This window comes from Portunus trituberculatus, chromosome 28, assembly GCF_017591435.1.
Source record: "Portunus trituberculatus isolate SZX2019 chromosome 28, ASM1759143v1, whole genome shotgun sequence".
NCBI classification, from domain to species: domain Eukaryota; kingdom Metazoa; phylum Arthropoda; class Malacostraca; order Decapoda; family Portunidae; genus Portunus; species Portunus trituberculatus.
The window spans coordinates 12,273,556-12,376,055 of record NC_059282.1 but is presented as its reverse complement, the minus strand read 5'-3'; the positions used below and the strand labels follow the sequence as shown (position 1 = coordinate 12,376,055).

Here is a 102,500-nt window from a genome sequence, read left to right as displayed (position 1 = left end):
TTCCTCCTCCTCCTCCTCCTCCTCCTCCTCCTCCTCCTCCTCCTCCTCCTCTCCTTTCCCATTCCTCCTCCCCTCGAGTCTTTACCTTCCCTGTTCAAGAAAAAATTGGAACCTGATAAGATTTAAGGAAGGTTATCACGTTTAGTGCTACCGATCCCCTCTCCTCCCTCCTCCTCCTCCTCCTCCTCCTCCTCCTTTTTTCTTCCTTATTTTTCTCCCTTATCCCCCTTTCCCTCTCTCACTTCTTCTCACCTTCATTTCTTCCTCTCCCTCTCTCTCTCTCTCTCTCTCTCTCTCTCTCTCTCTCTCTCTCTCTCACCCGCCCATTCATTAGTGCAGGTACCTCTTCCACCTCACCTTCTTACGAGAGCTCAGAGGAGTAAGAGGGGAGAGAGGAAGGATAAAAATAACAAGAAGGATTAATTACATCCTTAAACACACAGTTACTAGGCTGTTCCTGTATCAAGTACTGGTAGAAGAGAGGCGAAAAGATAGAGAGGTGGAGAGGAGAACGGGAAGGGATAGTCATGAGTGGAGGAGGAAGAAGACGACGAGGAGGAGAGGAAATAAGGTGGTGGTAACAGTAGTGGGGAGTAAAAGAAGAGGAGGAGGAGGAGGAGGAAGAGGAGGAGGAAGAGGAAGAAGAGGAAATGGGTCGTGAGAGTGGAGGAGGAAGAGCACGACGAGGAGGAGAGGAAATGAAGAGGTAGTGAGACTAATGGAAGTGGAAGAAGAAGACGAGAGGAAGGAGAAGAAGTAGAAGGAAGAAAGGGAAGAGTAAGAGAGAGACGAAGAGGAAAAGGAAGAGATAGAGGAAGAGGAATAGGAGGAGGAGGAAGAGGATGAGGAGAAGGAGGAGGAGGAGGAGGAGAAACGCAATTCCAAGCCAAGACAAGATCCCATAACTGCGGAGTTCCAAAGTGAGCCATGAATCATATTTTTAGAACTTAGAGAGAGAGAGAGAGAGAGTAAACAAACTATACAAGGAAAGACAGATCAACTACTCTTACTTTCCCTCTTTACCTCTCTCTCTCTCTCTCTCTCTCTCTCTCTCTCTCTCTCTCTCTCTCTCTCTCTCTCTGTAGGCTGATGGAAACTGACCTAGCCACAGTTTGAACCCCGCTTTACCGAACTTGCAGTGTTTGTTTTAGTCTATCTGTGAGAACTTGTTTGTATAATTGTGATGTTTGCCTGGAGGTTGTCTGTTTGCTGTGTGTGTGTGTGTGTGTGTGTGTGTGTGTGTGTGTGTGTGTGTGTGTGTGTGTGTCTCTCTCTCTCTCTCTCTCTCTCTCTCTCTCTCTCTCTCTCTCTCTCTCTCTCTCTCTCTCTCTCTCTCTCTCTCTCTCTCTGTATTGTCTTTTAAATATTCTTTCTATATATTTTTTTTCCTTTTCTCTCTATTGTAGTTTTCCCTTTTCTATATTTTTTCTTCATTTATTCTCGTTGTTTATTTTTCTACACACGCGAAAACAAACAAAACGAATGAAGAAAAAAAAACCGTCAGAAATCCAACAGTTTCGAACCTAAGAACACAAGAAAAAATAAATAAATAAATAAACACAAAACAAAACAAAATAAAAAGAAATAAAAAAAAAGTTACAACAATCTCGAACGTACAAACACTGAGTCACCACCACCACCACCACCACCACCACCACCACCACATGAACACCAGAACACACCCCAATACACGAGGCAGAAAACACACATACACACAGAAACACACACACACACACACACACACACACACACACACACACACACACACTCTCTCTCTCTCTCTCTCTCTCTCTCTCTCTCTACATGTCCTGCTATCACTCCCACACAAGCAAAAGCACATCGGATAAAACAGCGCACGTTTCCCCATGACCTTTTTGCAGCATCTCCTTTCATGGCTCTGAGTCCGAACGGCTGAGGGGAGCGGGAGGGGACGGAGGGGGCAATAAAATAAAGGCAGCGGGAGGCGGAGAGCGGGTACGTGTGGATAAAAAAAAGAGACAGACAAAAGAGTAGCGGTTGTGTGGAAAAGGATGTAGTGTTTCAAGCTTGTGTTTTCTTCTCCTGTGTTCTTCTCTCGCATCAAGACTGTTTTGTGTGTTTTCTGAGGCCACGCACGTGTATTAGTGGATGTTAAGGTACTAGTGGGTGGTTTGCCTTTCTTTTCGGAATATTAGTCAAGCTTGTTTCTTCTCTGTTCTTCTCTCACATCAAGACTGGTTTGTGTGTTTTCTGAGACCACGCACGGAGTTAGACGGGTATTAGTGGATGTTAAGGTACTAGTGGGTGGTTTGCCTTTCTTTGCCTTTCTTTTCGGATTATTACTGAAACTTATAACTTCTACTGCAGGTGAACAAAAGGGTACTCATTCCTTTTTTTCGTCTTTTTATTGCTTTTCTTGTTGGATTATCATGAAAACTTAAGGTAACTTCCACTACAGGTGATCAAACTCTACGGGGACTGGCAACTAAGTGGACCTTTTTTTCTTTTCCTTGGCCATTTGTCCCCTCTTACATAAAAAAAAGCAGGTGCTATTTTTTTTATCTATTTTATCAGGAAAACTTACGGTAACTTCCACTACAGGTGATCAAATGAGTGTTCATGTTTTCTTTTCTTTTTATCGTTTTCCTATTTTTATCATGAAAACTTACGGTACAGTGGAGACGCCGCCGTGGTACAGTGGAAACATGCGTGCTTTGGGATCCGAGGGGTCTCCAAGCACACGGGTTCGAATCCTGTCCACGGTCCGAGTGTAGGTTGGGCTTCTCACTCGGGGCAACGGTTTCCTAGCGGGTGGGCTTTGAGATAGGAGGTACCACAAAAAGTATCCCTTTAGCCCAGAAATTCCCGTGAAAAAGCTCACATAGTATAAAAAAAGGTACTTATGTTACTTTTTTCTTTCGTCGTTTTTCTTTTGTCACGGAAACTTACGGTAACTTCCACTACGGGTGATCAAAACAAATACTCATGTACTTTTATTTTCATCTTTTTACCGTTTTCTGTGTTGGACTGTCATGAAAACTTACGCTGACTTCCACCTGAGATTATCAAAAGGGTACTCATGTTTTTAATCCCCTTTTATCATTTTTCTTGTTTTAACCTCCACTACAGATGATCAAACAGTATACTCATGTACTTTTCTTTTCTTTTATCCTTCCTTATTGGATTATCATAAAAAATTAAAATAACTTCCATTACGGGTGAACAAACAAATGCTAGTGTGTGTTTTATCGTATTTCGCTTGTTAGATCCACATGTAAACTCTTGAAAACCTACAGCAACTAACAGCATAAGCATTAAGTGGGTTTTCACTAATGATTTACTTATTTTCTTATTAAGATTGTAAATTCCTCGTCATATTGTAGTAACTTCCACTACAAGTAGCCAAATGAGTATATTATATTTATTCTATTTATTTCTCCATCATCAAATAAACCTTTTCCTTTCCTTATATCCTGAAAAACAGCATCCCTCCTTTATTTTTATTTTCATATATCAATTTTCTATCATCAAGTCATCAAGCGAACATTTTTCCTTATATGACAAAACATCCTTCTCTTAAATCATTCTGGGTTATGTACTTTCCTTTGCTTTTCATTGGCAAACACACATCTTGACAAAAAACATCCCTCCTTTATTTCATTCTATTTTATTTATTTTTCCATCATCAAGTAAACATTCTCCTTCTTCTCTATTGGCAAACTTATTCCTTGACAAAAATCATCCCATCTTTATTTCATCCTATTATATTCCATCACTGACTAAACATATTCCTTCTCATCCATAGCCAAATTTACATTCTGACCCCAAAAAACCCTTCTTAACAATCATACCTCTATATAACCAACACACATCCTTCTAACAGGCACATTCTTTCCTTAGATCAACTCCTCAGGACTTATGATGCTCTGAAGGGGACAAGAGCGCCAGTCAGTGATGCTCTAGCGGGGTTTTTGCTGCTCTTGACTCCAGGCACAGGAAGAGTGAGGGATAATTAGGCTCAGGTGTTCTTGCGTGAGAAGATGATAGTTTTGTCGGAAAGTGCCACGAGGGAAGAATATGAGCAGTATTTAGGAACGCGATACCCGGAGTTAATGGCTGCGAGAGAGAGAGAGAGAGAGAGAGAGAGAGAGAGAGAGAGAGAGAGAGAGAGAGAGAGAGAGAGAGAGAGAGAGAGAGAGAGAGAGAGAGAGAGAGAGAGAGAGAGAGAGAGAGAGAGAGAGAGAGAGAGAGAGAGAGAGAGGGAAACAAAAAACGGAAATTAGCAATCAAGCCACAAAGAACACTGACATCCCACAACTGTTTCCTATACCTGAGTGTTCATTAGCCGCAGGTGGACACGACTGGACGCACACGAGCACAAAGAAACACAAAGGAAACCACTACCAAACTGTGATAAGCTGTTAATTTTAAAAAGAATCTAGAAAAAGGAACACTACCAGATATCTTTAAAAAAAATAATAAATAATAAATAAATAAATAAATAAAAACCTGTGGAAAACGAACAGAATGCAAAAGTAAGAGAGAGGATAGTAAAGACACACAAAGGAACATGAAGGAAGAACAAACATCTCTTAACCATTTATAAATTCTGATAAGCTGAAAATCTGAAAAAAAAAAAAAAATCTGAAATAGGAAACACCTTTACCTTAAAAAAAAAAAAGACTGGTGAACTAACACGAGTACAAAAGTAAGAAACAGGATAGTAAAGATGAAGATTTCTCCCCATCACTAGGACTACCAAAACTGAATCTAGAGAAACAGACGTAAGACAGTAAAGACAAAGACCACTCACCACCTATTTATGAAGCTGTTTATCCTACTCTGACAGAATAACAACCTAAAATAAGGAAAATAGTATAGACGAAGGTTTATCCCCACCCACCACTCCCATCTCCCTTTAATCAACCCAACCCAAGTCCATAGGATCGTGACTCGTCTTGTTCTTATATTCCTTTCTTTCATTTTACGGAAACTTTTGACGCCCGGTGATGTAAAAGACAGGAAGTTTCTACGTAAGGCTTTCACTTCGATAAGGGAAAAAATATGAGATCCCTGTTGTCGATCTGTCTATGAGAGAGAGAGAGAGAGAGAGAGAGAGAGAGAGAGAGAGAGAGAGAGAGAGAGAGAGAGAGAGAGAGAGAATTCTGAGGTTAAAAAAACTTGTACGTATGGACCTTGAGAACTTTTGAATACCATAGCGACCCCAATAGCAGGGAGCCAATACAAGTTCTAATATACCACCATAAGACTTTCTCTCTCTCTCTCTCTCTCTCTCTCTCTCTCTCTCTCTCTCTCTCTCTCTCTCTCTCTCTCTCTCTCTCTCTCTCGCTATTTCTTTCTTCGTTCAAAATCATTATCGTTATTACTGTTATTACTTATGTTACTACTACTACTACTACTACTACTACTACTACTTCTACAGTCTACAAACTTACACACCACAGTCTACACACTCTTCTACACACTACAGTCTACAACTCTAGCCAACAAACTCTCTTATACACAACACTCTATGACTTGCAAAACACGAAAACACCCTAACTCCTCCATTTCCACCCAACAAACTCTTCACGCCGCCCTGAGTATTACCAAAAGGAGAAGTTAAGTAGTTAAATTCAGTTAAAACCAGCCAAAGTAACACGCAAAGGACGGAGACACTCAGCCAGGTTACCGCAGCTCACCTCCTTAACGCTTCCCTTGACACGCCTTCCTTCACACACGCCTGAACTCACCGAGGAACATGATACTAGGTCACTCGCACCGTTAGGCCTCGCGGGGTTTCGAATCTCACCTTATTACTTCGGAGCTCAGCGTGTTGACATGAAGGCCTCTATTCAGAAAGGCTTTGCTCCCTCACCGAGACTATTTTCAAAGGCCGCACGGATGATTAGACGGGTCCTGATGTGTTTTTCTTTTGTGTAGAAATTTTGTCGATCTTCCACTAGAACTATAAAAAATCATCCTTAAAACACCTTGTAGCTTCAACCAGAGCCACCCTAATGTACGTTCTCATGTGTTTCTCTTATTTGTAATGTAGAAAGTACTGATTCGTCACTGGAACTATAAAAAAATCATCCTTGAAAACCGTGTACGATTTTTCCTTTTCATAATATAGAAATCTTGTTGATCTGTCACTGGAACTGTAAAAAACAATAAGCTTAGAAAATAAGTAACCTCAACCAGTGACACTCGAATGTAGGACCAACATGAAGGACCAACATGAAAGGAGAGTCTCAAGATGCAGTGTTGTTCTAAATTGCAAGAGGATGTTTGTTCTCGCTAACTGCCCCTCTGATCTGGCTCACCGCTTGCTTCCCCGCCTCCTCCCACGTCTTCGCTGCACAAGACTTACTTTTTATTTTTTTTCTCTCTCCATTTTTTGTTGCTATCCTTAACATATAAAAGACACGTAAGGAAATAAAAAGAATGATGAGCAAATAGATAAATAGCCGGAAATTAGGGCCATCTTGTACAGTGGAGTGGAGGACATACGTACGTTTTGGAGAAATTATCTTTTTTTTTTATACCATGTGGGCTTTTCACGGGAATTTATGGGCTAAAGGGGATACTTTTTGTAGTACCTCCCATCTCAGAGACCACCCGCTAGGAAACCGTTGCCCCGAGTGAGAAAGCCCAACCTACACTCGGACCGTGGACAGGATTCGAACCCGTGCGCTTGGAGACCCCTCGGACCCCAAAGCACGCATGGTTCCACTGTACCACGGCGGCCCTAAGTCCTATAACGCCCCGCCTCGCTAATAAACATAAACTTGCTCGTAAAAACAGCTCAGGCGTGTTTTAATAAATGTATAGTCTTTTTTTCACGGTCATGTTTCCTACTCTCTCTCTCTCTCTCTCTCTCTCTCTCTCTCTCTCTCTCTCTCTCTCTCTCTCTCTCTCTCTCTTTCTTGCCTCTCTTTCCCCTTCAACTTCATTTATCGCCAGTCTCACCTCATTACTCTCTCTCTCTCTCTCTCTCTCTCTCTCTCTCTCTCTCTCTCTCTCTCTCTCTCTCTCTCTCTCTCTCTCTCCTTCTTGTCTACCATTGCTCATTCATTTCCTCGCCACTAAAGTAGTAATTCCCTGCCAAGAAAGTGCAGAGCTACTATTACTACTACTACTACTACTACTACTACTATTACTACTACTACTACTACTACTAGTGTTTTTCTTTTCTTTCACTTTTCTTTTTTCTTTTTTTTCTTTTGTTTTTTACCGATGGTTTTGAAAGCTGCAGTATTAATGGTTTCCGTGTGTGTGTGTGTGTGTGTGTGTGTGTGTGTGTGTGTGTGTGTGTGTGTGTGTGTGTGTGTGTGTTGGCGTAATCCCATCCACGGTCATGTCCTTTCTCCCATTAATGTTAAACGAACTCATCTTAAAGTTTTAATCGTCTTTCCCACTCTTGAGGCTCAGGACTCTCTGCCTCGATTGACTGTTTTGTCTTTGTCTCTCGGCGGCGGCCTCTCAAAGTTATTGGTGGTGGTGGTGGTGGTGGTGGTGGTGATGGTAGTAGTAGTAGTAGTAGTAGTAGTAGTAGTAGTAGTCTCATTATTATCATTATCACCATTATCAACACTCAATACCATACACAAACATTTCAACGTTTTCACTAACTACTTACTATTTTACTTACTTTATTGAAATTTTCCATAAATATTTTTTCATAATCCCTCGCATTCCACGAAATAGAAAAACACGCCAACATTTTTTTTACATGATTATTTTACCTTAAACTCTCAACTCTCCGCTGTTTCTTTCCTTCCTTCCTTCCTTCCTCCCCTAACACAACCACGCTCCGTCCATTGTACCACCAGGAGCCCCACAAAACCTTCACTTTCCCCTGCCTGTCACATCAAAAAGAGCAAACGACCGTCCCGTGCAAAATATCATCCAGAAGCAGCGACCCTCCCTCCCTAGAGATGCGGCATCTTTCTCCCTCACTCTTACTCGCAAACCATAACATCATCCCCTCAGATCCCTCGGCGCCCTGAACCTTTCCATGCCTCAGCTCAGAGCCTCGCCTCACTTCTCTCCGTCCTTCAATCTGCTTCTCTCCTCTCCCTGTCCCCGTCAAAGAGAGAGAGAGAGAGAGAGAGAGAGAGAGAGAGAGAGAGAGAGAGAGAGAGAGAGAGAGAGAGAGAGAGAGAGAGAGAGAGAGAGAGAGAGAGAGAGAGAGAGAGAGAGAGAGAGAGAGAGAGAGAGAGAGAGAGAGAGAGAGAGTGGAAAGGATATGTTTTTATGATTCGTGTATAGTAATCGTACGTCGCTCTTGAGTTAAATTTTTTTATGTAAGAGGGAAGCTGGCCAAGAACAACTACAGATAGGAAAAAAAGGCCCACTTATTTGTCAGTCCCCTTGCAGGTCAAAGAGCGGGTCGAAATAAAAGGACAAATGATCATCTACGTTTCTGTATTTAACATTTTTTTCTTTCAATAACACAATTTAAGTAACAGTTACTATTATTTTATACTGACCAGTCTAAGATAATCTACCGTATACTAACCAACTCTAATCTAACCTAAGCTAGCATAACCTTTCCTGCCCTAACCTAATCTAACTAAACCAAACCTAGCTCAACACAACCTATTTACCCAACGTTATCTAAATTAACCCCAAATAACTTTATATAATAGACAAGGCAACACACTATACTGACATCCTTGCCTAACCAAACCCAACCAAATTCAATCCAAACAAGCCAAACCAACCTATCATATTAACCTCAATTAATCCTAAACTCTTCACAACAAAAACAAGATAATTTTACTGACATCTCAACCCAACTCAATCAACCTAACCAAACCAAACTTAACCCCAAGCCAAGCCAAACCAAACTCACTCAAACAAACCAACCTATCATACTAAACTAACCCTAAACTTATAACAGAAAATAAGATAATACACTTTACTAACATCCCAACGTAACCTAACCTAACCTAACCTAACTCAACCCAACCCAAGTCAATCGAAACTCACTCAAATAAATACAAACCTATCATACTAACCTCAATTAACCCTAAACTCATAATAAAAACAAGATCCACGCTTTACTAACTTCCCCAACCTAACATAACTTAACCAAACAAACTCTTTACCAAACAAACTCTTTACCAACACCTTGACTATGAACAACGAGGAGATAATATGTCCAAGGCCAACAAAAACGAAAAAATAACGAAAAAGACCCAGTTACATCCCAGTCCCCGAGCTTGTACGAGAGAGCTAGCCAGAAGAATTGGGTATATGTCTACGCTTCTGAAAATCAAACTGTAACCTCCCAACGCATGCTAAACTAGAGAATCCTGAGCAATGAAAGGCCCTGCACGACTCCAACAGGTCACTGAGAGGAGGGCGAGGGTGGCTTGATTGACAAAGAGACACGAGACGAGACGAAGCCAACTCCGAAAAAAAATTTATTAGATACATTGATGCAAGAGAGAGAGAGAGAGAGAGAGAGAGAGAGAGAGAGAGAGAGAGAGAGAGAGAGAGAGAGAGCAATGGTCAAAAGGAGAGGCCAAATTGAAAGGATGTGAAATTTCGGCCGCCCTTTGTCTCCGTTTTCTTTATGTAATGAAATTGTAAGGCTATTTTTATGTAATTTTAACGTTATTTTGTTATTTTATGTAATTCGATCAGGGAATGTAATGCTTTAACGCGATTACATTTCTCGTTTACATATGACCGTAATTTACTCTCTCTCTCTCTCTCTCTCTCTCTCTCTCTCTCTCTCTCTCTCTCTGTGTGTGTGTGTGTGTGTGTGTGTGTGTGTGTGTGTGTGTGTGTGTGTCTCTCTCTCTCTCTCTCTCTCTCTCTCTCTCTCTCTCTCTCTCTCTCTCTCTCACGCACACACACAGACAATAAAAATAACAGATGATTCGTAAGCCTAAATAATAATAATAATAATAATAATAATAATAATAATAATAATAATAATAATAATAATAACAACAACAACAACAATATAGCAAAAACAGCAACAAAACACCAACATTTCTTTCACGCAGATTACTTTGATGACTCCTTTGAGAGAGAGAGAGAGAGAGAGAGAGAGAGAGAGAGAGAGAGAGAGAGAGATGCCTAATGACTCCCACCAAAGCTCCACAAATACTGACTGTCCCACTATGAGCCAATCACCAGCCGCCTCTGAGATGACGTCACACACACACACACACACACACACACACACACACACACACACACACACAGCCATGAATTAAACACGCGTCTCTGATTGGGCAGAAGATTACAGAGAGCGGCGCCTTGTAACACTTCCCCCCCCCTCTCCCTCATGTCACACACTAACGCCACACCATCCCTTACCACGCATCAGTCACGTCGCATCAGTCACGTCACATTATAAGAGTCGTTAGATCTTCGACTTCTTAAAATTTTTCGGCATATCTTTTTGCGGGGTTATTATAGATTTTTTTTCTTTTTTTTTGTGTCTTTATCGTGTTGAGATTTCTTTTACCTTGTTTTTTGTTTTGTTTTTTTCGTCTGTTGTGTTTGGAATTCAGATTTTTAACTATCTAACTTCAATTCCAGAAAATGATTAATATATATTTCTTTTCTATTCTCTTTTTTTTATCTTCTATATCAAGGCAAAGAATTTTTACTTTACATATATTATTTTTCCATAACTGAGGAAAAATCAAAGAAAGAATTTGCATTTTTCCATCCTCTTCATTAACTTCTACAATGTGAAACGACGAATCTTTACAATCTTTCTACTTTTCTAACTTTTCTTTGTATTTTCGGTGAAGTTCAAATGAGGAGTTGTGATTTTCTACTCGCTACTCAGGTCTTCTTATTTGAGAGGCAGTATTCATCCTATTGTTCTGGGTAGCTACTCTCTTTTTTGCTCTTTTTCAAGCAATATAGATGACTTGACAGGGTTTCAAGGATGTTTTTTCTCTTTTTCAAGCAATATAGATGACCTGACAGGGTTTCAAGGATGTTTTTCTCTTTTTATTTTGAAGGGCACTATTCTCTGTTTATTTATTCATTTATTTATCTATTTATTTTATTCTATTCTATTTATTCATTTTTTTATCTATTTATTTATTTATTTTTTCGTTAAGCCATGTAAATTAACTGACAGGGTTCCAATGGTGTTATTTTCAAGGATGTTTGTCATTTGAGGGACATTATTAGCTCTTTTCTTCTGAGTAGTGTTCTTTCTTCCATTTTAAACCATGTTGAAGTGGTGACAGGGTTTCAAAGGTGTTTTTTTTTCAAGTGTTTGTTCTTTGAGGGCCATTATTCCCTCTGTTTTTCTGGGTACTGTTTAATCATTTATCTTTTTCCTTTATTATCCTTCATTAAGCCATGTAGGTAAGCTGACATGGTTCCAAGGGTAATTTTTTCAAGGGTATTTGTTATTTGAGGGCTATTATTCGCTCTGTTCTTCAGGATACTGTCTTTTATTTCTTGATTTAAACCATGTACAAGAGCTGACAAGTTTTCAAGGGTGTTTTTTCTCCAATAGTGATGCAGGGTGCTCGCCAAACTATCGCTAGAATCATGCAAAACACCCCTGGATGTCCTCAATAACTTCCACTAGAACCTGCTGGAAGTAATCATGATAAAAGGCTCTCTCTCTCTCTCTCTCTCTCTCTCTCTCTCTCTCTCTCTGCTTCTTTCGATTCCTTTTTACCTATCAGTATTTATTTTTATATTAGTTTGTTCGCATAAAAAATAAAGGAGAAAATGAGTTTGTTTGATAGTGCGGGAACGTAACTCTAAAAAACTAATAAGACCAATAATTACTCACGTTCAGTTTGGTATTTTATGAGACGCCAAGAAAATAAAAGAAAAAGGTGTCCAGGAAATAGTCTTTTAACAGTGCATGACCATAAACTCTTCAACTAATCAATAAAAACAATAATTAATGGTCAATTTAGTATTCTATAAGATTCCGAGAGCAATTTGGGGATTTCAGGTCTTCAATTACTGCTTCAATTACAAGGGAAATAGCAAGAAAAACGTTTCCCCTCAAGAGATGAAGACGCCAGCGAGAGAAATCAGCCTCTTTCCAGTAAGATCCTTCGTTTTCGATAACTTTTGTGTACATCAAGACCGTTTTACGTGGAGTTGGATAAGGCAATTTCTCTCTCTCTCTCTCTCTCTCTCTCTCTCTCTCTCTCTCTCTCTCTCTCTCTCTCTCTCTCTCTCTCTCTGTTACATCCCTAACTAAACTATTTTCACCTTTTCATCTATTTCTCCTTCTTATCTCTTTCATTCCTCTCGTCTTTTTACCATTCTCGCGTCTCTTTAATGTACCTACCCTACCCTCTCCCTCTCCCTCTCCCTCTCCCTCTCTCTCTCTCTCTTCCTCTAGGACAACAACAGGTAAATGTTTTCATATGAAGGACAAGCAGATGTTTTAAAGCCACAAGGAGGTTTCATAAAGGCTCCAGAAGCTAAAAGGGAACGTAGTAGAAATCTTTTGATCTCTCTCTCTCTCTCTCTCTCTCTCTCTCAACGGGATTGGATTGAGTTAATAATGGAGAGCGACAAGGATGAGGATGAGGAGGAGGAGGAGGAGGAGGAGGAGGAGGAGGAGGAGGAGGAGGAGGAGGAAGAGGAGGAGGGATCAGTGGGTGGGAAGGAATACGAGCCAAAAGGAAGATAAGAATTGATGAAAGAGGAGTGTGAGAAGGAATGGAAGATGGAAGAGTACAGAAAAAAAAAAGAAATTAGAAAAGGAAAGAGATGAGAACAGAAATCAAAGAGAGGGATGAAAAAAAGCAGTTAAAGATGAGAGATAGAATGAAAAGGGAAGAAAGAGAGAAGGATATGAAAAAATTAAAATATGAGAGAAAGAAAGAAGAAAAAAGGGGAGAAAAAGAAATAAGAACATGTAGAAAAATAATAGACAAGAGATGAGAATAAGACCATAAGGAGAGAAGAGACGGAACAAAAGGAGACCAAGGAAGATAATGCAAGAAAAGAATGGAAGAGCAAAAAGAATGAAGAAAAATAAATAACGAAGGGAGAAATAAGGCGAAAAAAACTAACTAATATTAGAAGCAAACGAAAGATCTGAGAACAAAGAAAATTGTAGAAACTAAAAATTGAGACTACAAAAGAAACTGAGAAAGGATGGGACAAAAATGGGAGAAGGAAAAAAAAAAAGACAAGGTAGTTTTAAAAATGGAAAGTGAGAAATGAAACAGACGAGAAGATAAAAGAGAACGAACACGAGTGGAGAGGAGGAAATAAAGAAAAAAAAAGAAAAGAAAAGGAGAAGAGGAATATTGACAAAAACTAAAGAGACAGGACAAGATGAAAGGCTGAAAGGCAAGAGAAAGCTGAAGCAAAAACAGAAATGAATAAAAAGACCAAAGGAAAAATGCAAAAGAAAAAAATGAAACAATAAGAAAAAAAAACATAAGATAAAAGAAAAAAAGAAAAAAACAGACACACCCACCCACACAACCCCACACACACACACACACACACACACACACACACACACACACACACACATCCGTTGTTATTAATGTCAAAAGCAATGTTTACTTCAGAAATTAAAGAAGATTACTTAGAAAAGAATAAAAAGCAATGTCTGTAAAACGCTTCTGGCTGTCCGTATGTGTGTGTGTGTGTGTGTGTGTGTGTGTGTGTGTGTGTGTGTGTGTGTGTGTGTGTGTGTGTGTTTTCATCATTGCAGACACAAGGACTGTTGAGAATAGTTTTGTTTGTTCCCTGCACAGGTCGTGATGAAGTGTGTGTGTGTGTGTGTGTGTGTGTGTGTGTGTGTGTGTGTGTGTGTGTGTGCAAACACACACACACACACACACACACACACACACACACACACACACCAAATAATGACAGTTAAAAAGTCACATAAAAAAAAAAAAAAATAAAAAAGGACATTTCACACAGAGATAGAATTTCTGTCGTGTTCCCTATAATTGGTCATTAGTCCTGTAATGTCACCCCTCCCCGCCCTGCCCCTCCACCAACTACCCTGGCTTACATCCCCCTACCACCAACCAACCACCACCACCACCACCACGACGCACGCCACACTGCCCTCACTATCAATATAATGACGAGGCGTAAAACAGACATTGATTACTTTCTGCATCTCTTGTTCTTTGTGCTGAGGGGAAAAAAAGCTGAAAAAAAGACCGTTTAATTAAATGTGCGCTAATTATTTTACGTACAAGCAGCCACGTGATGATTAACTCTTTCAATACGAGACAATTTTACTTATGTTTTAATGGTTTGTAGATTGATTGATGCACCGCAGTCTCCTACATTGTTCAGGTGTGGATCAGTGTATACAACAACAATAAAAACAACAACGAAAACGATAATAACAACATCAGTAACATTAACATCAACAACACCACCACCACCACCAACAATAATAACAATAACAACATTAACTTGAAAAACAACAACTACAACAACAATAACATCAATACCAACAACAACAACAACAACAACAACAACAAAAACATTAACAATACTAACAACAACAACATTAACAATACTAACAACAACAACAACAACAACACCACCTACAACAACAACAACAACAACAACAATAACAACAACAACAACAACAACATCAACAACAACATTAACATCAACAACCTGGTGATTAATAATGGCAGTCATGTCTTGTTTCGTAGTTCAAAAGGGTTTGTTCTTGTTCATTTTCGTTTTATTTATTTTTTTTTTATCTATCGTACATTTGCTACTGCTATTTGGTACTGTAGGTTTAGATCAGCGTATATAAGGAATCAGACGCTTTGTTTTATTGTTACTTTTTTTTTCTTTCGTTCTTCTGGTTCTTCTTTATTTCATTGTTCTTATTGCAATACCATTGTTCCTCTTTTTCATCATCATCATCATCATCACTACCATCATTATCTTCTTCCTCACAGTCTTCCTTCTCTTTGTTTTCTTTTTATTATTATTATTCACCAAAAGTACACAACTAACGTCTGCTCTCTCTCTCTCTCTCTCTCTCTCTCTCTCTCTCTCTCTCTCTCTCTCTCTCTCTCTCTCTCCAGGTAAAGGCAGCAAAACTTTCAATATAAGGAAGAGGTCCACTGAGATGTCAGTCTTGTGTGAATGATACATATTATAATTTTTTCTGTACTTCCTTCTTTCCTCACGTGCAGCATGGGGAGCCAGGCTGAGGTCGGTCTGGTTTCCCTATGAATTACCATCTCTTTTTTACTCCTCCCATAGCTGTGTGTCCGTGAGGGCCAAGTTGAGTTCGGCATCGTTCTCACGGTTCAGTGCGGGAAACTTACTGTTGTCATAAACAAATGTATATCACTTTAGTTATCATAAGTTAAAGTGACACCTGTATATGAATATTATTTCTGTATATGAATATTTATTCTTTGTCGTGTATTATGTAATTTCCTGATATATGTAGCAACTGTGTTAGCAAGAATTCTTGTACTATCTAGCTGGTCACCATGTTAGGCAAGCACAGGCTACGGACGGAGTGCCAGCGGGGCAGACGTGGAGAGAGGGGCTAGCTAGTATACCGAGTTAGGTCAGGCGTGGCATCCCTGCGGCTGCAGAAAGGGCTCCCGGAGTTCTGAGCTCAAGTCTCCGAGTTCCGTATTTGTACATACTTGTATCTAGTAAACCAATAGAGTGTAAAAGCCACAACCTCCTTGTTATAACACCCTGGCAGGAGCTCCTGACACACCACAGACACAGAGACAGTAAATGTGAGACAGACCGGAGCGAGTCACACGTATAGATGAGTAACATTACATCTCTCTCTCTCTCTCTCTCTCTCTCTCTCTCTCTCTCTCTCTCTCTCTCACTGCCCCTCCCCCAAACCCTCGCGGAGAACAGAAAACGAGAAAACAAAAACATGGATTCCCATTTTCTTCAGCCCCGAGGCGTCCACTTCGAAGGGTCACTGATATTGGTGTGTTGTTTGTTGACTTTGGAGAGATATTACAATGTCCCTCCCCCCACACTTTATGGGGCAATGGGATGGGGGGAGCAAAGGAGATAGCAAGAAGGAAGAGGGATGGAGAGAATAGAATAAAAAAAAAAGAAGGGGGGAAGGGGGGAGGACTAAGAGAAAGAGTGGCACACAGGACGGGAGGGAGATGGAGAGTATGGAAATTGGCTGTGTGGAGGATACGAAGGCATAGAGGAGAAGAAAGGAGCATGGAAATTGGTGGGAGGAGGAGGAGGAGGAGGAGGAGGAGGAGGAAGAGGAGGAGTATTGGCATTGTAAAAAGGAAGGCGACGGAGTAAAAGGAAGGAGGAATGTAGGAAAAACTTTAAAGAGAGAGAGAGAGAGAGAGAGAGAGAGAGAGAGAGAGAGAGAGAGAGAGAGAGAGAGAGAGAGAGAGAGAGAGAGAGAGAGAGATTAAACAAGCTGCGGACCCAAGAGTAAAGACCGTTAACAAAAAGATAGACGAAAATAGAGGATAAACAGACAATGAAAGAAGAAAGAGAGATAACAAAAGAAAAGGAGGAGGAGGAAGAAGAGGGGAAGAAGAAGAAGAAGAAGAAGAAGAAGAAGAGAGGAGGAGGAGGAGGAGGAGGAGGAGGAGGAGGAGGAGGAGGAGGAGGAGGGATAACTTTTCAAGAGGGAAGTTTAGTCATAAAGGGCTGGTGAGAATGAAAGAAATTGAACTAAGAAAGAATACAAGGAAAGAATCTCGGCTTGAATGAAAACTAGAAACTACGATGATAAAAAAAAAATAAATAAAATAAATAAGAGTGTAAATAAATATGAAATACAAAGAAAATAATAAATCCAACAAACTGAAAAAGTAAAAGAAATGAAAAAAATGTCAAAATAAATTAAGCAAAACTAACAAGAAAACTGATACACTAAAATGGCATTACAATTACCAGCTGTTCACATAACCTTGGCGGAGAAGACACGCCCAATGTACACCTCACACCACGTGATTGGCTGACTAGATGGTTAAGCCCCGCCCCTTTCTTCTGATTGGCTGCATGCACGAGTTTAGCCACGCCCTCTCCGCTCTTTGCTTCAAGTTGTTCATAACATAAAACTTTATTTTGCTCTCATAATATTCCCGTTTTAATAATGTTGAGTCGTGTATATACTCTCTCTCTCTCTCTCTCTCTCTCTCTCATTTTCACTTGCGTACCCTATTTTTTTCTTTTTTAGCTTTCCTTTCCTATTTTTATTTGGTATATTGAATATGTATTACTCTCTCTCTCTCTCTCTCTCTCTCTCTCTCTCTCTCTCTCTCTCTCTCTCTCTCAAAGTCCACTCACACAAGTCATTAAATTGTACGGTTTTCGATTACAAACACCAATTGATCGTTAAGGAGGTGGAGAGCATCACGACCACCCTGGTTTATGACGCAATATTCCGTGACACAGCTTGCTTCGGGCGAATCTCACTCCAATACTGGGACACATTTTTACCTTACGATTTGTGTACTATTAGATGATTTCATTGATATTACGAAGGGTCTATGGAGGTCAGAAGATTAATGGCTACAGTCTTCATTATCTTAACCCCCTACATAAGTTTCTGAAGCTGTGTAAAATCACCAATTAGTAAACAATATGAAAACACGTCTAAATTTCCCCCCTTACATAAAAAAGGATTAAGAGGCGGAGGCTTCGACAGTTAATTAGGAGATACTAAGCTTTTCTCTCGCTCCTATGAGATTTGGTGTGCAATTGTCTGCCTCGAGTAAAAAAAAAAAAAAACAATACAAATGGTATAGTTGTATTTTTTTCATTAGGTCACTGAAGTTTATTGTATGAATGTATAATGCTTGCAACTCTTATTCAAATATTCTAAACAAAACAGCTACATAGGTACTGTGTTTTCAATTTTTTTCTATTCCTTCTTTACATTTTTCCAATCCCTTTATTTATCCTTCTTCTTTTCTCGTTTCTTCATTTTCTTTAACGTCATCACATCACCACAAACAGGCATTAAAATAAAGAAACAAAACATATGAGGTAAAGAAGAGAATGTACGAGAAATGAGTCTCTTAAAGGGTGGAAATGAGGATAAGGAACACTGACTACCAATGCACAAGTTAATTCCAGGTTGCCTCACCGCCTGTCTGAAGGCATTGCTCCCCGCTCATCAATTGCTTCCCGCTCCTTAAGGGTTTTTTCCAGGGTGAGAATGAATGGGGCTTGTTTGCGAAGTTGTGTATTTTTATTTTGGGAGAGAGAGAGAGAGAGAGAGAGAGAGAGAGAGAGAGAGAGAGAGAGAGAATGGTGTGGGAGGGATCCTGATGACTTGCAAGAAGGGAAGGGAGGGTCATAAAGGAATCTCTCTCTCTCTCTCTCTCTCTCTCTCTCTCTCTCTCTCTCTTTCTCTCTTAAAGACGTATTTCTCTTTTTTTCATCTGCTGTCATCGTTATTTCTGTTTAGTTTTGCTGAATATAAATGTCTCCCACACACACACACACACACACACACACACACACACACACACACACACACACACACACACAACAGAATGTATATGAAAGTTTGTAAAGGAATGAAAAATTACCCCCCTTCCTCCTCCTCCTCCTCCTCCTCCTCCTCCTCCACATCTTCAAAACCGAGAAATGTAGAGAGAGGACGAAAAAGTTTGTAATGATGTGCCAAAGAATGAAAATAGATTCTCTCTCTCTCTCTCTCTCTCTCTCTCTCTCTCTCTCTCTCTCAATCAATCAATCAAAAAAACACGCTAGAGAAGTGTTTCGGAGTACGGGTGTGTTGAGTCACGCGTCCGTCCAGAGCACCACGCATCACGAGGAGCAATAAGGCTGACGATACTGCCGTGAATCATGCCTCCATTCTGCGCAGTCAGCGGTGAGGCCTCGGCGGGCTGAGCCATTCCCTTATTGACATCCTGGGATTGGCTATTTTCCTGCAGTGTGCCCCGCCATCCACCCCAGAAATGTGTGGATGGCTCGGGGAAACTTCGCGAAAACTCACTCACTAGGTTGTCCTCGCTTCCTGCCCCCGCCTCGTCTCGTCGCACCGTCCTGACGCAGCAACTAGAGAGCACAGTTGGTCAGCAGTGAGGATCGTGACGCTGCGTGCATGTTAAGAAGCGCTAAGTTTGATTCCGAGTCTCCCGATGTGCCGCCCCGGTCATCCCCTCATGGCTGGCCTGGTGGAATATTGAGGTTGTTTTCATTGGCAGCACGTGGCGGTGGAAATTTGACGGCGAGACGTGCGCGGTAAAGAAAATGGAGATAGGTAAACCAGTATATTTTTACCTTTAACTCCGTCTCTATCTTTCAAAAAGCATTATCAATTTTCTGTATGTTTTGAGTATCACACAAAACAACGATCAAAGCACTACACACGGCATGCACTGCGGCCCTGCTAGCTTATCAGTTCATCATGCGGAAGTACAACTAAAAGTGAACTCCTGGAGGAGAAAAGCCTTGCTATGCGGGGCGAGAGCAACCATCGGGAAGGAAAGAGGAACAGCGAGTATTGGGGATTTAAAAGGGAGCCCCCCCTCCAATGAAGAAATTTGTCCTGCTGCTAAGCAACAAAGGCCATATAGCTGCTAGATGTCATTAGTCGGGTTCGAATCGATGCCCCGCAATCTACCACCATCACGGCAGAATGCGGCGCCTTTATCCGCGTGACCACTAGGGGAGGAGAAAGGTGATAAAAATAATGAAAAAATATGAGGGGAAGAATGGGGAAAGTGAGAAGTAACGGCCGTGGCATCTAAACCAAGAAGAGCGGGCAGCGCCTTTCAAGCCTTACCAAAACCTCTCTTCGGTACAGACCCTTACCAAAGTTAAGAAGATACAGTTCGTTCTGTTATTCCTTCCATCCTCTCTCAGCCCAGGCTCAGATATGCCACGACAGTCCTACTTCTCTATAAAGTTTCTGGAGCTTAATTTTACCTTCCATCCCACAGAAAATAAGTTACGGAACAAATACTCACTTTTGTCCCCCTTGTCATCCCTTTCACCAGAGACTTACAGATGCACCGCGATCATTCCCACTCCACTACACAATTTCTAGAGGCTGAGTTACATCTGACAGCGTTCTCTTTGTCCTTTTCCACAGATTCTCAGCAAAAAGATACACACCGTTGATTCGCATTCCTCTCCCACCCTCTACCTTCCAGAATAATCACTGATGCGCCACAGTAATCTCTCTCTCTCTCTCTCTCTCCACACTTCCCAGGGCCTGAGTTGGAGGTCTGATTACTCTCCAAGTGGAAAATAACAATCACCTTCCTCCTATTCCTTCCATCCCTCCGCCAGCCTCTGATAGAAAGGCCACGTGCTCCATTTTCTTATTGGTCTCCCTAATTTATTCACACTCAGTTTCAGGATTTCATAGAGACAATTTATTAGGTTTTTTCGGTGTGTGTGTGTGTTTTTTTTTTTTCTCTGGTTTGTGGTGCGGCATCCTTGTTCTGCTATCACTACCACACCTGGACACTCTTGAAAGCTTTCTGTTAAATGTAGTTGGAATAAGAGAGAGAGAGAGAGAGAGAGAGAGAGAGAGAGAGAGAGAGAGAGAGAGAGAGAGAGACCTTCTACCTGCTCCACAACATGCCTGCCAGTTGACCGTGCACACACACACACACACACACACACACACACACACACACACACACACACGAGCACAAACAAACAACTGTGGGTATGCAAATTTCACGAATTCCATTTTGCCGTCTGGTCACCCCTCTTGCATAGTATGTTTCTCCGTTGACCCCTCGCCACTCCCTCTCATCATCATCATCTCCTCCTCCGTACACCTACATCACTCACAGTCTTGCCATTTGTGACTGTTAAAAATAGCTAAAAATTCATAAAGATCATAGTTCTATGCTTGTAACACACACACACACACACACACACACACACACACACACATGTTACAAGTTCGTTGTTTTCCTGATGTCGAAAAATAGACAAAAGAATATATATATATATATATATATATATATATATATATATATATATATATATATATATATATATATGAGAGAGAGAGAGAGAGAGAGAGAGAGAGAGCCTGCTCCCATGTTTCCTCCGGTTGGCTGGCGGGGACTCAATGGCATGGGAGAATATACGTGCCTATGTGGAGGAAATGTAGAGCCAGCAGCCATCACCGCGGCCAGAGCACGGCACATCCCACGCCCCCCCTGGCCCCACACTCCTGCCGTGGTGGGCGAGGGGGGGCGCAGCGTTTGCCACTGTTCTGGAGCCTCAAACAATTCCGTGTCACATCTTGACTTCCTTTAATCCTTTACAGCACGAGTATATTCCCAAGCCTTCTCAATTATCAATCAGAATAGTGAATATGTATATATATAGTAAATACACATAATCAACTTGGTCAAGCTGTGATGGAAATGTTCGAGGGTCCAAAACAGTAGCAAACGCTGCGCCCTGCCTCGCCCACCCCGGCAGGAGTTTGAGGCCAGGGAGGGGAGTGGGGTGTGCCGTGCTCTGGCCGCGGTGATGGGTGCTGGCTCACATTTCCTCCACATAGGCACGTATATTCTCCCATGCCATTGAGTCCCCAGCCAGCCAGCCGGAGGAAACATGGGAACCGACTCTCTCTCTCTCTCTCTCTACATTTATGTAAATTTGTTTGTTTTTTGTTCCTTTTATAATGTCAGGAAAACAACGATATTTGTAACGTGTGTGTGTGTGTGTGTGTGTGTGTGTGATTGTGGTGGATTGGGGGCCCTAGGCAATCGCCTTGTCCGCCTATAGCTAGAAACGGCCGTCTGTCTGTCCCCTATTTTGTTCCTTCTTCTTATGCCTCATGTTTTATCTATCATTTATTCTACGTTTTTCTATGCTGCATTAATCATCTATTTTTATTTATTTTATTTTATTCATTTTATCTTTCATTTCTTTTTTTTTTTCATTTTACCCATTTTCTATTTATCATTTTTCATTTTCTTATTTATTTGTTTTTCTGGGGTATGGGGAAGGGGAAGGGTGTCTAGTGAAGCCCTAAGACACTAAAAACCAGAGTTCATGTAAGCGAAATTTTGACCAAACGTGAAAAGGCCTGGAAATCCCTGGATGGCCCTTTAAGAAACTCCAAGTTTACAAGTCACTACTCTTGGTCAGAAAAGAATAAACAGAAGCAGCTGAGCAACAAGAGATTAATATCAATGCCTTCAACACCATAATAATCATTGTAATAGCATTTTTGAAGAAACAGTGATGGGGTACTGAATGACTTACCAAAAGATTGAGAGATTCAAATACAAATCGCACAGCATCGGATCATATTCTTTACACATCTAAGCATGAAGACAATAATCACACCAGCACATACCTGTACCTTCCACAGGTGACTATAAGCTAGGACACTTGCCAGCCACTCAGACCATTCAGCATTGTCACTCTTGTATCCCTGCAACTGGTCCACTGTCATCCTGCACCACCTGTCACCCTATCCTTGCACCAAAAGAGAAGACATGGTCAAAATGTGGTGCCTCAAGAGCATTTTCAGTATCTACTACAACTCAAACAAAAGACAATATAAATGGACTTGGCAGCTCATTACTTTGGTCTGAGGTCATTGTTTTCACATTATATCTATTGTCCCCCACTTTCTATCCCTCCAGACCAGCAGTCTCTCAGTTACAAGACTCATTGGTCAGTTTACTAAAGAGAACAAATAATTATTACCAATTTAATAGGAACCACTTGTTTGTAGTTTAACATATTTCTTTAGCAATTCTTACATCAGTTTTCTGTTTTGTTTTATCCACCACTGAAACAGACCAAGAACACCACATACTACTGACAGAGACAATACTCTTACCAACTACTGACCTCCACCACAAAGGGATAAATCAGATAGGAAGTCACTTGTATAATTCATCCAGAGCTGAGAAGACTACTAAGCTCCTTCCCTTGATTGCTTTTAATGAAATCTAGTAGAAAATACAAGGTTTTCAAAGTATTTTCATATTCTAGATATGTTTAAAAAAGGTTTCCACATCAACAATGAGATAAACAACTCAACTAATCACTGCTGTGGCTCTTAAAAACTGTTCTGATGAGAGAACAAAATACTTCCTTTCCTCTTTATCAAGCCAGAACATTTGCCTTCCTAATTCCTCCTTTACTCTCCTCCATGCTCTGAAAGATAAGAAAAATCCATACACCTTTGACATTTTTATTTCATTTTTTCTTTGTATTTTCACGTGAGCTTTCCTTTTTCAGTATGCCACTTGAATTTTTTTACATTGAGGTTCTAATCAATCCTAGTGAGATAGAAAACTTTGAAACACCAATTTACAAACTTTAAAAAAAGCCTTCATTGCATAATAATACAGCCAAGTCACACCTGGCCTTGCGAATTCTGGAAAATACAAAATTCGTCTCCAACACACAGACACGCACACGCACACACACACTCGGTTATCACAATGACCAGAGTGACATGATCAGGCATAGATGTGCATTAAGCCCTAACAAACTAATTCCTAGGTTTAACAATGTATCAATTAACACTTCTTAAGACCAACTCTGGGTTAACACCATCACCACCATCATCAGGCCGGCTGTTCACCACTTCTGTGCTCAACCAATGCAAGTCAAATGATGGCGACTGCTTTGCAAAGTTTCACAAAAGCATCCTTGTACACATTACATTTTTTTCCAGCTGATCCAGGACACACATACATGCACACATACACACAAACTCATGCACACTCTTCCCTGAATAGCTAAGATTTTTTTACTTTTTGGCACCAGCAAAAATTGTAAGTTCAAAGGTAATTTCAGCTTTTCCCAAAGGACAACCTGAGCCATTCCTGCCCAGCACTCAGGCCTCGCTGCACATATGAGAGACCAGCAGGTGACCCACCAATCTCCCAACACCTGCAGTCAATGCAGTCAATACTCCTATCAGGAATTATCAGCTTCAAGGTGTACAATGTCATGCCATGGTAACCTATTTAAGAAAGAGTAATAAAGCAGAGACCACAATACAAGGGCAGTGCAGGTGTGTCTGTCAGGCTCAGTGGACACTCTGAAACAAGTAAGTGAGGGAACAGACAGCCTTGTGCTGGACGCTGAGCAAAGACCAAGCATTGCAAGGTCAAGAATGAGTGTCGCCCTTCAGTACTGACCACTCCGCCACCAATACCTTCACCACCCCTAACAACAACAACCAAGGTGCCAGTCAAGCACTAGCAAGATCCGGCATTCAGGAGTTACAACTGAGCCACTGGGTTAAGTCGGCATGTTGCCTAAAGTAATCACTCGGAGGACAGGATCAATAATCGGCATGACCCCAGGCCACAGAGCCTCTCAGCGGCCAGGAGTGTTGAGCACCAAGACCTGATGATGAACGGTGGAACCAGGGACGAGGTGGAGCCTAGAGGTCCATCTCAAATTGGTTGTCCACGTCAGTTGCTTCTGCAAAAAACAATAACATTTTTCCCTCCTTCATTGATTATGATGTTAACAATAACTTTTCTAAAAAGGCAGCTTTCAAATGTAAATTAATTTGATTATTTTAGGAACTTAATCTATACAAGAAACAACACAAGTAGTGTAATAGTTGAATGATATTCAGGGAACAGCTGCCTTTATAGCCTTCAGCCAGGAGACTAATGTGGCCAGTGAGAGGAAGATGGTGGGGTGGGTAAACAAACTGAGTACAGTGAAGGAGAACAAGGTGAGTGGGCTGAAGCAGACATCAATAAGCATGAACAAATAAATGTGTGGGGACATCACAGAGGTGAACTGAGATCACAGATGGTGAATTGAATCACAAAACAGGATTTACACATGTTAATCTTATGAAGAAGGAAAAAGTCACCAAAGAAAGGCAGACAAACATCCCAAGGCAGGTAGCCAGGCAAGGCATACTCATCATTCATGTGCCCATTCACACACATTGCTTCTAATCAAACACCAGGCACAAACAAGCTGACACAATGACACACCATGCAGGGAACTTCCTCCTGCCTTTACCAGTCTAGTCCAGTTAAATCTCAGTTGCTCCTGGCACAAGCTTTCCCATCCCTCTCACTAACCACCATTAAAATTCTAATGGTGTTCAAGCATCTGTTAAATAAGCATGACTTGCTGGAATCATGGCATGAGAAATAAAAATCATCAGTAGTAGGCTTTTTTTGCAATTAGCCTCTGTACATTACACAGTATTACTGATTATCAATCCTCGGTTTATTTACATTTTAGAATGCCAAGACTGCACGATAATACAAATGAAAAACAATTAAATGACATGCTGGTTATGTTGCTCACCAGCAAGTCTGTGGGAGCAGGGACAGGTGTACCTTTAACACCCACACACATTCTGAACCACCTGTGCCACTCAAAGCATTCATGAATACATCAAGTAGTAGTTTTCCTTGACTGATGAACAATGGCTTTGAATCATTCCAACACCTCTGCACATCACATTTGTGAGACTGCTGAACCAGGTGCCTTACCACACTTACAGATTTAACAACTGAGAAACCTCCACAAAAGTTAACTATCAATTCACTTAGAGCCAATGGCAAAGTATCCTCCATACCTCCACTAACTTCATACACTGCAAATCTTCAATAATTTGTCAAAATTTCCCATTTACCAGTCTGAGGACAATCTAAACTGTACAGAATGTAAAAACTTGCATCTAGTAAGAAATTACTGCCCTACATTAGTTATTGACACATTGAGACAACAGTAAAATACGTTTTTCTTACAAAGTCTGCACACACAAACACAATACAAGTCATGCAAAATGAAGAGCAACAGACAAGAAATATACAGTGCTGAATTACAGCCCCAACACACCATATAGAGCAGTAAAGACAGTAAAACAGTTAGTGGCACTGCAAAGCATCTTGTTAAGGCATACTATTGTGGCTACTCTCTCCCTATATATCAATACCAAAGACCTATGAGACATACACAAACAAGACACACAATGAGGTGTTGTGTGTACATGCTGGATGTGAAATTCTCCCAATGGGTTTTACTGTGCACTTCAATCTAAGGGTATTTCGATTTAGTATGTGCATATGGTGGCTAAGCTTATGCTCACATTTTAACAAAGACCAATATTATAAAGTAAGCCAACCTATACTCTTAGAAAATGTATATACTTAAATAACAGAACATTTGTCATTCTTGACCTCAGTGTTTGAACATCTAAACTTTGCCCTCAGCTATCTACCCAGCGATACAAGCAATGATCTTACCTGGTTTCTCTGGTTCCTCCACAATTGTGCCATTCTCGCGGTGTACCACTTCCGTGTCCTTTGCAGTCACTCCAGGGATTACTGGTAGGTTCTTGGGTGGGGTCTTGGCCAGGGGGGAGTTTCGCATCTGCATCAGGAAGGTTCGTTCGTATATGATTCTCGTGCCTGTAATAAGGTTCCTTTGAGTATGGATGGAGAGAGAGAGAGAGAGAGAGAGAGAGAGAGAGAGAGAGAGAGAGAGAGAGAGAGAGAGAGAGAGAGAGAGAATTAAATCTTAATATAAAAAGTTTTAAATGGTTATCAACAAAATTAAACTTGGAAATAATTTGGTAACACTTTGCCTGTAAAGTCACAGATTATTGCTGTAATGAAGGGAATATTGAATACAATTTGCCTTAAAACCATATCAATCAATCACTTCCATACACCTGAACTACTACATAATTCATTTTCTGTAATGTGACTGCCTTTTCTACTTCCTTCAAATGGTAATACAGAGCATGCATGGAGAACATCATCTACCCACGCATCACTGACTCATTCTTTCCCTCATCCTAAAATGTTCCATCATTACCACTAAAAATCTACGTAAAACAACGATAATATGCATGAAAGTATGAAATTCAAACACCCCTTTTTTTCACCATAACGCTGGCTTAAGATAACACATCATTGAAGCCACAAGCCATGTGTTCCAATAAACCACACTGCTATAAGTGGAGCACACAATCTTAGCAGTAGTACGTGGATAAGAGCGGGACGGCGTGAGTCAGGTGTGGTGGGGAGGAGGCGGGGAGGCAGGCACCACACCGACAGGCTGTTGCTGGGCCATGCTGTCCTACATACAAACACTGCCTGCCAACCTGCACCGCTTACATTTCGCCAATCTTTCAGGCATGCAGTAGTAAAACCTCCATCACATTCCAACACCCAAGCATTCCGTATCCGTGTCAATGCATATTTCACCCTCATTACCGTCACCATGCTGTCCCTGGCTTGGTAAGTTGCCACGCCTCACTCCACGTACGAAATCGGTATACACGAACACCTGACATCAGCAATGACTCAAACACTGCGTACCAAAGCCTCAAGGACCCGTCGCAAGGCGGAATGTTACCTGTCACGCGTTACAAAACTGTCCCGGACTTATTACGACCTTGCCGCGCATTTTACCCTACGCCACATGGACACACATTTAACATTCAACTACAACCAGTCACTTCACGCTAACAAACCATAACAAACATTCCAGAGATTGTTACCATGCCGTCTCGTCCTACCTCATACCTGCCACGCCTCTTCAAATCTACGACTTAGACATACACAACACTATTTTACCCCCAGACCACTATTTCAGGACAAATCACGTAAATATGCAAGGACATAAAGAAACAGACCACGCCCCTCACCTCCTGGCGTAGTGGAGAAGAGTGTGCCTCCAGGGGTCGTGCTGTAGTCATTTGGAAGTTCAGCCGGGGAATTAATAGTAACCCTGCGAGGTATATTCTGCGGCACGGCCTGAGCCACCGCCTGACGAGCCACGGGGGAGGCAGACATCACAGCAAGACCCTTGGGGAATTGACAGAGCCAGTGAGAGCCTGGGCACGATGCGGAGTTAAGATTGTAAGGTCGGCGTGAAGAGTTCCGCTTAGTCCCTCCTCCCTCAGCCAGCCACAACACCACACACGAGGAGGTGGTGAGTGGTGGTGTGGTGGTGCGCGCGCAGACCAAGCACCACCTCCTCACTGCGCATCAGCCTGCAGTAGGGGTGAGAGTCCGCTTAGTCTTATAGGATTGTAGCCCTTATTGTCACACGCTCCGGACCTTTAAATGGAGTCCTGTGTGTGGGTTATTGTGTGTTCCACGGGGTGACAAAATGTGGTAATATCATACGCATTACTTTGTGAGCATTGTATAATTGGTGGAAACACGTGTTTTGTTTTGTGTTTATTTGTGTTGAAGTTTGGCAGTAAATAGCAACCTGTGTGTCTCCCATGTCATGTTAATAAGTTCTACGTATTATATTGTTATAAGTGTTTTACACGTGGCATGATCAATTGTTAATTTATTCATTTACCTGTTTTAGTTCTTCCGTTATGCCGGTCAAAATGCAACTGTTCCGTAATTGCATCTGTAACGACTGCAAAAAGCACTTCAAACTCTAGAATTCACACATAAAATCTATAAGCACATAATTGCAATAGTCACGAGGCTTATTATCATTTGCCCTCTCTAGTTCTACCGGTGAGGGTTAGATAGTGCTGCAGTTTCAAGCGTTACGTCTGGAGGCATTTAGAGCGTGGCCTTTTACTGTAGTCTGCATGCGCACCGCACGTCTCAAGGGCACGGCTACCCAGCGTTCTACAGAATGTGTGCCGCTGGCCGTGCTTTGTGGTCCTGACAGGTTACGAGATTCAGTATTTATCATGTGGCGTCTGAAATAAATATGTGAGGATTATGGAAAATTGACCTTGTCCCACTAATATCTATAGAAACCGAGTATTTATTCCTGAGCCAAAAATATAGTTTTTTTTTTTTCGAATCGTAATCATTAACGTTGATATTGATGAACTGAATGATTCTCAACCTAACCAACTTTAACATAAACTTTCCCTCAGAACATAATAATTACAGAATGTGTGTCGCTGGCCGTGTTTTGTGTTCAATAAGTTATAAAGTTATGGATTTGTCACGCGACACCTTAAATTATTTGTTTATAGGAAATCGTACCTGCTTTAAAAGAGATAGCGTAATAATCACACTATTTGCGTCACTGGCAGTAATGAATGCTCTTGACAGGTTGCAAGGTTAAGGATGTGTCACGTGACGCCTGAAATCAATTATCTACAGGAAAATGTAGTGGTATAAGAAACAATACACGTAACAGCAGGTAATTACAGTGTGTATCTCTGATCATGTGTCGTGCTCACCTACGTTTTAGGTTCGCGTGTTATCACGTGGCTCCGAAAACAAACTGTATAAAAATTGTACTGATATGAAAACGTGACTGAAATAATGAAAACATGTCTGGAAAATAATGTATATCTACTTATTTTTGATTACTGAAAAATACAAAATGTTAAGAGATAACAAATAAAGACTTGCTAATCTAGGTAAAGGATACATTATATCCAACGAATGTTCATCTAAGTATCCTCATATAAATTTAGTGTAGTAACTTTCACGTTGTATGGCGAACCACGAGGCTCTGAAGATACGTAAACACACACCCTAGTTGAAGTAGGCATCTGATTACTTATGCCAGAATCGGCTACCAGGTGATAACGACCCAGCCAGCAGCAAATAATCAGTTTGCCGCTGTTTTATCATGTCTCAGCTAGTCACACTAATACATAACAGATGACATTATTTACGGTATTGCCGTTCATGTTGAGTTTGTTGAATAACTAAATGTTCGCTCAATATTTTCCCTTAAACATTATTATATAAGTGTTGATTTATTAGCAAACTACTCCAGTTTATGTCAATTAAGAGGGGCAATGAAACACAGCGTGTCATGATTGTTTACCCCTACCGGTGAAATATATGAAATTATCGAGATATAACAGGTTAGTTTCAAGACAATTGACATATTTTGTGATTTTTTTTATTTGGAGTTTCCTTCACATTCAGTGAAAACACTCGTCTTTTGCGGGAAACCTAAAACACAGCAAACTAATAAAAGAGAAGTTATTTCTCACATAAACGGAGGTCTGTTCCAAGAACGAAATCACATAATTACCAGAAAAGAAGACCATAAACTTAAACATTTAGTAATTTCAAACTAATCGTTGGTGAATTTTTTTAAGATGCACATGGAAGACATAAAAGATAAACAGAGCAGAACCATTAACTTATGTACGTCATAAAATATCATTATACATACATGAATACTTTGAGCAAGTAATAACCTCAGCTTATATTCCATTTTAATAGCCTATACATGAATCACTGCTTTTGATGATATGTGTCCGTGTGGATCTATCGTATCCTGCTTCGTTCATCCCTTCCTGCCTTAAACCCTCCTTTATACATTCGTACTCCGAGCACATAATAGTCTCAGAGTGTGTTCCATTTCATCAGTTTCGAGTGAGGTTTCTCCATGTGGTTCTATCGTATATCCTGCTTTGTTCATCCCTCCCTACCTTAAATCCTCCTTTAGGAAGCCGATCCACCTCTTCCCCGCTCGTCTTCTCTTGAAGCACGTGATAAAATGACTGGTAAAAAAATAAAGTTTGACCTGTGCAGTGGTGGGAGGCAAAACAAACAAAACAATGGGATATGAAACCTTTCCTTCCTGCCTTGGGATCTTATCAGGGCCTCGCGGAAACAATGTGACACGCGTGACACCCGGAGGCTGTGTTGTGCGTCACGGCCTACTGGCTGATGCGTGGCAGGGTAACACCTGACGCAAAGCACGTACTCGCATGGCTCCAGTGTTTTCAAAAGAGATGAGAGAGTGTGATGGTTGCGTAAAGTTGTTTTGGGGGGTGACTAGAGTGATGTGTGTGTGTGTGTGTGTGTGTGTGTGTGTGTGTGTGAAGTAACGCACGTACAGTATACCTCCTGCTGCAGACTGGTTGGTTTGTTTGTTATTGTTTTAGTCGTTCATCGGTACATTTTTAAACTGTTGTTGTTGTTGTTTTTGTTGTAGTTGTCCTTCTACTCGTACTTCTCCTTCCTTTTCTTCTTCTTCTTCTTTTTCTTCTTCTTCTTCTGTGTGACTGTGTTATTATATTTGTGCGTGTCAAGCCACTAATTTCCTGTTTCGTCATATTTTTGGTTGTGATTATTACAGCTCTTATCACTATCACTGCACACTCGCACGTGCGCGCGCATGTGTGTGTGTGTGTGTGTGTGTGTGTGTGTGTGTGTGTAGAAAATTGTAAGTAAATGCGCAAATGATGAAATAATTTATAATGTCACACACACACACACACACACACACACACACACACACACACACACACACACACACACACACACACACACCAGAGGACCGGGGTTCGATTCCCCGGCCGGGTGGAGATATTTGGGTGTGTCTCCTTTCACGTGTAGCCCCTGTTCACCTAGCAGTGAGTAGGTACGGGATGTAAATCGAAGAGTTGTGACCTTGTTGTCCCGGTGTGTGGTGTGTGCCTGGTCTCAGGCCTATCCGAAGATCGGAAATAATGAGCTCTGAGCTCGTTCCGTAGGGTAACGTCTGGCTGTCTCGTCAGAGACTGCAGCAGATCAAAGAGTGAAACACACACACACACACACACACACACACACACACACACACACACACACACACACACTAGAAACTATAAATCAACCATGCCAAACGTCTTGGTTCATAGTAGTACCTTGTTATCGTATATTTTTAGTATTACGTGTTAACTCTCCGGACAATCTTGCGTGGTGTTTTCATGCTTTTTCATCCTGGTTTTAATTAATTACATCATGTTTCATTGTGGAGAAAGAAAATATATCAACAAATTTCTTTCTACCTTTCTCCATCAACCTATCTATTAATCTCTCTTCCTATCTGTCCGTGTCTGTCTGTCTGTCTTTCCGTCTGTGAGTTAGTTAAACAAATAGAAGTCGCAATATACACAGTGATGTATTTACGCTTCTTACCTCAAAACACTTGCACTGAATAAAATGAGAGTTATTAGTATGTGATTTCTTGTGGGGTGTGTTCGCAATCCTGAAGCGATATGTGCATCAATACACACACACACACACACTCACTCTCACTCTCACTCTCTCTCTCTCTCTCTCTCTCTCTCTCTCTCACCAGTTAATTGCCTCATGGACACGGGTATGACGGGAACACTAAGAAACACTCTCCTCAACACTGAAATACGAAATTTAAAAGAATAAATCGTTAAAAATATTACTCGTTATGGTTTGAGTCTTCGTGTACGATAATGTGAGCTGAGGTACGAAATTTATTGAGAAACGACCTTACTTTTTTAATCTCGTGCGTGTGTTAAAGGTACGAAGTTTTTGGGAGGCGACTATAACTTATTAACCTTGTGTGTGTGCGCATGTGTGTGTGTGAGGAGAGTATCGTTTTAATGGCCCTAAGCTGTATAAATACCACGTCATACTCTCCGGTGTCACATTCATAACGACCTACATAGCACCTCTAAGAATCTATGTCACGCTGCCTACTCCTCCTCCTCCTCCTCTTCCTCTTCTCACGGTTATCCTTGTCAATTTCGGCTCATCTGCGGGGCTCGTATTTTGAAATGTTTTGATCTCTAATTAGATTATTTTTAAGGACGCTGATATTAGTAAAGTTCTCGTTGTTCTTATTTCTTCGTGTAATTTATCCAATTTTAGCTTCTTCTTTCCTTTGGGTTAGGTTACGATAAAGCAAATAATGAAAAGAGAGCGAAAGAAGTGTGGGGATAGTCATGCTTTTCCTCTGGCTGAAGCTGAGAAAAAGAAAATATCCATCTATCAAGAATTATCATGTCCATACTTCTGTTACAATCCAAATACGTAACTCAACTAGAAAATAACAGTAATCTCGTGACTATTCATATAACCAATTCATACCAAAATAAATAGATAGATAAATAAAAAGATATCAGATAACCAATTCCACTTCTCACATCCTCAAACCTTCCTCTCCTTCACAGAACCTCAGCAGCTGTTCATTACTCCATACACGGAATTATCTATAGCTTTGAAATTCACTGGACTTGGTGACATCACAGTTTAGGGTTACTGCACTGTATAGATTCCGGATGAATGTCCTCTACCTTGCTGTACCAACACTACCACTTCCCTCCTTCCTGCTATCACGTGTACAGGTGTGGTGGTTGAGCACAGACGCACGTGTTGGCCTCAGCTATCATTCGCTTGAAAAAGATGTTCACACTCTCTCTCTCTCTCTCTCTCTCTCTCTCTCTCTCTCTCTCTCTCTCTCCATGAAACACATACACACACACACCACACACACACATGCACACACACACCACACACACACATGCACACACACACACAACACGTGATACTAAACACCGCAGAGAATTAGACATACAGATAACACGTGATCTTCAACACACACACACACACACACACACACACACACACACACACACACACACACACACACACACACACACAGTTCCTACTTTTATTCCTGTCTGTAGTTGGCCCTTTTATTGGTAGACACGACGTCACGTACAGATAAACAAAAACAATGGCATCTCTCTCTCTCTCTCTCTCTCTCTCTCTTACTGTTATGGTGGCGACTCAAACAATGCTCACCACGAACGACCCAGTGAAGTCTCGAACAGAACACTAACAACTACGTCATCATTCTCACTGACCCCTTAACTCTCCCTCCTAAACGATCATTCAGCTTAACCTAAACGACTCTTCTGACATAACAATCAGTCCATTCCTTTTGTATCCTTAAAATATTCCACGTCACTGTTTATGTGCCATACTAAAGAAGCACATTCAGAGCTTCATCTTATCTCGAGTGGTGTTAACATGATCTAGTGGATGCTGTTAGGGTTTTCAAGGATGTTTTGGTGATTCTGCAGACTCAGCTGCAGACTCAGCAACAGCAGTGGTAAAGGCAGCTATAGTAACATGACCAACCGTCTCTGTAGCCTTTGAAGACAGTATGATGAGGGAACAAGGAGTCTTAGGTTTTCAATTGTGTTTTCATGATTCCAGTAACAATTTAACACGGAGTCCTCATCATTAATAGTAAAGACAGCTATAGTAACACGATTAGCTATCCCCGTGGTCTTCGAAAATAGATTGGTGACAGAACAGTGTAGGATTTTCAATGGTGTTTTCGTGTTTTTAATGATTTTACAAGAACTTCGCGCTTCCAATATACTCTTCAAGTTACTTACAAGCGCTATAGGCCAGAACATAGAAAAAAAAATGATATTAGAAACTTAACTACCATGCATCCCTGTGGTCTTTGAAAACAGGCTGATGACAGAACGGTATTAAGTTTTTTTATGATGTTTTCGTGTTTTTAATAATGATTTTCCAAGAACTACGCCATGTTGATAGTAAAAACACGACTAGCTACCCCTGTGGTCTTTGAAAACAGGCTGATGGCATAACAGCATATAGTTTCGATAGTATTTTCGTGATTTTAATGATAATCTTACAAGAACTTCGCGATATTGATAATAAAGACAGCTGAGGAACACGACTAACTATCCCAATGGTCTTTGAAAAGTGTGTAAGGTTTTCAATTATGTTTCAGTGACATTAGTTGAAAATTTGCTAGAATCTTGCGATATTGATAGTAAAAACAGCCATTGGAACACGATTGACTATTCCTGTGGCCTTTGAAAACAGTACAGTCTGATGGGGGAACAAAGCATATTGTGTTTTGAATGGCGCTTTCATGATTGTAATGGGAATTTTACAAGATGATGATGTTAATAGTAAAGGCAGCCACTGGAAGACGGGTAAGTCTCCTTGTGGTCTTTGAAAACAGTACAATCTAATGAGAGAACAAAGTGTGTAAGTATCGCAACGGTGTTCTCGTGACTTTAATGATAACTTTACAAGAATTTCACGATGTTAATAGTAGACAACCATTAAATCAAGGCTAACTCTCCATGTGGCCTTCGAAAACAGCCTTGGTGGAAGAACAGAGCATTTAAAGACAAGCCCTTGACAGGAGGCATTCACCTCTTTAGCCATTCGACAGTTTCTCATACTGGTGCCAAAAGATTACTAAAGGCTACCTGCTCTACCCTAATGCCTTCCACGCGCACACCTGTTCCGTCAGTTCCAAACCTTCAGTCTTTTTAAACATTTCAGCCTTTTATCAACAATTTTCGAAGGTCATATAATAGTCAGGTTCTCATGTATCTTTTTATGAGTGATGATAAAGATTCTTGCTCAAATCCTTCAAAACCACGACGTGTTTTTTTATATTCATTCTGGTTAGTATTTGGTGATTTTTTACAGCTTCAGAAACTTATGTGAGGATTGATATAATGAAGACTGTGGGTATTAATCTTCTCACCTCCACAGACTCTCCTTAATGTAAATAAAATCGTCTAATCACACCCAAAACTCATGGCAAAAAAAGTCACCCAGTACTGAAGGAGTTAAACCATCACTAGAATCAAGAACAACCATAGAAAATCCCTATCATATCCATTAGTTCGTTGAAAATTGCTGCCAAGACGAAAGCTTTAATACAGTGTCTGAGTGTCTGCCCTCCTGGCCCGCTCCTTCCATGGTCTATAAGAGAGATTAGGGAGGGAGAAAGTGTCTCGTGCTCCTTGTCTTGCCTTCCTTTCACCTTTCAGCAAGACACCAAACTTTATCTTATTAATGTTATCGTGGTGCGTGTGTCTCTCTATCTATATATGTTTGTGTCTGTATTTTTTCTAGCTGAACCTGTCTCTGTCTGCGTCATCGTGCGCCCTTCCCCTCCCCCCTTTCTCTCTCTCTCTCTCTCTCTCTCTCTCTCTCTCTCTCTCTCTCTCTCTCTCTCTCTCTCTCTCTCTCCCATTCACTTTCTGACCTTGATCCCTGATTTGTATTCGCGTGGATTCACAATTCCACTTACCCTTTCATCCTCTTCATCCTCTTCCCCCTCCTCTCCCTCCCTCCTTCCTCCACATGCAGTAGCAAGAGGAGTAAGAATGGTACTACTACTACTACTGGTAGTAGTAGTAGTTAGAGCAGGAGGAAGAGGAGGAGGAGGAAGAGGAAGAAGAACAAGAACAAGAGGAGGAGGAGGAGAAAGAGCAGTAAGGAGGACGAGGAGGAAAAGGATTTTTTGTTTACTCTCTCTCTCTCTCTCTCTCTCTCTCTCTCTCTCTCTCTCTCTCTCTCTCTCTCTCTCTCATGTTTGTCTTGCCAGTCACTTTAAGCCATGACTTGCTGACACACACACACACACACACACACACACACACACACACACACACACACACACACACACACACACACACACATTTGCCCTTTACATCAATTGTTTCATTTGTAATCTGCTTGTGTGGTTGTTTGTCGGCGTGTGTGTGTGTGTGTGTGTGTGTGTGTGTGTGTGTGTGTGTGTGTGTGTGTGTAACCAGTCAGTCTTGCTTTCCGTCATCAGGCAGCCCACCGCCACGTGACCAGGTTGCTACGGCGCATTGAATTTATCAATCAGTCAGTCAGTCAGTCAGTCAGTTAACAGCCGCTCAATCAATCAGTCACTCAATCCGTCAGTCAGTCAGTCACATACGGTCAGTCGGTCGGTCAGTCAGTCAGTCAGTACTCAGTCGGCTACCCACCAAATTATCGCATGAAAATCAGCAACGCCAGGCAATGTCTAGGCTATTAACGTTGGGATACATTCGACAATTCACCAAAACCCAGCTAACTTCGCAGACAGGTAAGGCTAGGTTGGAATAAGCAAGGTTAGATAAGGCAATTAAACCTATTCTAACCAAATACTGGATTAGAGTAAGATTAGATAAGGTAACTACAGTGAACCCAACGAAGACTTCTCCCTCAGTAGCAAGAATGGCAACACGACTCATGGCTGCAGCTCCGTTACAAACACTCCTTTACTGTACACTACACATACCCCAGCCGCCGCTCCTGCCCCGCGCCGCACTACCACATGCCACACGCCGCCTGCCACCTGACCGAGGCCGCTGTGTAGGTCGCCGCCGCGGCCTTCACTGAGCCTACGTGCAGGAACTCACTCCATCAAGCCGCCATCACGTTTCGTCCCCCACCTGCGCATCCTGACAATTAGTGACTGGGATTATCCATGTTGGCGTCACAGGTCGTGGAGCTTCCTGTCTAGACGAGGCCGGGAGTGCTCAGCTTTCCTCTCCCGCCAAGACTGTTTTTAAAGGCCACAGGGATGATTTGCCAGATTCCCACAAGTATTTTTTCCCATTGATGAGGCGAAGTTCTTGTAAAACTATCAACAGAGGCATGAAAGCATCCTTGAAAACCAGAATACTTTCCACTGCACCCTTCTAACATTAAAACTACTCGAGATAACACGCTAATGATATGTTTGAAAGCACTACAGTTATGCACATACACGTACTGTACATTTCAAACAAACAAAAGACATCACATTATTAAACTATTCCTACACTCACTGCATATATGAGAGAGAGAGAGAGAGAGAGAGAGAGAGAGAGAGAGAGAGAGAGAGAGAGAGAGAGAGAGAGAGAGAACTAGCTTATGTAAATGAAGAGAAAGATAATCCGTTGCTATTATTGCTAGGTGAGTGGGTGGGTATCGGTGGCTGGCTGGCACTTGGGTGTGGTGTGTTGTGTAGGCGTATAGGTGAGGTGGCGAGGTTGCGTGCACAGCTAGTCAACACTTCCTGGACGCCCTTGTTACCTTGTAGTTAGTTAGACCTGTTTGTTGTATTGTTGTTGTTGTTATTGATGTTATTGTTGCTCCTAAACTGTCCTTGTTCTGTTTTCGTTGTTGTGTTCTTGTTTAATTGTTCTTCCTCTTTATTTCTTCCTCTTCGTCTCTTCTTTCTTGTTTCTTTCCTTTTTCGATTCTTTTCTCTTCTTTTCTTTTTTTTCTTCTATATTATTTTTTCCAGCTTGTGTGTGTGTGTGTGTGTGTGTGTGTGTGTGTGTGTGTGTGTGTGTGTGTGTGTGTGTGTGTGTGTGCGCGTGTGAGGCCAGCCTTGGGTGTGATGTGTTCGTTACACGTGCGCGCGAAGCAGACACACAGTTAACCTTTGGTATTTAATTTCCAGTCTGGTATTGAGTTCAGTGGCCAGAAGGGAATGGAGACAATGATGTCTGGTTTAACATAATGGCTCATAAACACTCTACTCTTATCAGGACTGCTTTTCAAAGGCTGCCGAGAAGATTAGCAGATGATTAGCAGTGTTTTCATGATGTTCCCCTAGATTCATTGTTAAATCGTCAATAGAAACATAAAAACACTCTTGAACACACTTGTAACTTAAATTACTTGATAAATCACCACTGTAAACACGTAAACAGTCTTTAGTACACTAGTTCCTTAGATTACTGTCGAATGATTACTAGAAAACACGAAAACACTCTGGTAATCACTAATGAACTTTATTTACTGTCTGACTATCACTAAAATCTCGAAAACACTTTTAAAATAGCTTCAGTTCCCCGTTGATTTATCTCTAAAAACACGGAAGCACTCTTGAGAACACCAGCAACTATCATTAGAAACACGTAAACACACGGAAAGACTCTTGAAAGCAGCGGTAACTTGTATGCAGTGTCAGATTATCGCCAGAAACACGAAAACACATTTGAAAACACCACGAACAAAGATATACCGTTAACTTGTTAGATACTCGAAAACACGCTTCACAACACCATTCCATTTGTATATCGAAGAAGTCGAGATAAGGAGCCGAGACGTTTCAGAATGCAGTCCAAAGAGAGATAAGAACAGTATCGGTTAAAATTGAGCCGAAGAGAGAGATAAAGAAAACGATATGAGAGGGGTAGGATATACTGATTGATGAATAGGTAAAAGATAAGTAGTAATTAAACATGTGCGGCTATCTCGACTCTAAACACACACACACACACACACACACACACACACACACACAGTCATAGGGAGAAAAGTAGGTCGCTTCATTGGGCACACAGGGTTCCTTGGGTATATATATACACACACACACACACACACACACTTAATTTTATTCCTGCCCAGGTCACTTTCCCATTTACTTATCCACTTTTCCCTTTACTTCTCCACTTACCCACTCATACCCTGGCAGTGAAGTGAACTTGGTGACAAGTACATTAAGAGATTTGCTGACTCACTAATACTTCTTCATACTGATACTATTTCTCTCTCTCTCTCTCTCTCTCTCTCTCTCTCTCTCTCTCTCTCTCTCTCTCTCTCTCTCTCTCTCTCAGCGAGTTCCTCTGCACTAGTTAATTATTCACCACCACCACCACCACCACCACCACCACGCTCAACTCAATCGGCAAAATGTATGAATTAAGATGCTCCAGTCTAAATGTTCTTCGTGTATGTATGTGTGTATTATGACTACCACCACCACCACCACCACCACCACCACCACCACTACCACCATCACTGCTCATCTCAGTTAACGAAAGGTATAAATCACCACCTCTGACATCATTGCTCATGTCACTTATCGAAAGACAAAATCTTTACCCATTCTTTGCTGTGACTCTATTATCTTCCTTATTGAATTCCTTAACAGGTATTGTCATGTGTGTCTCCCCGTGTTTGCTGGAGGGTGAGAGGTGACTCAAGGGTAAAATTTGGCGTTAGAAGATATACATTACGTGACTTAATCGTTGGTCTCAGTCCTAATAAATGGGAGTGAGGGTTAAGAAATGCACAATCTTGGGATAATTATTAGTTTCTTTCTTTGACGCAATGATGTGTATATTTATTCACCTTCCTTGCTTCCTGACTGGCATGGTAAGTGGATAATGATAAGACGATGAGGATGAAAAAAGAAAAGTTATCAGACCTAGAAGAAAAGAACAGAAAACAAGAAAGATTAAGAAGTAACACAATAATAAGGAAAATAATAACCCTAATAACGAAAACAGAAAAAAAAAATTTCATTGTAAGTGAATAATGATCAGAATAAGAAAAGAAGTAAACAATCATACCTAAAATTAAAAAAAAACAATAACAAGGAAGAAGGAGAATGAAAACAATATTAAAGTAAATAATAATTACAATGAAGATAAAAAAAAGAAAAAAAAAACTTATTTCATGGTAGGTGGATAATGATCAGAAGACGAAGAAGAAAACAAAAAATCAGACCTAAAAATAAAGAACGCAAACAAGAACAAGAAGGAAGAATGAGAAATAATAATCACAATAACGACAGCAGGAAAACAGTAAAGGAATTTGCTCCAGCGTTCTCTGCCTTGTGTTCCTGCAGTGAATCATCTTACAGTCTTATTTTTGGCCTTGCTGTAATCTTGTTGATGGCAAAACTTCGACACACATTCTCTCACATTTCACTGCATTATCTCCACAGGTTTCAACAGGTTGTAGTGAAAGTCTGTGCGATTTTCAGGCGAGTTTTCATGACTCTAACGGTTCAAGGATTCCGCATTATCAGTTTGAAAAGGCACCACATGAGAACCCGGAACTAAGCATGATATTTACTCATGTTTTCTTTTTTTTTATTTCCCATAACTCGTGATGATTCAAGGATTCTTTATCGATCGGAAGAAAAAAAAAAACACATGAGAAATAAGTTAGGTATTCGTGTGACCTGAGAATGTTCCTTGCTAGAGATAGAAGTGCTTTAACTGACACACCGCGCTCAAAACACTTCCTTCCTTGGCCACTCAACAGAAAACGATTGATAGTTAAGGACGGGAAGAATACCAATTGCTTAGTGAAAGGAACCCGCTGACTTAACTGACGCGAAGAAGAAAATAGAATAAGCGTTCATTTCGGCATAAGTGTTGCGTATCTACCGGAAAGGAGCGAGGGTCTAGATAAACAAAATGACGAAAGGTGTACCTGAGTTGCGTCATGCACATCAAGGTGAACTCTATCAAACACCGCAGCTTTGGGTTCAGGGACCCTTATGTAATACCAGCCGCGTCACTAATGTAATGCGCACACACACACACACACACACACACACACACACACACACACACACACACACACACACACAAGAGCAGGCAATATTTTACTGGCGATGGAGAAGTACTTAAAGGAAAACTTCTGTGACATTTCCTTTTCCATTCAACAAAAGCACTTTATTGATGCACACACACACACACACACACACACACACACACACACACACACACACACACACACGTTTGAGATAAACAAGACGTTATGACATGCGGTTGTTTATTGTTATTGTTGTTGTTTTGGTTATCTGATTCGTATCTCTCTCTCTCTCTCTCTCTCTCTCTCTCTCTCTCTCTCTCTCTCTCTCTCTCTCTCTCCTCGGCAGAGAGCTGATGGACTGACAGTCTATTAGTGTTCCTCTGATCAACCTTTAGACAATACTCTGAAACACTTCTGGTTGCATCTCGCCGTCTTTCTAAAGTCTCTACTTCAATTTACAAGAGTTCTTAAGTTGTTGTTTTTATGACAAGTGACAGATTAACAGAATTTCTACATTATTAACAAGAGAAACATTTCTGAAAAGCCAGCTAATCCTCCCTTTGGCCTTGGAAAATAGTCATGGTAAAAAAGAGCAGAGCGTTTCAGAATAAGGCTCTTTCCTGGGCTGTCTCCCGTGCGTCGGTACCTCTGCGTATGTACTGTTACGTTTTGCTGTATACTAATCAATATATCATGTGCTGTATATAAAAGGAAAACTCAGAAAACTGTTACTCCTGCTCATCAGCACAGCCCAAACTCTCATCTTACACGTAGGGGCGATGGGAGGCTGAGAGGAAGAGTGTGTGTTGCAGTTGGTAAGCAACAGCAGTACAAGGACGTGGCGGTAAACACTAGTCGAGTCCTCTTGGATATCAGATGAGACCCGTCACGTGGTGGTGTGAATACATAGGTGCGGTGGATGGTACGGTCTGACACACACACACACACACACACACACACACACACACACACACACACACACACCAGTGCACGAAATAGACATAAGGATATGTTTTGGGAGCTCTCGTCCTTGTTTGCCCGGTGTGTGGCGGTGAGACGTGCGTCACAGTCAGAAGCCAACCTTTGTTTCTTTGCCACGATGAAAGTTACTACAACAGACTGGAGATGGTGACTGGAGATGCTGCGCCAGAGAGGCACCTAACTCCGGGTCAGACTTCTGGATGAAAGCGGAGAATACAGATAAGATATGAGTATCACGATAAACAGGAAACCATATTATGAGGAAACATGCTTGAGAGAGAGAGAGAGAGAGAGAGAGAGAGAGAGAGAGAGAGAGAGAGAGAGAGAGAGAGAGAGAGAGAGAGAGAGAGAACACCAAGTTAGTAACCACTGTTCACCTGAAGGAAGAAGCAACACAGCACACTACCTCAAAAAGGCAGCAACACTCGTGACTGTCGAGGCTGTGGGGTGTGTGCAATCTCTGCCATTTTTCTCATCGTTCTTCTTGGGCGCCTCTGCAGCAGGAGTCGCTCAGGTTTGGTTAATTTCATCGTGTTAGTGAAACGTTCTTTTATACATACACTTAGAAAATCTTAAGCGTAGTGTGTTTAGTACTGGGAGTAGAGCAAATACTCTAGTAAAGAGAGCGGCAACACTTCCTTTTGGAGACAGCGGAGCGGAGGCCACAGGGCAAACAGCTTGGACGGTCATATTCGAATTGCAGTGAAATTTTGTCTCTCCTGGTTTGCAAAGTGAGAAAAGACGGCAAGGGTCGGGTGGCAAGGTGTTGATTGGCGACTGCACGGTGCTGCTGCTGCTGCTGCTTACTCCTGCCCTCTGAGAACAGACCAGGTGTTTGTATTTAGAACAGCTGTGCACGTGCTCGTATATGAAGCAAGCATCACACGTGGATACACTCTCTAATATGACACGACTCATTCACGTCCTTGTGACGGCGAATGCCGCCCTCTCCTCGGGGTCAGGTGAGTGGAGTGGCGTGAACAGAAAACAAAGGCGTGGTGCAGGCACAGGAGTTACCTGACCAACAGTTCGCTTCTTGCCCTCCTCCCCAAGCAGTCAGACCATATGTTGACTAAAGCCACGTGCACGCAGGCTGACTCGCTGGCCTGAACACTGGGGAATGGTCCTGCTACGTGCCGCTGGAGGGAAAGGCGCTGAAGGGCGCGAGGACGATTAGCAGAGATAAGAATATGATTGAGATAGGCCTCCCGAAAGGCAAATCATCATTATTATTATCATCATCCATCATCATTATCATTACTTCCGTCATCAGTGTTCCTATCTCTGCAGCGTGTAGGCCGCTCCTTCAGTCTGTGGGCATCGGATATTTCTACTTCAGTGAAGGGATCACCAAGGACGGTGAGGGGGTGAGGAGCGCGCCGCTACCCAGAGAGAGAGAGAGAGAGAGAGAGAGAGAGAGAGAGAGAGAGAGAGAGAGAGAGAGAGAGAGAGAGAGAGCACTTATAATACAAACTTCACGAATGATTCCTTTGAAGATAGAGTTGGTGCGCCGGTCACCGAGGAACACAAGCAGCGAGATGTGGAGTGAAAGGCGATCCAGTTACATATTTTATTGATGAAGCCACACCACGCGCATCAATTAAGTCAGGGAATCCATCTGTGGCTTTTTGCTCCAGACTTCTCCTGACCTTCAAACATTTACCGCCTGTGTGTATGTGCAACGTTATAAAAGTCGATTACATAGCACTGAAATGGTCATCTTAACCTACACATTCTCACTCATTACACTTGGCATTACGTTCAAACCATCCTGAGTTGATGTATAAAAATATATAAGAAATAAAACAAAGATAAAAGGGAAAAAAGGGAAATAAAGTAAATAGTCCTCTCAACAGTCACGTTCTCGCACAGTAAATATAGAGAGAAGACACCTTTTTCACACCGCAACGTTTCCTCTAGTAGCATATAGTTTTCCAGTCACCACGTCAAAAACTGAAGTGAATAGTAAATCAGGCAACCAATCATTACAACTTTCACGTTCTTACACGCTAACCTTCTCTGCGGGACAACGTTTTTCTTTTTCTTTTTAACCTCCAAACGTTTACTTGCCTACTTTAGAGTAAAAAACGTTCTAAAAAGTAAACAATATTCGTTATAATAAAAAAAAGACAGAGAGAGAGAGAGAGAGAGAGAGAGAGAGAGAGAGAGAGAGAGAATTACCTATAACAAATTTTACAAATGACGTTTTTCTACCTGCGTTACTGTAAAAAAACAAGCTATAGAAAAGAAAACAACGTAACTACAACGACTATTCTAACAAAACAGAAAGAAACAAGAGAGAGAGAGAGAGAGAGAGAGAGAGAGAGAGAGAGAGAGAGAGAGAGAGAGAGAGAGAGAGAGAGAGTCACCAGTCTTGAAAAACTATAACAATAAAGATAATAGTAATTACAATAACATTCTAATTAGTCACCTTCACTGTACTCCAAGAATCAGGTTTTCAGGAGAGAGTAAAACAGGACGTGCACATCTGCCTCTGCCTGGACTCTTCTCAGTGGCACCTCGCTCACTTGGTCATCATCGTACTGGCGCCACGTGGAATCAGGGGGACTCCTGCAGAAGGCGGTGTAGTGGCCGGCGCTCATCGTCCCCTGATGACTCACTAACCCAAACAATTCGTAGGTGGGGCTGTGTAGGGAGATCCCAAATAGAAAACCATTTTTTTCTTTTATGTAAGAGGGGAAAGCCGGCCTAGGGCAACATAAAAGGGAAAAAAAGACCTACTAAGTCACCAGCCCCCTTGCAGGTTTGATACAGTTAGCCAAAAGACAGAATAAATGTCTTGAAGTTAAGTCATAGGAAGTTGGAAATACAGAAGCAGGCAGGGAGTTCCAGAGTTTATTAGAGAAAGGTATGAAAGATTGAGAGTACTGATTAACTCTTGCATTACAGAGCTGGGCAGAGTAGGGGGTGAGACAAAGAGGAAACACTTTGTGCAGCGAGGCCGCAGGAGGAGGAGAGGCATGCAGTTAACAAGATCAGAAGAGCAGTTAACGTGAAAATAGCGATAGAAGATAGCAAGAGATGCAACATTCCGGCGGTGAGAAAGAAGCTGAAGAGAGTCAGAGGAGAGTTGATGAGACGAAAAGATTTTGATTCCACCCTATCTAATAAAAAGATGAGAGAGAGAGAGAGAGAGAGAGAGAGAGAGAGAGAGAGAGAGAGAGAGAGAGAGAGAGAGAGAGAGAGAGAGAGAGAGAGAGAGAGAGAGAGAGAGAGAGAGAGAGAGAGAGAGAGAGAGAGAGAGAGAGAGAGAGAGAGAAGGGGGGTGGGGGCAACAGACACCTGCCTAAACAATAATTACTCCTAATGGGGTCTAATAGCACTGATTCATTGGGTGGTGTAAACTTACTATTAAAGTCAGCTGTGACGTCACTGAACGTTTCTCTTAGTGTGTCACAACTTAAGGGAGCAGTTACAGCCTGAACTCTTAAGACAACTCTTCCTTCACACCAAACTACATGTATCTAACTACACATACATTAAAAATTGGAAAAAATAAAAAATAAATAAGATGACTCCTTTAGCATCTTCGGAGTCACCTTCTAACTATATTTCTTGCAAACTGTTTGGGTACTGTCACCTCAGTAGGCCTTTATTTTAATCCCAGTTTTTGCTGTCTTTATCTGAGTTTCCCTCTTATACATAAAAAAAATTATATATATACACCAGTATTCTTATTTTTCCCTTTTTTTTTTCTTTTTTTTTTATTTATCCATGTAGGCTTTTCACGGGAATTTCTGGGCTAAAGGGGATACTTTTTGTGGTACCTCCTATCTCAAAGCCCACCCGCTAGGAAACCGTTGCCCCGAATGAGGAAGCCCAGCCTACACTCGGACCGTGGACAGGATTCGAACCCGTGCGCTTGGAGACCCCTCGGACCCCAAAGCGCGCATAGTTCCATTGTACCACGGTGGTAAACTCATGAACTCGTTGCCTGTGCCCTTCATTACCAAACATACCGTGTCCTCCCTTTCACAGTAACCTACAACTTGAAAAAAAAAAAATCTAGGACAATTACTTTTGGATGATCTTAGAATACAAGATAAGAAGGAAATACTGCATGAAATGTAGAAGAAAAGAGAAAATCAGCGAAAAAAAACTTAACCTCTTCAGTACCATGACGCGTTTCCATATTCATTCTGCTTGCTATTTGGTGATTTTATAGAGCTTCAGAAACTCATGTGAAGATTAAGATTAGTGAAGACTGTGGCCATTAATCTTCGAACATCCATAGACCCTTCCTAATGTAAATAAAATGGTCTAATCGTACACAAATCTCAAAGTAAAAATGTGTCAAAGTATAGAAGAGGTTAAAAAGATAGAGCAGAATAAAAAGGTAATAAAAAGACAAGATATAACACCAGGAAAGCGCCCATACAACGGCCAAGCTTCCTGTCCTACATTTGACCAGACCTGAAGATCATAAACTGTACACAAGCTTGGGATTACCTGCGGTCTCTGTGGTCCATGTATTCCTGCAGTGTGAGGCTCTCTAGCGGGAAGGAGACGCGTGCCTTCTTGGAGTGACCGTCGCGTGGATTGCCGACCCTTGAGAAGTAGAGAACGGGACAGGGAAAGGAATTAGGGTGTCGCGAGCATATAGGTGGTTAGTGAGTATGTGAGGTTTTCAAGATATTTGTAGGATTCTGCAGAGTTTAAGATAAGATTTAATATTATTACCTGGAAAAGGAAAGGAAAGTAAAGCAAAGGAAAGGAAGGGAGGGGAGGGAAAGAGAAGAGAAGAGAAGAGAAGAGATGGGAAGGGAAGGGAAGGGAAGGAAAGGAAAGGGAAAGGAAGAGAGAGGAAGGAATGGGAAGGAAAGGAGAAGAAAGGGAAGGGGAAGGCCAGGAAAAATAAGTGAAAGAATGGAAAATACTGATAAGGGAAGGAATGTAAAGGGAAATTATAGAAACAGTGAAAAAAGGGAAAAAAGAGTAGCTATGGAATGTCAGGGAAAAGAACTTCAAGGGAGAGGAAGGGAAGCAAAGAGTGGTCAAGGCAGAAAGGGAAGTAATAGGAAGAGATGGAAAAGGGAGCGGAAAGAATGAGTAAATAAGGAAAGTTGTTGGAAAGAAAAGAAGGCCAAAAGAAGGAAAAGAAAAAAAATAGTAGTCAAAGCAGGAAAGATGGGAAAGGAAGAGAAAGGGATGAGAAAAACAGAAGTTGTGAAAAGAAATAGAGGAGAAATAGAGGAGAACAGAAAATAGCAATCGAGAAAGGGTGTAACAAAAAAGGATGGGAAAAGAAGAGAGGTAAAGGAAAACAAAGATGCCGAAAAAAAGTGAGAGGAGGAGGAAAAGGAAAGAAAAGAGTAATCAAGGAAGGGTGTAACAGGAAGGGATGATAAAAAAAAAAGGAAGGGAAAGGATAGTGAAAGAAAAGTGAGAGGAGGCGTGGCGTGTGGTGTGCGAGTTACCTGCTGAGGTGGATGATAAGAAGGGGCGGCAGCTGTATGAGGCGGGTGTGTTGGCGGCAGACGTGGGTTCTCCGGCAATGAGGACACTCCCACTCCTCGTTGTGTGGCCGGAAGTGGCTCTCCAGAAGGTCCTGCCAGCACACACAAAGTTCCTCTCAAAATTACTTTTCAATCTCTAGCGAAGTCAGGTTTCTAGTTCAAAACATCCTTTGAAATCCGTGTCACTTCAACTAAAAGCTTTTCAAAATAATGGAGGTGCAGACAGGTTTCAGAATATGGTCTCAAATTCTCACGTAGCCCAAAATCACACTGGACACTTCAGGTTTTGATTTAGCACGATACCTAACCACAGACCAAACCACAAATCTGCACAGCCAAAGATGAAGAGTTAAAGAACCAAAACAATTGAAGCTTTGATCTATCTCTCGTTTCATTGAGCCAGAAATCACACTGCACACTTCAGACTTCAGATTTTATTTAGCACGGTACTTAACCACAGACCAAACCACAAATCTGCACAGCCAAAGATTAAGAATTAAAGAAATAGAATAACTGAAGTCTCGATCTTTCTCTCACTTCATTGAGTTTCTGCCCGATTCCACGCTCACCACCTTATCCACTACGCACAGCTCTGGTAGTTTGTTTTAGTTCGCTCCGTAGTTTGAGAAAGCCTTTTTAACACTTTCTCTGCAACATCAAACAATGAACTGCACCCGAAATACAATAATGCATGATCTCTCTAAAAGCATCTACGAAAAATAATGAATCGAAGGAGGAAGAAAAGGAGGATAATGAGAAGTTGGAAGATCAGTGATAGAAGAAAGCAGGGAATAAGAAGTTTACGTATATCTTATCTAAAGATTGAAGAAGACTGCAGAACAAATAAAGGCATCTCATAGTGATTAGTAATTAAAGAAAGATGTATCAATTAGCCAAACGTTAATGAAGGATAATTGCAACTTGGAACCCATTACCATGATTTAAACCCAAGCACCTCCAGCACACTTGGTCTCACTGTAAAACGCCCTTTATGTACACCTAAGGCCTTACAAAATCCCGCGTCCATAAGAACATAAGACAAGAAACAAGAGAACATCAACATTGCTTTACGCTGAAGAGAAAACCGACAGATAGGACAAAGGAACCACGTAACCCACCTGAAGATTGAACGCCTTCCCCCTCGGTACAGGAATGCTGAGGGTGGTGAAGGTTCTGGAGCTCCTCTTCACCTCCTCACCACTTCTGTCGCACCGCACCACCTCACGGATAGACCCCGCAAAGTTCTTGGTCACCACTGAGGATCCTGAGGGCTACGGGAGAGACAGAAAAGAGATGTGTTATTACTAGTGTGTGTGTGTGTGTGTGTGTGTGTGTGTGTGTGTGTGTGTGTGTGTGTGTGTGTGTGTGTGTGTGTGTGTGTGTGTGTGTGTGTGTGTTGTGGAAACTAGTGGAAGGGAAAGGAAGAGAAGAGAACGGAAAGAAAGAAAGAAAAGAAAGACAAAAGAAAACAAGGATGGGATGGAAATGATGAGAAGAGAAAGCAGGGAAAGGGAGAAAAGAAAAGCAAATAAGGAGAAAAGAACAGGAAGGGACAAAAAAGAAGAAAGAGAATAGAAAAGAAAACAGAAGAAAGAGAAGAGGATGGAAGGAGATAAGGAAAAGAAAAAAAAAAGAGGGAAATTAAGAGTATAGATGGAAGAGAAAGAAAAAGAAAAACAATTAAAGAAAAGGAGAAAAAAAGGCAAAGAGACAGAAACTAAATATGAGAAGGAAAACAACACACAGCTCAAAAAGTGTAAGATATAAGATATAGTGATGAAGAAGATTCACTCACCACCAACTCACCCGTGTCAAGTCCTCATGCAGCCAATTAAGGAGAGAGGAGAGGAAGTCGTGGGCGTTTTTCTGCTGTGAGCCACGAAACTCTTCACTGCACACCCCAGCCACCTCCTGCAGCCACGGCAGGAGAGACATAGAGGGAAGGAAAGGAGTATGTGAAGATTTTGCTATGTATGGTTAAGTTAAGTTAAAATCATGTTAGGTGAAGTTATTTCATGTTAAGGAAAGTTATGTGAGGATTGGGAAGGGTTAGATTATATTCAAGTATTACCTTCAAGTGTTTAATCCTCGTCCTTACGTCTCTCTCACCATGTCCTTCCTCCAGGCCCTTGAACACCCCACACACAGCAGCCGCCACCTGCCCCTGCAACTCACTGCCCCTGTACAGATCCCGTCTAGCAGGAAAATCAAGACACTGATCAGAATTTGTACACCTAATTCACGAGCCTGTATATGCAACATTACTTTTTTGCATGAAGTCAATCCAGTGCCTGCCTAGTTCACTCTGCATTCACGTCCCCAGTACCTGTAAGCATCAGAGGTGAAGTAGTCTCTTAGAATAGTGATGCTGAAGAGACACTGCACCACTGAGTTGATGTAGCAAGTGTTCCCAAGGTTAGGAATACCAGTAGGCATTAGTGTGACCTGCAAGGGAAGAGTTGGTGTTAGTAATGAAGGATGAAGGGAAGTGACTAAAGAGTGATGGAGAGTAGTGGATCCAATGGTGATGGAGTGATGGTGGTGGTGAAGAGGGAAGGTGATATTGAGTCTGATGGTGTTGGAATGGTTGTAGTGGTGATGATGTGAAAATAAAGGGAAACATGGATACAATGATGAGTTCTAATGCTGGTGAAGGGTGGTGATGGTAGTTGTGGTGACGTGACATGATGAAAATGACATTGAAATATATAATGAGACTCAATTTTTTTTCCACATTTTTGCATCCCTTTTTCCTCTATACTTTTCTCTGTACTCCTCCACTCCACCGTCTTCCTCCAACCAGTGCCACTCACCCTTGAAGGAGTCTCAGGCCTTGAACGTGACCTTGACCTTGACACGTGGGAAGAGGCTTGGCGGGAGGACCGAGCGACGGCATCCTCCAGGGCTGCCATCCTCTGCTGAGTTGCCTCCTGTTCCCTTGCCCGTTCCTGCCTCTCTGCCTCCAGCTTTGCCTGAGTCTCCTTCAGAAGCTCCTGCTGGCTGGAGACAAGCTGCTGGGACTCACTCGAACGGTTCCACTTGGCTACTTCCTCTTGAATCTGCTCCTTCTCTCGCTGCAGGAAGGAAGGAAGAGTCAGCAAAAGGATGATGAAAATGAAGGAATTGTAGGTTTGACAAAGAAAAGAGTAAAGTAGAAATTTCCTTCTTACCCTCACTGCAGGATGGAAAGAAAGGAATAATCACAAGGAAAAGAAATTGTTGGTTGGAGAAAGAGGAGGGAAATAAAGCAAAAACAATAAAGCAGAAGATAAAGTAAGATTAAAGGGAGAGTGGGCACAGGAAAAGGTCAGGAAGGAGCTTGAAAACAGATGAACAAATAGAAGACCGAATAAATTAGAGAGAAAATAAGAGAAAAGAAAAGATAGAAATGAGGCACGGAGGACTTTGAAAGATGGATGAAAAAAAAAAAAGTAAAAAACGGAATAAAGAACAAAGGAGAGGAATGGATAGAAGAATGGATAAAGGAAAGAGGCACAAAGGATGAGAGATGGATAAACAACAACAAAAGGCAAAGAGGAGAAAACTGGATAGAAAGAAAAAAGGATATAAATGAAACAGGGAAGTTGAAAGACAAATAAACAGGTTGTGAAGAGTGAATTGAAATGAAGATAAGAAGCGAACAAGCACCTACTGGCAGCCATGGCCAGGCATTCATTCCTCGTTACCTGAAAAGCAGCGATAGTCCTCTCGTGGTCCCTCAGTTTGTTAGACAGGTCCGTAATGTTTAGCTTGTTCACTCTGTCCTGTTCTATGAGGTGCGTTGTTCTGTTCTGTTAAGATAATCATAAAGACAAAAATTTTTAGTGTGTGTGTGAGTGTGCTGCCTTGTCTTAGCCAGCATATGTGGGATTGCCAGCCAGGTATATAGACAGTTTGACCTTTCAACTACACACAAACACAGACGCACACAAAGACTTACCTGAGCAGCAGCAGCCTTCCGTTTCTCTTCCTCCATCTTCTGAGACAAGCGCACCACTTCTGAACTCAGCGCTGCGATTGTTTGCTGTTTGTTCGCCTCATGCTGCTCAATCTGCTTCCGGTAGTTCTGCAGCTGCACCTGAGTACATGATCAAAGTAACAAGTCATATCTTTTCTATTTATTGATGTAAGAGACACAAACACGCCAAGGGGAACAATAGAGCAAAAGACAAAGGCCGCTAAGAGTTCTAGTCACTAAAGAAAAGTTGAGTTGGAATATAAGAAACTGGCAAATCTCTCTCTCTCTCTCTCTCTCTCTCTCTCTTACCTCATATGACGAGAAGGTCTGCTCGAACTCCTTAATCTTGTTGTTTCTCTCATTCATAATGCTCTTGTTGTGTTGATCCTGCACCAGTAACTCCTGGATCCTCTTCTGCTGTTGTTTCTGTGGAGGGAAGGATGAAGTGTTAGACTGCTAACTATATTCAAGGCAAACATGTTTCCTGATATCTGTGTGGTGGATTGATTTCAGTATGACACACACCGCGTAGTGTAGTGGTTAGCACGCTCGACTCACAATCGAGAGGGCCGGGTTCGAGTCCCGAGAAGCGGCGAGGCAAATGGACAAGCCTCTTAATGTGTGGCCCCTGTTCACCTAGCAGTAAATAGGTACGGGATGTAACTCGAGGGGTTGTGACCTCGTTTTCCCGGTGTGTGGAGTGTGTTGTGGTGTCAGTCCTACCCGAAGATCGGTCTGTGAGCTCAGAGCTCGCTCCGTAATGGGGAAGACTGGCTGGGTGACCAGGAGGCGACCGAGGTGAATTACACACACACAATACGTACCTGCAGAGAGAGATTGCCCTGTTTCTCCTCTTCTGCCTCCTCCACCACCTCCTGCATCTGCTGTTTGAGAGCCTCCACTTCCTGCCGGTGTTTCTCCTCCGCCTCCTGCAGCTGTTCCTGTGTGGGCAGTGACGTGAGGCTGCGTGAGATTATGAGTGACTGAGAGAGGAGTGATTGTCGTAGAAGTGAGAAATTAAGAAAACTGTACAAAAAATGTTCGTACTGAGATTGTGATGAGAATGGTGGTGGTTTTGGTGATAATGGTGATGGTGTGTGTAGGTGAGGCAAAGAAGTGGTGAGTTTATGATGAGATTGACAGCGGTGGTGATGATGGTGGTTGTGATGGCTTTGGTAGAAAAAAAAATGAAAGCATATGGTGAGTTCATATTTTTGTACTGACTTACTGATCTGATCTATATCTGTTGGTGATGATTAAGATCAAAGCAAACACAGAACTATCAATACCATATCACAAGCACAATTTTGGCCTGACCTGCCCCTGTGCCGTCTTCTGCTGCTCCTCCTCTAGCATCTGAGCCAGTGCGTCCACCTTCTGCTGCAGGGTGGCCACGCTCTGCTGCCCCGCCGCCTCCCGCTGCTCTAACTGCCGCTCCTTGTGACGCAGCTGCACCTGTTACCAAGACAGCAGAGGCATTGAGTCTTTAATGGTTACGCTGGTTTTCTCAATATCTTTCATCATAGTTCCTGGCTGCCTCATATCTCTGTCCTGAATACAATTGCAACTCCTTTCTCTCTCTGTGCAACATCAGTCACTTAACTGTTTTAACTTCTGGCTGCTTCATAACTCTCTCTTAAATATGACCTCAACTCCTTTCTCTTTCTGTGTAACGTCAACCACTGTCCTCTTTTTTAGTTATTTATTTATCTATTTTATTTATTTATTTTTTTTTTTAAGCGTAGTTTACGATCTACGGATCTCTGGATTATGGGCACAGCACGCTTGCACTGCGGGACTCTGTTATCACTTTCCTCCTCCCTCCAGCCTCATTTGTAATCTCACTCCACGGAATTACAGCTTTCTTCCTCTTAACTTCAGACTTAACTCCAATCTCTTTCCTTGTAACTCCAGCCTTCTTCCTCCAAACCTAATGGACGCTAACCTGACTTAACTTAATATAACTTAATCTAAATCCCAATTCCCAGGTTCTATTTCCATCTTCTCTTCGCAGGAACCAAAGAGAGAGCGCAATCCCTTAAAATCTCAAATAAATTACCATTACTCCCATCTTTACCTTGCCCTTCACACATAACACAACTATTACCTGATACGAGGCAACCATCTGCTCATACTCTCCAATCTTGCTGGTCTTCTCTGATACCTCATCGTTCAGTGAGTCTATGATCCTCTCAAGATCCCCGACATGTTCATGCAGCTTTCGAGATGTCTCAAATTCACGTGCCTGCAAGGAGAAAAGCGTTGGGTACCTGGTGACTGGTTTGCAGATGTGATGGTCGGAGTTAGAATCTTTATCATATAAGTATTTCAACGGTGCATGTGTAAGTTCTGAGGTGGGGTAATAGAAGAGAGGTTTATCATGCAGAGAGGAGAGAGAGATGCCAATGAGGAGAATTACCATTATACCCTGAAACTTGGGCAATTCACATAGTTTCCGATGTCTGGGATGTCTGCAAATCCTCACATAAGGTACAGTTTATCCAGTAATATTGGTGACAGTGCACAAGGAGACTAACAAACACCAGTGGAGCAATATACAACAAAAGATAGGAAATTTGTGTAGGACATGTTTGCAAATTACATAGGGAACGAGAGTAACCCAAACATGCCCCTTTGTGGAAAGTGTACGTAGCATAGTCAGTGAGTAGCTTGGATTACGTAGGCTTGTGTGAGAGACCACTGAACGAGGCTACACTGATATGTGTGGGAGTGGAGGTTGTGAGTGAGTGGTGATGGAGAGCGAGTGGTGATGGCGAATGATTGTAGACAGTGTGGGGAGTGTATTCTCACTGTTGCATACATTGTCTGTAGCCATGGGAAGTATCAATTATGTGTGAAATATTAGTAGAAGCCCGGCTTTATTTTCGTGGCCCCTCAGTCCTTGACAACTCCATTCCTTGTTCCATGTGTACCGCAGCAGCATAACTAACAAAGACTGCTCTGAACAGTACACTTCCATGAGGAAATAGTAGATACTAACAAAATCTATCAATTCGTACCTGAGCTGCCCCAACTTTCTGACGTTCCTCCTCCAGGCGTCGGGAAATCCTCTCCACCTCCTCCTTCAGTGTTGTCTCCTTCAGCCTCGCCTCCTCCTGCTTCTCCTCCAGCAGCTTGTCCTTGTCTTGCAGCTTCTCCTGTAGACATATGCACTGGAGTTAAAATTAAGACTAGAATTTGCTACTACGTATTGCTATTTTTGGTTGTTGATTTACCACATTATTCTGTTTCTCTGGTGGCCACTCAGGTCACTACTACTGCCTACCTTACAGCAGGTGAGTGCCTCCTCCTGCTCCCGGAGTCTGGCAGTCAGGTGAGCTACAGAGGCATTCAGCTCCTCAGTCGTCTTCCTGCTGCGCTCCTGCTGGTGCTCCGCCTCCCGCAGCAGCTCCTCGTGATCACGCTGCACACACAGTGACAGACATTATGGTACAACTGTAGTGCTTGCCTTAACTCCTTGGCTGCTCTTTGGTGGAGCTTTCCTCAATTACTAGTCATTCTGCGACATCTTTACTACTCTCCAACAACCTCCATTCTTTAAACTGGGTAGAAATTGGGAACACTATGCTCTTCAGTATCTTACTTTCTTGTAAATGCTTATAAGGCTTTCAAGTATTGTTTTGATCCTGTAAATTGTTATATATCACAGTAAACAAAGCAAGACAGAACTGCATTTAAGAGCCTTATTCTATTTCCATCTTGTTCTCCCACCAGCAGTTTGTTACATAAATTATTGAAGTCCGTGCCTGCTTCTGTATTTTCCCATTCCTACAACTTGAACTGTTTTAAGAAGGAGGTTTGAAGACACCTCCTCCAATTTTGTGTAATCTTGTTGGCCTTCTCTTAAAGAAATGGCAGCTCAGTGGGTCTATTATTCTCCCTTTTTGTTGCCCTTAACCACTATTAATCTTACATTAGAAAAAAAAAATGTATATATTAACACACACTCTTTGAATCTATGAGGAACATATTCTTCAGTACTAAGTGACTTTCTATAACTACCTTGTTCTCTAATGTACAGTTTACTACTAACAGAACGTAAACCGATTAACAGACAGGCTACCTATATTCAAGGCAAACACGTTTCCTGATATCTGTGTGGTGGATTGACTTCAGTATAGCGCCAAGTGAGTGTCACCATGTGGCCATGAGCAAGAGTAGTGTTACCTGCAGCGTGATGGACTTCTGCTCCACCTCTGTGTGGCGCAGTGACATGCGACTCAACTCCTGCCTCAGCTCAGCCATCGTCTGCCTGCTGTTCTGCTCCTCTCGCTGCATCTGCTGCTTCAACACATTGACAGTCTGCTTGTTAGTCTCCTCCTGCTCCTGCAACTGCTGCTTGAGGGACGAGATCTGCTGTCTGTGGAGGGCGTCCTGCTGAAGCTTGTTTGTGGCTTCCTGCAGCTGCTGCTTGAGGGTGGTGACAGCCTGCACGTGGCTGTCTTCCTGCTCCTGCAGCTGCTGTCTAAGGCTTGCTATGGTTTTCTTGTGGGCAGCTCCTTCCTCCAGCAGCTGCTGCCTCAATGCTGTGATCTGCTGTCTGTTGTAAGTGCCTTGCTCCTGCTGACTCGTGGCGTCCTGCAGTTGCTGCCTGAGGGAAGTGATGGTCTGCCTGTTGATGTCCTCCTCCTCCTGCAACTGTTGCTTGAGTGAGGCAATAGACCGCTTGCTGCTGTCCTCCTGGTCTTGCAGTTGCTGCCTGAGGGAGGCCACTGTCTCTCTCTTGTTGACCTCCTGTTCCTGAAGTTGTTGCCGCAGTGCTGCCACGTTCTTTCTATTGGCGGTCTCTTCCTCCTGCAGCTGCTGCCTCATAGAAGCAATGTATTGCCTCAAGTGGGAGTCCTGCTCCTGTACCTCTGTGGAATCCTGCAGCTGTTGGCGCAAGGAGGCAATCACAGTTCTGTTACTGTCCTCCTCTGCCTTCAGCTGTTTCCTGAGGGCGTCAACAGCCTGCCGGTGGCTTGCCTCCTCCTCCAACAACTGTTTTCTAAGGGCTGCTCCCTGCTGCCTGTAGTCAGTCTCCTGCAGTCTCAACTGCTCTTGCAGAGAACCAATAGTTCTCCTGAGGGCAGCCTCCTCCCCCTGAAGCTGCTGCAGTGAATGGGAGTCTTGCTGAAGGAAAAAAATAAATAAATAAGTGGCTGATCAATTTAAAGCACATGTGAACACTAAGCCCTGCTATGTGTTTGGGATCTAATGAAAGCAGCAATGACAACAGTAACAGTGATTATACAAGTAACATGGAAAGCTGAAAAATGGGAGTAGGTAGTAGCTGGAAGAACACCACCACCACCACAACAGCTATGACTACTGCTATATATTACTGCTACTAATTCTATACTGCATATACCTGAGCCTCTGTAACCTTCCTCCTCTCGTCCTCCAATCTTTTGGAGAGCCTTGCAGCCTCCTCCTTCAGCTTCTCCTCTGTCTGTTTGGCCTCCTCCTCCAGCTCCTGTAGCAGGGACTCCTTCCCCTTTAGTCTGGCCTGCGGAGAACAAAAATACTTACTGAGGAAACAGGAGACAGACGGACAGACAATAAAATTACCTGCCGTGAACCACTCTAGGTGATTCTACTCACATCTAAAATGCATCCAGGCCAGTACAGGTAGTGGGTGGGTGATGGAAGGATTAGCAGGGTTTGTTTGAGATGTGAGTTGAAGCAGATGGTTCACACAATGAAACGCTGAGTAATAAACGTGGAAGTGGAGGGAACGATACTCAATGGAAGCTAGTACAGGTATGTTAATGGGTTACTTTGATTGTAATATGGTTTGGTTCTTCCATCTCCTAACTCACTCTTGAAATTAGGTGAACATCAACTAATGAGACCAACTATTGCAGTTTTCACGAATTATAGACGTCTTCTAGTTACAGTATTAGCACAAGATCTATCTACGGCCCCCATTTTGAAATCCTTTTGCTCTCTCACCAGAACAGTTTTCAAAAGCCAAGGAGATGAACTGCCAGATTGTCAAGACCGCTTCTTCCGTTAATGACACAGAAATCTTGTCAATGCATCACTAATCACTGCACTTTTCTTTAATCGTATATGACAAACATGGAATTGGAGAGATTACATCTGTCTATCTCCTGCTAATGACGCAGAAATCTTGTCAATGCATCACTAAACACTGCAATTTTCTGTTCAGACATTCAGACAAGTTGGAGGAGGAGGTGAAGAGAAACACAGGTGAGGGGAGGTGAGTTTATTCCCGACAAATTTCGCTGATGTTTCTTCAGGAAAATTGCTCTGAAGAAGTCGGGAATAAACTCTATACCTGTGTTTCTCTTCACCTCCTCCATGTAGGACAAATGTGGAAGTGGAAGGATTGTATCTGTCTTGTACCTGATGACCTAATAACCTGATGACTTGACGACTTACCTGTGTAGTGGCAGCAGTCACCTCCAGCACCTTCACTTGTTTGTACAGGTCATCAATCTCGTCGTTCATGTCTTCAATGATCTTTTGGTTGTACTCGTTCTGTCTCTGCAGCTCCTTGATCTTGACCTGGCGAGGGGAAAGTGATGGGTAAATTAGACTAGTTTAGGTTAGGATGAATTTGATTGGTAAAGTAGGATAGTAGTTTGGTTCCCTTCTCTGTATCTTACTTGGGTTACTGGTGATCCTGGGGGCAGCACCTCTGCTCTGCTTCTTTCAGTCTCCTGCCACCAAATGAGAAAAAGACACATGATTTTAGTAAAGAAGTAGCGAGTGTGTATGAATGAAAATTACACATGTATTCTTTACATTCTTAAGGCGGGCTCCCACGTGCCAATATGCGACTGAAATTGTAAGTCAGTGGAGTTTCCGACTGAATATTGGTGCCTACTGACTGCAAAAACCAGTAGCAAAACAAGACCAGCATGTTGGTCTTGTTCAGTCAATTTGCGACTTTGTTTACGTAGTGATGTCGTGGAGAAAGATTTGAAATGTGGTCGACAATTCTAGTGACTAGCAATTTCAGTCGCATATTGATATGTGTGAACACACCTTTATTTTTATATGTTAGCTTTTTGTAAGTCTTCTTCTTATTCTGTTTTTCCGATCTTTCTCTACCATAACTCTTTATTGTCTTTTTTTCTGAGCTTTCTACGTCTTTCTGAGTTCATCCTTACCTCTCTCTGTCTCTCCTCCAGCCGCCTCGTTAGCTGAGAAACCTTCGCCTTCATCTCCGCCTCTGCTAATTTAAGTGCCTCTCCCTCCTCATCCCTCCGCCTCAGCTCCTCCTGAAAGAACATTACAGTGAGACACCTTATCTTCCCTACACGTTCTGGCACATATTCTGAAACACTTTGCTCTCTCATTGCAACTATTTTCAAAGGCCACAACGATAATCAGCCAGGTTCTCAGTAGGACAGAAATCTTGCTAAGTCACTAAATCCATGAAAATACCTCAAACACTCAAGTCACTTTTGAATGTAGTTGAGGTGAAGCCAGAGGTGTTTCGGAGCATGGTCCTCTCTCCTGACCTGACCAGCGCCTTCCTGCTGCTTGACTCTTACCTGTGTGGTCTTGTCCCTGTCTCTGAGACGTGCCACCTCCCCCTGCAGAGTCTCCAGCTGTGATCTGAGGGAGATTATCATGTCTCTGTCTGCCTCTCTCTCTGGGTCGTCCCTCCGCCCTCTGTGCTGCTGAAGGAGGAAAGACAGGATGGATGGAGATGGTGATGGTGGTGATTATGTTTATTGTTATTATCATTCTTATTACAACTACATATATTATTATTATCATTATTATTATTATTATTATTATTATTATTATTATTATTATTATTATCATTTCTCTGGAGCAGGCACTTTGTGAAGGATAGCAGGCGTAGTGTATAAATAGATAGTGCACATGTAGAGATAGATGATTATTACTACCACTGATTTATACTACAACTACTATGCAACTATCAACATTACCAGTTTCATACCATCCTCACCGACACCACCACTATCATGATTACTGAAAAACAAGACTTATGGAGCAAAATGAACTGGCTCACCTCAGCAGCTAGCGCCCCCCGTGGCTCCTCCTCCAGGCGCTGCACACCCAGATCACTGAGATTCAGCGATGCATATCCAACGTCTGTGTGTCTGCCGTGCTCCTCTACCCTCAGCAGGGGCAAGGAGGTAGGCTCTGGTGTGGATGTCTCTGTGGCAGTCTTTGGCGAGGCTGTGGCAGAGTCCTGGAGGGAGGATGCTGCCTCCTATGAGAGACAAATAGGATACAAGTAAGAGAATTAAGGGTTCTTTGAAGCGCAAGTCAGTGGTGGCCAGAGTTTATTTGTCACTTTTTGTAGAGCATGACAGTATGCACTGGATTAAGCAACTGTGGTCATGGTAAGTAACAGTAGCATTCTGGAACTGGGACATGATGAAATAAAGTTTGAAGAAAACTGTCGGACTTGAGTCCGGGCTCTCTCAGTTGTGAGCCGAATGTGCAAACCACTACACTATAGACGCGGTTTGTGTGTGTGTGTGTGTGTGTGTGTGTGTGTGTGTGTGTGTGTGTGTGTGTGTGTGTGTTTGTTTGTGTGAATTCACCTCACCTTGGAACTCACTTCGTCCTCTGAGGTGTGACTTGTCTTGCTCCGAGTGGACAGGTAACCCATTGAGCCTCGCCACGGCTGCAGAGAGCAACAGCAGCTATAGTCACAAGGCAAACACAAACACATACACTCTTCAACAGTTGTAAAAGAATCAAACACTGTACAGAAACGAAAATAATAAATTACTTTTTTCCACTTTCCTATGAAGTTGCACATCTTACCCTAATTCTGTCCACCTTAGTAATGCTTGAGTTGCAGAGGAAACTTTAGCCAAGACTGTGTTTTTCTTACCTTCCCACGACTTGAATATTTTGTTCTTCTCACCCTAACTCTGTCCACCTTTTAATGCAAGAGTCGAGCGGTATTCAAACTCTTTCATCCCTTCACTGGCTAGCTAAGACACCAACTGCATGACTGTCTTTTTCCACTTTTCTGAACCAAAACACACTTCTTACCACTCTTTCAATGAGAGCTGAGCTGTATCCTCACTCTTTCATCCTTTCACTTGTTAAGAGGAGAATCTTTTGCCTGACTGCTTCTCCAACATTGCTGAAACTTGAACATCATAAGCTGCTACTCACACTGATTGGCCGAGACCGCTTGGAGGGTGACTGGTGCTGCTTGAGGAAGAGGTGAACGTCCTGCCACTTCCTCTCCTTGGCTATGTCCTTGGGGGTCTTGTTGCGGTGGTCTCGTGCCCCACAGTCCAGACCATGATTCACCTCAAAGAGAACAAGGGGAGAGTATGTTATGTTGTGTCCTGGTGTGCGGGGAGTCCTTAGTTATGGTAGAGCTTCATTCCTATACCACACTGTAAACCAGTTTTCGGTATAGGTTGGAAGCAGCCTCAATAAGCACTTATAGTATGTCACTCACCCATGCTAATGAGTTATAATAGTCATAAGTATAAAAACATAACTACTGTACCTGTAAGAAATAATACACGGAGGACAGACAGTAATAAAAAGTTAAAAATAAATAAGCAACAAAATAAATCAAAGGGAAGTGCTACCAGTGTCACGAACACCAAACAGTGGAAGTCAAGAATGTCATAAACCAAGAACTTTGAAAGCATCACTGTCATCAAGAAGAAGAATAGAAAAGTAATAGATAGAATACCACTACCAACAGTTTTTGAATAAAAGAACATGAACAATGAACATGAAAAAAGAACATGAACAATATGGTATCAAAGAAAAATTTGAAATCAATTTAGTTGGCAAGACACAATTAGATTTAAGACAGGCCAGTATTTGTCACGAGATCAGCCGTTGCAGTGATGCCAGTAGACTCTTTCCCATGTATCTCATCCCTTCAACAATACATCAGTAAATTCCTCTTCCTGATTCCTAATTCTCACACCAACACCACGTAAGCCCTATCAGGAGGCGCACTTACCAGCCACTTCACCACTTTCAGGTCCCCATGGGCAGCGGCAAGATGAAGGGCAGTAGAATGGTCGTAGTCGTAGGCGAATAGTAGCTCATTGTTCTGCCCTTCCAGTACTTGTAAAGCCTCCTGCTGCCCTCCATAAGCCGCCCATAAAGCTGCGGTCCTGCCTGCAATACAAGGTCCTACTATTAATTCAAAGCGGAGAGCAGGATGTCCTACACTACACATTCACACTTTTGTTAATGACTCCACACTTGATCCTCTTCATTCATACTTTTTTTTTTTATACCATGTGGGTTTTTCACGGGAATTTATGGGCTAAAGGAGATAATTTTTCGAGGTACCTCCTATTTCAAAGCCCACCCGCTAGGAAAACCGTTGCCCCGAGTGAGGAAGCCCAACCTACACTGGGACCGTGGGCAGGATTCGAACCTGTGCGCTTGGAGACCCCTGGGACCCCAAATCACGCATGGTTCCACTGTACCACGGCGGCCCCTTCTATTGAAAAGGCAAGGGTTTTCATGAGATTGACATGAGATTGCTTCTTTACCCATCATCACAAGTCAGGTAACCGTTACGTCTTCTCTGAATCTTATGCTTTCTGATCTCTTGATAGTCTCTCCAAAAAACCTGATTATATTCTTAGTTAACATTCTTTTCCCTGAAAGCGAGTACATATACTTTTTTTAGTTCAGTCTCTTCATAAAACCTGATAAAATTCTTAGTGCAGTCTCTAAACAAAAACCTGATTTAGTCCTTCATAGATCAAAAGACTTCCATATGACTTAAGGCGCTAAATAGTGGATACGGGGGCTGCCGTGGTACAGTGGAACCATGCGTGCTTTGGGGTCCGAGGGGTCTCCAAGCACACGGGTTCGAATCCTGTCCACGGTCCGAGTGTAGGTTGGGCTTCCTCACTCGGGGCAACGGTTTCCTAGCGGGTGGGCTTTGAGATAGGAGGTACCACAAAAAGTATCCCCTTTAGCCCAGAAATTCCCGTGAAAAGCCCACATGGTATAAATAAAAAAAATATATATATATATATATATATATATATATATATATATATATATATATATATATATATATATATATATATATATATATATATATATATATATGACTTAAGGCGCTAAATAGTGGATACAAATGTGGTGTGTTACTCTTGTACTGACCATGACTAGTACAACTGCCCACTTAGTATGTAATGTCATATTCTGCAAGAAGTGACAAGAAAGAATCTGGCAACCATCTCCACGTACCATAACCTCAAATATCACAGGACTTTGTGGAATTTTAAGTACAAAGCATTTCATTAGTTATTGATTTCTGTTTGATTTACAGAAAAAAAAATCACTGTGATACAAGTATTTAAGGCAAGTGTCTACACTATTCAGGACTCAAACATCAACTCTATTTCCTGTGTTACTGTTTCTCACCCTTTTCGTCGCGGGCCTCAGGGTCAGCTCCAGCCTTCAGTAACTCTTCCATGATATTCACATTACCCGCCTCAGTCGCCAGATGCAGGGCAGTACCACCTGGTGAAAAAGAGCTTACTGTAACAAGAAGTAAGCAGTTCCTGCCCCATCTGTCAATGATCAGTCTTCTGTTGATTCTGTGTTAATTAAAAGATGAAGTAAAAGTAGCTCATTCAATCACCACCAACCTATACTCGTCCTCAACGCACCTGCAATAATGCTATTTCAACAGAAAACTTCTACGCCACACCTCCACTGCTTTCAAATGGCTGAGTGGCTCTCGGTAAAGTAACACCAGTCTTAAGGATTTATTTTTCATGGTTCTAGTAACAGATTAACAAGCGTTCTGTGCTACGATAGCAGGATAAACTTTTAAGGCACGCGGATAATCTCTGTGGCTTTTGAAAATTGGCATGATGGAGAAATTGATTGGAGCTTGTGAAAACAGTGCGGTACATGCTACGCCACGGCCATGCTGAGTGGCTGACACATTGAAAATTCGAAACATCGTTCGGCGGACGGCGCTCACTGGTCATAAACACCCTAGGAGACCCGTATTCAATAAAAACTTTTTTTCTCACCACAATTGTTTTCAAAAGCCATAGGAATGATTGGGCGAATTCTTAAGAGTGTTTTCCCCTGTTAATAATGTATGAAATTTGTTCATTTATCACCCAGAACCACTAAATCATCTGACAAAACGTGGCACCTCAACCACTCTTTGGAATGTACGGGGAGGTGCGGCGTAGAAATGTTTACATGGGTCTCACCTTCATCACCATGTCGCTTGCTTCTGCTGTTGACTTGTGCCTTATGGTTCAGGAGAAGTTTCACCACCTCCAAGTGCCCTGCCTCACTCGCCTCATGTAGAGCCTGCCTCCCTGAACCCCCACCCCCATCAACCTGTCCCCCTCGTTCCAGCGCCGTCTGCAGCCCCTCCAAGTCGCCACCTTTTGCCGCCCTCACCTATGGAAAGGAGGGACCGATAAATAAGCTGGATTTACTAGAGTTGCGGAAGAGGGGAATTTTTTTTAGATAGAGAAAGATGGAAGTAGTACGTAAACAGCGAAGGAAAGAAAGGTGCATTTAGCTGATGTACGAAGAAAAGAAGGAAGATTTGTGTGAACAGGAAAAGATCAAAAGGTGAAGGAAAGTAAACAGGTGAAGTAAAAGGTGAAGGAAAGAGAACATAAAAGAAGCAACAAACTAGAGAAGAGAAAGAAAAGGATGACGGCAAGAAGTGAACATGATAAGAAAAGCGGAAAAAGTCAATAAGAATAAAAGGATAGACTTAAAGAAGAAAGAAAATAATCAAACAACGAAGACAAAGAAGACTAAGCACTGATAACACCAAATAACTCAAAAGGAAACAAGAATAAAAGTATGTACACAAATATAGAGAAAAAAGAGAAAGGAAAAAAGGACACGAAAATCCTTAACAAACGCAGATATTACAGTACATTATAGGTTACAGCTAGCACACAAATCTTACCAGCTTCAATTGAATACTGCTAACCATGATGCAATTGTAGTAGCAGCAGCAGTAGTACTCGTAGCAGTAACACCAACCACTACTACTACTGCCTTGGTTTCAATACACCACTAAGACTTCACACCCCACAAAGCCCTCGACACAAACAACACGGGTGAACTGAGCAAGGAAGGAGAGAAGGGAGAGAGAGGGGAAGCAAAATTCGTTGTCGCTCCGATAAGATAAGACAAGTCCGGTTATCAGAGACAGTACACTCCCTCCCCAACCACTCCACCTCCCCGTCACGTGACATCCTGCTCGTACACCTACCATTACGTACACTTCCTGGTCGGGTCTCTAACTACAGTGACGTTTCAGAAGGTGACGTTTAAGATAAGATTACATGCATTAATGATGACTCGTGTTGGAATCCATGCACGAGTCATAATATGCATGACTCATAAATTGGTACAGAGAAGAAAAATGTGGTGCAATAATCAACATAAAGAATTAGTTAGTGTGCAGACAATGTGGACGATCTAATTATATTTTGACATATTTCATCAGGATTATTTTCAAAGACCTCATGCTACTATAGTCTTTAGAATTTTCGTCTCTCTCTCTCTCTCCCTGATAATGTAAGGTTATTTCGGGATTATAACCATTCATGAAAACATTCGAATAGCAATAGGATTTACAGCATACACACACACACACACACACACACACACACACACACACACACAATAAACATAGAGTGGAATCAAAATATCGAAACATAAATGAATAATACAAATGAATCTAACCACTACAATTCAAGACCTCCGCTTCTCACTTCCATTATGCAACCGTGCAGAGAAATGAACCCTAAAAAGTACTCGTGAATTTCTGTTTAATCAATAATTTACCAGATAAGAAAGTAAGTATGATGTACACACTCTCTCTCTCTCTCTCTCTCTCTCTCTCTCTCTGATGAGGTCTGGACACTTGCAAGTAATCATGTACAAAATTGTATGTTTATAGTGAATAATGGGTTTAACTGTTCGAACCGTGAATCTCTCTAGGGAAAGGGGGGAAGCTAGCGTTGGTGGTGGCGGGAGCAGTGTCGCCCGTAAGGAACACGAGGTTGTTATGATAGTCCTTGTTAGTAGCGCACCTCAGCTTCGTATTGTGCTATGCTTTCAGACTGGCCTTGGTACATCCTCTTTTACTACATGTCATTATTATTTGATTGATTGATTTAGTCACCTCTCTCTCTCTCTCTCTCTCTCTCTCTCTCTCTCTTATATTTTTTTCTATTTATTTATATCATGTCTCTCTCTTTTATACTTTATACTTTGTACTCTCTCTCTCTCTCTCTCTCTCTCTCTCAGGAATATCGATACATTTAATTCATGTGTGTGTGTGTGTGTGTGTGTGTGTGTGTGTGTGTGTGTGTGTGTGTGTGTGTGTGTGTGTGTGTGTGTGTGTGTGTGTGCTTTTCTCTATCTCAGTTATTACATAAATCTCAAAGGAAGATATACAATTTTCATCTTTTGATCTAACCTTGCATTTCATTCATCCTTCGTCTTTCGAATATAATATGGAACTAAATAGCGTGTTTCTTGAGGGCGAGGGAGGAAGAGAAATAATGTTAGAACACTTGCAGTCCCCCTTCTCCCTCTCCGCCACCCTCTCTAATTCCACTGAAGTGTTTTTAGTATCCGTGAGGCGATGCTGAGGAGTGAACAAGTAACTCTTACCGCTGTTGCCCTGCCGTTTCTCTGCTGGGATTCTGAAATACTTGAAGAAACACGAGATTTTAGAGTCCGTGTTTTTTTTACGATTCTAGTGACTGGTTAACAAAAATTCTACGTTATAAGCAGAAGAAACTCGTAACATTCCGGTTATTCATCTTTGTGTTGTTGGTTTTTTAAATAGTCGTGGTAAGAGAGCAAAACTTTTCAGCAGAGGGATACAAACGCCGCCACTCACTTTTTTTCATTTATTCCCGATACAACTTCCTCATGGATAAGAACGTGGAGGCAGCATTGAGTCTCCACGAGGATCCGAAGACAACAAAATGGTGGAGGCAAGAGAAGGAGCTGGAGCAGGAGGAAGACCAGGAAGCGGACGAAGAGGAAAACGAAGAGTATTATGAGGCGTTATCGTGGGAAGACAAGAACTGGCCGTTGGTTTTGTCTGGCTTCGTTATAAATGTGAGTTGTTCCCTGCAAGCCAAGTGTTGTGTTTGTTTCGTTATTGGCACAGTCATCGTATAGCTGGTCTGCATACACACAGGAACACATTCTTTTTTTTTTTCTTTTCTTTTTATACGATACTGGCGGTGCATGGTTGAAATTTATCAATCACATGAATTATTTGTAAATCGTTCTTCAAAATTTTCATTGTAATTATAAAAAATACAGATATTGAGTTATTTACGGTAGTTAACACATTAAAGATAATTGAAGAGTTTTCTGTTGGCAAATCTGGTAAAAGCCCATATGGTATAAATAAAAAAATAAAATAAAAAAAAGTGCATCATGTGAGCCACGTAACTAGTTGTGTGAAGTGCACTCAGTTCAGCAAATGGCTCTAAGATTCTCCGAGGCAGCACAAATAGTCTACTGGCTCAGGTGCTGGTCTTGTATACTCGGTGTTGTTCTTTTAAAAGGAATGAAAAAAAAGGGTACAAAATAAACCCTTTTTTTTCAATTGAGTCCTCCCAGCCTTAACAGCAGTGCTTTTAAATTCTTCAGTTATTTTTTTGCTCTCTGCAAAGGAAAATGCAAGATGGTGATGATACAATATATATATATATATATATATATATATATATATATATATATATATATATATATATATATATATATATATATATATATATATATATATATATATATATATATATATATATATATATATATATATATACGTATATAAACTTAGGAAAATGAATAATTATTTTGTCTCTGGCTTCTGTGCCTCTGGACAAAAACTTAATTACTATTTTTTGTACATCCCAGCGGAGCTCCTGAAGCGCAAGGCCCGTAGCACGTGCTTCATGTGCTACTAGATTAAATCGACACAGCATGAGGGAATTAGAGAATCGTATATTTAAATCAAACTGTCATGTCAGACAAACATACAGCAATCTTCTTTTGTCTTACGATCGGTCCTGCCAGTATTGTATTCATCATCATTAGCTGCATGCATAACCATATATAGGCATATCATGTTGCATTGTGACGGACCAAAGAAAGTAACATTATACTGTCAGACGGCCACGGAAGATAACATAATGGAGCCGCAATGCCGCAGTGACACCAGCTGGCAGCGGTCTGTGTTGATTTCAGATTCTGGCATCACTTGGCAGTAACAACTTGGGGATGCTGTTCATGCCAAGGCTGCTGGAGCTTGGGTTGTCTCAAAGGTTGATGTCGGGCACAATGAACATATCGTTGGTTGCCGCGAACTTGCTGTGCATTCCAGCGACGCCACTACTACACCGCTGGGGCTGTCGTCGCCTGTTGTTACTGGTCGGCTGCGTCTACAGCACCGCCTTCAGTTTAGCTGCCATCGCCTTCTCCATGCCTGGGCTATTTATTGCCACCGCCATTGTTGCAGGTTAGTGTGTGTGTGTGTGTGTGTGTGTGTGTGTGTGTGTGTGTGTGTGTGTGTGTGTGTGTGTGTGCGTGCGTGCGTGCGTGCGTGCGTGCGTGCGTGCGTGTGTGTGCGTGTGTGTGTGTGTGTGTGTGTGTGTGTGTGTGTGTGTGTGTGTGTGTGTGTGTGTGTGTGCGTGTGTGTCGAGGGAAGGGTTGTAGCAGATAGATAACGCCGCGAAAATCCGAACTTCCCTCCCCAGGTTCGTTGCAAGAGGTGGTGATACTGGTGGTGCAAGTGACAGTGAGTCGATGCTTTAAGCGGCGACGGCCGCTGGCCGTTGGCATGACGGGGGCCGGAATTTCCATCAACCAGATCATGGGACCCCCACTGATTGCCTTCATGCAAAGCCACTACAACCCCAGGACAGTGATGCTAGTGATCAGTATCCTTATGCTGCAAATCTGCGTAGCGGCCTCACTCATGCCTTCAGGCAGTGACCACGGCGGCCTGCAACCGGCTAACCGATTGGCGATGGTGCGGCGGCGTGAAGTGGTAATACTGTGTCTCGTGATTGCCATCACTAGCGCCACGATGTCCACCTTCTCAGCCACGGTCCCGCTGGCCCTGCTCAACAACGGCTGCAGCCCACGCGATATGGTACCATACCTCAGCATGTCCGGTGTGGCTAACCTCGTCGCTAGGGTGGCCATCGGCCTGCTGCTCTGTCACCTCTATACCTCCAGCCTTGTGATGAGGGTGTCCTCTGCCCTATCCGCCGCCACTATCCCTGGTGAGTGCATGTCCACCACGTCATTGTCTTTGCCTTCACACAAACATCTCCTCCCACGTAAAAGTGACAATACCGTGCCCACAGTGTGGTTCTGGTGCAAGCGGACGTTCTGGCGGGTGGCGTGGCTGTCCCTGTGTCGGGGAAGCAATGGTGTCGTCAAGGGATTGATATCCCTGGTGACCCTGGAAGTGGTGGGATTGCAGTGGCAGGCGGAGGTGCTCAGTCTCATCAACCTCACCACAGGGATAGCAACATTGTTGGTCGGCCAGCTGACAGGTGCGTATACCTATATGAATGAGCACCGCCTTTTTTTTTTTTTTTTCTCATGCATAGCATACTGTTTTCCTTTTCGCAATTCATTCCATTAACCGTTTAACCCTCAACTCGGTCCCTGGCAGCGTCCTGTCCAAACACTTCCTTGTCTTGTACAGATTTGCCGCAAGCGCTGACCAAGAGCTACGCCTCCAAATTTTACACCATGACCGCCCTCCTCATGATGACGCAGTTGCTGTGGCAGTTCTTGGACGTGCGAACAAGCGAGGCGTCCCCCAAGTACCGCCAACAGACTGCAGATAGGAACTCTTGACGCATCTCTGGTACGGAAAATAACTTAACCACCTTTCTTTTTTTTCCATTTATTTATTTTTTTTAAGAATCAGTTTACTTATCATTATTCCTTATTTACTAGACTGCATCCTGAAAGATGGTTCGGTGGGAGTAACGAGAAACGAGTAATCAATTGCAAAAAACGTAATGGCTAAAAGAGTTTGGCTGAGTTTCATTTAGAGTATAGGCTTTCTCATCAAGGACAGTATTTCAAAATTTCGCTCTTTTTAATGTCAAGTTGGTGTTTGCAGGTCTTCAGGCAGGCCGTTGATGATGTGGTGTAATCATTATAGGTTTGAAATTAAAGCGATTGATTGAGCTTCTATACTTTCCTGCTATCTTAAAGGTATGTTGATGGAGCGAGTGTAGACATTTAATGAAGCCCTCGCCTAACACAGCTGCACTCATCAACTTGCAATCTTCTCCTTCACACCTGTAGATTTTCTAGAAAATTACAAAAGTCATATATTTTGCCTACACTACACATTATTTCGTCATTTTCGTCTCTTATCATCCACACGGTACAATAGTGCACACAGTACCAGCCGGTGAGTGTGTGTTGATGCAGGACAGGCAGAGGGAGGCTGAGTGGTCATTGTCTACCACCGCGGCACCGCCTCTGCCACACTAGATTATGTTGGATCAACCACACTAGATTATGTTGGATCATATCTTTGGTTTCGTTAGTTGCTTCCTATACAGCAGTTATCTAGGTTATCTTGTATGTCACCTTGTCTTTGTGGTGACTATTGATACAGGTCATATCAACTAGTAAAATCCAGCTGTAACTCTTGTCATCACTCAAGGTCTCGCACAGCGGTAATAACACACTAGTCTATCCAAGCCTCGCTTCACACATTTTTTTTCTGAATGGCTTAATATTGCAAATCAGTGCTTGAATACTTGATGTTTGCAGTTACTTCTGACACGTAATATCTTTACTTTCAGTATATCATCTTGCCTTCATCGAAGCCAAGATGCTCGCCAGCCGCCAAGGCATAACTATTAGCGGACTGAAGCCGGCAGACGTCCATGTCTGTCCCGTCACTTCTGCACCTCTTGGCACTGTGTGAGACTTGAAAATACACACCTATAACTTATATCAATGCTGAAAACTTACATGTGAGAAGCCAGTGCCCGTGTCCGTGCATACAGCGATCCATGGTCGGCGGTCGCCTTTGCGGGTTGTCCCAGGTTGTGCTTTGAAACACACGGAGGAATAGTATTGAACTTTTTCATAAAAGCACCATCCATAAATCCAATACATCGCTACATATCAAACAAAAAGTATGTTACTACATCGTTACATTGTGTGTAAGAAATGCAGTTACGTTTCATTAATAATAGACTTCATGTGATAAAAGAAAAAAAATCTCATTACACAACAATATACGTTTGTTCACTTGGTTTGATCATAGAAAACCTCTTACTGTAAAGAAACTTTTTTGTTATGTATTAAGAGCTATTTTGTAGTGATTACTGTTGTAAGATATTCTTTTGGTATATAAACAATCAACATGTTTTCTCAGCCAGGCACACAAAGAATATCATCTCTTCTTTACAAGGCTTTCCTTATCTTGGAACAATTTTCCCTTTTTTTTTTTTCTCCTCTCAAGATAGCTGAGAACCAGTTCTTGATATAAGATTTCCTTCCTACTTTGCAACATCTCCATACATCTCCCGAGATAAGCATAAGATCTAGTTCTTGATTTCTGTTATCCGTAAATCGTCAGCCATATTGATACTCGTACATCCACGAATAAATTTGTATATTAACAAATCTTTACTTGAGTACATTCGTCTCTAAGCATGTGCAGTTCGCAGGAGGACGCTTGCCGCTTGCATACAGCCGGACACATTCTCACGGACATGTAGCTATCGGGGACAGGAAGAAATGTGAGGGAAAATATGAGCTACTAAATTCTTCATCTGACTTTCACTTTTCTTCCACATCCCATACACTATTTCTCTGTTTTCTTGTATTCCTTGTTCACTAAAAAGTAATTGTTTTGAATTATTTTCTTTTTGTTCTACGTATAGTCTTTCCAAATTGAATCGTCTTTTTGGTGGCCCACAATCGCATAACTACGTAGTTACGCTGTTTTTTTTTTTTTTTTCAAGTAAGAGGGGGAAACTGGCCAATGACAACAAAAACGAGTGAACAAAAAGACCCACTAAGATGTCAGTCTCCCAACAGTGTCTAGAAAGTTAGCCAAAAGAATGGGATAAATGTCTTGAAACCTCCCTCTTAAATTAGTTCAGGTCATAGGTAGATGGAAATGCATAAACAGGTAGGAAGTTCCAGAGCTTACCAGAGAAGGCATGAATGATTATGATCGAGAGGTTAACTATTGCCTTAGAAAGGTGGACAGAATTAAGGATGAGAGAAAGAAGCAAGTCTTGTGCAGCCATGCCACGAGAGGAGTGGAGGCATGGAGATAGAAAGTTTATATAGAACAGTTAGCATGAAAATAACTGTAGAAGATAGCAAGAGATACAACACTGCGGCGGTGAGAAAGGCTGAAGACAGCCAGAGAGGGGAGAGGTGATTGATAATGCGTAAAACTTTAGATTAATTCCACTCTATATCTAGGAGAGCAGTATGGGTGGAACACTGCCTCCCTTACATCCATACATCGGCGGATAAGGTCCCTGTACAGAGTTAATTGAGTAGTTGAGAGGGGGAAGGGGGTTGACAAAATGGTGGAGACGACTCAGAACTCTAAATTTCATAGAAACTGTTTTAGCTAGAGAAGTCGAAGAGACGTGAATTAGGGAAGTCTCCAGTTTACATTATAAGAAAAGGACGGAACGAAGATATTCAGTGTAGAAGAGGGGGACAGTTGAGTACTAGTGTCATTGAAGAGGAGTTTTCACTGCCCCAGTCAGAAATTTTAGAGAGATTAGTCAGGTGTTTCAGTATACTATAACATAGTTGCAGTTTGTCTAGTCTCTAAACTCAGAGTCAATACTTTAAACAGATCGACGATTAATATGGGGACCTAAGAGATGAAATTTCGGACACAAAACGCTGAAGTAATGTGAAAATTCCAACAAAGAGAACCTCTGACATTTCACTTGGTAACTGCTGTAAGTACCCTATATACGGTACAGTAGTGTTTATTACAGGTACCATTCAGTAATTTCTATTAGGCATATTTGGCCAACGCCAGACATCATTTTAATCCACAATGTCATATAACCATGCAGGCTACAGCATATATTAATATATGCATTTTTATGTAACAAACATTAAACAGAAATAACCAATGTGTCTGCCTCTCTCTCTCTCCTTTGATATGAAAAACAGCAACAAACCATCAGCCCTAGTATTATAATTTCTAGGTATTTGTATTCAACTGACAACATATAGTCAATGACTTCAAGACCTGTTCAAGCAGATTTCTATATTGATGATAAAAAGCATTAAGGTTTTTATTCATTTATTTATCTATTTATATCTATTTATTTATTCATTTACTTTATTTTAACCGGAAAGCGGGATGAAGCAGGTTGTCGGTGCCGACCAGCTCGAACCTACTTCCTTTGTGAACACCTGCACTTGTTTATATGAAATATGATTAATTCTTGGCGCGGGTCAGCGCCGGTTGCCCGCGCGGGAAAACCTGCTTTCTCTGCACGCACCCTTACTAACCATGTATAAGTTCACTGATCACCCATACGTATCGCAGGACGATAACTATAACGAACTTTTTTGTTTGTGAACCAGTTATATCAGTGGTTCTTAACCTGGGGGGCGTAGGTGATTTCCAAGGGGGCACGAGCCTCAGGTGAAAAGTAGTTTTTCCATTTATGAGTTATTTTCATGACAAGAGCATGGACCAGTACTGTGAAGATAAGCTTATAAAATAATGCAGAAGTATCGTCGTTACTAACTCTTGTTTTCAAAAGTCTCCCATACATACCATTTTTCGTATATTTATGTGAAAATGCATTTTCCACGCTCGTTGCTATCAAAACCAAGTACAGAAACAACTTGAACGTTGAAGGGGACTTATGTTGTGCACTCTCAAGCACTTGACCACGTATTCAAGATCTGGTAGCTAAGAAGCAGTGTCAAATATCTCACTAACCATGTACTCAAGATCTGGTAGCTTAGAGCAGTGTCAAATATCTCACTAACCATGTATTCAAGATCTGGTAGCTTAGAGCAGTGTTAAATATCTCACTAATGTAATTCATGCTTAGTAAATGGACTAAAATAGCCATTTTTTTTTTCTTTTTAAATCTGGGAGTAAAATTTGTCTATAGATGCAAGGGGGGCGTGGAGGGAAAGAGCAGTTCCTAGAGGGGGCGTGGTAGTAAAAAGGTTGAGAACCACTGAGTTATATATTAGATTTTGAATTGATGATTTCATATGGTTGACTATCCATACAGTCAAATATATAAATGGCATTCCGTTTTAATTGGTTCATAACTATGCAGGTATAATGAATATCAAACCAATTGTTCAAAATGGAACGCAATATCTGGCTCTTCAAACTATTCCATGCATGTTACACACACACACACACACACACACACACACACACACACACTAGTGCTAGTAATCTATACAAAATAATAAGCTTAATTACAAGTGTCAATGTATTATCCCATCAGCAAACTTATGTAACTTAACTTTCAGTACGTTGTATAGGACGTCAAAAGTTTCAGAAATATATGTGGCTGAAAAATATGCTAAGCTTTGAGATTCTTGACGAATACTGAAGGTTTATGTGTATTATTTCTTCGCCCCCTGTCTATCACAGTGCCCCATGCCACATGGCACACGCAGCCATGGAGCAGGCCCAGAAAGTGGCATGCTAGACTCAAGCAGAGAACTGTTGCTTCCAAAAGAACCATTATCAGTGGTTCATGGATTACTTTTTGTTTTTTTATGTTTTAGTCCACTCCAACGCTTGCAGTGAAATAAATCTATCCACTTAATAATAACTTGGGTAGAAAACTAAAATCTTTCAGTCCTAGTATTCGCTTAGATAAGGCTTGTCTTCACTCTTCAGTCAATCTATAGTTCCTGTCAGGGCCCAGCAGAGATAATATCGCATCTCATGTAGTGCAGCATACGCATAGTACATTCGTACATAACACCTTCGGTCTAGCACAATAATGTCGGGCACCTTTGTTGTTTAGATTAAGTTTTGTATCGGCACGATTTTACATAATTTTGTTCATGTGTTTGACGACACTCGTTTTTCCTTTACTGCAAGCCCCCAGACAGGTCTCACACACTATCTCCTTGTTGTGGTAAGGACGTACAATACCTTCACTTACCTAACCACTATCCCTTTCACCTAGTTTCTTCAGTTACAACTCTACAAGTTCACCAGCAGTACCTTTGCAGTGCTTACGGATACCAGTCTATAGTTGATGTTTTCAGTGCTTATAACAATCCACCGCCAAGGTCAAAAGTAGCTGGGTTGGTCGTATAGTGCTTTTTTTTTTTGCCCCTGAAGGTTTTAGGGTATGTGGTTTCTCAGGGATGAAGGTATACAGCCCCTCAGAATTTCAGCTTTTAGACATGCAGATCTTCAGATTGCAATGCCTTCCATCTTAGTTTTCTTATCAATCTTGACATGGCTTTTCTTACCTGATCATCAGACCTGCTTATTCTGAACCTGCTCATCAAACCAGCTTATTCTGAACCTGCTCATCAAACCAGCTTATTCTGAGTGTTTTGGTTCCACTCCATATATCTACGGCAAATTATTTATGTGAAATGGTGACAACATTTTTAAAAGAGTTGATCTAGGTTAGGTTAGTTTGATAAATTTCTACAATTTAGGACTAAACTGCATTTCATATACAAAATTGTGATATTCTTTGTTTTTCATATAAATGATGGAGCTAAAAACATGTCAGAAATACTTCATTTTGTCTCTTCTCCCCTCATCCCCTTACATTGGGAAGCAGGGTTTATGGGCAGGGAACATGAACCTAACCCAACACTGCCTTAACTAACGAACTAACCTCACCTAACTTATCCCAATTTAACTTTACCTAAACATGATCTGACGTGCCCTAACCTAAACTAATCTAACTTGGGCACTGTCCTAATATAGACGTCCCTCCAGCTGTTCTTATTTTCCAGCTCCCCGTTCACAGCTCTTTCACTCAGTTGACGGGACATGGGAATGAAAATATGATAACCCAAGCTAACCTAATCTAACCTAGCCTAACTACATTATTGTTCAGAAGAGCTCTGAGGAAGATGCATCAGCAGTGTGTATCTCTTCAACTAGGTTATGTTAGCTAGGATATGTTAGATTAGGTTAAAGTTAGGGTTAGGTTTGTTTTGGTTATAAAATTTTCATTCCTTTGTCCCATCAGCTGAGTGAAATAGCTGCAAAGGGAGAACCAGGAAACAAGAACAGCTTAAGGGACATATATATTAGGACAGTGCCATAACATCATCTAAAAAAAATTTCCTTTATCACAGAGACTACTGACTTCCAACAAAGTTCAATAGATTAAGTTTCTCAGTATGTTAGTATGACTAGATTAAGCTAGTTTTGTGTGATAAGAAAAGAAAAATGAACAAGTAAACCTGTTAGTACCCTTCCTTTCATCATCATTTCATGGCCTTATTTTCCTTATATTAATTTCTTTCAGCTTGTCTTAGCTTTTCAAGTAGACTAGCAAGTGATGACCTCAGCAAGCTACAGCAGAGTTCTTGTCCACCTACGTCGGGCAACTCAAGGAGTGTACACTTGTGCCCAGTTTGATGAATGTTTGCTAGATTCTCTGGGCCTGGCTGGAGAGGGGCTGGTTGAGTGCTCCCTCCAAGACAATAAGCTGCTACTAAAGGGTCCGCCAGAAAATGATTCCGCATCAGCTTGTAATGCTAGACCGCCTCTTTATAAAATCATGGCAAGTCATATTACATTGTCACATACAGTATTGTTCATAAGTCAAGTAACCTTCTGCACTTGCTTCCACTATGTTTTGTGCCTCTGTCCTCTGATTTTGTGAGCCTCCTTAAAAAATGTAATACTAATTCTTAGATCAGAGGCATTCCTTGGGCCATTTTTTTTATTCTTATAGATGTGTATTGCCCTTGGCCTTACATAGAATAAAATATTGAGGAAAACACAAAATATGGTCTGTAATGAGTACAAAAGTTTGCTTGACTTCTGCAAATAACAAATGTGATACAGTTAGTGATGCAAGGGTTAACAGATTTACTGCATGATATTAAGCAAATACCTTTATCCTACCAGCACCCACCATTCTGTCCCATTCAGCACCTGGACAAGAAGGGGCGGGATGACCTTCCTGCAGAGATAAAGACGCGAGGGGTGGACGTCGGGGTGGCAGTGCTCCTCGAGTCTAGTGACCACAGGCTCCTACTCACTCATCGGGCTGGACACATGCGGACCTTCCCTGGCATCTGGGTGCCTCCAGGGGGCCATGTGGGTATGTCTTACATATCTGAGGAATAGAAATGCAATGGAATTTTATCCACTCTCTCTCTCTCTCTCTCTCTCTCTCTCTCTCTCTCTCTCTCTCTCTCTCTCTCTCTCTCTCTCTCTCTCTCTCTCTCTCTCTCTCTCTCTCTCTCTTCTTTCCCTCCAAATATATATAAAAAAGCTTCTGGCCAAGGACAGCAACTGATTGAATAAAAAGGAAAAAAAACTAAGGGTGCCAGATTCTAAGCAAAACCATTAAAAACATGCCTAAACTACATTAGATCATTAGATTTACTGGATTAGCTATGTGTCTTATAATGCACATATACTTTCATGCCTCACTGAAAAGTCAATATCTTCGTATACAATTAATAGATTAATTTGAGTAACTTGGTGGTTTACACCATCATCATCTTGTATCTCCTTCCCCTTGGGGACTATTTTGCATGGCCCACAGAGGACGGAGAGAGTCTTGTGGATGCTGTGCTGCGGGAGCTGAATGAGGAGACGGGATTAGAGGTGACAGAAGAGGAGAAAAAGAGCAGCCACATCCTGGGTCTGTGGGAGTCTGTCTACCCGCCAGTGCTGGCCATGGGGGAACCCAAGAGACACCATGTGGTGGTGTACCTACATATCACCGTCAGCAGGCCATCACAACAGTTGAATAAAGAGTTCAAGGTGAGCATGGGACTAGATGATCTAAATCTGAGTTTACACCTGTATTCTGATCTGAATGATAAAGTATGAACTCATTTTATTGTTATGTTGTGTATGAAATTTATGATACACGCACATTCACTTGTAATATTAGCAGTTATGATTTGTGTCAGCTGTGTCCAGAAGAGGTTGATGCAGCAGCCTGGTTGTCGGTGGATCTCATCAAGCATTCTGTGTGGAGCAAAGATCAGCTTGAAAAAGCGGGGCTGGAAGACAACAACGACCACATTCCCATCACACTTGTCAACCAGGAGGGAGGCAAGTGTGGTCCTTATAGCACAGCTCTGAAGGATGTCACTGTATTGCAACACTGTACCTAAGTAACTTAATAATGTAAACATTTTTACTTTTCAGAACATTTAGAGGCTGATTTGGATCCATCTATTCTCACAAAACAGCAGGAACCAAATGCACTGACTATAGACAGAATCAGCACAGGAAGCAGGTGAGACAGCCTTGTCATTTACTGCACTTATCAGTATGTAGTAAAGTAAGCTTTCCACCAATATCAACACTTTTTTCTTACACTTAGCATTACTTGGATGATAAAGCTGCAATGATTCTTACACAGAACATTCACAAAAAGCACCAGCTCCATATCAACAAGAGAGAGCAGGTTATTGTTCTCTGTCACTCCTTTTGCCTTCCTTTTACATTGTGCATATATTTTTTGTAGCCTCTCCAGTAGTACATTTTTCTTGTGTTTTCTTGTATATATCTCTCTTTTCTCTCTTTTATCCATCATGCATCTCTTTCCTCTTCACATTTTACATTTACAAGTCATCAGTATTTCTTCTTTCCTTTTTTCCTCTTCACTCATTCATTTCTGGAATTCGTTATTCCTTTATCTCCACTTTTTACCTTAGATCTTTATTCCTTTTTCACTCTCTTTTTAAATGTTTATTTAATGATTTTCATTAAAATTGCATAAGTAATTGTCATATCCCTGAAACAGATATTGCACAAATCAACACAAAAGTAATGTAGTTAAATTAAAGAATATCATCCTACTATTTCCATCTCTTGATTTTGTTTCCATAATTGTCTTACATACTGTTGCTTTCAGATATGCTCTGTCCTTGTGGCTGACTCAGCACTTGGAAGGTTCAGGTGAAGAAGCTTCCCAAGAGTGGCTGTATGGAAAGTACATGAAGGCAAACAATACAAAAGTTTCTGAATCAAAATTCTAATAACTACACAGTACTCTATCAGCAGGTTAGGTTTTATTAGACAGGGTGGAATCCAAAGCTTTTTGTCTTATCAACTCCCCCTCTCTGACTGACTGTCTTCATTATCTTCTTACCACTGAAGTGTTGCATCCCTTTTCTATCTTTTATTGCTATTTTCATGCTAACTGCTCTATTGATCTTCCTAACTGCATGCCTCCCCTCCTCCTGCAGCCTCGCTCCACAAGACTTTCTTCCTCCTATTCCTATTCTGTCCAACCCTGTAATACAAGAGTTAACCAGTATTCTTAATCATTCATACATTTCACTGGTAAACTCTGGAACTCCCTACCTGCTTCTGTATTTCCATCTTCCTAGGACTAACTTCTTTTAAGAGAGAGGTGTTGAGACATTTGTCCCTCAATTTTTATTAATTCTTTGGAATCTTTTATGGAGACTACAATTCCAGTGGGCCTTTTTTTTTCTAATATTCATTTTTTTGCCTTTGCCTCTCCCTCTTACATTAAAAAAAAAAAAAAGTGGTTTTCTATTGCTTATTGTACTTTCCTTTCTTCTTGGTAGGACACTTATCAAAATATACGAGACAACTTAATCTTTAAGTACCATGACACAATTCCATGTTGATTGTACTTAATATTTGGTGATTTTATACAGCTTCAGGAACTCATGTGGGAGATTAAAATAGTGAAGACTGTGGCCATTAGTCTTCTGACCTCCATAGACCCTTTCTGATATCAATAAAATGGTATAATCATACACAAATCTCAAGATTAAAATGTGTCCCAGTATTGAAGGGGTTAATAGTTATATTTGTGTAAATTATATAAATGCATTGACATTATCTCAGTCAGGTAGCTGAGAAAAAAAAATACACATCCACTCACACATGTTCTCACTTCCATTCACATTATCTACACACACACACACACACACACACACATACACTTATAAGTTATATGTAAAATATGTAAATAAAATCAATAATATAAGAGTTTGGTAGGAGAAAAACTTGTCAACTGTTTTGTTATTTATTAAAACAATATAATATTCCGTTCTCTATTACTAACTTGCCTTTTTTTCCCTATTGGTGGAAGAATGGATATTAATGCTTGTTTCTGAGAAGGAAGAGGGCCAGCTGCTCTTGTTCATCAACAGGCAAGGACTCAAGAGTATTGCTCTGTGCTTGCCTTGCCTTCTTAGCTTCCCTGGCTTGTTCTCTAGCTTTCCTCTTCACACTGAAAGAAATCACCATTACACTTATTAGTAATGTAATTCAAACAAAGCACAATAAGAAGCAACAAGGACAGAATGCATAAAAAGAGCAATATTTTTTACTCGGAGAAATAATGAAATAATTTCTGCTTCCTTGAATTATACCACTGCCAGCAGTGGTTGTATGCAAATGCAAAGGCAGCAGAGATGGTAATGTGCTGCTGGTTGCAGGAATATGAACGGTACATGAGAAATGTACAGGTGCAGGTGGAAACAAAGACGTAGACAAAACACATGGAAATCCATAGACTATTAGTTTGGGAAAACAACAAGAAACATATCTAGAAAATAAACTGAAAGGTTAACATGGAGTAATTCAGAAATGTACCTCTTCTTAGGTTGTGGCTGTGCCATTTCATCTTCCATCTCATCATCATCATCATTTTCCTCCTCTTCCTCCTCCTCCTCTCTTGAATCACCACCATAGTATTTGTTTGGGTCAGGCAGGTCATCAATGATAGCTTGAGTGGAGTCATCAACATCATCATCCTCACTATCATCATCTTCAAATTCTGCTTCATCATCATTCCTGAGTTTGGTGTTCTTCTGTTTCTCTTTTCTTTTCTTTTCCCTGGTAAGAAGAAAAATAGTGCTACTTAATCTGTACTCAGTGGTTTCAAGCGTGAAATAAAGTCATGACTGAATGACACATTCCATACTTGCAGACTTCAAACTTCATTACATGATGTCAGCATTCCAATCTACACATTTGATTTGTGAAATTCTTTGTGTATATTTCACAAAAAGTTAGCAAATATTCAAAGTTAATGATCATACAAATTCTAAAGGAAACATTCAAGAATCCATCTATTAAAGGAATTAAGATCAAGATTATTCTGTTCACTAACCAATTTTTCTCTTTCAATTTTGAGGCATGGATCTTTTTGTCAACTTTGTCCTCTTCATGCATGATCTGCTTGAGTTTAGAAATGTTGATACCAGTGACGTCTTCCTTTTGTTCTTTACGTGCTGCCTGGGAGATCTGGAGGAGGAACAATTTTAGATGATTAATAAAAAGTCTCCTTTAACTGCTGCACACACTTCTTTCATCCTACTTCTTCCACTTTTAATTATTCCCCTTAGTGACATGAAACAGTGATAAATATTGAAATGATCAGTGGTTAGATTAGGTGACAAAAACAGTGATTAATAGTTGGAATTATGCAGTAATTACCTGTTGTTTCCTGGGATCCAAAATTTCCTCTCCTTCTTCATCAAATATAACTCTTTGGTTAACCTGAATGTTCTTCTTCAGGAGCTTCTTGACAACAGCATATTTAGTTAAAGGTTTTTTCTTACTCTGGGTTTTCTGAGGCTCCTCCACCACCTCTGTGTCTTGGGAGTCTTCTTCGGAGAGGCCAATATTCTGGTCTTTCGCAGTGCTGAGAAAATCATCATCCTCGTCACTGTCATCTGTCAATAAACAAGTATATTTTGCAGTATTGTATTTGATTCCTTTACTACAAGACTCTGCTGTAAACTTCCATAACAAAACCATCACATTCTGCACATACACAGTTAACACCACTTTCACCAGGCAGGTTTTGTGTTTGACTATTCTTATGGCAAAGTTCGTAAAGAATCTGTAGTATAAAATATTGACAGTACAAGTTGTTAAAAGCGAAGTCCTTTATTCTGGTAAACTCTGGAACTCTCTGCCTGCTTCTTTATTTCCATCTTCCCATGACCAGAACCCATTTAAGAGGAAAGTTTCAAGACACGTATCCCATTCTTTTGGCTAATTCTCTCAGACCTGCTCAGGGACGGGCATCTATGTGGGCTTTTTTGTATAATAATTTTTGTTACCCTTGGCCAGATTTCCCTTCTTACATAAAAAAGTAACAAATGATTATGTATTAGTGACTAGGACCAAACACAGTCTCACACACACACACACACACACACACACACACCTGCACCAAAGTTCAAGGTTGTGAGTCTTGATGTGAGTGCCTTGTTTGTATTGCTTTGTGTTGAGGTGCCTGCTGGTGCTGGGTTGGTTGTGTTGCTGCCTGACTTCTGCTTGAGTTGCTTCTCTATGAACCTTACCCTGGGCGTCACCACCAAACCCAGGGATCTAGATGAGTGGGAAGGGCGAATCATTTATCAGAGAAATGTTGATCTGGATTGCATATAACAACTTAATTGTTCTTTTTCTAAAATTTCAAAGCATCAAAATATAAATGTATTCCAAGCCTTAATTAAACAGTAAAGTAGATTAAATGTATTTTAAATCTAATAATATTAACAGATTCCCTTTAAAGCATCAGAGAAACATTGGAAAACTGAAGGCAAGATAAACTGGCCATGAGAGAACACTTGCCAAAGACTGAAGCCCTGACCAGACAGTAAGTGTAAATATGGTGCATTACTTACTGTGTCACAATGATCATCAAAGGCTTGAGTGATCTTTGAGTGACCTTTTATTGATCCTGACTGTGCTGCTGCAAGTGTAAGAAAGAAACCTCAGCATATAAAAAGAGCTTGACAATTAATTACCTGGCTAAAGCATCTAAATCAATGGATGCCACATCAAACACCTTCTTGTTCCGCATGAGGACCACGTGCTTCAGGTAAGACTTGAAGGCCCGCACAGCCTCCTCCTTCAGGTTGTTGTACTTACTAAGGACAATCTCCATCTTGACATTGGCTCCCTGCAGTTTGCTTTGGTCAACACTGAAAGTCAAGTGATTAATTGTACACATTTTCAATGGTTAGATACATTTACTGGAGATTTGTGACAGTGCAAGACAGCCATTGCATAACTTACTTATTATTTTGTAGCATATCTATACAAAAACATAAACATCGGGACAAATGTTTACATTTGTCTCCACAATACATAAACAAGAACATCAAAATATCAGAACTTTTACTATCTTAACTCTTTTCCAGCTAAACTAACCACAACATTACAGCAAAGAAGGCAGATCTTTACTTTAGTCCCTGCATCCATGCTATACACAAAGAAGAGCATCATAAGAGCACTCCTAATTATCTGAACTCTTATCCCACAAACAAGCAAAGCACCAGCAGGAACACATCACTCACTCAATCTTCTCAATGGGAATGTTCTTGGCCTTCAGACAGTCCAGCATGGCAGGCTCCTCTGAGGGCGTGAGGAGCAGGATGGCCTCACCACTTCTGGAGTAGCGTGCAGTCCTTCCCACACGATGGATGTAGGTGGTGACATCCTCAGGGCAGTCCACCTGAACCACCCAGTCCACAGCAGGGATATCTGGTGAACACAATGCCTTAAATAGGATGCTACATACCACTGACAAGATCACTAGTTTACAGCATATCCTTTCATAAGGTAACTTTTCTTTTTATCAGAGCATAGCTCTTTTGTCTGAAGTATATCCTCATGCCCACGTTCCTCACCTAGTCCCCGTGCTGCGACATCCGTGGCAATGAGCACAGCGTGTTTCTTACGACAGAATTCATCATAGACAGCCATGCGGCGCAGCTGATGCATGGAGCCATGGAGGCCCATCACTGACAGGCCTGGCTGGAGTTTGCACAGCATGTGGAAGTAGTATTGAACCTGGGGAGAGAACACCATAATCTCTATCATCACTTATTTCTATCAAACCAATATCAGCAGCTTGGCTACATCTTACAGCAAAAGTTATCAAAGGTAACATGTAGTAACAATTGGTAAGAGGGATGTTCATATAATTGCAGGCTCAACTGTACTTATACTATCCATTCTGTAAATCTTAAAATCCTAAAGTAGCAATGCAGTGATCTTTAGAAACACATTATTTATCTATCTTTGATAAAATTTGTCAATTAAAGAAGGCTATATCCATGATCCTTCTTTACAATGTCATAAAACATCCAAGACTAACCTGCTTGCATGTTGCCAGAAATACAAGTATTTTATGTTTGCGATGGTGCCTGATGAATGACCACAGGAAGGTGAACTTGTCGTGGGCGCTACACAGGACATAGCTTTCCTGCAGGCTCTTGGGAGTGATGGTCTTGGAGTGTTCATGAACTGAGCAAAATATTGGATTGTTGCAGCCAGCTCGAATCAGGTCCTTGACATCCCTGAAGCAACACAGAAAGCATTGCGGTAATGACAATAATAAGAATAAATAGTTAGACAACATTTCTTACCCAAAGTAGCATAAGGCTTCTAAAACATTGGAAAACAAACTTCACAGTTCATGAATTAGAAACGACTAGGGAGAGTTGACAAATGCAAATACTTGGAAATGACATTTGAATTATGAAAGAACAAGATGAAGATTTCAGAAGAGATCAACTACAAATATAAAATAAGGCTGGCACTCATAAGCTGCCCAATCCAATAAGAAAAAATAAATACATTAAACAAAACAATGATAACTACAAATAACCACAACATGATCAATGAACACACACAAATGTAAACAAATAGAAATGCCTCTTTATCTTCTTTACATGCTTTCCTCTGCCCACCTCCCCTTCCCTTACCTGGTCTGTGTGGCAGAGAAGAGGAGAGTCTGCCGTTCTGAAGGCAGCTCCTCCAGGATGCAGTTCATGGTGTCAGCAAAGCCCATTGAGAGGCACTGGTCAGCCTCATCGAGAACCAGCATCTGTGAAAAGGTGTAGGAAGTTGTCTGATGTGTTGAGTATTGAAAAATGTTCAGCTACTATTTACAACATTGTCATCAAGGTATAATGTTCAAGTGACAACAAAGGGCTCATAATGATAATGCTGATGATAGCAATGGCAGGAGTAATAATAATGAATGCTGTGGTTAAAGCCTCACCTGGACATTATCAGAGACAAATTCAGCATTCTCCGTCATGTGCTGTAACAGACGGCCCGGCGTGCAGATCATGATGTTGCAGGAGCTGATGCGATTCCACTCATACTTTAGATCCTTTCCACCTGCCAGGAAGAAACACACAACCTTCACTCATTCACAGTAACTGATATAAAGAAGAACGACTATAAAAGTGATTTGTAAGCAACATTAGGTCACTTTATCCTGAACTCTGTATGTTATCTGGTGCAACTAAGTGTTCATATGTGTACGACTTCAACTTATACACTCACCTATTACCAGGCCAGCTGAGAAGTCATGTTCTTTGCCCACCTTGTTCAGCACTTCAAATATCTGGTAGGCAAGTTCTCGGGTTGGGGTGATGACCAACACACCAAGGCCATCCATACCTGTCCACTTTTTGTGATACAGCAACTCAAGCAGCTGAAACAACGGTTTCTATCTTCATTAACAAACCAACAAAACATCCACATGGTAAAAAAAGATGATAAAATCTTAAAGAATTCCATATTTAGGCCAGTTTTGCATAATCTCACTTGTTACTTGACTTACATAAGCTAATATATTAAATATTGTACTAATTTATGACTAGATATTACAAAAATCATTCTATATGCAGCTTCATACTGGGCAAAATGAAGAGACATTTTATTTACTGTTGTCATTTACTACTAAATATCATAAATCACAATAATGTTCATCTACTGACGGGTATGATGAAAGCCAGAGTCTTCCCCGAGCCAGTCTTTGCCGCCGCTACTACATCTTGCCCCCGCAATGAGAAAATAAGTGACTGCCGCTGCACTTTGGTGGGCACAGTGAATCCTGCTTCTCGGAGGCCCTTCAGGGTTTTCTTGCTCAATGGAAGGACACGAAAACTTTCAATTTCCTCTGGGTTTAAGCCATCAAGCTATGGGAAAAAGAGTAGTCTCACTTTATCATTCTACTGCCATTTGTATTTATAGAAGGAAAAGAGGAAATGGTAAAGGATAAGCTTGTTTAATATTATCCAAACTTACAAAGTCAACTTTCAAATCTTTCATGAAATTCTATCATCTACTACATCTTTATGCAATTTCATTATTTCTCTAGTCATTACCAATATCACTACAAATAAAAAGTAGTTTCATGAATAACAAAAGAGAAGTTTCACACAAATATTACATCTGTATAATAAACAAATAACTCGAGTCAGTCAAAACAAATAAAATTTCCATCCTTTAATGAATTTTTGCCTTGGTTCTGTGCACACCTTTGTTTTGCTAGACTCCAGCAGCGAGATCTCTGCCTTCTCTACATCACTCTTCTTCTTCTTGTACTTGAAGTTTGATCCCTTTGCATTCCTTGGACCACGCTTGCTGAAAGTCTTATGCTTCTTCTTCATGCCCATGGCCCTTATAGGAAGACACTACTGAAGGGAGAAATATACAAGTAAGAAACAGAGCCACATACACCACATAACCTATAAGTATCTTACTCTCATATTCCTTACGGGTTAAACAGTAACCTAACCCTCAGGTCAATCCACTCCAGTTTTAAGGATGCATTGACTTGGGACAAACTGACTCATATATGTGGGTGAATTGATGTATAGACAAGCTGATGAGTGCGAAATGACCAATTCCTGTTGAAAATGACGATGTAGCAAAACAGTAACAATAATACACAAAACATGAGCACTAATACCTACATAACAACACCACATTAACTCAACATTACTATATACATCACGTCAAACCATAAAATAACGTCTCGAAAGGCACAAAAAGCTGTTTTCCTACCACAACCCTGCAACAAGTGAGTGACATGCGTATCCAACATCTCCATTCCAGCACTAACACCTGAAACTCCTACTGTATATTACCTTCAGCCTCAGCTCACCGTGGCGGGAGTGATGTTAGTACTGGAAGCCTGTATGGTGAGAGGGAAGGCCAGTACAACACACGAGGCACTGGACAGACAACACGAGGCGAGAGGGCTGGTTTGTTTTCTGTCTTTCTGACGGCGCCACCAAAACAAACCAAAAGGAATTACCATTGAAGAAAGTTTAATTATTTCAAAGGGCAACTAAATTAACGTAACACAAAGCTGAATTCCATTATATCTCCTAGAATGTATAGATTTTTTTTAGACTATATCATCTCAGGATAAATCTTAATTCGAGAAAATAGAGAAAGGTGAATTTATGGTCTATTTCAAGGAGAAACTAAAATGAAAGCTCAACACAACAATATTTATTTGAACTTGTTGAATTTATCGAACTTTTAGTGAAAACCAAGATGCGAGATCCTCTACTTTGATGAGCTCTTCTATTGCAGGGTACATCATCTTAAATACCTCTTTATAGTACAATTCAAGAAAGCAGAACACACATTCTTGAATTAATTATTAATGGGTGGAACCTGAACAGCGCTTGATTGATTGATTGATACATTTATTGTTTCATTAATAATTGAATACAACAAAGGAGGAGGATGGACCTTGCCACCAGCCCCCTGGATAAAACCATAAGGGAAGAGTATCACCATCCCATACTCTTCAAGTAAACCTACAGGTCCCATAGGACTCAACATTAAAATTGGTTCGTTTCGGTACACTCACGGTGTTCATCACTTCTATAGACTAACTAATTTTTCAGTCTCTTTCCAATCTCAATTCCTTCATCAATACTATCCATTTATTCTTTACATCAAATTGAAATAAAACTGAATCATGAAAATACGATGGTTAAACTGTCTATTCAAACATTTTCACAATATTTTACTTCTTACGTCAGACACTATTAAATCAAGGTTATAGTTACCTAGATATCATGGCGTTGGTTTCTTGGATTTCACAAATTTATGCTCTCTCTATAAAGCGTGTTGCGAATTGTCACAATTAGAGTTATCCACTTGAATATTATAATAACAAACACCCCAGCATTACATCTTAATACCAATTTCAAGGTTCTAAAATGAAGAAAAAGTTTGCCATTACCGCTTAAAGGTGTAGCTACCTACTTACTAATGATGTGTGGAGCTTGATGAGACACACAAAGCCGCTGATTATTGCTGGTATCTGTGCTGCCTGGTGGAGCTTTTATTTTCTTTGTCTTTAACATACTTTAACCAGAGCCACGCCTACGCCTCATTCTCTGTATGTCTTCAACTTGTCTAGCCACACTCACTAGTTTGTGTTGGAGGTTCTATCATTCACTTCAGATTTATCAGCGTCATTTTCTTACAATAAGGGTAGACACATGGATGGATGAGATATCAGATCCAGGCATGTAAGTTGGCTACCTACACATACAGTTGCATGCACTGGATCAAGGAGAAGAAATAAACTGTGTGTCACGTGGAAGATGTTGATTCCCCCCCCCTCTCTCTCTCTCTATGTGTGTGTGTGTGTGTGTGTGTGTGTGTGTGTGTGTGTGTGTGTAAAATAAAGGTTGAAGAGCACGTATTTAGAATTATGTGTTATATCATGTTATTATACAGTTAAATGGCATCCAATTGTTGATTTTTTGTTTTATTATTTGTTCGTTGTTATATAATAAACAACAACAAAAAAACATCTTTCCACTACTATTTTTCCTAGAAACGTCTGTTGCTATTTGGCATTGATATCACTAATAATAGGTCATCATTTATATTCAGAAACTATAATGTACTTTTCTAAATGTAACCCATCAATTCTTTCTTATTATTCGTTTACTAAGCAAAAAGAAGCTTACCTCAGCCTGGGAGATTGCAATGTTTGGTTGTACGTGTGTGCTGACAGTAAGCTCCGCCCATAGACTCGATAAGATCAGGCCCACTGAGATAGCGCGGAAAGGCGGCGTCTCCATGGTCACTATTGAAAAAAAAAAAATAAAAAGTCTAAGAATTTTGATGGTACACTAACCCAAAAGAACGCTTCGTAAAAATCAATATTTCTTTTAAAGATACATACGTTTCCTGTGCACTAAATTATACCTATCAGGCCGTCTGATGAAAGTAATGCAATGAGTGGTTACATCAAAGTTACGAGCATCAAGTAGTTGAGTTATGTTTACAGGTGGCTCAGAACCTGTATGAGTACAAATGAGTCAGTAAATTATCAGGGGCATTAAACCTCAACTTTTACTGCAGTTCTGAAGGTTGTCTGGTTGTTTTTCCTTTTTCCTCCATTAATAAGACAAATAAGACCATCTCCCTCTCAGGCGGAAAAAAGTACTTGGATAGTGGCTACACCTGAACACTCACATTCTCCCTTTGAAGTGCCTAAAACATGGAGTGACGCAAGAGTAGACTTTTCTTTTAATCATTCCAAAGTCCTGAAGTCCATTTTTACTTCACTGTTGGGTTGTGTTGTACTGATCTGATGATACGACTGAATATACGAGGTGAGCTGCTTGCACAACTTAGAACCCTCCACAAGATGATTGGTTTACATGAGCGGCGCGGGGAGATAGGGATGAGAATAGCAGGATGAGGCACAACTTAATGTTTGAGTAATAATGTACATGGTGCTCTAATTAACGCTGTTTATCGTAGTTAGACTTGCTTTCAATGATTGTCGCCAGTGAGCTGCACTTGTTCTCTGTCCGTGTTCTCTGTCTTGTTCTTTATGCTGATGAATTCACTTATCACCTCTGCTCAATTAGGGAAGGCTTAGAGTAGAGTGTCTCTCTCTCTCTCTCTCTCTCTCTCTCTCTCTCTCTCTCTCTCTCTCTCTCTCTCTCTCTTTCACCACGAGTTTAGCTCATCTCCCGCAGCAAATTTATACGTTATAGGTAAACTCTCTCTCTCTCTCTCTCTCTCTCTCTCTCTCTCTCTCTCTCTCTCTCTCTCTCTCTCTCTCTCATCATCCTACAAGAGACACTAGCGAACGGCGCTCACCCCAAAATGTTGTGATGTGACTTAGTTTAGTGAACGCTCATGCATCTGTATGTATATAGAGGAAATCCCAATGTTAACAAATGTAAATTATAAGTTTTGATTGCATTCATATCATGTATTGTTAATGTATGCAATGTAAAAAATGCTGAGACTGGCCTGGGGCAACAAACACTCTCGTTCACATGTATGTATATTACTTCTTGTGAATAAAAGTTAAGAATCAGAATCAGAATCTCTCTCTCTCTCTCTCTCTCTCTCTCTCTCTCTCTCTCTCTCTCTCTCTCTCTCTCTCTGAATCAAGGAAACCAAAACATACACACATCTTCACATTCTCCTTTATACACCTAGAATGACAAAAACAAAGAATTGGAACTCCTGTGTGACAAGTTTTTATCTCACCACAAAACTTCCATTAAGCTCTTTCGTCTAATTTTTTTCTCTCCATTAATGTGAGCGGCTCGCCTGACAGTGCTAATGTTGATAAGTGGCCATGGTAATTTACAAGTTACACTTACTACTGACTTCTTTTCTGCCTCTTTATCCTCCTTCTTTTTTTCTTTTTCTGTTTTTTTTTTTTTTTTCATTTTTTCTCCTTCATCATTATCTTCTCATTATATCTTTCTTCATCATTATCTTACCCTTCGTTATTGTTGTTGCATATTATTATTCTTTCTCTTCCTTCTTCACTCCTCGCCAAGTACATTGTGCCTACATCTGCGAACACGCACGCACACACACACACACACACACACACACACACACACACACACACACACACACACACACACACACACACACACACACACACACACAGTAGACGTGGATCTCAATGTTTTAATATCTTTTTAAATTCCACGTGTTTTTCTATGTATGGTTTATTTCTTCTGACCCTCATCTGGTGTTGGATGGGAATTACCTTCTTTTGTACTATTCAATCTCTTCCACTAATGGTTTGCCAAACAGCCTTGCTAGGACCGTAAAGGCTGTTGCTGCTTGGACTTCCTTTGTATTCCCTCATCCTCTTCTTCCTCCTCCTTCGTTCTTTTACTGTATTCTTACAATCATATTTTTACACTTTTTTTTCCTACACCACTTTAGATTTTTTCTCCCTCAAGGACTGTTGCTGCTTGGACTTCCTTTGTATTCTTTCTACTCCTCTTCCTCCTCCTCCTTCGTTCTTTTTCTGTATTCTTTCAATCATATTTTTACTTTTTTTTTTTCTACACCACTTTAATTTTTTTTTCCCTCATGGACAGTTGTTGTTTAGACTTCCACTATATTCCTTTCTATCACCCGTGTTCTTCCTCCTCCTCCTTCGTTCTTTTTCTGTATTCTTACAATCATATTTTTACTCTTTTTTTTCTACACCACTTTAAATTTTTTTTTCCCTCATGGACAGTTGTTGTTTAGACTTCCACTATATTCCTTTCTATCACCCGTGTTCTTGCTCCCCGCTCGCTCTTCTCTATATTTTTACAATCATGTTTTTACATAACCTTTTTTTTTTGACACCCGTGCATCACTTTAAGATTTTTCGCCTTTCATCTTCAATATTTATTTCTTGACTTATTAACTGATCTAACTTAGCTCATTAAAGCATCATGTCGCAGCTTTATCTTTAATGTTTCTCACTTTTTTTATTGGGAGAGTTGCTTGGTCGGTTATTCTCCGTCTCTCTATTTGGATATGTCTGCCTGCATGCCTGTCTGTCTGCCAGTACTGTTAGGATAGCCAACCAGTGTGTCTTTTTGAAAATTTTAGGAGGAGGAGGAGGAGGAGGAAGAGATGAAGAAGGAGGAGGAGGAGGAGGAGGAGGAGGAGGAGGAGGAGGAGGAGAAAAAGGAGGAAGACGGAAAAATATTGCTGTTATTTTATCAGTTTTAGGTTAGTTTTCTTATCTATCTATCTATCTATCTATCTATCTATCGAGAGAGAGAGAGAGAGAGAGAGAGAGAGAGAGAGAGAGAGAGAGAGAGAGAGAGAGAGGGAGAGAGAGAGTGTGTGTAATTCACTGTTTGATCTGCTGCAGTCTCTGACGAGACAGCCAGACGTTACCCTACGGAGCGAGCTCAGAGCTCATTATTTCCGATCTTCGGATAGGCCTGAGACCAGGCACCCACCACACACCGGGACAACAAGGTCACAACTTCTCGATTTACAACCCGTACCTACTCACTGCTAGGTGAACAGGGGCTACACGTGAAAGGAGACACACCCAAATATCTCCACCCGGCCGGGGAATCGAACCCCGGTCCTCTGGCTTGTGAAGCCAGCGCTCTAACCACTGAGCTACCGGGCCGTGTGTGTGTGTGTGTGTGTGTGTGTGTGTGTGTGTGTGTGTGTGTGTGTCTCTTTTGTATTTTTTCTAAACAAAACCTCGCCATTACTATCTCCCACTTTTCTCTCTGTTTTCTTCCTCCTCCTCAACAGATCAGCGGTGTGAACATCAGAAGGACAGAATCTTGGGCAGAGCATCAAAATACGCGGCAACACTTCATAAACTCCCTTATTATACTGTCTGGGGTGACTCGGCAGGGCGGGAGCCACTCAATACAAGCAGGAAAGGCAGGTAATCCCCTCCCAACGCGAGTCATAAACGTCACATAAACACAAATTCCCTCGGAGGTCTGTAGTGAAGAAAGAGAAAATAGAAAAAAAAAAAACACGAGAGATACAAGCAGAAAATCACGTACCTATAATCAGAAGATACTATAGTGATGGTATTGGTGGTGGTGGTCTTGGGTAACTGGCAGGGAAGGGCGACGAGCGAGTGGGACAGGTCAAGGAGGTCTAGGATGACTGCTTAGCTACTAAATGGCTTTTTTACAAGTGTTTTTACCTGGTCAGTGGTTAATCAGAACCCTGGAGGAAGGATCGTGTGGAGGCGACGGAGGGCTGACGGGTCGTGGGTGACACTGCAAAAATGTCTCAAGGTGTGGACTATTTAAATCATCACTCGTGTTCTTAAATGTTTTGGTTCCCTCACAGCTACTGTCTTTCAAATGTCAAGATGATCAGACAGGTTCTAGTGTTTTTTTTTTTTCTCTCTCTCTTTTTTGCGAATGACGATGCAGAATCATGAAAACGCTCTTGAAAATCCGAGTAACTTCCACTACAGCCTGTTGGAAATAGTTAATACATAGCGATATTTGGAACGTTTGAAAACACGGATGAGCAATAAAAGGTAGATCAGCAATCGTAAAACCAGAATTTACTATTTCACATATTTCCTATTTCCATATTTTTCTATTTCGTCTCCTCACCTCTTTGTAAATCTCTCTTTTTCTTAATAAACGGATAACTTACACTTGTATGAATGGGGAATAAAGGAGGAGGAGAAGGAGAAGGATGGAGACAGACCCACCAGACAAGAAAATGAGAAAGTTTGTGCAAGCACTGAAGAACGGTATGCGGGTTAAACTTGTAACAACACACGCAGAAGGCAGTGTAAGATGAGGGAGGCAGAAGGAAGACAATGAGCCTAGAGAGACAATTTGTAGTTGGATTAAATGAAAACATACTGGTAATTGGTGTAAAAATAGTCGAAGAAAATAATGTGGATGTTGGTGGATATAGGAAACAATCACAAGACAATTCGAAGGAAGTATGAGCATTATTGGCATGATAATTAGTGCTTTAAAAAGACACGGCCAGAAGAAGAGCATGGTCCAAAAAATTACAAGAATTCTGGTCGTAACAATTATCACTGGAAGAAGATAAGGAATCGAGTACATTTTGAGAAGAAATGTATACGTACGAACAAAGAGCCTGAAATGAACGAGTACACGAATTAGTCTATACAACAGGCGGATTATTAAAGTCACACCAAAGGAAGGAAAGAAAAAAAGAAAATTACAGGGACCCAAGAAAGAAAGAGAAAGAGAAGAACTAGAAGAAGAAGATATATATATGTGGTGTGAGTCCTGGTGGTTCTGGAAATATACTGTATTATGTGGTGTGAGTCCTGGTGGTCTGGAGATATACTGTATTATGTGGTGTGAGTCCTGGTGTTCTGGAGATATACTGTATTATGTGGTGTTCTGGAGATATACTGTATTATGTGGTGTGAGTCCTGGTGTTCTGGAGATATACTGTATTATGTGGTGTTCTGGAGATATACTGTATTGTGTGGTGTGAGTCCTGGTGGTCTGGAGATATACTGTATTGTGTGGTGTGAGTCCTGGTGGTCTGGAGATATACTATATTATGTGGTGGTCTGGAGATATACTGTATTGTGTGGTGTGAGTCCTGGTGGTCTGGAGATATACTATATTATGTGGTGTTCTGGAGATATACTGTATTGTGTGGTGTGAGTCCTGGTGTTCTGGAGATATACTGTATTATGTGGTGTTCTGGAGATATACTGTATTGTGTGGTGTGAGTCCTGGTGGTCTGGAGATATACTGTATTATGTGGTGTTCTGGAGATATACTGTATTGTGTAGTGTGAGTCCTGGTGTTCTAAAGACGGGGAGTAAGTACAAGGGCCTCAATGACTGTCTTGAGATCTGACGAGCATTCTGGTTTGCTGACCTTTTCTGTTGTGTTCTGCTCTCCTGGTCAGGCGTTGCCACACAAAAATATAATGAAATAAGGAAAGCAGCACGAGGCAGTTTTTTTCTTTCTTTTTCTTATATAGCAGGGACACCGGCCAAGGGAAAACTAACAAAAAAGGATAAAAAAAACATTGAGGTACCAGTTCCCCAAAAGTTTAAGGCCTTAGTGAAAAATAGAGTTTATTTAAGTCATCGGAAGGTGGAAATACAGATGTAGGCAGGGAGTTCCAGAGTTTACCAGAGAAAGGGATGAATAAATGATAACCTGACAGGTGGCAGTCCTTATATAAAACATAGATCCCTACTTCCACTTACCTCCTCCCTTCATTAACATCTCTACAGGGCTAATAAACTGATTACTACACACCTCTCTATTTCCATCTATCATCACCTTTCATCTACTCGTCTGACCTGAAGCTCCCTACTGTCTCAGCATTGACAAATTGATTACTGAGATCATTTCATTCCCGGACACACGAAACGATCTCTGCTACAACGATTGGTTCTCTTTCTTCTCATTCCTACATTTCCTTCTTTTTTTTCATATTTGTTTCTTCATGCACCGACACCTGTTCATCTTTGCATAATTCCCCTCCTCCTCCTCCTCCTCCTAATCCTCCTAACCCTCCTCGTCCTCCTACTCCTCCGTACATCTCGGATTTGACCTTGATACAGATAGACAGATACTCTAGAGATTTACCAGATAAATTTTAGTAATCAATTTAGTAATTTAGGTTATAATCCTTTATCTCACCTTCAGATCAGTTTGTTAGTGTTTGTTGCAAGGGTTTCAGTGGCTCTCTCATGCAGTGCTCAGTTCAACACTTCGATTCTCTTTTATTTTTTTCATGTAATACGGCGTTCTGTGACTTCCTTGTTTATTGTTTACTTCCTGAAGGGTTAAGCGTTTACGAAAAGACGTGAAAAAGTCCAGGGTCATTTCTTAGTGGGGAGAGGTATATAGATATAGAACATTATGGGCATTACACTGGGTGCAGACAAACACAGAAACTTTCCATCAATAAAACAACGATGGAAATTATATATAAAAAAAAGAACGTACTACAAACCTTACCATTACACTTACCATGGACGAAAACAAAGCAGATAATGCATTTTTACCTTGAGTTTGGGCACGATTAGACGATTATATTGACATTAGGAAGGGTTTATGGTAGTCAGAAGATTAATGGCCAGAATCTCACTATTTTAATCCTCCCCACATAAGTTTCTGAAGCTGTATGAAATCAACAAATAGTAAGCAGATTGATAATGAAAAGCGTCATTAGCACTGAAGGGGTTACAAAACGAAAGGCAAACCTCCACCATCATAGTAAGATGCGCCTCACCAGAACAATGCAATATGGAACTAAAGAATAAATAAAAGAAGGAAACGAATGCATAGGAATTTAAATTAACCTGCCCTGTCGAACAAAGGAGGCAAGAAAAAAGAAGAAAATCACTGAAACGAAAAGATGTGAAAAAAAATTGAGAAACGAAGCAAGAAACGAAAAAAAAATTGCAGAAAATGAGAAATAAATGCAACAAGGAACACAAAACAATAGAGAGAATCAAATCTACCCTTCCCTCTACCTTTCCACGAAAAGATGTGAAAAAAGAGAAATAAAAGCAAGAAACCAAAAAAAAAAATATAGAAAATAAGAAATAAATACAACAAAAAAAAAAAAAACAATAAAGAGAATCAAACCTACCCTTCGCTCGACCTTTCCGACCATCACCACTCTACCATAAACTTCAGAACTGCTACAGAACTTTATGACTTCCTTTTTAGTCTGCCTTCCCTCCCACATACCATGACCTCCATGTTGCGCCACCTTTAATAAATCATTCAAACCTTACCCATCATTTCCATACTCGCTGCCCAACCTTACGTCGCTTCCTCTTCTTTGCTGCGCCTAAAACTGCCCGCCATTCCATCCCAACTTGCAAAATCAGAGGCACCTTCTTACCCAATGAAGAATTATTGTACTTCGCTCTCACATTCCTAGGAGCTCGAGGGTATGTGAATGATTTTATTTATTCTTTTTTTATGTTAAGACCTATTGCGCCTGTAGGTCTACTTGAAGAGTATGTATGGGAAGCGCTGTTCAGCTTCCACCCATTAGTGGCGCAGGCAATTTTATTTTTTAGTGGTACTCCATTAGGGCCATATCACCACCAAAGCGCATCTTTTGTGTAATCGCCTAGAACCTGGATATCATGGTGACAAGTATGTAACTTTAAACCACTCGACAAATGGCAAAGTATTAATGCGATATACGTGGTGGGATTCGAACTACGCGTGGAGGTCTGCCCGATCCCACGCTCACCACCTCTGAGTGAATGTATGTTAGGATAGCAAAACTTAAACGTGTAAAAACGAAAGATGAATGAGGGAAAACGAAAAAGGTGTAAAATAAAATGTAATGTCGAAGAAAATACATAAATAAAAAATCTACGTAAGAAACGAATATAGATGTAGAAAAATGGAAAACAAAAGCAAGAAACCACAAAGAATGATGAGAAAAAGCGAAAAATAGATAAGCAACAAGAAAAAAAAACATAAAAACATGATAAATGGTAACGCTAAAATAATAAACAAGAAATAGACGTAAAATATAAACAACTTTCCTCAACATACATTTAAGAAGCGATTCTGTTTAAATACCAGTAACCAAACAGGCCGACAAGAGGTTCAGCCATTGAGACAGGTAAGCAGAGAGAGTGTGAAGCTAAAGGACAGAGAAGGACAACAAAAATACGTAATCAAATCAATTAAGTCATTCTTCATTCTTCTGAGCCTCATTTAAAATTCATACCACGGAGAGCAATGGGAAGAGAGGAATGTGGTTCTATTTACTATTATTATTATTATGATTTTTCTTACTGGTAAGCAAAACATTCTCATTTTTTTCTATTATCAATACTCAGCATTTATATAATACATTTACGTTGGTTTTAACTGGCTAAAAGAGGTATTTTAAGTATCTCCGATCTCAAAGCCTACCAAATACTCTCTCTCTCTCTCTCTCTCTCTCTCTCTCTCTCTCTCTCTCTCTCTCTCTCTCTCTCTCTCATGTTCTTTCTTTTTATTCGTTACCGAGGACGTACAGAAAGATGGATGCCGTCAATCAGTCTCAAGAGGGGAACAATATTATAATCTTCCTCCGCGCTCCGTCCAAGCCTCTACTTGTGTGTTCCGCCACCAGAGGGCGGGTGTATTTACCACTCACTCTCTCAGCGTCGGAGTTATGACACAATACTTACACAAGCTCGTGTGTTTAGGAGTTTATGATTCTTTAAAGAGATTTATGGAAGGATTTTACGTCGAGTTTACTAAAGGGAAGAAGAAATGATTGCGAGAGAGAGAGAGAGAGAGAGAGAGAGAGAGAGAGAGATTAGCATATTTGTGATCGTGTTAAGCCAGAAGTCGTGAGGATAAGAGCAAAAAATCTTTAAATTCTCTCTCTCTCTCTCTCTCTCTCTCTCTCTCTCTCTCTCTCTCTCTCTCTCTCCTTGACATCGAAAACTTCATTACATTTAATATTTTATTTACATTATTATTTGTTTTTTAAATTTTTCTTTACTTCTTTATAATTTTGTCTTCCTACTTTTTAAAATTATAAACACGAACAGAGAGAAAATTAAGTTGAGGAGGATGAGAACAAAGGTTAATGTATACAGTACACACACACACACACACACACACACACACACACACACACACACACACACACACACACACACACACAAAGAAAAATAAAACAAGGGCACAGCGGAAGTTGTTTTGAGAATGTACCTTACACTTGTTTACCTTATCCAATGCTGTCTCTCTCTCTCTCTCTCTCTCTCTCTCTCTCTCTCTCTCTCTCTCTCTCTCTCTCTTTCCTTCAGGAAGAATAATGTGAATCAAAACGCTGCTCTGTAGATGAACAAATGAGAGGGAGAGGGCAAGATGAACTGCTGCCAATCTCCACTTGTTTGCTAATGTCTTGCTCTCATTATATTCTGTCAGTCTGTCTGTCTGTCTGCCTGTCAGTTTACTTGCCTGATATTGTCTGCTTATCTGTCTATCTCTATCTGTTTATCTGTTCACAGGTTTGTCTGTCTGTCTGCCTGTATTTGTTTGTTCGTTCGTCTTTGTTTTTTTTTTTTTCGTTATGTCTATATGTCTGCTTCTCTCTCTCTCTCTCTCTCTCTCTCTCTCTCTCTCTCTCTCTCTCTCTCTCTCTCTCATTTAACCTTTCGTAATAGCATCCTTCAGTATTTTCTTACGTATTTTTCTTACATTGTCTACCAAAAAAGTGCATTACAGCTTTACATCCCTCGGTCTTATTTCCTTGATCTCAGAGGAAATACTTCAGCAGGAGCGTTAAACAGTGGGAATCTGACAACATTAGATGAAAGGCTCCAATTCTTTTACCTGCGACGCCATTCACACACAAGGTAACAGGCAGGTAAACAGTACAAGTAATAATGGATACAAGCAGGTGAAGTTTGATAAGCACCTCCCTCCAAGGTTAACAGGGAGGTGGAAGAACGTTCATATAGAAATTCATGGTCTGGAGGTTTGAGTATCGTGGGGAGTGTTGGACTGGGTCTCTACTAGCGGGTGGAGGACGGGAAGTAGGCTTGGTTAGGTGAAGGAAGGATTAGAGAGAAGGAGCAGGGTTGGGTAGGTGAGGGAAGGGTCGGGGAGTGGGAGGTGGGGGAGGTATCAGGTGAGTAAGAGGTCGTGGGAATGAATGCATCAGAGGTATACTTGCAGGTTGGTCTGGGGACAAAGCCAGAGGTGAGACTGAGTTTGGGCAGAAGAGTGAAGGCGACCTGTATTTGGGAGGAAGATGATGGAGATAGATTTATGTGATTGAAGAAAAAAGAGGATGACCTGAGGGAAGATTTATGCTAGCAGTAATAGAAGACATGGTTATAACTGGTGTGAGAGGCAGGAGAGATGAGTATGTAGGTACGAGGGACACTGGAATTGATCTACCCAGCAGGAGAAAGAGAGAGAAGACAACCTAAGATATAGTTTATGGACGCAATGAAAGAACACAACAAGGAGGACGTGAACAAAATTCTCAGTATCAGTAATCAGGATAGAGCAAAAAATAGCATGTTCAAGCTTAATAGAAAAAAAAACAGTTTCAAGAAAGAATTAGCAAAGAATTAGTTTTCGACCAAAGTGGTAGATTAATGGAACGGACACAGTAATGAGGTTGTTAATACTAAGTCATTGGAGACTTTTAAAAGACTGGAGAAATTTATGGTTAGGGACTTAGAGAAATATACTTATGATGAACGTAACTGAGGGTAAATGAGAAAGAGAAAAAAAGTATAGAGAGGGAAGTAAAGAAGGATTTACTAGACAAAATAAAGAGAGTAAGACGTAAGAGGTTTCATGGATGCAGTGAAACAAGACCAGTAATGGGTGGGGTGAAGAAAGAGAGAAGGATGCTTATGATGAACGTAGATGCTAGCAACTGAGAAAGAAAAAATATATAGAGAGAGGAAAGGGAAGAAATATTCACTCCATAAAAGAGAGTAAGACTTAAGAGAAGATTTTATGGATGCAATGAAACAAGTCTATAACAATGGATGGGGTGAAGAAAGAGATGCTTGTGATGAACGTAACTAAAGGTAAGTGAGAAAGAGAAAAGAATATACAGATAGGAAAAAAATGAAGAAGGATGTACTCGACAAAAGAGGAGAGCAAGACTTGAGAGAAGGCTTTACTGATGCACTCAAACAAATCTAACAGTGGGTGGCGTGTGAACAAGAAAGGAGCGGGTTGGGGGATAGGCTGATGCACTGCTAATCCTTCACTATTAACTGCCAAAAGGAGATAAGAGATTCTGAGCTGCCTCCTCCTTTTTTTCACCGCCTCCGTCTGTCAGTCTATCCATTTATCTATTCTGCGGGGATGGAAGACTGGAACAAAAGGGTATATTAAATAAAAATGCATCAGATTATTTGGTAGCTAAAAGATTTCTCAGTATATAAAATTCTGGTTTTTATCTTTGAAGGAGTGCACGGAAGAAAAATATGGTTCAAAAAGGTTGCTTTCTTTGGTTCTTTGTGGCGGTTCGTCGCTTTGTGGTTCTCGTGGCTCGCGTCCTGCAGTGTGTGGCGCTACCGAGGAGTTTTTCAAAGGGAATTAATTATCTCGTGTCTCGCTGTGTCGCTTAACATTCCTACACACATGAAACAAACATCAAAGCATCGCACGAACAACACACACACACACACACACACACACACACACACAGAGAGAGAGAGAGAGAGAGGGAGAGAGAGAGAGAGAGAGAGCAAGAGGGGGAGAAGAAATAGAAGACAAAAAGTAGTAAAAGTATTATTGTTATTGCTATTATTACCATATTATCATTATTATTATTATTATTATCATTATTATTATTATTAGTAGTAGTAGTAGTAGGAGGAGGAGGAGGAGGAGAAGGAGGAGCGGGAAGTGGTTAATGTAGGCAGTTAGTGGATTGAAGAAAGTTACAGGTAATCATGGCATCGGGAAGTCATACGGTTTGGTTTGGTTGGTAGGCATGTACACTGCAACACTTCATTAACTGAGATAACTCGCCGGTACTGCAGCCCTCCTTACCGCCTACTCTCTCATTAGAAGCTTCGGGTTCGTGGCTGATAGGGGCTTCACTTGCTTCATAGACTCCTTCAGGTAAATTTACTCGCTCTACATTCCTCACCGCCATCTCTCTCTCTCTCTCTCTCTCTCTCTCTGGCGATGGAGTTTACTAGACATTTTTTCGCGGGCAATTTTTCATGGTTTGCGTCGGGTTAATAGTGGTGGTTGTGGTGGTGGTGGTGGTGGTGGTTGCTACGGGACAGTGGAGGCCATGAATGGGATAATTTGCTTACTCATCCCATCTTGCCGCCAATTCACCAAGATTATAATGATCTGCATACTGACCATAAGATCATATCGCTTGATTAGATTCCACTGCAGCCACGCCAACTTTTCTATGTAAATATAGATGATTAGACAAGAACAGCTTTCAAAGATTCTAACAATGTCATTTACCTATTTATGAGGAAACTTATCATTGGCTAATTAGATTTTCTTGTAGTAACGTGTTTTTCCTATCTAATGTAAATATAAGACTAAACTAACATTTACCAAAGCTTGGCTAATGTCATACTTACGAGATTATTTACATATACATATTTACGATACTTAATTAGTTCATTAAATTCTACCCTACCTGCTTATTTTTTTCTAATGACCAGGTATAAATTACTATGTACTTTATATATGATGGATTTTTTTGTTAGAGTTGTAAAGTTTACTAAGGGAGACGCCATGTTTTTGTGTGTGTGAGTCGCTAAAGAGAGAAATTATGTGACTGTGGAGGTTCATAAAGCATTAAAATGTGGCCACACTGTTCTTGAGAGGTACAGAGGGCATGCTTGTTGAGAGGATGCGGGTAAAAACAAGCACATACTCAAGGGAGCAGGTGCGAGCTAATCCTTTGACTGTTAATGATACAACACGAGTAACCCAACATGATCTTAGTGAACAAGTACAGGCATGCACACAAAGATTCGAGACTCGCCATTAATCTCCTGCTGGTGTCATTAGAATTGTAGTCTGAAATTGCGCACTCCACCATCTCATTAAGGTTCCATTAAGGCACAAGAGTCAGAATCAAGTGCTGTCTGTGTGTGTCTCTATTTTCTTTTGGTACCAAGAACTGTGATGCTAAATTCCCATGACAGAAATATGTAAACTCAATGAAGTCTTTTGAAATGCCACGTGTTTCTTAGACTTTAGTTACTGTGTGTGTGTGTGTGTGTGTGTGTGTGTGTGTGTGTGTGTGTGTGTGTGTGTGTGTGTGTGTGTGTGTGTGTGTGTGTGTGTGTGTGTGTGTGTAAATGCTCAAACTAAACATCAACTAGTAATTAAGACAAAAAAAATGAACATGCAAGTTTCATTAAGACTTCTAAAATGTCCTAAGTATTTAAGACACGTGACTGAATTAAATATTAAGTGTTTTAAAGATTACAGCCAAGATCAGTTGCTCAATCAAACTTCGCACTTACTTTCACTGTGCTTTGGATATCCACACAATGTTAGATCCCCTGATGAAGTGAAAATTTGTCAGTTCTCAGGTTTCCTACGACTGGGAACAGACCAGATGGAGCAAGAACTTTGGCACCAGTAAACACAAAACAGAGGAAGTGAGGATGACAGATTGCGCGTACTGTTGATTATGTCTTTACTTAAAAACTAAAGCTCCGACAAAATTACTCAAACAGGAGCCTCACCAAGACTTTTGAAAGGTCTGGAACGTGATGTTGAATCTATAGGAGACCGGAGCAAGGAACACAGACCTCCCGGGAAAGGCACGGCATCGTTAGCCTGGCTGGTCGCAGGTTCTCGTCTTTGTAAGCGTGTCACGTCTTTCAGAGTGAGTTTTTGTGTGAGAAAGTAATTAATGGAAGGTCAGATTTGCAGATATTCTATGGTTACAGGGAAGAAGATCTCAACATGATAGATTTTGTAAATGTGACTGAAAATCTTATTCATATTCATCACAGCAGTTTAAAAATGTTGCGCCATAATATAAAAAATGGTTTCCAATAT

The 102,500-nt window shown here is 41.2% G+C and overlaps 5 protein-coding genes across 18 annotated transcripts; 2 read left to right on the top strand and 3 right to left on the bottom strand.

The window, feature by feature from the left end:
• Positions 1-23,120: 23,120 nt before the first annotated feature.
• Positions 23,121-30,743, bottom strand: LOC123510006 (eukaryotic translation initiation factor 4E-binding protein 1-like). Its single transcript, XM_045264684.1, has 4 exons — positions 30,326-30,743; positions 27,590-27,937; positions 26,181-26,345; positions 23,121-24,381 (listed from the first exon to the last, which is right to left on the bottom strand). Exons 2-4 carry the CDS (start codon positions 27,735-27,737, stop codon positions 24,341-24,343), a joined length of 354 nt encoding a protein of 117 aa, XP_045120619.1. The 5' UTR covers positions 27,738-27,937; positions 30,326-30,743; the 3' UTR covers positions 23,121-24,340.
• Positions 30,744-41,840: 11,097 nt separating this feature from the next.
• Positions 41,841-64,274, bottom strand: LOC123510002 (ankycorbin-like). 6 transcript variants are annotated; one of them, XM_045264677.1, is made up of 30 exons: positions 64,117-64,274; positions 63,395-63,590; positions 62,586-62,684; positions 61,153-61,313; positions 60,336-60,476; positions 59,755-59,832; positions 59,209-59,412; positions 58,721-58,849; positions 58,334-58,444; positions 57,827-57,880; positions 57,600-57,725; positions 56,563-56,700; positions 55,380-56,324; positions 54,478-54,615; positions 54,212-54,349; positions 53,299-53,436; positions 52,509-52,646; positions 52,016-52,132; positions 51,501-51,617; positions 51,174-51,311; positions 50,920-51,024; positions 50,047-50,307; positions 49,560-49,678; positions 49,305-49,428; positions 49,040-49,144; positions 48,352-48,504; positions 47,195-47,325; positions 46,227-46,325; positions 44,188-44,402; positions 41,841-41,952 (listed from the first exon to the last, which is right to left on the bottom strand). In XM_045264677.1, the coding sequence occupies exons 1-29, from the start codon at positions 64,141-64,143 to the stop codon at positions 44,207-44,209; spliced, it is 4,626 nt and encodes a 1,541-aa protein (XP_045120612.1). In that variant the 5' UTR covers positions 64,144-64,274; the 3' UTR covers positions 41,841-41,952; positions 44,188-44,206. The 6 variants fall into 6 exon arrangements, with proteins under 6 accessions (XP_045120612.1, XP_045120613.1, XP_045120611.1 ...); XM_045264678.1 differs by lacking the exon at positions 41,841-41,952 and adding an exon at positions 42,483-42,572; XM_045264676.1 differs by lacking the exon at positions 41,841-41,952 and adding an exon at positions 43,315-43,422.
• Positions 64,275-65,810: 1,536 nt separating this feature from the next.
• Positions 65,811-71,469, top strand: LOC123510119 (monocarboxylate transporter 4-like). The gene is made up of 6 exons (XM_045264941.1): positions 65,811-66,293; positions 67,434-67,704; positions 67,943-68,473; positions 68,558-68,749; positions 68,905-69,069; positions 70,028-71,469. The coding sequence occupies exons 1-5, from the start codon at positions 66,102-66,104 to the stop codon at positions 69,057-69,059; spliced, it is 1,341 nt and encodes a 446-aa protein (XP_045120876.1). The 5' UTR covers positions 65,811-66,101; the 3' UTR covers positions 69,060-69,069; positions 70,028-71,469.
• Positions 71,470-73,846: 2,377 nt separating this feature from the next.
• On the top strand, positions 73,847-78,574 carry LOC123510120 (nucleoside diphosphate-linked moiety X motif 17-like). Of its 5 annotated transcripts, none has more exons than XM_045264942.1 (7): positions 73,847-74,347; positions 75,713-75,970; positions 76,321-76,516; positions 76,967-77,187; positions 77,340-77,484; positions 77,581-77,671; positions 78,293-78,574. In XM_045264942.1, the coding sequence occupies exons 2-7, from the start codon at positions 75,746-75,748 to the stop codon at positions 78,414-78,416; spliced, it is 1,002 nt and encodes a 333-aa protein (XP_045120877.1). In that variant the 5' UTR covers positions 73,847-74,347; positions 75,713-75,745; the 3' UTR covers positions 78,417-78,574. The 5 variants fall into 5 exon arrangements, with proteins under 5 accessions (XP_045120877.1, XP_045120880.1, XP_045120878.1 ...); XM_045264945.1 differs by lacking the exon at positions 73,847-74,347 and adding an exon at positions 74,379-74,519; XM_045264943.1 differs by lacking the exon at positions 73,847-74,347 and adding an exon at positions 74,381-74,564.
• On the bottom strand, positions 75,932-86,488 carry LOC123510118 (probable ATP-dependent RNA helicase DDX10). Of its 5 annotated transcripts, XM_045264937.1 has the most exons (16): positions 86,331-86,488; positions 85,719-85,877; positions 85,176-85,376; positions 84,739-84,889; positions 84,449-84,570; positions 84,150-84,271; positions 83,540-83,741; positions 83,070-83,232; positions 82,737-82,923; positions 82,185-82,361; positions 81,599-81,762; positions 80,860-81,098; positions 80,534-80,667; positions 80,014-80,256; positions 79,485-79,648; positions 75,932-76,531 (listed from the first exon to the last, which is right to left on the bottom strand). In XM_045264937.1, the coding sequence occupies exons 2-15, from the start codon at positions 85,854-85,856 to the stop codon at positions 79,516-79,518; spliced, it is 2,376 nt and encodes a 791-aa protein (XP_045120872.1). In that variant the 5' UTR covers positions 85,857-85,877; positions 86,331-86,488; the 3' UTR covers positions 75,932-76,531; positions 79,485-79,515. The 5 variants fall into 5 exon arrangements, with proteins under 5 accessions (XP_045120872.1, XP_045120870.1, XP_045120871.1 ...); XM_045264935.1 differs by lacking the exon at positions 75,932-76,531 and having other exon boundaries at positions 79,428-79,648; XM_045264936.1 differs by lacking the exon at positions 75,932-76,531 and having other exon boundaries at positions 79,428-79,648; positions 86,348-86,488.
• Positions 86,489-102,500: the final 16,012 nt, after the last annotated feature.

Excerpts from the sequence above, each read along its gene's own strand:
- LOC123510006 (XM_045264684.1), bottom strand. The coding sequence starts at position 27,737 with ATGTCTGCCTCCCCCGTGGCTCGTCAGGCGGTGGCTCAGGCCGTGCCG. Across the intron at positions 26,346-27,589 it reads CTTCTCCACTACGCCAGGAG|GCACGAGAATCATATACGAA; the intron begins GTGAGGGGCGTG and ends ACCTTATTACAG. Across the intron at positions 24,382-26,180 it reads GGAGGAACCAGAGAAACCAG|AAGCAACTGACGTGGACAAC; the intron begins GTAAGATCATTG and ends TGTTTTTTGCAG.
- LOC123510002 (XM_045264677.1), bottom strand. The coding sequence starts at position 64,143 with ATGGTTAGCAGTATTCAATTGAAGCTG. Across the intron at positions 56,701-57,599 it reads TGACTGCTGCCACTACACAG|GCCAGACTAAAGGGGAAGGA; the intron begins GTAAGTCGTCAA and ends TGTTCTCCGCAG. Across the intron at positions 51,312-51,500 it reads AGACCTTCTCGTCATATGAG|GTGCAGCTGCAGAACTACCG; the intron begins GTAAGAGAGAGA and ends TCATGTACTCAG.
- LOC123510119 (XM_045264941.1), top strand. The coding sequence starts at position 66,102 with ATGGATAAGAACGTGGAGGCAGCATTGAGTCTCCACGAGGATCCGAAG. Across the intron at positions 68,474-68,557 it reads ATCCGCCGCCACTATCCCTG|TGTGGTTCTGGTGCAAGCGG; the intron begins GTGAGTGCATGT and ends CCGTGCCCACAG. Across the intron at positions 68,750-68,904 it reads GTTGGTCGGCCAGCTGACAG|ATTTGCCGCAAGCGCTGACC; the intron begins GTGCGTATACCT and ends TGTCTTGTACAG.
- LOC123510120 (XM_045264942.1), top strand. The coding sequence starts at position 75,746 with ATGACCTCAGCAAGCTACAGCAGAGTTCTTGTCCACCTACGTCGGGCA. Across the intron at positions 76,517-76,966 it reads GCCTCCAGGGGGCCATGTGG|AGGACGGAGAGAGTCTTGTG; the intron begins GTATGTCTTACA and ends CATGGCCCACAG. Across the intron at positions 77,672-78,292 it reads AGAATCAGCACAGGAAGCAG|ATATGCTCTGTCCTTGTGGC; the intron begins GTGAGACAGCCT and ends TGTTGCTTTCAG.
- LOC123510118 (XM_045264937.1), bottom strand. The coding sequence starts at position 85,856 with ATGGGCATGAAGAAGAAGCATAAGACTTTCAGCAAGCGTGGTCCAAGG. Across the intron at positions 84,571-84,738 it reads CTCAGCTGGCCTGGTAATAG|GTGGAAAGGATCTAAAGTAT; the intron begins GTGAGTGTATAA and ends TCTTCCTGGCAG. Across the intron at positions 79,649-80,013 it reads CAGCCACAACCTAAGAAGAG|TGTGAAGAGGAAAGCTAGAG; the intron begins GTACATTTCTGA and ends GATTTCTTTCAG.